The sequence below is a fragment of the Sorex fumeus genome, unplaced genomic scaffold (assembly GCF_029834395.1).
Source record: "Sorex fumeus unplaced genomic scaffold, SorFum_2.1 ptg000122l, whole genome shotgun sequence".
Lineage (NCBI taxonomy): Eukaryota > Metazoa > Chordata > Mammalia > Eulipotyphla > Soricidae > Sorex > Sorex fumeus.
This window is the reverse complement of record NW_026606179.1, coordinates 23,990,420-24,103,740: the sequence shown is the minus strand read 5'-3', so window position 1 is coordinate 24,103,740 and position 113,321 is coordinate 23,990,420. Positions and strand designations below refer to the sequence as shown.

Here is a 113,321-nt window from a genome sequence, read left to right as displayed (position 1 = left end):
TGAAAAACTCATTGTCTTTATCGTTTCTCTGTCACGTCTCCAAAGTGTCACCGAGGGTCTCATTAGGCTCAGGAGCTTTCATTAGCTTGCAGTCACCTGAAGGCTGCTGGAAGCTGACGGGGTCACTCACAAGGGGGACAAGGTGGCACTGGCTCTCGGTCAGAGGCCGCTGCTGTCCAGGAGGCCTTTTTTAGTCTACTGCTCACACGGAATGAGCAGTCCAAGGCAGTCCAAGGCAGATGAAGGCTCAAACTGGGACCTTTCATGACCTCTACATCCCCCAAAGACCTGTGTCCGCTGGTCTGTGAATCACACGGCTGAGCCATGATCCAAAGGAAAAAGGGGGATGCGGCTATGGTCAGCTGCCTGCAAGGATCAGCAAGACTACGGAAGACTGAAGAGTAGGAAGCAACATGAAGGAGACCATTTCGGTAAACTTGGAGAGAAGCGTGGAGTTAAGGAGTAGAGATGAGGCAGGAGAGGTGACGAAGCTTGGCTCACAGCAGTCCTACAAAACTTTGTTCAGGAATCTGACTCTTATAATAAAGTTAGGACGTGCCGTCCAAAGGTTTCCATGTTAGTAATACCAGTCTGGGTCTTACATGGAGGGTGAGTGAGTGAGCATGAACAGGAGACACGTAGCAACTTCATTGAGGGTAGTGTTTATAATAGAGGAAATAAAGTTGGGCACATTCTGAAATACTTAGAAATAAGCCCCAAGGAAGTCAGTGTTTGCTTATGTGGCTTGCATTATAGAGAGGAATCTAGTATATATGGTTCCTTGTTGTTTTTTTTAAAACACTTTGCCAAAAGCACAGAAGGTAGGGCATTCTACTTGCACACAGCTGACCTGGGTTTGATCCCCAGCATATATTACCAAATATCACACAACAATAAATTTTAACACCCATCAGCAAACATACTTTTCTTTTTTTTCTTTTTCTTTTTTTCTCACACTGCAGGGCCTTTCAACTTTTTTTCCTTATGATGAACTTTTACAGTGTACTCTCTTAATATCCTATTTTGTTTTCATTTTAAAGGCTAGTGCCTTTTTTTTTTTAGTGCTTTTTTGAATGTTTTTCTTACATAAAAGGAAGCTTTAAGGTGGCCGCAGTGATAGTATAGTGGGTAGAGCATTTGCCTTGTATGTGGCTGACCTGGGTTCGATCCCCAGAATCCCATATGGAGTTGTGAAGCCAAATCCCCCCAAATGCTACAATATTTTAAACCAATGATACATTTTTAAGTCAATTCATTTTAGGGGCTGGAGTGATAGCACAGCAGGTAGGGTGTTTGCCATGCATGCGGCCAACCCGGGTTCGATTCCCAGCATCCCATACAGTTCTCCAAGCACCACCAAGAGTAATTCCTGAGTGCAGAGCCAGGAGTAACCCCTAAGCATCGCTGGGTATGAACCAAAAAACAAAAACAAAAAAATACTTCATGTGCATATATATTTGTATTGGGAGGAGGCATCAGAGATGGAAACCAGGCCTCATATAAGCAAAAAATAGGCTCTACCATACAATTATATATCCTAAACCTGGCTCCTCTGTGCTTGACTTGAGCAATTAGGTAAATAGAAAATGTGGAAGGAAAAGCAAGTTTGAGGAGTAGAAATTCAGTTTTAACAAATTGAATTGAGATTGTACACGTGAAAATGTCCCCTAAGGCAATGTGGATAGGAAACCTGAAGGTCAAGGAGTATACTTGAACATAAAAAGTTATGAGTTATCACTATCAGTGAAAATTGAAGCCATGCGTTGGAATTATACTTTCAGATGAAGAAGGGCTTACAGGAGCCTGGAAATGAATGCCAAGAAGATGGATAGGAGGTACAAAAGAAGTCTGTCTATAGGGTGAGCAAGAGTGTCCATACTGCTAAGCCAAGTAATGCTTTAAATTGTACAGACTCTTTTAGGCATCAGGATTTATAATAGCTTTTTGGGGGGTGGGGGAGATTGGGGCCATACCAGAGATGCTCACGGCTTATTCCTGACTCTGCATTCAGGGACCACACCTGCCTGGGAGGGTTTGGAGGGAACACATGGGGCCAAAGGATCAAACCCAGGTCTGCCACATGCAAAGCAAAGCAACCTATCTTTCAGGCCTGTATAATACTCTTAATGATAGGGTTTCATGCATATAATGTTCCAACATCACAGCCCACCAGAATGCTCCCCCTCCTCAAGATTTCCTCCTCTTACTAGCCCCCTCCTCAGTTCTGTAGAGCAAGTCTCAAATTCTGTTGCCTTTGGCCATTTGTTACTATGTTTTTTAACATGAAATCTTATTTTTAAAACTATGTCTCTATGTTTCTTTGACCGTGTGTTACTATGTTTCTTTACTATTTCTTTATATTTCACATAAGCCAAGCAATTTAAAACTGGATGAATATTGGGGCTGGCAAGGTAGTACAGGAGTTGCATGACACTGACGCTGATCTGGGCAAGCCCAGGGACTACGAAGCATGACCTGGTACAGGTCCTGGAGGTCCCTGAGCACCACCGAGCACTCAAGTGTGGCTCTGGGGTATCCCTAAGCACTGCAGAGAGGTCCAGGGAGAAAAAAAAAGAAGTGCATGAACACCATCCATCAGGAATAACAGTGTAAGTACCTACCCTCGTTCCCAACATGAGACCCTTTTATGGGGGAAGATGTGATGTGTTCCTTACTTCTGGCGATGCCCGAAGTGTGATACACTTACAGTTAGCAAGGAGTTATATAGACACTGGCTCAGTAGCTCTTGGGGAAGTCCTGAGAGCCTGCATCTCTAAGGTTCCAGGTCATGTCAATTCTGCTAGAGACCACAGATTGAGTGGCAAAGCTCTGCTGAAGGTTTCCAGCTTAACTGAGCACTGAATCATAAGGAGAATGTCTTCAAACAATACTGGGCCCACACCCCTAAAATCTGATTTCAGATCTGGGGTTAACCTGATAACAAACATTTCGAGCGCGTTCTTGCATGATGTTGCAGGAATCCCTTTGAAAGGTTGGACTGTTCTAGAGCAGTGGTTTAACAGTGCAGGCCTACAGATGGGTGTCAGTCACAGCTGGAGATGCAGGTTGGAAAACCCCTGTTCCCAGTGCCAGATTATTATGGTCCCAGCAGAGGAAAAGCCAGAAAACCCATGTATGTTTCTAAGTGCAAATAAGATGTATTGCTGTACAGGGCCCCAGTCAGGATCTATGTGGAATGCTCTAGCTCTAGGAGGGCAAGTAATGGATCCATCACCCCCAGAGCTGCTTCATCAGGACTAAGAACTGTCCTTAACTGACTTACTCATTCCCAGGACACACAGTCTGCAGTGGATACCTGCTTCTTAGAAGCCTGGAAGCTTTGTTTTGCTTCCAGAAGCCATTTCATACTATTGAAAGGGTCCTACTGCCTTTAAGTCAAGAGACACATGCTTCGAGAGACACACGTTTTCCCCAAGAGAGACTTCAAGGAAAACTCAGTTCAAAGACGGCCCTTGGTTAACACACAAATGTATTTTACGGAAGGCATCTTTACATAGAAACAAAGTTACACAGTCTCTGCGCTCAAGCCTTAAAATGAAAGAAGACACCAGCAACCACATTGAAACAAGATAAGTGCCATCTGAAAAGACAGCTGACACTTTTTATTAAAGGCACCTGGCAGATACTTCAATCCATTCGCACAGAATGTGTGCTTATTATTAATAGCAACGGACACACAAGGGGGGGGGGGGGGAGATTCAATACGGGTGCTGACTAGAGGCATTCTGGTCGAAGCCATTCTGTGTTGGAATTAAATAGACTGGGGGGGGGGGGGGGGGGGAGGTGTTTCTTCTCACAGGCGAGAAAGGGACCCGGAAGCCCAGGCCTTAACAAAAATCAACAAGTGGTTTGAGCATCTGCTGAAAGAAGGCTCCTCATCGCGTTCCGCTCTGCGATCAAGAAAGCTGTCCAGCTGGGTTTGGAGAAATTAAAAACTTCCTTTCAAAGTAAAAGAAAAACGACGTTCCGGTACCCAACGAGGTACCTGTTCTCAAAAGAAGTGGGGGCAAAAAAAAAATCTAGCCTGGAGGCCGAGTATCTATACCTTTCCTCCCTCCCCAGATGCTTGTGGGGTGTTAGTGGGATGTTCGGAGATGTGTGAGGACACCCACGTGCTGTAAGCCTTGCAAGCACAGATGAGCACCGCACGTGCCATAAGATTTGCAAGCACAGATGAGCACCCCACGTGCCGTGAGATTTGCAAGCACAGATGAGCACCCCACGTGCAGTTTAGGCTTCCAAGCACACAGGAGAGACAACTCGGGCCCGGCTGCCGATCCAGAAGCAGGAAGGCGGCGCGCCAGCCCCGCCACGCTTCATCCTGCCGGTTCCTCCGAACCCAGGCGCCCACCTACCTGCACCGGAGGGGATGGGGGCGGGGCGGGTGCAGGGGCAGCCCTGGGCGAGCCCTACCCTGTCCTAGGAATCGCAATAGGGTGGCCCCTGGTTTTGAGCCCGGCCACTCCTTCTCGGGGCTGCACCTGTCCACCTGGCCTGCTAAGGAGCGCGAGAGCAACCTGGAGCCCCCGCGGCTCAGACCAGGTCCCCGGAGCCGCGGGAGGCGGAAGTGCGCCGCTTCCTTCCGGCCGGCGCCGCACGAGACGGGGCGGGGCGTCCCGGGAGCGGGGGGCGGGGTCTCGGGCTGACGGACGGCTCCGCGGGCCTATGAATGCAGCCGTAGCGGCCCAGCCTCCCTGGCGCGCCCCTTCCCCGGGGCCGCCGACGCCCCCCAGCCCCCCATTTCCAGGGTGTCGCACAAAGCCCCGCTGTCGCCTGACGCGCTGCAGCCCGTAAGTGCGGTCCGCGGTGCCCCCACCCCACTCCCCCGGCCTGGCCCGGCCTGCTCCCCTCTTCCCGGAGCCGCGTGCAGGACAGCCGAGGCCGCGCAGGTCAGTGACTGCTTGGCCGCTAGCGGGCGGCGGGCGGCGGGCGGCGGGCGCGGGACTCCGGGGGTGTCCAGCTGCGGGGAGGGCGGGCCGTGCCGGCTCCCGCCTGGCGCCTGGACCGCTGGGGAGCCTGTCCCGCCGCGATGCGCTGTCAGGGGGCGCGGCCCGCGGCGTGGGGAAGGGCTCCTGACCAGGCATCACCTCCAACATCCCCCCGCCCCCGCCAAATGCGGAGCCCCGAGCCCGGAGTGAAGAAGTTGGCCGCGGGCCGGTGGCGCATTTTCGGGCCACTTGTGCGCTCGGGCCGCGGGCGCGCGGGGGGCCCTGGCTGGCCGGAGTCCGGCCGCGGGCGCGCGGGCGCGCTGCAACTTGCGCGGGGCTCTCCCGCCGCTCGCAGGCTGCGTAGCCCCGGACCCCCGCACCCGTCTCGGGGTAGACGCCAGAGCTGGGCTTTTTCATTTCCCTGTTCTCCCTCTGCAGAGGGGATGCTGCCTCTGAATTCAGTGGCGAAACTTCCGTTCCGGGGTGCGTGCGATTTTTTTTTTTTCTTTTCAGTGCCGGACACTGAGTTGGCACTTAAGTATTTGTTGCCCTTCTGCTTTCCCGTGTGGGTGGGTCCAGCGTGGAGGGGGGGGGGGGGGTGTTTAGGACTGCCCGCCGCCCAGGATTCATGAGGCCGGGCCGGGGTGGGGGGGGGGATTCAGCCCCTCTCGCAAACGACTTGGCAGACACCCACACCCCTCTTCTCCCTCCCCGCTCCAGAATCTCCATTTTCAGTGCTCGCGCTGGAAAAAAAAAATGTTGCGCCTCGCGGTTTTCTGTTGCTGTTCGGTCTGTGGGGTTTGGTGTAAATACTTTGGTCGCGGTGGCTGGGGTTTGAACCTAGGACCTGCAAGGCAACCTCACACCAATGAGCTACGCATAAGTGGGTCATGTTGCCAGGTTAGTGGGTTTGGGTTCTTCCCTGGGGGGCAGTTCGTGTACCTTTAGGAATTAGAAAAAAAAAAATACCGTCCAGACCCGTGATGTCCGGCCGGTGGTCAGACTGAATCATTAGTTAGAAGCGCTTCGTTGTTGTTGGAGGAGGGAAACAAGATGTTCCCAGGGATGGGAGCCAGCTTACTCACTGCCACGGCTCCCCCGCCTCCCACTTGCTGCTTCCAAAGCAGGCTCTGCTGCTGCTCCCTGAGGCTCCTCCGCTGCTGATGCTCTGGGGAGAAGCAGCTGCCCTGCTTGCACACCTTGCTGGAAGGCTTCCAGCCTGGAGTGTATTTCCCGACGCAGGTAAGGGCCAGAGAGATACTTGCCTTACATGTGGTCCACGCAGGGCAGAGCCCCACCAGCAATAATGATCCTGATGGCACAGCCAGGAGTAGGCCCCTGAGCACCACCACCAGGTGTGATCCTCAAACAAACAGTCAGGAGCACAGGTGAAAAAGTCATGTACCTGAGACAGTCCTGTTTTGGTTCTTCAGAATCAGTGAATACATCAAATCTTGGGGCTGGAGCCATAGTACAGCGGGTAGGGCATTTGCCTGGCATGTGGCCAACCTGGTTTGGATTCCCAGCATCCCGTATGGTCTCCCGAGTACTACCAAGAGTGATTCCTGAGTGCAGAGCCAGGAGTAACCCCTGAGCATCCCTGGGTGTGACCAAAAAGAAAAAAAAAACACATCAAGTCTTGTGGTCAGTGCGATAGTGCTGCGTGTAATGACCCAGGTTTGATCCTGGGTACCACACACAGTCTCCCGATCCCCTCTAAGAGTGATTCCTGAGTGCAGAGGCAGGAGTAAGAAGCTTGGCTAGTATGTTCCCTTCTATTCCTTAAGGCATTGCTAATGCCTGTCTCAGAGACTCTTCATAAATAGTTGTTGGGTTAAATAAATATTTGTGCTGTGGCTTGTGGGCAGCTTTGAAGCCTGCTTAAGATTTGGATGGGAAGATGGAAGGGCCACGTAGAGGAACAGGAGGCAAATGAAGTGAGGTAAGCACTGGGTGTATCCAGGAAAGGGACTCATCTATAGGACCCCTTTTTTCTGTGTTTGTAGGAGTGCTTGGAAGAACAATGCATGTAAGTGTTTGACACCATGATATCCATCAGGCAAAGAAAAGGAATTAAAGCCACAGAAGTCTCTGAGGATTATTCAGCCCCGGAGGAAAGTGTGAAGTTGGAAAGCAAGTTGTCATCTGGTAGGTGATTTAAATTAAGAGAACATTCGTAGATTGCTGCTATTGCTGCATATTCAAATATTACTCTCCAGTAAGAGTTGCTGAGACCAAAGAGTAGAAGAAGTTTGTAGCCTTGCACATGGCTGACGTGGGTTCGATCCCCGGCATCCCATATGGTCCCCAAAACACCACCAGGAGTGATTTTTGGGGTTAGAGCCAAGAGCCTGAGCATTGCTGGGTGTGGCCCCAAAACAAAACACAAAAAAGACTCATTAAACAAATATACAATGGCATGAATTATCAACTTTCTCCCTCCAGAGTTACTTTCTTTTCCTCTTTTATGGGCAATACCTGGTGGTGCTTGGGGATCCATGCAGTGCTGGGCTTCCCACATGCAATGCATATTCTCAGCTCATCGAGCTGTCTCGCTAGCCTTAAATTGCTTTCTTAATTCAAGTGTGGTCAGAATTTTTTTGTGGGACTGAAGTGATAGTACAGCGGGTAGAGTGTTTGCCTTGCATGCGGCTGACCTGGGTTTGATTCCCAGCATCCCATTTGGCCCCCTGAGCACTGTCAGGAGTAATTCCTGAGTTCAAAGCCAGGAATAACCCCTGTGCATTTCCAAGGTTTTTTTTTTTTTTGCTTGTTTTGGGGCCACAACTGGCAGTAAAAGTTGTGGCTTCTTCCTGACTTTGCACTCAGGGATTACTTCTGGCAGTCCCAGAATGACCAGATGTTTCAAGGATAGAATCTAGGTTAAGGAACACAAGATTCTTAATTTTATTTTCTTAATAAACTTTCTGGTCCAAGAAATGTTAAGGGGATACAAGTTTCTTGCTCTTGGCAGTGTCTAGGGACCATGTGGTACTGGGAATCAGACATGTTGCAACATCTCCCTGGCCCAAGATGTTTTAAAGGATGAACACTTTCATATCCATAAGTCATTTTGAGTATTTTGAAAAATTTATATTAATCATAATCGTGTTAATTATTTTTTGTGTATTGGGGGGGTTGTTTTGGGGACCACACATGAGAGTGCTCTGGGGTCACTCCTGGTCGGGCTTAGGGGACTGACGAAATGTGGAGCCAGGGATTAAGCCTCGGTCAGCTGCGTGCCAAGCAAGTGCCCTACCCACTGTACTACCACTCCAGCCTCAGCCATGTTATTTCTTACCAGCCAGAGCTAGCAAATAAGGTTTAAAAACTGTTTTATAAGATGAAACTGAGCTGTAGTGAGAAGTCATGCCATCTGACTCAGCGAGTAATGAATTTTGGACTATAATGGAAATTCAAGGGATGTTTTTATTTGTTTTTTTTTTACTTAAAGCATAACATTAGGAAGGGAGCATTCATTTTACCAAAGCGTGCAATATTTTTTCATGTCAGCAAAAGCTAAACAAAAGTGAAAAATAAGAAGAAATACTCCTACAAACCCACCCATCTCGAGACTCTTAACAATGACATTTTTATTATCTTGCTGTCTCAGTGTTCTCTGCACGTGCATATCCTCAAGCATTCATATGTAATTTTACAAAATTAGGATCCTGAAAGCTGTTTTGTAACTTTCCTGCATAAAAACATACATCAGTGTGTTTTTAAAATATAATTTGGGGGTCCAGAGAGATCGTATAACGGGTAGGGTATTTGCCTTGCATGCAGCTGACCTGGGTTTGATTCCTGGCATCTCTTACGGTCCCTCAAGCATCACCAGGAATAACTCCTGAGCACTGCCAGGTGTGACCAAAAAACAAAAGAAGAATAAAATATAATTTTGTATTCATTAGTGCTTCCATGGGCTGGAACGATAGCACAGTGGGTAGGGCATTTGCCTTGCACGCAGCCAACATGGCCGACCCGAGTTCAATTCCTCTGCCCCTCAAGCTGCCGAGAGTATCTCACCCACATCGCAAAGCCTGGCAAGCTATGTTACTGGGCCCGCTTGAGCAAATTGATGACAACGGGAGGACAGTGACAGTGACAGTGCTTCCATTTATTTGAATATTTATCTGTGGAAAACATCCTTGTGGCCACATTTTATTTAATGTGTTATTTCTTTGGAGGTTTAGAACTCAGGTATTAGACTCATTTAGTGACTTTTTTTCTCCCTCTTGCCTTGTTGCATTCCAAAAAAGTAACAATTTCTTCTTCCAGAAGGTTTGAGAGTGTCTGTGTATTACCAAAATTCTGTGATTAACATTTCAAAACTATCAAACCAGCCAGTATTTTTAAAATTCAAGCTCATTGTTCTGATTTGCATTTCTTTACTTTTTTCTCTTATGTTTATTGGTCTCTCTCTCTGTCTCTGACTCTTGTCTCTCTGTCTCTCTCTGTCTCTGTCTCTCTGTCTTTATGTCTCTCTGTCTCTGTCTCTTCTTTTGAGCATTAAGGTTTGCAGTATAGATACTGAAAGGTTCTCATGTGCACCCATCTACCTACTTCCAAAACTCAGTTCTTGTCCAGAATTACCTTTTCCAACCAGTATTGTCATACCGATCCCTTCTCTGTCCTAACTGCCTACTGCTTCCCCACCTCACATTTGTGGCCATTTCCGACCAGTGGCCAGTCCTCCTGGCCTGTTTTCCCTGGCCTGGGATATCAGTCTCATACCTGGGTTCGATTCTTCCATCCCTGTCAGAGAGCTCGGCAAGCTACCAAGAGTATCCAGCCCGCACGGCAGAGCCTGGCAAGCTCCCCGTGGCGTATTTGATATGCCAAACACAGTAACAACAAGTCTCACAATGGAGACGTTACTGATGCCCGCTCAAGCAAATCAATAAACAACCGGAGGACAGTGCTGTTTTGTTTAATCTATTTCCAATTTGGGCTGGAGTGATAGCACAGCGGTAGGGGTTTGCCTTGTGCGCAGCCAGCCTGGCCAAGCCGGGTTCGATTCTTCCGCCCCTCTCGGAGAGCCCGGCAAGCTACCAAGAGTGTCTCTCCCGCACAGTAAAGCCTGGTAAGCTCCCCGTGACATATTCAATATGCCAAACACAGTAACAACAGGTCTCAAAATGGAGACATTACTGGGCCCGCTCGAGCAAACCGATGAACAGTGGGAGGACAGTGCCACAGTGCAATTTGACTATTCATTGGTTTTTGGGTTTGTGTTTGTTTTTTTTTTCTTTTTAAATCCTGAAATATCTATTATATGTTCAGTATATCTAAACTTTGGTTTGTTTAGATATAAGCAGTATCTAAACAAACAGTTGTTCTCAGGGTTTACTCCTAGCACTACCCTGGGATCACTCTTTGCTTTGTTGGGGGACTGTCTATGGTCCAGGGGATCAAACTGCATGCAAAGCACGTGCCCTACCTACCCACTGTAAAATCTCTCTGACCTCCCCTGCCACCACACATTCCAGAGGCTGTGCTCCAGCAGAGGCCAGGAGGTGCCTGGGATAAAACTTAGGGCCTCATAATACTAAGTATAATCTTTATCACCTGGCTCTTTAATCTTCCTTATATGCAGTAAACATTTTTCTTAGTTTTGTAGCTTTTTTAACTTGACTTGCATGGCTTATTTTTTAGAATTTTTTTAAAATTTTAATTAAGTTAGGTACCTGGTAGCTTTTATCGAATAAAGCTTAAAAAAAAAAGTATGCAAACAGGTGCTGGGGTGCTCGTGCAGGAGGTAAGTCACCTTTGGCGAATGCCCAGCACCACAAACAGTTCCCCAGGTCTCACCAAGACTCGTCCCCTAAGCTGAAGACCAGGAGAATTCCCAGAGCAGCACCAGGTGTGCCCTGGCCACTCCCACTCCCACCCCTTCCACCCCCCCTCCAAACCCTCCCCAGAATGGTTTTATGCAAGTCACAAAAAAGAATCCCTAGTTGGCCCCTAGAGGACAAGGGAAGCATCAGCAATGATGGACAACTGGATATTTGACATCCTTGGTAGTAGAACTTTGGGATTAGAATTAGTAGAACTAGTAGAACTATTGGATTCGAATGCTTGACTGACCTGTGTGTTTAATTTTTCTGAAAGGCTGTACCAATAGAAGATTATGGAAGATTCTGTCGTTTACAATTGGTGGAACTGTTGCCCTTTGCATTGGACTTCTCACATCTGTCTACCTGGCCACTTTACACGAAAATGATTTATGGTTTTCTAATATTAAGGTATGGGATTTCTCTGACCATTGCATGATTTACTCCTCAGTCTTCTTGGTAGTCACGTAGATAAACGACGAAGTCAGTGCGCTTTTGCCATAAAGATAGTTTACCATGAGGTTCCTTGAGTTTAAGAAAAATTGTGTTTATTTAAAATATAAAGTTTATTTAAAATTTTTAAATTTTCTTTAGGAAATCAAATGAGAGAAAACCCTTTCCCAAGTAGTAGAATTGTAAATTTTTTTGTAGTACTTTTAATTTTGTCTTTGTATATGTATTACTGGTCAAGTATAGCATTTTTTTCTGCTAGGTGCAAAATAATTAAAAAGAAAATCAAATGGGAATAGTCGTGGGGATGTGAAGGGTGGTGGGGGGCGGTTTGCAGAGAACCATAATTTTTTAAAGTTTCTTTGAGGAGGCCTCTTTAAGTCCCACTTACTATCTTTCTTATCTCTTTTACTTTTTTTTTAAACCACTTTCGTTTGTTTCTCTTCTCTGGGTATTTCTAGAACACTTCTTGGCACCATTTTAGGAGCAACTGTTATTTACATAAGGAAGTTTTACATTGTCATTGTTTTTCACTCAAATACACCTATTTTGGTTGTTATTACATGTGTGTATAGTGGGTGCCATGCCCAGTGTTTCTCCAGGTGACATTAAAGCTGATCCCAGAAATGATGGGCTGGGGCATGTGTTCTGTCATTGAAATCACATCCCTGGCCTCCAGGTACTTGTTTTTAATCCAGAACGCCATGATCTTTGCTGTTACTTTCATGCTTTGTAATACCTAGTTTCCTACCAAACGTAAGATTTACCTTCATAGACTGAAGGTTTATGATCTATAAGAATATTTAAAAGCGTTGGTGCAAGATTTAAATTCAGTTCCCAAGAGTTTACCCAAAATAAAGTAAGAAATAAAAGGAACCTTTAGTTCCTTTTATTGGAGTGTTTCTAAAGGAAACTACTTTGACGACTGTATATGAATAACTTATATATTTTATATATATATGTTTTAATGAATCACCATGAGATACAATTACAGACTTACAAATTTTTGTGATTACATTTCAATCATACCATGTTCGTCTACCCATCCCCCGACCAGTTCCCATTCTCCACCACGAATTTTCCCAGTGTCCTCCTGCCACCCCCACCCCTTCCCACCCCTTGCCTCTGTGGCAGACATTCCCTCTTACTCTTTCTCTCCTTTTGGGTGTTATGGTTTGCAATATAGGCAGTAAGCAGCCATCATGTTTGGCCCATAGCCTACTATCGGCACACATCTCCCATCCCGAGTGATCCCTCCAACCATCATTTACTTAGTGGTCTCTTCTCCATCCCACCTGCCTTTTCCCCCAGCACATGAGATCAGCTTCCAAGCCGTGGGGCCACCCTCCTGGCATTTATCTCTACTATCCTTAGGTGTTATTCTCCTATTATGCTACTTTATGTTCCACAAATGGGTGCAGTCATTCTGTGTCTGTCCCATTCTTTCTGACTCATTTCACTTAATATGATACTCTTCTGTCCTGTTACCTTTGGAAACTTAAAGAGCCATGTCCCCCTATCTCAGACACAACATGTGGCCACTCATTTATCTTTATGTAAATTATCAGTGCCAAAGAATAATAATTCTTTTTTTTAATAATGTAGGAGTCCTGCTATTTGTTCAGCCATTCATTAAACTATTTTTTTTTAATGTAGGAGTACTGCTATTTATTCAGCCACTGATTAGCTGATTGAATTTGGGCATGAATTCCACCTTACTTTTTTTTTTCATAATTTTATTTATTTTTTCTTATATTTATTTATTGAATCACTGTGGGAAAAGTTACGAAGCTTTCAGGTTTAAGTCTCAGTCATACAATGATCAAACACCTTTCCCTTCACCAGTACTCATTTTTCACCACCAAGAACCCCAATATACGCCCCTTCCACCCCTCCCAATGCCTGTGAGGCAGATGATTTCCACTTAACTCTTCTCTACATTGATTACATTCATTATTTTGACAAAAGATGCACCATTATTCTTTAGAATTTCTCCCCCAGCGATCAGAATTGCTGAAAAGGCCTTGTGAAATACTTTGTTTTCTATAGCTGGTTATGAGAATCATATAATGATTTTGGATTTCTGCAAAGAGCCAGATAATTACGAGATTGGTTTCTGTAAGTCTGGTGTTATGGCTGTGCCAGAGAGCCACTCGTGGGGGGCAACTTGTGACCTCGGTAGGGTGTGAAGGATGAGCCGGTACTGTCCCCCTTCCCATGAGACTGCAGTTGCCCCGTCACCACCGGCTCTTACCTGGCTTTCCTATAAGCTCTGAGGCTGGGACCACCTTGCTGCTTGGGTGGGGGGAGGCTGAAGGGAACAACATCCTTTCCCTCCTGGGGAGGCATGGCTCCATAGTTTAACGCATGAGCCATTCACTTTTCTGCCGCAAGATGCCGGGCTCTGGACTAACTCCTTTTGCCTCTGGAGCCATGGCCGTGCCGGAGAGCTGCTCGTGGCGGGCAACTCGTGACCTCAGTAGGGCTGAAGGATGAGCTGGTACCGCCCCCCTTCCCATAAGACTGCAGTTGCCCCCTCACCACCGGCTCATACCTGGCTTTCCAATAAGCTCTGAGGCGGCAGCCATCCTGTATGTGGTCCAGATGCATTTCTGCCAAAAGCCTTTGGGTTTCGAGATTTGTTTCTGAGTCTCTGGGATCATGTTCGTTAATCAGCATGATCAGGAGCCAGAGAGGCCGTTTGTAGGCTGCGACTGGAGTCTGGTTGGGATGGGTAGGAAAGGGTCGGTTCCACCCCCATCTGGTGAGGCCCCGCATGTGTCGTCACTGCAGGCTCAAACCTGAATGTCCAGTGGCCTCTGGAGGATGGCGGTCACTGGGCCGCCAAGGGGAACAGGCCCAGGCATGTAACCTATTCCCACCTGGAGTGGCCCAGTGCCAGTAACCTACTGCAGGAACAGGATGCATTTCTGCCAAAAGCCTTTGGGTTCCGAGATTTGTTTCTGAGTCTCTGGGATCATGGCCGTTAAGCAGTTCGATCAGGAACCAGAGAGGCCATGCTTCCAATTATATAGCTGAGCCCGAGGTGGTTTGTGGATGTGTCTCCCACATACCTAACTTTTGGCCGTTTACTTTCTTGGTAAAGGCACAGCAGCAATTTTGAGGTATCTGAAAGTCTGACGGTGCCATCAGGCTGCTGACACACTCACCTCACAGGTACAGGTTGACCTGCTGGCAGCACCATACCCCCTTGATTAAACTATTTAATTGGGCATGAACTCCACAGAATAATAATTCTTTGGAAACCATTGTCTTCCTTGTTAAGAAAAGTCTCTCTTTAAAACAGAGTACTTGTAAACAAATTTTCTAAAATTAACTCACTTTATGCTTATTTATTAACACAAGTATTTTTGAACAAACGCTGAAATGCTCTGGTGTGGAAATTTGGCTAAAATTTACTGCTAGCAACTATATAGCAAGGAGAATGTTCGGGTCACATAATTCTAAACTATAAATTTAGCTTTGTAGCTTAAAGCTTATGCGCAGCTTTGCCAGACACCTGAAATAAATGCATCTCATCATCTGGAAACCTGCACATCCTTGAATTTTCTCCTCTCATTAGGTTAAGGAAGTCATTGTGCTTATATCTAGTACCATTGAGCACCTGTTCTTGGGTAACCGTGATCTCAGCACTATGGAGGAACACAGAACGAAGAGCAAAGACTTCTGAACTTGCCAGCAGAGTTTCAGTTTAATAAACCCAGTTACCACGTGGCCAGCAGATATTCAGTATAATAAACCCATAAATATGTGGTCAGCATCTGCAGCAGGTTTGCCAACTGCTCGGTGCCACAAGCCAGGGCTCCTACTCTGGACAAGCTGCCACCCTCAAGGAGGCTTTGTGATGAGTGCAAGATCGGTGAGAGAGAGAGTAATGAGGTGCATCTGAGAGGGGTTACCTGACCCCATTTTAGTAGGTCAGGGAAGAGTTTTCTGGAGCAAGGCTTCTCCACCCTTTCACCTCAGGTACTTAAACACTGCCTGGAATACCTCACATTGACCACACAGTTAGTTGTGCATCAGAAATCTTTGACCATTGTCAATTTTTCCCGACCCCCACCTTCAGTTAGTTATGTGTCCCCATCTAAGTTCACAACCCATAGTTTTAAGGGGCTAAGTTCTGGAGGCAGCAGTGACTGGCATACCTGGCATGTGAGTAAGGGCCAACTGAGCAAGTAAAAAGAGGAAAGGTGACTGTCACAGGGAAGGCACAGAGAGGAAGCATTTGAGAGGCAAGAGCAGCTGAGGTCCTGGGGGTTGGCACTGCTTAGTATGGCTGCAGAGTTAGAGGGAGACAGAGTGGAATGGGACAGTAAACAAAGCTCAGATCAGGAAGGTGATCTGTCCTCTGTGTTTCAAAAGCAGCTTTCTCCCAGCAGTCATGAGCCCTATTTTTACTGAGGCAGTTACATTTGTCGTCATATTGATGTTTTAGGTAGCTGAGGCCAAAGTATGGAGAATAAATTTAAGGATAACAAAATTACAGCCAGTGAACTACTAAGTAATCTAATCCAGTATGTAGTAGTAGTATGTGAATATCCAATTAGGGTATTCAAGAAAGGAATATCTTCCGCGTGTCAGTCACTGAGCCCTGAGAATACATACGATAATACCAACGAGAAATCAGGAACTGAGTGGAAATAAATATGATGGTGAACATTGAATAGGATAGTAAGGTCTTTATTGAGAAACTACTTAAAATTGAAGGTAAAGACAAAAGGAAAGAGAGAGAGAGAGAGAGAGAGAGAGAGAGAGAGAGAGAGAGAGAGAGCGCAAAAGGGAATGCCCTACCACAGAGGCGGGGTGTGGTGGAGGGGACAGGGTAGGGATGGTGGGAGGAATGCTGGGACCATTGGTGGTGGAGAATGGGCACTGGTGGAGGGATGGGTACTCGATCATTGTGTAACTGAAATGCTAGCACAAAAGTTTGTAAGTCTGTAACTGTACCTCACGGTTATTCACTAGTAAAAAAATTTTTTTTTAAAAAATTGAAGGTAAAGAGACAGAGACCTAACTGATGAGAAGAAGGCAGTCAAGTCGAGGTCTCTGAGAATATTATAAGCAGAGGGGAAAGTGAGAAGACTCTTGTGGTCAGAATAAAATCGTTGTGTTTCAGAGAGAAGGCATGCATGACCAGAGTTTGTCAGGAAAGGAAAGGACCAGTTCATGCAGGACCTTAAAGCTGACAGGAATTGGCGTTAAGTGGGCAGATACCTCCCGGTGTGGAGGACGACTGATGGGGGGAGGAAGCATCACTGAGTCTCATGAGTGATGATCAGATGGATGAACATGCCAGGCACTGTGAGACTGAATCCTGGCAGGGAGCTGACTTGAGGGTCAGGTGACAGAACCAACTGTGTGGTGATGCCAGACTTCGATAGTCCCACAGAACTGCTATCACTTCAGATGCCAGTCACAAAGCCAGGGTAAGCCTGGGCTACTGTCACTTTTGGTTTTTAATTGGGATTTCCAAAAGCACCTGTCACCCCAAGTTTCAGTAATTCATTCCAATACAGAACTCTGGAAAGTGCTGTCTTTTTTTAAATTACAGTGTTATTATAGAAAAAGTATACAAATTAGAACAAGCCAGGTGGACTGATGTATGGCAAAGGGCAGACAGGGTACCAGAATTTTTGCACACTGATATGCAGCAGTGTGTAGAATATCACCAAACAGGTAAGCAAGCACACTTGAGATCTAGTTTCCAAAAATTTTAGTAAGGTTTATTTTTATGGACAACGTTGAATCATTGGCCACAGGATCAACCCAATCCCCAACTGCCCATCACTCCCCAGGCATTGGCTGACTCAGAGCTTCTAATCAATCACAGGGCTTGGTCTTTCTGACTGAGCCTGCCCCATCCTGAATATGTCCTTCGCACAAACTACCCAGGGCCCCACCTGAATCACCTGTTTAACATCAGCTGTGAAATGAAGTTCGAGGCACCCACCACGAATAACAAAATTTGAGGAAATTTGAGGATGTGTTGACTACATGCCACAAACTGGGTTCAAGGACCAGCCAAATAACTTATGCAGGGGAAGGCAAGTCAGGACATGGGAAGTTCAGGTTTGGGTACGCTGGGGAGTGCTATGGAACTTGCAGATTTATGGATCTAAAAGTGTATGCTGGAGCTGGACATTTTTCTATCCAACTTACAGATTTGTTGGCAAGACTGCGGCAGGTGGAGATGCTGGACCATTTTCTCTTGGTGACTCTGACCCTTTAGGAAGAAGCTCAAAAACAGGCACATCCCCCATCACACTCATCCCCTAAAACTTAGGGTTGAACTCATAATCATTTAATTTTTTCTCTTTACTAGCACAACGGTAGGGCGTTTGTCTTGCACGCGGCCGGCCAGGCCGACCCAGGTTCAATTCCTCTGCCCCTCTCGGAGAGCCTGGCAAGCTACCAAGAGTATCTCGCCCACACAACAAAGCCTGGCAAGCTACCTGTGGCATATTCAATATGCCAAACAGTAACAACAAGTCCCAAAATGGAGACGTTACTGGGCCCATTCAAGCAAAATCGATGAACAACGGGAGGACAGTGCTATAACAGTGCTATAACTCAGGCAGTACTTTATAAGCAGGCTTTTTTTTTTTCCACGAGAAGTCATCAGGGGCTGGAGCAATACAACAGTGGGTAGGGCGTTTGCCTTGTACACTGCCGACCTGGGTTCGATTCCCAGCATCCCACAGAGTCCCCTGAGCACCGCCAGGAGTAATTCCTGATTTCAGAGCCAGTTATAACCCCTGTGCATTGCTGGGTGTGACCCAAAAAGAAAAAAAAAAGAGAGCGAAGTCCTCACATGTTACAACTATTTCTCAAACCTGATGATACCTCTGCATAGGCTTTTGCTTTATTTTTGCTGTATTTTGGGCCACACCCAGCAGTGATCGGGGCATACTACTAACTGCATTCAGGAATCACCATATAAGGTGTTGGGGATTGAGCCCAGGTTGGTCTTAACTCTCTGACCCCTTTATTTTTTGTCTTAAGATTATCTAGACCCAGTGCTGTCCTTGAGAACTTTCTGTGGTGAAGGAAATGATCTATATCTACACTGTCCAATGCTATAACCAGTAGCCAAATATGTAGCTCTGAAATATTTGAAATGTGATAGGAACTAAACTTTTGACCTTATTTTTTACTGAACTTTCATTTTTAAATGGGTACATTTTTCAATAAATAATTGGGGAAGGCACACCCATCAGTGTTCAGAGGCTACTCCTGGTTCTGTGCTTAGGGAACATATTTGGTACTGGGGTTTGAATCAGGGTCAGCCACATGTAAGACAAACATCTTAACCCCTGTACTATCTCGGGTGCACAAGACCTTACTTAGCCAAAGGAAATTTCAGAATTTGTATGCCTTCATAAATATATTCCTATAACTTATACCATTTTTATATTGGGGCTTATGGGAATAATTGAGAAAAGTGCATCTATTTTTCTTTTCCATTTGTGAATTATAATTTATCAAAATAGCTAGGCTAGTTTTTTTTCTTATGAAAATGTTTTACCTCTTGAATACTTTGAATTAGTTGTACTCAGGGAGGAAAAATAATGTTCATAAAGTACACAAATCATACTGTGAGTTTTATATTTAGATGATTTTTTTAATCTAACTTTTTTTTTTTTGGTTTCCTGAGCCACTCCTGGCAGTGCTCAGGGCTTATTCTTGACTCTGTGTTCAGGGATCACTCCTAGTGGTCTCCAGCTTAGAGGACTATATAGGGTGCTGGGGATTGAACCCAGATAAGCCATGTGCAAGCTAAGTATCATTGTACTATCTCTCTAGCCCCAATCAAAATGATTTTTTAAATGTTAGAATTTGAAGTGTGGAGTATCTTGGAACAGAGCAATTTAAAAGTTGAAGATTAGCTTTGAATGGTATAGAAAATGTGTATGTAGTATCTTTCTCGACATTTTTTTAATTAAAATTTATTTTTCTACTCTTTTGTTTTTGGTCATATACAGCAGTCCTCAGAACTTACTTTGTGCTCAGGGATCACTCCTGGCAAAGGTCGAGGGACCATATTGGATGCCAGGGATTGAACCCATGCCAGCCATGTGCCAGGCAAGCACCCTATCTCTTTACTGTCACTCTGGTCCTATTTTTCTACTTTCTTAACCATTAGGAAATTGAGTATATGAAAGAGATTTTTTTTCTTTTTGGGGTAACCCCTGGTGATGCACAGGGGTTACTCCTGGCTCTGCACTCAGGAATTACCCCTGGCGGTGCTCAGGGGACCATATGGGATGCTGGGAATTGAACCCAGGTCGGCCGCGTGCAAGGCAAACACCCTTCCCGCTGTGGTATTGCTCCAGCCCCTATGAAAGATATTTTTAAAGCTCTATATCAATTTGATGTTTGTGGCACTGATGAGATATGTCCACATATCTTATTTAATTTGGTTGTCTCTAGAGCTCAAATGCTGTAACTCTGAATTGACCTTTAAAAAGAAATTGCAGCTTTGGGCTACCCTTCTTATAAACAAAACGAACTACAAAGTTCAAAGTCTCGTGCCCTTATGACCTAAGGCCATCTTCAGGGCTAAGTAAATAGTGTGTTTGAAGTAGAGTTAAATTGCAGAGGTGAGGGGAGTGGCTGACTAGTGGGTCAGAAGTAGAACCAAAGGGATATATCTAGCTGGAATAGAGAAGAGATCACTAGGTCAGTGATGATTGGAGGAATCATTTGGGATGGGAGATGTGTGCTGAAACTAGAAGTGTGCTGAAAGCCTCTCAGTATCTATATTGCAAACCATAATGCCCCAAAGTAGAGACTATGGGGAAAATTGTTGCCATAGAGGCAGGGGGAGAGTTGGAAGGAGGGATCTGGCGGGAGGGCTGGCATACTGGGCACATTGGTGGTGGATAATGTGTACTGGTGAAGGGATGGGTGTTCCATCATTGTATGACTGAAACTCAAACATGAAAGCATTGTAATTTAAAAAAAAAAGAACAACAAAGGGATGTATCTCTTGGAACTTGCTTCAGTGAGATGTAATTAACAATTTTTAATTATTAATAACCCTGGGAGCTGGAGCAATAGTACAGTGGGTAGGGTAGCTGCCTTGCACACCGGCGACCCAGGTTTAATCCCTGGCATTTCATATGGTCACCCGCTCACTGCCAGGAGTAATTTCTGAGTGCTGAGCCAGGAGTAACTCTGACCATTGCCAAAACAACTAAAATAGTAACAAAGTATTAATTGCCCTGAATAAAAAATTATCTCTTCTATTTATCCCTTCAATTTTTCATCCCACTCACATATGCATTTGACTTATGGCTCTAATATAGCTTCTGTTATCTGTTGATCTAGCTTCTGTTAACAAATAAACATTAATTTACCTGTTAATGTTCTAGCTTCTTAAACCATGGGCTGTAACATGGGGGGGGGTCACATAACTATAAAAAATGATTTAATAGAAATTTTGCTAGGATTCTGATTGAAAAGTGTTTGATTTTTTAACCCTACTTCATATACATGTTGTTTAAAAATTTGGACAAAAGGTGGACAGTTAAGAAGCTTTGTGCAATACCATATGCTTTCCGCATATATAGTTATGTATTTTACACAACATTTACTATTATAATGTTGATAATTACGGTTATATAATACTTTTGAAGTTTACGGTCATGGTCCTCCCATTGTTCATCGATTTGCTCGAGCAGGCCTAGTAACATCTCCATCGTGAAACTTGTTGTTACTGTGTTTGGCACATTGAATACATCACGGGTAGCTTGCTAGGCTTTGCCGTGAGGGCGAGATACTCTCGGTAGCTTGCTGGGCTCTCCGAGAGGGGCGGAAGAATTGAACCCGGCTCGGCCGGGCCAGCTGCATGCAAGGCAAATGTCCTACCCGCTGTGCTATTGCTCCAGCCCCCACTTTTGAAGTTTAAGATACAATAAATGGTATTTCATTATTAGTAATTGCTTTAGCTGTCCATGCTATTTTCATGTTCCTCCGTTTTGGATCATAGGTTGTTTCAAAATGTGTTGCTAAGCTCCTCAATCTGCTTACTTAACTTTTCCTTTTAAAATAGCAGTGTACATATGTCCATTTCTTTTTTTTCCTAAGGCTTACTTTAGAGCAATTAAGAAAGATGCTCAAAAATCACTTCAGATAAATTAATGATAATAGCATTTCCCGACCCAAAAAATAGCCTGCCAGTTGATACCAAATTAGAACATCCTGCCTTTTGGATAAATTGTGCTGCCTCCACAGACCCCCTTATCTTTTTTTGAATGGCAGAGTGGTCTCCCTTCGAGGACATCTCCCACAGCTCATCCCATAGACTGCCGATGGTCATTTGGGTTGGATCACTTAGGTTCAGCGCCTAAGGGGGAATCAGTAATCACATTCCACTGTGGAAAAGGCTGTCATCTGGAACCACACTGTACCATGAAGAATTGCTACTCACAGCGAAACTAAGAAGTATAGAAAGATGCTGAGAAACAGCTCGGAGTTACAGACTGATTGTTTGTTGGAGGATATAACTGGCAATGGTCAGGAACTACTTCCAGCTCAGTGCTCAGGGGTCACTCCCAGGGCTGCTTAGTGGTCAGTGGAACCACTGATCTCTATTGACCACAATGAGGAAAAGATTAAAGAGCTCCCCCTCACTGAATCGTGAGGAAAGTGCTTGCTGGCCAGGGGGATGGTGCTGGTAGTGACTGATCTGCCATGGTCAGAAGAGACAAATTTTTTAGAAACTTTAAAGTTACAGAAAAGAACTAGTATGGCCCCAAGGACTCCCCCCGACCCAAAAACCATGCCCCACATTCACAAAAAAAAAAAAAAAACTCAGGTACAATAAATAAATTGTATGGACAATGAAGAATTGCTCCTGTGGGAAATATGTATATCTACCTACACACCCCATACATCACACACTAAGATTATATACTTAATTCATTAAAACTCAACCTGCTTGATTCTGTTTTTCTTATTTTACAAAAGACAAAATTAAGTTGATGGGGCCAGAATGATAGTATAATGGGAAAAGGATTTGCCTTGCATGCAGCAGACCTAGATTCAATCCCTGGCATCCCACGTGCTCCCTGGAGCACCTCTAGGAGTAATTCCTGATCACAGAACCAGGAGTAACCCCTGAGCATAGTGTGGCCCCAAACCAAAAGTAAACAACCACTCAGGGCTGGAGTGATAGCACAGCGGTAGGGCGTTTGCCTTGCACGCAGCCAACATGGCCGACCCGAGTTCGATTCCTCCGCCCCTCTCGGAGAACCCGGCAAGCTACCGAGAGTGTCTCGCCCACACGGCAGAGCCTGGCAAGCTCCCCGTGATGTACTCAATATGCCAAACACAGTAACAACAAAGTCTCACCATGGAGACGTTACTGGGCCCGCTCGAGCAAATCGATGAACAACGGGAGGACGGTGAAACAGTGAAACAGTGAACCAAATTAACTTCAGAGTTCAGTGACTTGTCTGAGACTGCCCATTAATAGCGCTAGATGTGGTACCCAATGCCTATTCAGGGCTCCAGGACTGTCCCTGTGCTGTGCTGCCCTTCGTTTTCTTCATTGTGAAGGCTGAGCAGGTGGCAGACCGCAGCACCTGAGAGAAGGTGCATAAAGTTGACTTGAGTGCATCTTCGCACATGTATGGCTCCGCACAGATGCACATCCCTGCACAGATGGCTCCTGAAGACAGCAAGTACTGATTTTGTTACAAGTAAGGCAACTTTTATTTGCAAGTAAGAAATCAATAAATCATAGGGTTCAATTCCTATGTCAGTATTTAGAAAATGACTGTGGCACAGGAGTATTTTGCGATAATTCTTGGGCTCTTTCGCTTGATGTTTCACTCTCATCTCTGCCTACTCCTAGCCTCTCGAAATAAATTGAAAAATAAAAGCAGAGGGTTGTGAGACAGTTCAGCATGCAGGGTGCTTGCCTTTACCCATGACCGGTCCAGGTTTGATGCTGGGCCCCCAAATAGTCCCCCAAGCCCTGCCGGGAGTGACCCCTGAGCACAGAGCCAGAAATAAGATCTGAGCACAGCCAGATATGGCCCCCAAATAAATAAAAATAAAGAAAAGCAGCATAAACATCATATATCAGAGAAGTCAACATATTTCTCATACTTTATGTTCTTGGAATTTTGTTCCATATTTTTGTCTTCCTTTGTGATATCATTTCTTAACTTGCTCCCTGAAAAGTTGATTACAAAAATAAGTAAAGTACTAATATAATAACCATAAGTATTAACATATAATTAATAAAACTCCCCAACCAAAAAACAATAGGGTTCAATAAATATAATCAGATAATATTTTAAAATTTAGTATTAGGGCCAGAAAGATAGAAAAGCCAGTGAGGCAAGTGTCTTGCACATGGCTGACCTGGTTTGACCCAGCATCCTATATGGTTCTCTGAGACCCCCAGGAGTGATTCCTGGCATAGGGCTAGGAGTAAGTCAGGTGTGACCCAAACCACCACCCCCCAAAAAATTTAATAAAATAATTCCACCTAATGTATGATGAACTGAAATCCCTAACACATTCTGGTAAAGAGAATTCAAAAGTACATAAAATAACCCATACACTGTGAAAAACTACTTTTTATGCAATGAGTAATGCAAAGATTATTTGCATCAGGAAATCTATTGATGTACTTGTTTACCATATCAGTACGCTTCAAAAGATACCAAAAAGGTTTAATATAATTTTCCAATGACATATAATTCAAGAATAGACCAGGTGAGCTCCACTATACTGGTAGAATAAAAGACAAAAACTGTATGAATATCTTTTTTTTTTCCCTTTATTTTATTTTATCTTTTTTAAAGTTGTAGATTTACAATTTTTTGTGCTTTGGTTTCAATTATACAATGATCAGATACCCATCCCTCCACCAGTGCCCATTTTCCACCACCATGGATAATATCCCTCCCACCCCCATCCCCCCATCCCCCCTGTCTCTGTGGCAGGGCAATCCCCTGTGTTCTCTCTCTCCTTTTGGGTGTTGTGGTCTGCAAAAGAGGCATTGAGTGGCAAACATGTTCAGTCCATAGTCTACTTTCGACATGCATCTCCCCTCCTGGGAGGATCCTCCAAACATCCTTTATTTGGTGCTCCCTTCTCTATCTGAACAGCCCTTTCCTCTAGGATACCCGGCTGGCCTCTAAGTTATGGAGTAATCCTCCTGGTGCTGATCTCAGCTATTCTTGGGTATTAATCTCATACTTTGTTACTTTATATCCCCCAGATGAATGCAATCTTTCTATGTCTATCCCTCTCTTTCTGACTCATTTCGCTTAGCATGATACTTTCCATATTGTACCACTTGTATGTAAATTTCATGACTTCATCTTTTCTAAGAGCTACATAGTACTCCATTGTGTAGATGTACCAGAGTTTCTTTAACCAGTCATCTGTTCTTGGGCATTCAGGTTTCTTCCAGTTTCTGGCTATTGTAAAGAGTGCTGCAATGAACAAACAAGTGCAGATGTCACTTCGACTATACATTTTTGCCTCTCTGGGATATATTCCCAGGAGTGGTATTGCTGGGTCAAATGGGAGCTCAATTTCTAATTTTTTGAGAATCGTCCATACTGTTTTCCAGAAGGGCTGAACCAGTGGACATTCCCACCAACAGTGAAGGAGTGTCCCTTTCTCGCCACATCCACGCCAGCATCGTAAACTGTATGAATATCTTAAGAGGACAGGAAAAGCATTGGACAAAACTTGAATTATGAAAACACGCAATAGTAGAAATAGAATAACATCATAAAGAGTATCTGCCAAGAAAAGCCAAAGCTGATATTATGTATACTTAATAGTGAAAGATTAAAATTTGGGCTGGAGCGATAGGATGGTGGGTAGGGCGTTTGCCTTGCACGTGGCTGACCCGGGTTCAATTCCCAGCATCCCATAGGGTTCCCTGAGGACCACCAGGAGTAATTCCTAAATGCAGAGCCAGAAGTAACCTCTATACATCTCCGGGTGTGACCCCAAAAGCCAAAAAATATTAAATTCTTTCTCCCAAGATCAGGGAGAAAAAGGCCTGGCCACTCTTGTCGTTTGACTCAACTTTGTGCTGAAGATTCTGGTAAGGGAATTTGGCAATAACTTGAAATAGAGGCTGGAGAGATAGCACAGCAGGTGGGGCATTTGCCTTGCAGCTGATTGGGGTTCAATCCCTCACATCTCATATGGACCCCTAGCACTGCCAGGAGTGATCCCTGAGCACAGAGCCAGGAGTAATCCCCAAGCACTGCTGGGTATGTTTCCTGCACCCTGCCAAAAGGGAAAAAAAAATTAAAAAACACTTAAAATAGAAGGTATCCAAAATGGTGAAGTAAAACTAATTTGTAGATAGCATAATGTCTTTCATAGAATCCACTAAGCAAGTTCCCCGGTAGAATTTCTGGAGAACTGACAGCCCAATAATAAAATTTATCTGAAAACCTCCATAGACTCAGAATAGAATTTTGATTAAAAACCCTTCAGAGTTTTGAAACCACACTTCTTTATTTCAAAACTTAAAGTAATCAGGATTCCCCAAGTACCACACTGAAAATAGTCCCAGAGTGCCAATGTGAAAAGAACACAGAATGGGGAGATAAGTTTTAAAATAATTTATCTATTAAGGGGCTTGGGTAGGAAGAACTATAATAATAATTAAAGCAAGACAATTTAAAAAACTGGAGCCCACGCCTGGCAGTGCAGGAGTGGAGGGAGTGGAGAAGCATATGTAATGCTAGAGATCAGTCCCGTGACTGATGCATGCGTGTGCATACAGTTTGAGCACTTCTCCTGCCCAACCTTGTTTTTTGTAATAGGCAAAGGATTTAAACAGACTTTTTCCTAGAATGACCAAAAAAACACTCAAAAAGATGCTTACCACCATTTACTACCAGGAAAACGCGAATCAAAACCACCGTGAGAACACTTCACACTCACCAGCAGTGCTATAAGAAAAAGACATAATAAATGTGGACAGGGATGTGGAGCTATTAGAACCTTTCTACACTGCTGGTAGGAGTAGAAAATTATGTTGCCGCTAAATTGGTTTACTATAGAATTATCGAAGCAATTATGATTTAGTATTTCTGCTAAGTACATACCCAAGAAGAATGAAACAACGTCTACACAAAAATTTGCACACAGATGTGGATGACTGCAGTTTTCAAGTTAGCCAGAGGGGAGAGGTAACCCAAGTGCCCACCCAGAGGTGAATGAATAGACCAAAATGTGGTCTATCCACAAAATGGAAAATTAGTCTATTTTGAAATGAATTACAGATACACACTACTACATGGATGAACCTTGAGAGCATACTAAATTAAAGAAGCCAGGATCAAAGGGCCATCTCTGATGCCATTAATAGGAAATGTCCAATCAGAGGGGCCAGAAATGATTGATGAGTGATTGCTGAGGGCCAGGGAGTGTAAGGAATCTGTCTCACAACAGTTCAGAAGTGTGGACTTCTTGGGAGAAATAGAAATGTTCTAAAATTAGTGATACATAACTCTGAATGTAATGTAAGTTATTAAACTGTACCCTCTTAAGTGGGTGAATTGTGTGGTATGTGAAGTCTGTCTCAGTAAAAGTTGAAAGAATTAATGCATCCTTTAAAAAATAAAAAGGGTTCAGCTCACTAGAACAGCTCTATCCAATGTAATTTTCTGTGGTCTGCTAATACTCTAGACCACTGCCAAATGTATGTAAGAACTGAAGACCTGATTTTTTTTTTTTATCTGTTGGTTTGGGGACCACATTCAGCTGTGCTCAGGGCTTACTCCTGGCTCTGCACTCAAGAATCACTCCTGGAAGGCTAGGGACCATATGCAGTGCCAGGGATGGAGCCTGAGTCACTGCATGCGGGGCAAGTGACTTGCCCTCTGCACTCTGGACCCCTGAATTTCTATTTTTAATTCAATTAGAGTAGGCACTGATGACTAGAGGCAGTGAAGTGCTAGAAGCATAGCCTGTTTTGTTTTTGTGTTTGTTTGTTTTTTGGGTCATACCCGGCAATGCACAGGGGCTACTCCTGGCTCTGCATTCAGGAATTACCCCTGGCGGTGCTCAGGGGACCCTATGGGATGCTGGAAATCGAACCCAGGTTGGCCGCATGCAAGGCAAACGCCCTACTCTCTGTGCTATGGCTCCAGCCCATAGAAGCAATCCTGAAGGAAATCTAGCTCTCACTGCTGCCATTATTTCACATTGTGTTGAGAACTTTGCTTTCCCTGTAGAACTTTTGCAAACTAAAATATGAATTACACGTTCATGTTGCATTCTTTTTGCATGTCTTCAGGACCACAACACTGCTTCCTTCCCTCTGTCTGTGTGTCCGCTTTCCTTCTCATAGTTATTTTTTTGTCCTTTCCTCCCTTTGTATCAACTCTAGAACAAACTCTAGAATGAAAGGTAGAGATATTTGTCTTTCGTTGCTCCCTGAAAATTCCCCCAGCAAATGCATGCTGAGCACTGGATGGCGGTCAGCTTGAGTTAGGTGAAGGCAAAAAAGGAGGCCAGTTGGAAGCCAAGAATCCCAGGTAGGGGGAAGACTGTTCATTCCTCCTAATTGATACTCATCCTCCAATAAGTTATTTTCCTTCCCTTAGAAATGCAGTGTTTCTGCTTCCCATATGAACACTTTTTTATAAACATGTTCAGCAGTTCTTCGTAACAGACAGTACAGAATATATTCTTTCGGTTGTGTTTTGGGACAGGGATTGAGGCTTAGGATGGAAACATCCCGAATTTGGTGGTGGGAAGGTGTAAAATGGTGGTAGGATTGGTGTTTGAATATTAAATGTAATCAAATATTGTGAACTAACTTATAAAATAAAAAAATTTAAAAAAAATTAAAAAATCAAATCAGAAAAAGAAAGGGAGTGTTCATTCTTATTGAAACATTAACTCCTTGAGATCAGAGATTGAATTTGTAGATCATTTTGTTTCACTGACAAGTAGGAAGTTTAGTGATACAGAAAGATGTATGTGTTTTTTTTTTAATTTGCCTAAAAGCACTCATTTTCTTTATATGTTTTGCATGTGCCAACATGTTCCACTGTTACTGTCTGATTTGATATTATGGAATTTGTCTACCTCTTGGATACTCTTGCAAGAGCAAGGGGTTTTAAAATAAATCGGATTCATCTGAAAAGCAGTAACTATAGTAGTCATCAGACTAAGAAATATTTCAGTGTTGCCCAGTGGAAGTATTGTTGCTTCGGCGGTGTCTAACCGACTCACAAACACTGCTTAATAACTATGGCATGTCATGACTTTAATCAACTCGGGGGCAAGAATCATTCCATTCTAACAGATGGACATGAATTTCACCAGCCAATAAAGCATGTAGGTGCACTATAAATATGTTTGCTGAGGGCATGATTCCCAATGCAGAACTTTAAGAACAGCTGTCTTACCATGAGATGATTTGTTAACCTAATTTGAAAGCAGCTTACATTTATAAAGTTAGGCTTTCAATGACTTACCCACTACCAGCAGCTTAATTACTGACGGGGGTGGGCAATTTTTGTGAACAAAAGTTATTTATTTACATGAGTTTTTTTTTTAATGGCACACTTCTTTTACAGACTTGCATTATTTTTCTAAAAGGGCTTATTCTGTGTATTAACACAAGTTTTTTTAAATTGCCTTGATTTAATTATTATTATAGTTCTCTCTATACACAAGCCCCTTAATAGATAAATTATTTGTAAAAATGGTCTCCCCATTTTGTGTTCTTTTCTCGTTGACACTCAAGGACTATTTCCAGCGTGGTACTGGAGGAATCCTATGGTACCTGAGTACTTTAAGTTTTGAAATCAGAAAGTGTGATTTCTCCTGATATTTTCCCCTTGTAGTCCTTCAATTAAATTGTTGCGTATACTATTAAACAGTTTTAGCTGCACAGTTTCTGGAAGAATGCGATTCTTTTGTCTTCCCGTTTCTTTCATCCTCAGATATTTTCTCATTCTCTCAACATTGCTTTCCCTGCACAACTTTTGCAAATTAAAATATGAATTACATGTTCATTTTGCATTCTTTCGAGGTAACTTCTATTAGTGTACATTTTCATTGGCACAATCCACCAGGCAAAGTATAAATTGCTGTAAAACTGGAAAAGTGTTTGAATGAGTAAAGCAGATGTTCTCTTAGCATGAAGCAGATGTAAAACTTGCAAGTGTCTGTCTAATAAAGTATAGCATTTGGTTCTATACAGCTGGTGCCAAGATTACCAATTAATCATGTTTGAATGCATTTTTACTAATTAGGTCCCCCTCTGTTCTTTACACATTCTGGGTGTATTAAAGAGAGGGGTGGGGCTTTTGCTTTGGGTACTTAAAGCAGTGGTTTTTCTTTTTCCCCCCCATCGTTATGAAGTCAGCAGTCTTTTATTCTTTGAACCGTGTGAGATATGAAACTCCTATCAGCGAGGGCCTGAATTGGTGATCCAGTTTGATTTGAAGACATAGGTTTGATTTGAAGACATTGACTGGAGAGTGCTCTGTGAAGGCAGCCTGCTTTGAACACTTGAGGCAGTTGGAGAGAAGAAAGGAATGTAATTAAATCTAATGATTTTATTTTCTTATTTACATGACAAAAGCTAATGTTTGCTCTGTTAAAGTCAGTTCATGACCTCTGTAGTTACTTTATTTTTTAGTAGCGTCATCACTTTTTTAATTTTATTTTTATTCATCTTTTTTTAGAGCATTACAAAGCCGTTCATGATTGGATTTCAGTCTACAGTATTCCAACACCCACCCCTCCACCAGTGTCCATTTCCCAGCACCAGTGTCCCCAGGTTCCCTCCCATCATTCCCCACTCCACACCCCCTGCCTGCCTCTATGGTAGGCGCTATTCTTCTCTCTCTCTTGACTAGATAGAAGTTTGAGCATTCTAGAATCAGGCAGTACCAAGGGCAAAATGGCATTTTTTTCTCCCCTTCAAGAATTAAAAATGAATTAAGGAGAGAGAGAACAAAAGGGAATGCCTTGCCACAGAGGAAGGGTGGGATGGGGGGGTGGGAGGGATACTAGGATCAGTAGTGGTAGAGGATGGGCGCTGGTGGAGGGATGGGTACTCGATTATTGTATAACTGAAACCCAAGCACAAAAATTTGTAGGTCTATAACTGTACCTCATGGTGTTTCACTAATAAAAAATTTTTTTAAAAATGAATTAAGATGACTGCTAAGAAGAGGTGCCTTCACTGCTATGAAACCTAAATTAAAATCTAAAAAATACCTATAGTAGCAAAAGCTATCATAAAGTACATCTGTTTCATATTGTCCTTTATGTAGAGAAATGTGCTAATAAAATTTACATTTTGGATTGAATTCGCCTGGCTAGGGGATGATAGTTAAGGGATAGAGGATGTGCCTAGTTTGGTACTCAGTGCTGTTTGGTACCGTAAGGCCCTGAGTTTGGTACTCAGCGCTGCGTGTCCCCACTCCAGTATCGCCAGCTGGGTCCCCTGTAAAAGAAAAACCAAAACCAAATTAGGATCTTTTGTTCATTTGTCCTTTTGATTTCCCCAGAATGCACCTTTTCTTCCCTTCCCTCTCCACCTCTCCCCTCCCCTCTCCTTCCTCTCTTTTCCTGTACCCATCCCTTCTCCGCATCCCTTCCCTTTCCCGCCATTTCCCCTCCCTTCTCTCTCCTCTTATCTGCTGGTGCTCAGGGCTTACCTTCTGGCTCTGCTTTGCCTTCACTCCTGGCAGTATTCATGACCGTAAATGGTTCAGGGATCAGTGCTGGGGCTACAAGGGATGCACCTTGCCTCCTTGTTCTTGTTCTCTCTCTCTCTCTCTCTCTCTCTCTCTCTCTTTCTCTCTCTCTCTCTCTCTCTCCCCCCCTGTCTCCCTCTCCCTGTCCCCTTCTCTCTCTCCCTCTTCCTCTCCATCACTCTCTCCCTCTCCCTCCCTCTCCACCTTCCTCCCTCCCTCTCCCTTTCCTTCTCCCTCTTCCTCTCCCTCCCTCTCCCTCTCCTCTTCTCCCTCTTCCTTTCTCTCTGTCTCTCTCTTCTCTGTCTCTGTCTCTGTCTCTGTCTCTCTCTCTCTCTCTCTCTCTCTCTCTCTCTCTCCTTCCCTCCCCCTGAAGATTTTCTCTTTTTTGTTTCTTTTTTAATTTGCTGGGGCCACAGTGCTCACATGTAGTACTGGGGATCAAATTGAGTTTTTTTTTTTATTGCAAACATAGTTCCAGCCTGTTAAATGATCATTCTTATCCCACCGCCTTTGTCACTGTCACTGTCCTCCCTGTTCACTGTTCATTGGTTTGCTCGAGTGGGCCCAGTAACGTTTCCATTGTGAGACTTGTTACTGTGTTTGGCATATCGAATACATCACGGGGAGCTTGCCAGGCTTTGCCGTGCGGGCAAGATACTCTCGGTAGCTTGCCAGGGTCTCCGAGGCGGGGAGGGGGGGAGGAATTGAACGAGCTGAGCCAGCCACTGTCCACATGCAAGGCAAACACCCTACCGGCTGTGCTATCGCTCCAGCCCTTTAAAAAAAAAAAGAATCAACAATAATTAAGCATAATAGTGTTTAAGGTCAATAACTATGTTAATACTCTCTGATAATTATATATTTTGTTAACCTTTATTCATGAATTGATTTATATAATTTCTTAAAAGCATAGTAGACATTTAAAAGGTAGAAGAAATTGTTAGTAGAACTGAAGATGAATAGCAAGAATGGTTCTTTTGGGGGAAGGATGGAGGGAATCTGGCAGGGCTTAATCCTCACTCTGAGCTCAGGGATCACTTTTGGCGGTTCTGTGGGCATCCTAGGGGGTACCATGGATTGAACCCGGCTTTGCAGAATGCCAGGCAAGAGCCTTATTTGCTGTACTAATCTCTCCAGCCCCAAGAATGGTTTCCTTGGTGAAATGTTTATTACAATTTGAAAAGTAATTGGAAATAGGAAAAGAATATGCCAAAAGAAATTGTTGGCTTTTGGTGCCACATCCAGCAGTGCTCAGAGCTTACTCCTGGCTCTGTGCTCAGGAATCACTCCTGGCAGAGTTCGAGGTGAGGGCCAGAGGAGTCAACTGAGGTCAGCCACATGCCTGGCAGGTTCCTTACCTGCTGTACTGTCTCTCCGACCCCAATTAGAACTGTATTTTTTTTTAATGCAGAAAGTAAAATAATTTCATTGCTTTGGTTATTTTCCTAAGTTTTCCCCTGATAAATTTAGGAATATAGATCCACTGTAATCTGGATAAACGTGGATGGAAATGTGTTTAGATATGTGTTGTAGATTCTAGAACTAATTTTTTAGCCATGGGCCCACATAGGTTATAATTTTTTTGTGCTATTGTATAGTAGTCTTACTATCCTCTGTCTAGAGGATCTAAGAGTATTAATAGAATTATTTCAGAAAATCTTCCCCATCCTCATTAACATTTGCCTCCTTATTTTGTCAGTCATTTAAATTTCAGATTTTTTTAAAAGCTTCTTCAAACCAAATTAACTAATCGCTATTACTTTAAATTTACCCCAGAGATTGAATATTTATATAAAGTGGTTTATTTCTTGTATCCACTTTCCTTCTTGGGTGTTAACAATTTTAATTTGTATAAAATTGAGTTTTGAAAAATCAGCTTAAATGGAACTGGGTTACTGTTTTGTAAATTTGTTTTGGAGGGGTCATGTTCAGCAGTTCTCAGAAATTACTCACGGTTCTGTACTCAAGGAATCACTCCTAGCAGGCTCAGGAATATATGGAGTGCCAAGGATTGAAGCCTATCAGCCACGTATAATGCAGACATCCTATTCACTGTACTATCTTTCCTGTCCCATTGTTTCCATTTTTTTAAAATGCTTTGTTAATAGAAAAATTTTAATATCCTCAAAAGTGGAATAATAATAATACTAAATCTCTATAATACATAACCAGTTTCAATAATATTAATTGTTGCCTTTTCTTGTTCCTATTTGCCAAAATTTTCTAAAAACAATTTTCAAAGGGTTTTTTTTTCTTCTTCTTCTAAATTGTAGTTCTGTGTCCCATTTCTACAGTAGAAATAGGTATTTAAACAAAACTAGGTCATGTAAACCCAGTAGACCTAACTTCATTTCAGGAAGTGGAGCGAGAAATCTCATTCAGAACAGAATGTGGACTCTATTACTCCTACTACAAGCAAATGCTACAGGCGCCAACTCTCATGCAAGGTAATCACAACTGCAGATTTTACTGGGCTCTGTAGACTGTTTTCATTATTTCAGTTAAAACAAATGCTCTATAGAATGTGGGTAGGATATTTCTGTTGTGTTTTTTAACTTACTGTGCTTTTTTCTCTTCTTAACATCTAATGAATCCTTGAAAATGTTTTCTCTGGAAGAAGTTATATAATACTTTATGTAACTTGCCTTGCCTTGCCTCTCAGCTCTACTCTGTCCCAAAATAAATCTGTTTCAATCTTGGTATTGCTTCTTCCTCATGATCATTTTGAATGAGATCGTTGCAGGTTAACTGTTTTCTAAACACAGAAGGCATTTGGTAATAAAGATAAAAGTGACAGTCAACCCTTTCGTCCCTTCTTGCATAATACTCCCATTTATTTATTTTTCAAGTGCTTTTTTTCCCCACATTTTCACTTTCTCTAAGTGAATTAGATCCTATAGTCTATCCTTTAATAAATCGAAGGCTTCCCAACACCCTAAAAAAATATATATATATATCTCCGACTTTATATATGATTGGTCTATGAAACATGGGTATACCTGGCAGAGAATTGGCTTTTTATAGGCTTTGCTTGGATTCAGCATATTTGGGGGGCAGAACTTTTCATAGGTTATTTTCTTTAAAATGTATTTTATTATAATTAGGTAATATGGTTACAATAGTGTTACATTTATGGCATTGATGTACTAAGTTACTGCATCATAGGGGGATGTTTTATACTTCTAATTTTGTCACAATAGAATATGTGAAATTTTGGTAACCTTTTATGCTATGAAAATTAATCATTAGATTCCTTTGTAGATGATAAACAGACTTAACCATTAAAGGTCAGTTCCCTGCAACCTTTTACCTAGTGGATCTTAGCAATCACTGGTGATTACTTCCTATCTCCATTATTTAAGCCAAAACTCTTATCTAGAAAACCTTTTTCTTATCAACTATTTGATAGAACTTGAACCCCTCTCAGCTCAGAAAGAGAGGCAGCTACACACCAAAGAAATGTGTCCCTTGATGTGAAAGGATATAGAGACCACCAGGAAATATTCTTGTCAAGAAACAGAACCTAAATCTGAGTAAGCTTCTAGACAGAATTGCCAATTAATAGGAAGTTTGGCTACAGAGAAACCTTGTATGACACCATGGGTCTCCAACAAAATCCACAAAATGAAAAATTCTATTAGACAAATGTTTTAAATCAAAATTTATAAGAAAAAATTATGGAAAATACTTACAGATTAATGGTATCTGAAGGACAAATAACATGAAAATCAATGGATTTTATCTTTTCATGATTCTACCTTTTCATGTGTTTGATGTTTTCTAAAAAAAAAAAAGAAAGAGAGAAAGCTTAACAAATGACTTGAAAGTGTTGAAAGAGATCAATCTCAAATTCATAGTGATACTTAGAAAAATTTATTTTCTTATTTATCCATTATTAAGTTCTTACTAGCCATTCTCCTAATGTTTTAGCAATTTTGCTCGTTCCTTAATCTGTTCATGTCATAATAAGAAATTGTGAAATGATGCAACTTTATCCTTCCACCATTTTATCCCTAAAGAGAACACTTTTCTCATAAACAACTTATTAACACAGAATTTCAGTTCCTAAAGATGGGATAAATATTGATCTAATCCCCTTACTACTTTTGTTTTGTTTGGGGGCAACATCCAGCTGTACTTAGGGCTTAGCTTACTTCTGGCTCTGTGTTAAGGGTTCATTCCTAGTGGTCCCCAGGGGAAAATATGCAATGCCAGGGAATGAACCTGGGTTGGTTGTGTGCAAGGTAAGTATCTTACCCACCATACTATCTCACCAGCCTCTCCCCTTGCTATTTTTTCCCACGAATCCCACCACCAGTATTACCTTCCCTCCATCACGCTCTCCAATTTTCCCAAGCACCCTTCAAGCCTGCTCCCTTAGCAGAGTGATTTATTTTATATTACTTGTTATCTATAAATTGCTAACAGAATGATGAAAAAAATATTTCCTCAGAAGAAAATCAATGTAAATTGTTGCATCTCACCATGGAGACATTAAGTCGTTGTATGAGGGATTACTGAGATGTTACTGTTTGGGTAGTCAAGATGGGTTGCCTTCTATGTTACATCCCATCCAATCTGATGAGCTACTACTGGATTATCAGTGTTGTAGAGTTTGGAGATATTGTACAGCCACCTTTGTATCTAGACTCCAGGAAGTCCAGACTTTAACTGGGTTGTACCACCCAGTTGGAGTTAAATTTTTAACTGGGCTCAGCTTTGGGCTTCTGGAAGTACAGGGAGGTGAGGGCTGAAGTAGCCCGTCCTAACTCTGAGAAAGCCTAGAGATTGAAGTCACAAAGACCTGCATACCTGAATTTTCAAGCTGAAAATTCAGGTTAATTTCTGGGATGAGTGAGGCTCAGTGTCAAGACAACGAAGTCCAACCTGAGGCGTGTTTTCAGTATGGGAGCAAGCAGCTACTAGTACTGTTACTGCTGACCCTTGCCCTTACTATTTTTAAAATGAATGGCCTTCTTGGAGAGCTCTAAAGATGTTAATGAATTTCTGAACTCCAAGAGATTCATTACAGACACCAGGACAACAGGTCAAAGGCATGGTAGTGGGGAATTGTCTGTGAACTTAATGTAGTATCTGCACGGGTTGATTTTTTTTTTTTTACGGGTTGATTTTCGATGATGTATATCTGAATTTGTTATAATTATAAATAATACCCTAACTTGTTATAACACCTGAACAGTGTTATAATGCTTCATGGTGTTACTAGAAGGATTTTGCTTTTCCATTTTTGGGTTGTTTTTTTTTTGGGGGGGAGGGTGCACACTGGAGATTCTCAGAGGTTACTCCTGCCACTACACTCAGGAATCACTCCTGGCTGGCACAGGGAACCAACCATATGGGATGCCAGTGATTGACCTCAGGTCGGGTGCATGCAAGGGAAACACCCAACTGTTCTGGATTTTGCTTTTAGTATACCATGAACTCATACAATTTTAACTAAGTTGATATTTTGCATTGTTCTGCTGATACTCAAAATTTCTTGTCTTTGGTCAATGGGATGTTTGTCATTTTGATGTCTCTTTTTTTACATGACTCTTTGTGATCACTCTCTGGTGGTCACTTGACCTTTAGCTTTGACATGACATTTCAAGGCCATTGGTGTGTTTTCTACCTCTGACCTAGTATCAATCGCTTTCTTATGGTTGTTACTCCTAGTGGATATTTAGAGCCTACAGTCTGAGTGCAATGGATGTTTGTTGTTCTTAGTTTGGTCCTTGTTTTCAGAGCAAGCAAGTGAACAGCCAGCAAGAGCCTGAGAGAGAGTACAGGGGTAAGGCACGTTCCTTGGCCTGCTGCCCCTGCTGTGGCATCACCAGGAGTGATCCCTGCCCAGGACTGTGCCCTGGACATTGCTAGGTGTATGCACCCGCGGCCAAATATCCAGAACTGTTGAGTGATCAAAGCTAGAAAATGTGAATTTTTCCCTAAGAAAATGTATGAATATAGTTATTTTTTTAATTCACAATCTTATCTTTTTTTTTTTTTTGGCTTTTTGGGTCACACTTGGCGATGCACGGGGGTTACTCCTGTCTTTGCACTCAGGAATTCTCTTGATGCTGCTCACGGGACTATATGGGATGCTGGGAATCAAACCTGGGTTGGCTGTTTGTAATGCAAACACCCTATTTACTGTACTATCACTCCAGCCCTGGTCTTATCCTTCTTATTTTATATTTTTATCTCATCTTAGGTTGGAAATACTAGCTATCATGATATTAATATTATCATTTGTTTTATGCGGCTATTTAAATAAAACTGCTGTTAAATAAAGCTGCTGTTTAAATAATATTGCTACAACAATTGGGGACCTGACAACAGCCCAAGCTGTCTCTGTGTTTCTTTTTTGTGCTAAGGATATAACCCACTGGGGATGCTTAACCATATTCCCTGTTTTCAAGTTATTGGAAAGATTTCTGACCAAATCCCAATTTGATAGGTTTATTTCTTTTCATTTGCATTTGGTTAATGACTTTACAAGAACAATTTATATTTAAAAGAATGTTTGCATGATTCCCACGTCAAAACTATGGAACAGGGATATTCAGGGAAGTTGACCTTCATTCATGCTCCGTCCTGCTTTATTTTCTAGTGTTTTTTTCTTTTTTGGTTGTTTTGTTTTTCAGACAGACTTTTTTTTAATTAATTCACGATTTGTGCTTTGGGTTAATATTTTTCATTTTTTTTTGTGCCACACTTGGCTGTGCTCAGGCTTGCTTCTGGCTCTGTGCTCAGGGATCTGTCCTGGCTGGCTCGGGGGACCAGAGGGACCATATGGTATGCCGGGTTAATGTCTTCCATATGAGCATAGTATCTCTCAGAAACACAGTATCTCTGTGCTTATATCTCCCTGTTGATTGCTTGAAGCCCCCACCTACTATATTGACTGTTTTTGATTTTGCTTTTCTCAACAAAAATCTTGATCACCTTATAGTAGGGTTCAAAGTAGTCCTTTCTGCTGGTACATACTGGCCCTTTAACTAGACAGCTATTGTTTTTCAAATAACCTTCTCCCACTTTGCTTAGAAGGTAACAGAATATCCTAGATTTGGGCAGCTTTTTTTGAAAGGCACGTTTTCACAGAGACCAGAGTGCCAGCATGGCTGATTTCTGCTAAGGGCTGTGCTTAGGTTCCAGACAGGTGCCTTCTCTGGGTGTCTTCGTGTGGAATACAGAGACTAAAGCAGTTCAATGTCATCTTTTCTAAGGGTCATAATCATCCTGAAGAACCCTTGGTCACAGCCTCCTTCAATCCTTAGTTGACCTAACAAAGTCTCTTTTCAAATACCCACACATTGTGGTTGGCACTTCAACAAGTGCATTTTGGAAGAGATACACTGTCCTTAGCACATCTGTATTAGACCAGTGAGACCTGCACAGCAGAATGGTACCTTCATGGCTTAGCACACACTTGCTGTAGGAGCCAGAAGCTCACGATCAGATGTTGTCAGTACTATTGCTGCGAAGCCCTTCTTCCTGACTTGGGAAGAGCCACTCCCTTGCGGTGTCCTCTCGTGGCCTTTCTTGGGTGTATGTTTGTGAAAAAAGCAATGAAACTCTCTCCTGCGTGTTACTCTGCTGGTAAGGAAACCAGTGCCCATCAGCCAAAGGTCCTACCCTTCTAAGCTCCCTTAAGTCTTTGCCATCTCCTTATAGATGCTTTCTGACAGACGCATAGTTTTAGAGAGGGATTTAGTCCAGAAAACCTCCCGCTGATGGACATTTGGGTTATTTCTGATCTTGGCTGTTTCGGAGGTCACAGGATGTCCTTGTGTTATTTTCAGTTTTGCCTGTCTGCCTGGGAATCATTCCTAGGCATGTGCTGCCCAGATCAAAGAGGGGTTTTTCCCTACCTGCAGTGTCCCCACTTTTTTTAGGAGGCCTGGGGCCAAACTGGACAATGGCTGTTTCCAGCTCTTTGCTTAGTGGTCAGTGCTGGAATCTTGTAGAAGACCATCTCCTGTGTCAATTTTCATATTTTTCAAGTTGATTCAGTTGCCTTCCCCTTTTATTATCATCAAGACATCTAGGAATCACAGCTTTCAGGGGGCCACACCAGAGGTCACATACTTGTGATGCTGGGGGCAGCGGAGGGGTGTGACAGTCGCAATGTCACTTGTGCCAGGGTTCTATCTCAAGTTGCCGTGCCTCCCCAGCACCGCTCTGCCACTGACCCATGCCCCAGGTCTGAGAGCCCACCTGACTTGACAGCTTCAGCCACACCGCCAAACTTCCTGAACTTTCCCAAGCTGCTCTGTGAGAGAGTATATCTGTGTGATTTCAGCTTGCTCTTCTTGTAGGAAGAAGGGTGAGCTTGGCCCACCTGCGTTTCAGGACTCTGTGCTTATTTTCTTCTACACACTCCTTGTTTGACCTCATCAGAGCATTCTCATTGTGTAACATTTTCTTACCCTTGTTATCCAGCTACTGTTTGGAACTTGCTGTTAACATGGCCAAGAGAAAGTCTGCTGGTAGGAACATGTATGTTAGAGCCTCTGCCCAGGACAGGGTATGTTGTCATGGCCTCTTACATGCCACTGCTGACCACAGTTCACATGGCCAGACCCTCCCAAAACGATCATCTGGGTCTGCCTGTGTTCTCCCGGACGAGCCTCTGCTAGTAGGCCTGGGAAATGCTAGTGCTCAAGTTTCTGTAGAAATGCGCCATTATTTTTTTCATTGCATTCACAAAAGTACTAGGGTTCGTTCTTTGCAGGTCAGTCCTCTTTTCCATGTTACATCCCTCTTGCCTCGCTCAATCACTGGCACTTCGCTAAAGACGGGAGGAATAGATTTGAATGAATGAATAAATCATTGTAATTATTTTCCTGACTTTTGAAAATATCCACCTTAGGTTTTCATGGCTTGATATATGATAACAAAACCGAATCTATGAAGACAATTAACCTCCTTCAGCGAATGAATATTTATCAAGAGGTTTTCCTCAGTGTTTTATATAGAGTTCTACCCATTCAGGTATGTTGTATACCCTGTGACATTGACTTGTTAATTTAAGAAGAAAGAATTTATGCTATTGTAAGTTTCAGTTTGCATGTTTATTCTCATCTTCAAATGCTTGGTACAAAAATAGAAATATTCTAACTTTTCTGTATATGTTGTGATCTTTGCTTTTTATGTATGTAGGATATTATATATGTGTGTATTACAAATAATACACATTCCTGTGCTTCCTTGCTTATTTGTATGCAGTCCAGAGGCTAGTAAATATTTTATTTTGGAAAGAGATGATACCTCTGTTTTTGAAATTTTTTTTAAAAAGTGAAAAATTAGTAAATCACAGTAATTGCTTCTCATGTGAATAAGGTAAAACTGGACAAAGTCAGATAGGAACCTTGTCTGAGTAAAGACGCGCACCAGAGTTCTCAGAGAGTTCCTTTTCATGTCTTGGTAGAGAGCAGTCTATGTAGCACACTTTTACATGGAAAGGAGTAAATACTAAACTTCACATTCATTTTTTTCAGTGGCAATGAGAAAGATTATTAGTGCTTGTTTGTTCCCTTTCGCAGGAATATTTAGAGCCTGTTTATTTTTATATATATACTTTGTTTGGACTCCAAGCAATCTATGTCACAGCTCTGTATGTGACCAGTTGGCTCCTGAGTGGTACATGGCTGTCAGGATTATTAGCAGCTTTCTGGTATGTCACCAATAGGTGAGTTGGAGTCAGTAGCTTTTCTCCCATTCTAAAGTGTAAGTATAATGAAATTACTTCACTTTTACTTCCAAGAAAGGTGTTCTGTCTTTCTTTGTACCGTAGTTGTTTTTCTTTGGTTTACCTAGTAGTATCACTAAGTCCTTGTTATGCATATTTTCAGCAAACACACAGAACATTGGGTTAGAAGTCAGGAGAATTATTTTTAATCTCAATTCTGTTACCAGTTTGCTGTTTGATCCATATTTCTCTAGTCACATATTTATTATTACATATTAATGTCGTTGCTATGAATCTTAATAAAATTCCAGCTTGTAATTAGCAGACCATAAAACATTGAAAAAATGGAAGGAAGTTCTTACGTTATTAATATCGATTATTAATTTCTAAATAGCGGAGACTCACAGTATTTAGAAAATCCATTCTTAAGACAGATATTGCGTGGGCTACGGTAGCAGCATCCATTTTTTCAGTAGCTGTCTTAAAAACTTGAGTACCAGTTCTGATGGTGATTGTGTTATGGAATCCTAAGTAGGTTCCCTTTTTTGTTTTGCTCAGGGCCTCCTCTCCGTGTGTTGCTTCCTCCCCATGGGCTCAGGCAACTCTGAATTACAGGCTTTGCACTTGGCCCTTAGCCTGTCTCCTTCACCCTATAAATTACATTCTATTCTAATCCTGTTGAGTGTTTACTCTATAGCAAGCACTGTAAAAATTCTTTTTGTTTGTTTTGGGGCCACACCCTGTGATGCTTAGGGGTTATTCCTGACGAGGCAGACGCCCTCCCTGCTGTACTATTGCTTCAGCCCATTTAAAAATTTTTTACATGCATCCTTTTTGTTTGTTTGTTTGTTTGTTTGTTTTGGGGGGGCACATCTGGCAGTGCTCAGAGCTTACTCTTGGTTCTGAATGCAGGGATCACTTCTGGCTGGCTTGGGGGGGCCATATGGGGTGCCAGGGGTTGAACTCAGGTCAACTGGGTACAAGGCAAATGCTTTACCCTCTGCACTATGTGTATATCTATATGTACACACATATAGATATACACATATATATATTTAGCAACTCTTTAGTGTACATTCTATTAATATTACAATTTTTGAGATAAGAAAGTTGAAGCTGAAAGATTAATATATTTTCTAAAATTTTATGTATGTGTATATGTGTATATGTTTGTGTGTGTGTATACAGCTTATGTACACACACAAATCAAGTACAGAATGTGAGATTACTGTGTTCATAGTCACTCCTTTTTCTTTATTTTGCTTGCTTCTCTTGGGCTGCAACCCAGCTGTGCTCAGTGGTCACTTCAGGCATCAGGCATTGTACTTGGGGATTGCCCCCAGTAGTGCTCAGGAAACCATGTGATGCTGGGATTGATTACAGACTTTTTTTTTTCTTTTTGGCCTTTTGGGTCACACCAGGCAATGCTCAGGGTTACTCCTGGCTCTGCACACAGGAATCACTCCTGACAGTGTTCAGGGCACCCTGTGGGATGCCAGGATCGAACCCAGGTCAGCCAATGCAAGGAAATGTCCTACCCGCTGTGCTTTCACTCTGGCCCCGATTACATACTTTCTATGCAAAGTCTGATCTCTAGTCTGTTAACCTATTAACATTTTAATCTGATTTATTTCTCCTTCTAAGACTACATCAAGGTCAAATTTATTGTTCTTATTAAGACTAAACAGGGGCTAGAGCGATAGCACAGCAGGTAGGGCATTTGCCTTGCATGTGGCCAACCCGGGTTCAATTCCTAGCATCCCATATGGTCCCCTGAGCACTGCCAGGAGTAATTTCTGAGTGTATGAGCCAGGAGTAACCCCTGTGCATCACCGGGTATGGACCAAAAAGGGAAAAAAAGAGAGAGACTAAAGAGAATTCATATATTGAGTATTTGGTATGTGCAGGGGTGATTCTTAGTGGTGGCTATACCGTTTGTACATGGTGTTTATCACCATGATGAACACTATATTGGCCCTGAGTTCACATTCTAGTGAGCCAGTAAGCTCCTTTTTCATTTTCCTGTTGTGCTAGAGATCAAACCTAGGGTTTCAAATGTGAGTCAAGCGCTCTACTATTGAATCATATCGTAGCCCAATAATACTTTTTTCTTTTTTTTTAATTGAACCACCATGAGACACAGTTACAAAGCCTTCATGATTGAGTTTCAGTCAGACAATGATTGAACACCCATTCCTCCCCCAGTGTACATTTTCCACCACCAATGTCCCCAGTATCCCTCTCGCCACCCCCATCCCACCCCAACCCCTGACTCTATGGCAGACAGTTTACTTCTTTCTCTCTACTTTAGCCCAATGACTTAAAAAACTTATTTACTAGTGACAAAGTTAAGACACAAGTATAAAGCACTACAGAAATACAGCAACAGAGAATGCAAAAACATTACTAGTTGACTAATGAAGTTGGAGAGAATTAGCCAGTTTAACATGAATATCTGTGCTTTATAAATCATGCTATTAAGGGTTTGTATTCCAGCTCTACCATTTAGCTTACTGCATACCTGTGGATGAGGATCTCACTAATATAAACTTGTCCTTATTGTCACTTTTGTAACAAAATTCTCTCAGTGCCAAACTTACATTTATATCCTTAGATGACGATAAGGACACGTTATTATTATTGTGATCCAATAACCAGAATCTGAATACACTTAATGTTATATATCTTTTTATATTTAGGAAATCTTTGAGGAAATTACACTGAAATGACCACTTTGACCATTTGTGTTTCCTTTTGTGCAGAATAGATACGACCAGAGTTGAGTTTACTATCCCATTGAGGGAGAATTGGGCACTGCCATTTTTTGCAATTCAGATAGCAGCGATTACATATTTCCTGAGGCCAAAATTACAACCTTTCTCTGAAGTAAGTTTTTATTAGACTTTATGAATATTTTTAATCTCCAATTTTATCTAAAAATTTTAAGAAAATGTATATGGTGTTCCAGTGCATGTGACTAGTTCTCCTTCTATGGCCGATTTTTCAACTTGAGTTAAATTAAGTTTTCTCTTTCTGAGCTTTTTTCTACTTTGCAAAGAAAATGTTTTCATATTTGATGTTAAAAAATGTACTGTACATAATCTGCCCTTAAATAGTTGCAGCAAACCCACACACAATTTCTGCAAAACTGTCAGAATTTTTAAGCCATTGCTCTGGAGATGTGATTTGGTGCATTATCGCTTCCATAATAGTGTGGAATACACATACTGTATATGAATATTTATATGCAAAGTGTCACTTTGGTATATTTAGAGTTTAAATAACAAATGCAAGGGGTTTCAGAGCAACAGTTTATGGTTTTTCTGTTTGGTTTATAGAGATATTGGCTGCTCTTGAGAAAACTTGTCTGCAAGGCTTTTTATTACTAGAGACATGTAAATTATACAAAGGCTTTCTTTTTTACAGAGGCTGACACTTCTTGCCATTTTCATATCAACTTTTCTCTTTAGTCTGACATGGCAATTTAATCAATTTATGATGCTGATGCAGGCATTAGTGCTATTCATACTGGACTCTCTGGACATGCTCCCAGCGGTGAAGGTAAGCTTTGTTTTCTTTTCTCATGGGAGAGGGCTGCTGTTCAGTGTTTTGTGTCATAGAATGAGCTCAAAATATGCACATGCTTTTTGATAAAGTTGAATCTTCTTGAATCGAATGTAAATGTGTCGTGGTCAGTTGAGCTAGAAATTTATGCAGCCTTGTTTGACCATTCTCACATTCATTCTGCTTAGTTTAAGTTGTTTATTTTAAATCTTGAGAAGTGACTTTATGTGCAGCACAAATGTCCACATCAAGTTGTCCCTTCTAGTGATGATTTAACTGATAAAATAGAGTAGTTCTTTAAAAATGTATTGCCTCTTTTTTTTTCTTCAAGGAACTCAATGGGTATGCCACAACTCTTTGTGTAATTTGTGACATTTAGAATTAATGCTTAACCAGTATGTAATATGCCTGTTGACTGGCCAGAGACTTCATCTGAAATGTATTAATTACAAAGAAGCTCTTATTTATCTCCCAGATGTGTGCTGCTCTTATTTAACTGCCTGGATTCTTTTTATATGCAGAAATATGTTTTAATATTTTGCATAAGCTTTTAAATTTTCAGTTAGTATCTTAAATTTGGTTTTTTTAAAAGTACATTTAGTATTTTTCGGGAATAATAAACTATTATCTCAAGATTGTGCAGCAGTATAGTCTCATCCAAAGAGTTACACTCACTCCATGTAAAAGAGAGACAGTAATCTGTAACCACTGTCCAAATAGCAATACATAACGTGGCCCACCAAGCTGTTAAGAGTAGACACTGTAGTAAAGGCCATCATGCATATGAAAGACTTCTATTCAGAGGAACTTTGCCATCTAGCTTGGGGGTGTGGGGGGCAGTGGAGGGACCTGACAGCCAGTAGCTAGTGACAAGATGTTTGTAGTACAAATACAATTCTAATAAATGCAACTTCTGTTTAAACAAGATCTCACAGAAGAGGGAAGCTAGAGCTGGGCTGGAGGAGAGTATAATTTGGATGGAATGTGTGGGAGTAAAGAGAGAAAGGTAAAATAGCATAAAGAAAGCAAATACAGAGGGCTAGAGCCTTAGTACAGAAGGTCAGGTGCTTGCCCAGCGTGCAGCTGATGTGATTCATTCCATAGTGTTTCCCAAGCACTGCCAGGAGTGATTCTTTCTTTTCTTTTTCTTTTTTTTTTAAATGTAGGAGTACTGTTATTTATTCAGCCATTGATTAAGCTGATTGAATTGGGCCTGAACTCCACATTACTTTTTTTTTTTTAATTCAGAATGTTAGCACAGCAGGTAGGGCATTTGCCTTGCATGCAGCCAACATGGCCAACCTGAGTTTGATTCCTCCGACTCTCTCTGAGAGCCTGACAAGCTACCGAGAGTATCTCGCCCGCACAGCAAAGCCTGGCAAGCTACCTGTGATGTGTTCGATATGCCAAACACAGTAACAAGTGTCACAATGTTACTGGGCCCGCTCGAGCAAATCAATGAACAACAGGAGAATAGTGATAGTGATAATGAATTCAGAATGTTAGTACAGTGGTAGGGTGTAGCCTTTGCCTTGCATGCAGCTGGCCCACGAGCCAGGTTTAATTCCTCCGCCCCTCTCAGAGAGCCCAGCAAGCTACCGAGAGTATCTCCAACGCACAGCAAAGCCTGGCAAGCTACCCGTGACGTATTTGATATGCCAAACACAGTAACAGCAAGTCTCACAATGGAGATGTTACTGGGCCCACTCAAAAAAATTGATGAACAGTGGAACGACAGTGCTACAGTGAAGTGCAGTGCTATTTTATTATTATTATTTTTTTAATCACCATGAGATAAAGTTACAAAGCTTTCTTGTTTGAGTTTCAGTCATACAATGATTGAACACCCAACCCTCCACCAGTGCACATCTTCTACTACCAAGGTCCCCAGTATCCCCCCCCTCCCACCCCTCCCCCTGCCTCTGTGGCAGACAGTCTTCCCCATACTCTCTTTTGTATTGCTTGTTATAATATCATAAGATGTCATGTGGCCACAAGAGTGGCCGCGTGCTCCTGGAATTCCAAAATTTTAGAAAATTAGAATCTGGAGAAATCTCTGCAGTAAGGTGCTCTGTTCAGAGATTCTTTTGTGTGTCTCTGGATCAGGGCCGTTAAGGAGCTTAAGCAGCTGCCAGAGGCAGTTCGTGGGTGTGATCTCCAGGGTCCCAGGGGGGAGAGGGGGATGAGAAGGACCGGCCCATCCCCTATCTCTTGAGGCCTGGAGTTTGTCATCACTGAGTCTGCGTACCTGCACTTCTCATTGGGTTCTGGTAGTTGGCAGCCACCGGGACTTTTAGGGGGCAGGTGGAGGGGCAACACCTGCCCCCGTCCGAGGCATGAGTGCAGAGCCTGGAGTAAACCCTGAGGAGTGCTGTTTGTGCCTCCTCCACCCTCAAAAAAAGCAAATACATAAGACAAATAAAAGCAGATATTAAAGGGTATGGGGGGGTGGAGAGGAAGGGAGGGAGAGAAAGCCATATCTGGTGTTTCTGTGGTGCAGTGATCACTCACATACTGCTACTAGGAATATAAATGGTTATAATTTTTCTGAAGTGAAGTTTTGCAATAGATATCAAAAGCCTAAAAATGTGTTTAGCCTTTTCACCTTTACTTCCACCTCTGTATATCTCTGTATCGTTCCAATTTTAGTATATGTGCTGCCGAAGCGAGCACTGCGAGGGCTGGAGCGATAGCGCAGCGGGTAGGGCGTTTGCCTTGCACTCAGCCAACATGGCCGACCCGAGTTTGATTCCTCTGCCCCTCTCGGAGAGCCCGGCAAGCTACCAAGAGTATTCGATATGCCAGACACAGTAACAACAAAGTCTCCAATGGAGACGTTACTGGGCCCGCTCGAGCAAATCGATGATCAACGGGAGGGCCTTTACTTTTACTTTACTTTCCACCTCTGAAAATTTACCCTAAGAAAATAATAAAATGAATTTCATTACAGTGGTACTGTATTGTGCATAATCTGCCCTTAAAAATTGTACTGTATTAAGAATAGCTGAAACAACCACAGTTGTTAAAAATTACTGGGAGTCTTGTTAAATAATATGGCGCATCATATTATGCAGTATTATGTAATGATTACTGCCCCTCTTCTAAAAAGTAAAACATAAAGTGAGTGATAGCACAGCATTTGCCTCGCGTGCAGCTAGCCCTGCCGAGCCAGGTTCGATTCCTCCGCCCCTCTCGGAGAGCCCGGCAAGCCACCAAGAATATCTCGCCCGCACGGCAAAGCCTGGCAAGCTACCCATGACGTATTCAGTATGCCAAACACAGTAACAACAAGTCTCACAACGGAGACATTACTGGGCCCGCTCGAACAAATCGATGAACAGCAGGAGGACAGTGTTTGACAGTGTTTGAAAGTGAACAAAGTTTATGGAAAGTTAAAGTATCAGCAGTCTGCTACATGACAGATGTTCTATGTATTCTTTGGATCGTTTGAATTTTCTGTAATGAACATTTCTTTTGAAGTTAGAAAACAGGACTAGGGAGATAGAGCTAAAAGGATAGGAACACAGGCTTTGCATGCAGAGTTCAGTCCCTGGAACTGTGTAAACTTCCCACGTACCACCACTGCTGGCACTATACCAGAAATATCCCCCAAGTGCCATTAACTGTGGCCCTAAAATAAGAAAATAAACACAATTAGAGAATGAAAGGTACTCTTAGCATATAGAGAAAAACTGTATAGCTTATAGAGTTCACTTTCAATTCTAAACTTTTTCCAACTGTAATTTTCTTTCAAAATGTGTTATAATTAAGATGATATGTTTTCAGTGATGTTGACATTTACAATCTTGGTGTACACAGTAATCTAAGCTCACTACCACTGATGTGCCCAGTACACCCCCTGCCCCTCTCTCATGCCCCTTTGTTACTGACTGCCCACCCACTCCGCCTACTCTGGTGATTTTTTTTTAAAACTCTGTTGCGTTATAAGCAGTTGCCAGTATCAAAATCAAAGGAAAAACAGTGTTAGGATGAAATAGTTCTGAGTTAGAAAATCTACTCTAAAAATAATCAGCTCTTTAAATTTTGGCAGGTGGTTTTACTTCATGGAGCCTTAGTTTCCTTATCAATAGTTGCCTTATCAGGAATCTCTGACTCCTTAACCATGTCACATAGGACCAGAATTATTAGTACAGAAGAGGTAATACAGATTCAGAAATGGATGTGATGAGAAGCATCATCAGTGTCTCCGGTTACCCTTCAGAGTTTTGGCCGTGCTCAGGGCACCATTGGTGGTGCTGGGAGTTAGACCCGGATCCACTCTACTGAGTGGGACTGAAGGATGATGAATCTGGTCTTCTCTATCCTGCAAAAATTTCCTTCAGGAAAGAGAGGGAAAACCAAAACACTCAGAGATGTGGAAAATTGGACTTTTACGACCAACAGACCTTTGCATCTCGTTTTTCTCAGCTGCAGGTTACAGTCATTCAGACTTTATATCTCTTTGTGGCTATGTAATATATGATTTATTGAAAGTAAAAATTATAAAAGTATTTAAATGTTTTCATGTTCCGTTATACATAAAAATTTAAATTATAATTTTCAGATATTGTCATCTTTACATGTTAGAAATGTAAATAATAATTATAAATTATTTGTGCTCCTCAAAAGTACAATACCTTTTCAGAGAAGATACCAGGATAGAAGCCTTATTGGGGAATGGGGGTATAAGTTTTGCACCCGTCAGTGGTTTTTTGTTTTTTCAGTATTTTTGGCTGGACAGCCGAGAAGCAGACAAGTGTTTCTTTCTTCAGAATTGATTTATGTAGTGAAGCTTTCTGTTCAAATGTTGTTCATTATGACAAGATGTCAGGAGATCATAGACTGTTAGGTCTCTAAGACTTCCCACTGGCAGTATATCTAACTTTTAGACAGCTTTAAAGTGTGACATGGGTTTCTTTTCCTTATGCCCAGTACATACCGTGTATAAAATGTATGCATTCACCCTGCTGTGCCCAAGGGGCACACTTTGAGTACAGCACCAACCTCATCAGTGCCCGGAAGAAGTACTTCTGGGGCAAAGGGTAAATGTGACTAAAGGAAGTTCTTAACAGAGAAAGGAAATTATAAAAGAAGAAATGTTCAGACATCAGGAAGAGACAAAGGCTTAAAGAAAAAAATAAAAGTCTGACTTCTCATCTTCTTTTTCTAAGATTTTCCTTCTTATTGAGGTTTTCTAAAATTTGTTGACTGAAACAAAAATGGTAACAAAGACTTAGTTTTCATTTTATAACTATCTGAAACAACCACTAAAATTTCTGTAGAAAGATATTCTTAGTGTCCCTGTAACTCACAGAAAGGCAGAAAAGAAGAAATGGAAATGAAAAAGAGTAAACATATAGAAAGCAAATAGAAAGCAAAAATACGGCAGGATCCTGGAAGGTAGTTCAAAAGTGTGAAGCACGTATTTTGCAGGTGAGAGCCCCTACTGCAGGTGAGAGTCCCTAGACTGCATGGTCCCCAGCACTGCCTGTGGTTGCTCCGGTCACTCCAAGCATTTCAGGGGTATCCCTGTTGACCCCCAGCATGACTGGGCTTAATAGAGCATCGTCGGGAGGTCCAGTAGGTACCATCAAGCCCATCATACTGATGGGTACAGGACCACTAGGATTGGCCTCCAAGCCCTCAGGTTCCAACGGATGACCCTTATTGTAAGTTTAATACCTATCATTTATTATATTAAAATTAAATGAGCTAAATAAACCTATTTAAAGACAGATGAGTAGATTAGATTTAAAAGTCATGGCTAACTGGGGCTGGAGCAATAGCACAGTGGGTAGGGCGTTTGCCTTGCACACAGCTGACCCGGGTTGAATTCCCAGTATCCCATATGGTCCCCCGAGCACCGACAGGAGTAATTCCTGAGTGCATGAGCCAGGAGTAACCCCTGTGCATTGCCGGGTGTGACCCCAAAAGCAAGATAAATAAATAAAAAGTCATAGCCTGGGGCTGGAGTGATAGCACAGTGGGTAGGGTGTTTGCCTTGCACGCAGCCGACCTGGGTTCGATTCCCAGCATTCCATATGGTCCCCTGAGCACCGCCAGGAGTAACCCTTGTACCTTGCCAGGTGTGACCCAAAAGCAAAAAAAAAAAAAAAAAAGTCATAGTCTAACTAAGAAATTCATTTCCAATAGTATAGGTTAATTGAAAGTAAAAGAATAAAGATATACCATATGAACTTTAATTTTTTTTTTTTTTGCTTTTTGTGTCATACCCAGCGATGCACAGGGCTTACTCTTGATTCATGCACTCAGGAATTACTACTGGTGGTGCTCAGGGGACCATATGGCCTGCTGGGAATCGAACCCGGGTCAACCACATGCAAGGCAAACACCCTACCTGCTGTGCTATCACTCCATTCCCTGAACATTAATTTTTTTAAATAGGAGTGGCTATGTTAATATCAAATAAAGTAGGGGTCAGAGCAAAGAGTACAAGGACAGAAAATACATTATAAAATGCTTTTTGAAAAAGTTAGTTTAAATCGTAATTACTTAATTTATGATGAAGACACAGCAGTACGAAGTGTATATGTACAAGACAATAGAAAAGCAAAGTATGTGCAGCAGAAAGTGACATATCTAAAAGGAGAGATAACCTATTCCCCAAGTAGAGTGGAGCACTTCAACACCTCTTCTCAACAGCTGGTTTAATAAGACAGGAAATTATTAAGGGTAATAGTGCCCTCCACCACCACCTGCCTACAAAACTGATCATTATTTTTGGAACATTCTGCCCAACAACAGCAGATAATCGTTCTCTGTAACTCTACAGAATATTAACCAACATGCATTTCTTCCTGGACCTATAAAATAGATCCAGTTCATATAAAGGTATTAATATGGTGAACATGATTTTTGCTCTTTGCTTTCCAGAAAGCAATAATTTCTAACCACAATAGAGTCAAAATGGAATTCAATAGAGAAAGATTGAAAAAATTCTGATACTTTATAAAATACCCTTCTGTATAATCAGTGAGTCACAGCATAACTCAGAGAACATTAAACTCAGTTATGTTTTATTGTGTTTTAATGCTACCTATATGTTTTATTATAGGCGCAGTGAAAATGCAACCTGTCAAAACTTCATGATAGCAAAAGCATCAGTATGGAAAATGCTTAGCACTAAATGCTTAAAATTAGAGGGACAGTCTGAAATTAATCTATTAAGCCCACCTTAAACAGTGAAGAGCAGTTCACTGCTCAGTAAACAGAAGGAAGTAAACAGTAAACAGAAGGAAGATAATAGTAAGAATAAAAAATCAATACAATAGAGATATAGAAAAAATTGGTAAATTTTTAAAAATTTAATATCATTAAACATTTTAATGAGGCTCGAATTGCCTTGGCACATTAAAAACTCAATCTTTACAGACTCTGATATAAAGTTCTGAGTCTCCATGGCACTCTTTAGAGTTTAGCCTGTTTAACATGGTGCTTAAGAACACAGACTCCAGAGTCAGATTGAGTTAATATATCTGAGTCATTTACAGCACTGATGCTTTATTAATGTTAAACAAATGTTCAGTTTGTTTAATTATGAATGTTGAGGGACATGAGGAAGTATACATTATAGCTTATTTATAAATTGAGCTGACTAATGGAACCTGAAAAGGAACATTCAATGTACTTCTGATAGTCCAGTACTTTCCAGTACATAATTCTTCTCAGTTTTACATTTCTGGCTCTTCACCAGCAATGTTTCTCTTGAGCCTAGAATATCAGTAAATTTGCAAAACTTTAAGCTTGTTGTTATATAAGTTCCACTTCTTTCCTAGAGGCTCTTCTAGTTATATAAAAACAAAACTGATAGCATTAAAATAAACAAAATAACCTCTAATGTCTCCAAGCCAATGCCAACCTTCTAATGTGTATGTTTTCCTCAATATAACTTTTATGGATTCTTGTCTGATATCAAGGTCTTTAATCCACTTTTTAAATTGATTTTTGTGTATGGTATGAGATAGGGGCATGAGTTCAAAGTCAAAGTTTCATTTAAAAATATATGTATCTGTGAATGCATATTCTCTGTTAAAGTTAATTTTTTAACTTTAATTTTATTTTTCGTCTTTGAAAAAATGACTGTGATTTATAATGATAGAGTTTCTGCAAATAGCATTCAACCCACACCCTTCATCATTGCCTCAGGGACACCCCCAGTTCCCAGCTCCTGGCCCTAGAAACATACTTCTGTAGGCCAGTTCTCAGGTTCTTTAGCCTTTGGCCATTTGTTATTCCCTTATGATGTAGTTTTATATCCCACATATGAGAGAAGTTAACCTGTGTTTGACCCTCTCCTTCTAGCTCACTTTGTACAGCTTGGTACCTTCCAGTCCCATCCATGTAGCAGCAAATTACATGACTTCATCTTTTCTTACAGATGAGTAGTAACCCATGGTTTATATGTACCTTTGTTTCTTTATCCGGTTTTGTTCTTGGATACTTGGGTTTTCCAGATCTGGGCTACTGTGCTGCATTGAATATAGGAGTACAGATGTCTTTTCTGAACAGAGTTTTTGGGTCCTTGGGGTAGATGCCAAGAAATAGAATTGCAGGGTCATAAGAAAGCTCAATTCTTAGTTTTTTTTTAAGGAGTGTCCATTACTGTTTTCCAAAAAATAGATTGAACCAGTCAACCACCAGCAGTGGATGAGGATTCTTTTTCCCCACATCCTTGCCAGCACTGGTTTTTGCTCTTTGTGGTATGTTCCAGTCTCAGTGGTGTGAACTGATTATCTCATTGTTGTTTTGACTTGCATTTCCCTAATGATAAGTGATACAGAGCCATTTTTTTTCATATACTTATTAGCAATCTGTGTGTCTTCTTTGAGGAAGGTTTTCCTCATCTCTTCTCACATTTTTTAATGGGGTTGTGGTTTTTTTTTCAATCTTGTTAAATTTTAGGAGTGTTTTATATGTCTTGAATATTGACCCTTTACCAGATGAGCAGTGGGAAAATTTTCTCTCCTAGTCTGTGGAGGATATTTGTTCTGATCACTGTTTCTTGTGCAGTGCAGAAACTTCTTGATAGAGTCTCATTTGATTATTTTTGGCTTCCATTTGCTTGGCTAAAGGCATTGACTCATTGAAGGTGTCTGTAGATTCAGTGTCATGAAGAGTTTTGTCTATATTTTCCTCAGTACCATTAATTTATGGATTCTGGTCTGATATCAAGGTTTTAATCCATTTTGAATTGATTTTGTGCTGCCATCCAGTTCAAAAAGCTACCCTAGCCTTCCCGATAAAAATCCTGAATGCCCTGTACAAACCCAATGACCTGTTCGTACTTGAATTTCAGACAATAATGTATGGAAGGAGAGAGAAAAAGAAGAAAAGTGCTTGCCATAGAGCCAGACTCAGGAGGGTAGGGAGTGTTGGGAGATGGCAGGAGGGAAATAGGGACATTGGTGGTGGGAAATGTACACTGGTGGAGGGATGGGTGCTGGCTCATTGTATGACTGAACCCCAATCATGAACAGCTTTGTAATGGTCTAGCTCATGGATATGCAATAAAATTTTTTAAAAAGTAGGTCATTTGGGGCCAAGTAGATGGCTCTGAAGCTCATGCTTTGTATCCAAGCACCGCAACTCTTAGCATTCAGGACAACCAGCACTGCTGGTGAACTCTCCCATGCCCCCAAATAGGTCATAGTCTAACAGGTAAGAATTAAAGATATGAAATATTTTTTTCCTTAAATTTTTATTAGTGAAACACCATGAGGTACAGTTGTAGACTTACAAATTTTTGTGCTTGGGTTTCAGTTATACAATGATCAAGTACCCATCCCTCCACTAGTGCCCATTCTCCACCACCACTGATCCCAGTATCCCTCCCACCTCCCATCTCCCCCCATTCCACCCTACCTCTGTGGCAGGGCATTCCTTTTGTTATCAAGATATGAAATATTTTTAATTAAAATAGGAGTAAGTCTAAGTGATCTTGGAGTAAGCCAAACCTCAGCTGTAACACCAAAGCACAAATGACTAACAATAAAATAACAAAAACAAAAAAATAAAACAGGCATAGTTATATTTATTTCATCAGAATTGAAAAATTTTGGTACTTCAAAGCATACCAAGAAAGTGAAAACACGTTCACAAAAATGGGGTGGAATATTTGTGAAACACATATACCTGATCAGGAACATCTTAAATATAGAAAGAGCTCGCACAAGCCCTTCAATAAATATGGGTAGACTATTTTGCAGCTCCAAGCAGGGTATAATCATTCCTCTTGGGAAATGGATGAGCCAAGTCCCATGCGTCTCGAGACTACACAACCGGGGCTGGAAGCGATAGCACAGCGCCTTGCACACAGCCAACCTGGGTTCAGTTCCCAGCATCCCATATTGTCCCTTGAGCACCACCATGAGTATTACTGAGTGCAGAATCAGGACTAACCCCTGTGCATCAAAGGGTGTGACTCTCCCCCCACAAAAAAAAAAGACTACACAACTGCTTTTGCCAGAACCAGACCTTTGGTTGCTGGTACCAACTCTGGGGCTCAAGTTCTTGCCTCTGCACTGCACTGTGCCACTCGCCCTGTGAGATGGGGGGTTGGTGGTTGGTGTTTGGGGGGAGCGGGACGTAGAAGGCCTGCTTCTGAGGAGGTGTTGGTGGCAGGCAGGCAAATAGGCAGATGAAATGAAGCCATGTATGAGCAGCCTTACAGGAGAACTTTATCTAAACTCAGCCTTCAGGAAAATTTGAAAATAACAGTATAATAAATTACTGGTGGGTGGCAGTCGAAGACAATTCTGAAAGAGTTCATTTGATTTGGGGACCACACGTGGCCTGCTGGGAGGCGACTCCCCTCCCAGTGCCCAGGGATCAAACTCAGGCCTCCAGAGTGCAAAAAATATGTGCATTAACCCTTTGAGCTGTCTCCCCAACCCCTATAAGGGAGTTGAAGAAGAGTCCGTGCTATTCTCCTGGTCACAGAATATACTTTCACCATTGTTTGCTTCCTCTATTCATCTTATCCCCATTCGTTTACTCTTTCATGTTTTAAAATGCGCAGGTGAATTAGTATCTTTTGAGGTAGGAGGGAGAGGGATGGGTATTGGAGTCATACTCTGCAGTGCTCAAGGACTGTTCCTGTCTCTGTCTCAGTGGACCAGGGGTCAAATGGTGTCTGAGACTGAGCCCAGGTAGGCCAGCCAAACCAGCCACCGGTAAGTAGTGTACCTTCAATCTCTCAAACCCCTCTTTTTCAGATTGTATCACTCAAGATTAGGTGTGTATGCTGCAATCTTTGTTACTTGTGATATACCCAACTAGGGGCTACGATGTCAGCATTTCTTGATTTAATATGTTTAACTGTCTAATCTGTGGTTGTTGCAGGCAACGTGGCTCTATGGTATACAAATATCAGGCTTACTCCTCGTTTGCATTCTTCAGTTTTTTAATTCCATGATTCTTGGATCATTGCTCATCAGTTTTAACCTTTCAGTATTAATTGCTCGAAAACTTCAGGTATGCCTTTGTTTTATTCTTAGTCAAAATATTTAAATTGTACAGTTGGTTGGACTGTGTGTGTGTGTGTGTTTAAATATCTGATAATAGCATTTTTATTTTAAATCATTTAGTGTGCCTTTCTTTGGTTTTGACATTTTTCACTTGCTAGAGAATTAAAATCACAGTTCAGGATTTAGCCGAAGGTTCTCCTTTGCGTATCATTCATTTAAAGACGAAGTAAAAGAAAATTTTTAACTTTTGTTTTGGTGTAAGAGCTCAAGAAATAAGAACATGTTGGTAGTGGGAATGTGATTCTGTGACTGGAAAGCAAGTGGACCACCTTGTCCTTACTTGATATAGTAATTCACCCGCACCCTCTATGCCACATAGCTTATTTTTAAATTAATGCTGTGATGAAAATTTTGAGACTTCAAATAAGCACCTTTAGAAAAATGGGACATTCTTGAGATATGTTTAAAAACCTTTTGGGGTTATAATAGAAAGTTTCTTAAATGTACAGGAGAGTTAAGAGTCAGTTCTTCTTGCTTTATAATATCAAAAGCTTGTTTTCTTTGTTATATATTTATGAGAAATATTTGCCATAATTATTTCAATAAGAATCCATTTTGTTTCTTACTTTTAGAAGAATAAAACCTTTTTTCTTTTATTAGACTTTGAATGAAGGCTGCTGACATACAAAGATTTTTTTTTAAAGTTTTATTTGGGGGCTGAAGTAATAGCACAGCAGGTAGGGCGTTTGCCTTGCACGCAGCTGACCTGGGTTCGATTCCCAGCATCCCATATGGTCCGCTGAGCACCACCAGGGGTAATTCCTGAGTGCAGAACCAGCAGTAACCCCTGTGCATCATCGGGTGTGACCCAAAAACAAAACAAAAAAAGTTTTATTTGACTATAAATAGCTGGTGACTCTAGTTAATAATGCTGAATTGTGTGTTTGAAAGTTTCTAAAAGTTCTCAGCAGAAAAATAATTTTTCCTGTAAATTTTTTAAGTTGGCATCCACCAACTGCCCCCAACGCCATGTAATCCCATCAACAGCCAAGATCCAGAGACTATAAAACCAAGCTCCCAGAAGCACGCAGCCACATTTGCGGCCGTGCAACCTCTTATCATCTATTTCTCACTCTCGGAGAACCCGGCAGGCTTCCGAGAGTATCCTGCTGGCACAGCAGAGTCTGGCAAGCTCCCCGTGGCATATTCGATATGCCAAAAACCCAGTAACAATGATGGGTCTCATTCCCCTGATTCTGAAAGAGCCTCCAATATGGCACTTGCTAAAATCTCAGGGCTAGGATGAATGGAGACGTTACTGGTGCCTGCTCACGGAAATTAATGAACATGGGATGAGAGTGATACAGTGATATTCTGTGTAAATTTTACCAGTTTTTTGTTTGTTTTTTTTTAATCACTGTGAGCAGCACTTACAAAGATTTCATGTTTGAGTTTCAGTCATACAATGATCAAACACGGATCCTTCCACCAGTGTACTTTTTCCAGCACCAATGTTCCCAGTATCCCTCCCCACTCCATGTCCTACCCTTCCCCTGCCTCTATGGCAGACAGTTTCCCTCTCTCAGCTTATAACAGCTTTTAAAATTTATAGTCATCCAGAAAATGAACATCATACTTAGTCTATTCATATTTAATCTCTCACAATATGATTATGTCTGATGAATCAAGTTATCCAATGGTTATAAGAAAATTAATATATCAATGAGCTCGTTACTTTTTAACGTTGGTAGGTCATTTAGTTATGTCTCTGATTATATGAGTAATGGACAAATAATCAGAAGATTTACTACATCAAAATATGAGTGTTGTTTATGTAGAAGATCCCATACTCAGGCTGCAAAAGTTTTTAAGAGGAAAAAAGGGCTAAGTTACATTTTCTCATCTGAGGGAGTTCATAATTTAGGGATTTATTTACTATTAGGGATTACAAGTACTGACAGTAGAGCATCATGAAAATTAATAAATTATATTCTGCTTATATGTTTTTGATCTTTAAGTAATCGTGTCATAAATGTTTATGAGGTGACATTAAATTTTTAAACTCAAAACTTTTAATTTCTAGAAAAATCTGAAAACTGGAAGCTTCCTTCATAGACTTGGAAAACTTTTGTTACATTTGTTTGTGGTTTTCTGTTTGACACTCTTTCTCAACAACATTATTAAGGTAGGTTAAGAAAAATGGCATAATTTAAAATGACTAGAGAATTACAAGTTTTACTGTAAACAGGCCAGTTTTTACTTCATCTCAGAACAGGATTGTTTTAGTTATTGTCATCATTGGTTTCTGTTCAACCGTTAACACCTTATACCGTGAACTCACCTTTTGAGTCATTATACTTTTTTAAAGCTCCTCTTTAGAAAGCATTAAACAAATTATTTCTCTATATTTAAAATATTCTACTTTTTAAAGTATTGTTTTGTACACTATAGAACCAGAGAATAGGTGACAGCATGGGTTTTTTTGTGTTTAATTATTAATAAATAATCAATTGCTCTTAGTACCACAGTGATTGATTGAGATGGGTTGTCCATTCTAACTGGGCTGGTCTCAGGATAGGAACTGGATATCCACATGTACTCGACAGATCAGAGGGTGAGGGTTTCTGTTCTAGCCTATCAACTGTCAAATTTTTAAATAAGACTCTTCAGGGCCAAAGCAATAGCACAGCAGGTAGAGCATTTGTCTTGTACGCAGCTGACCCAGCTTCAATCCCCAACACCCCACGTGGTCCCCAAGCCTTCCAGAAGTGATTCCTGCATGCAGAGCCAGGTGTAAGGTCTGAGTACTACTGGGCATGGCTCCAAAACCAAAAATAAAAAAATAAAAATAAAAAGACTTTTCATGAGCTAGTCACATTAACTTCTAGATCTTGTCATTGTTTTCTTAAAGGTATCATTTTCTTAAATGGTATCATTCACTCTAAGGCAGAACTTACTTGAGAAGAATAACCCAGCATTTTTGAGAGATAGGCTGAAAGAACCCTGGGTCCTTCCTGACAGTTCGTGCCCTGTGCATGGATTAAGCCAGTGCAGAGTTGCATGGCTGGATCATGAGTTGACATCTGCTGAATTGGCCTTGACATTTTTGGCTAGCATCAAACTAGGAGAGAATTTAGAAAAAGGAATCCTTGAGACCCCATGCTGTTCTTCACTAGGCCAAGGAACACATTTTTCCCTCGAATCTGTTCTGGGATTATTAGGACCTCCTCAGAACAACTGACATGTTTTAATCTTATGATTCTGTAAGGGACATGGATCCTTTTTATCTCCTGTTGCGTTTGTGACTGGAATGTATAAACTCAGATTTGCAGCTCATCGCTAGTAAACATATTTTGTCTACTAACCTCAGTTATGAATGCCTTATCTTTTTTTTTCAGTATCCTTTAGATGCAGTTTCTTCACCCATTGATAGTATGTATATTTTTGCAAGTTAGAAGTTTAAAATGCAGTTATGTGAATTAAAATTATAATCAGGGATAAAGAGATAGCACCGGGGTCAAGATAGGTGTCCTGCACACACTCAACCCCTTTTCCATCCCCAGCACCATTTCCTCCCGAGCATCAACAGATATAGCCTGAGAGGCCTCTTCCCATTGCTGGGTACAACCCTGGAGGTCCCTCAGTGCCTCCAGGGTGACCCAGGCAGTCCCTCACACCCCAGAACATGAGCAGTACCACACATCCAGGTGACCCAGGACCACCAAGGAGTGGCTCCAGCTCCCCTGAGCACTGTTAAGGAAACCAGAAATTTATGATGAATGATGATAAGCACTAGGGTATGTCTCTTCAATCCTTGAGATGAGATACTGTAATTTTAATTGTCTTTGTGTGGCTATATCTTACATTAGTTTTGTCCGCAAACAAAAGACCCCCAGGCCAACAGACCTTCTAAGCAATATGCCTGTTTGAGGTTTCAGGTCATCTTACTGTTGGTGTTTCATTCAAGAAACCTGTGTACCACTAGACTTTCACTGTCTCCCTCTCCCTGAAACCAAAGAGCTGTCCTTTTATCTATTTTACTTTAAGTTCTATATAGCACTTTTTGTTCCGTTTTGTTTGGGGTCCACACCTGGCTGTGATCAGGGCTTACTTGTGGTTCTGTGTTCAGAGCTCACTCCTGGCGGGGTTTGGGGGAACATATTAGACGTAGGGAATTGAACCTGGGTTGGTGGCTTTCAAGGCAAGTGCTTTAGTCACTGTAGTATCTCTCCAGCCTAGCTTTTTTTTAAAAAATGATTATACTAGCAGAAGCAAATAAAAGAGGGAACATCTAGATCCTTCTTTAGAATTCCTCAATATTCTAAAATGATTGAATTCCTCAATATTCTAAAATTATTGTGAATAGTTACTAATGAGTATTTATGCGAACATATGTATCTATGAAAGTAGACATTGAATATTTGTATTTAGTGGGAGATTATCAGGAAGCCATGCCTAAGATACTAAGAACGCTTTGTTTTCCTTCTTCCCCAATAGAAATTTCTTAACCTGAAGTCAGATGAACACATATTTAAATTTCTGAAGGCAAAATTTGGGTTTGGAGCAACAAGGTATGAATGAATTGTAAATACCGCTTTTTTCTATGAACTCAGTATAGCATGTAAAATATAACCTGTTTTATCGTTGGCCAAGGATGTACCTCAGTAGTAGAGCACTTCAACCTTGTTGGAGGTTCTGGGATCTGTCTCCAGGTAAAGGTAAGGTCTCCAGCACAGAAAAAAAAAATCTTAACTGGATACTGTGCTGTACTTTCAGCTATTAATGTAGACTCATTTTGAGGGGGAAAAATATATTTATATATAGTTTCCTTTGCCTTGCACGCAGCCAGCATGGCCGACCCAAGTTCGATTCCTCCGCCCCTCTCGGAGAGCCCGGCAAGCTACCGAGAGTATCTCGCCCGCACGGCAGAGCCTGGCAAGACATCCGTGATGTATTCGATATGCCAAACACAGTAACAACAAAGCCTCCAATGGAGATGTTACTGGGCCCGCTCGAGCAAATCGATGAACAACGGGAGGGCCTTTACCTTTACCTTTTTGTATTAAATGTAATGCTGCGGGGGCTATAGTACAGCGTGTAGGGCATTTGCCTTGTACGCGGCCGACCCAGGTTCAATCCCCAGCATCCCATATGGTCCCTTGAGCACTGCGAGGAGTAATTCCTGCGTGTAGAGCCAGGAGTGACCCCTGAGCACCGCCGGGTGTGACTCAAAAAGCAAAAAATAAAAATTAAAAAAAAAATAAATGTAACACTGCTTTTCTTCTGTTCCCTAGAGATTTTGATGCAAATCTCTATCTATGTGAAGAAGCGTTTGGACTCCTGCCTTTCAATACATTTGAAAGACTTTCAGACACCCTGCTTTTTTATGCTTACATATTTGTTCTGTTCATCACAGTGATTGCAGCATTGACCGTTGCCTTCCATAATCTCAGGTATGGCGAATTCAAGAATCTCATGCTTTAATGGACTTGTTCTGTGGTGCAGGAAAAAAAATCACTCAGTTGAAAATGAATATATCAAACGCAGACTGATCTTAAGGGGGAACTTCTCCAGCATAGAGTGGACTCGACTCTCAGGAATAGTGAAGCAATTAAGGGACCCTGAGCAGGAATGGGTGCCTTGCATTCTGATTTAGGTCCTGACTCTCACTCTCGGGGACAGAGTGAAAAGGGACATATTGCAGGATGTCCCCTTTCAGTATTTCTACTTCCTTGTGTGTAGAACTAAGAGTACTTATTCTTCAGAGTCTTGTCAGAAACAAGTTAACAAAGCATAAGGGACCCGTAATGGTGTCTCTTTCCTAGAGAAACTTGTAGATTGTAGCTCATTACTAGTGTTATTTTACTGACTCATAATCTCTGTTTCTATTATTATTTCCCTGTGCTTTTCTACCTCCGACCTTGTTAATTTTTCATAAACTATCACGCGTTAATTATTGTTTACTTGTGGCCCCATGTTTGGGACTTCTCAAATTGTAGTGAACCATAACTATTAGCATCTATAACATCCTTACTAACAATTTTCTAAAAGTAGTTATTCTACTAATCTAGAAGAAAAAGTCAAAAAGAGTGTGCAGAATTATTTTTAAAGTTGTAGAGTATCTCCCAATCAAGTTGATGGAAGATTTCACATTTACTATCCATATTAAGTAGAAGGAAAATTAAGTGTAAGAAGTTGAAGCTACTGTCATTTATGAAAACTTAATGAAGCTCGGAAAGAAACCCTTTTTCTATGTAGTTACCTTGCCAATTAAGGTGCTATTGAACTGTGATTCACAGCCACCAGAGAGCTATGCGAGGAGAAAAAGTCATTAAAATGAGCCCAGATCAGTTGAGGTGTTTTATGATTATTAAGAATGAAGCAACATTGAACCGTGAAAATATTTCATTGACTATAAACTATTTTAGTATCTTTCTGAAGTGTTCTTTTTTATACCTCACCCAAAGGTAAAATGTAGCCCTGTGAAAATAGATGAGAATTATTCTAGACAGTGTGATTTAATGTTACTCCAGACACCCCAGGTGCCCACAGGACTCCATACTACACCCGCAGCAGGAAGGTCACTTGGCCTGTGGTGTTGGGTACAAATGCCCACCTGGCGCTCAGTGTGAATCTAGGAGCTATGTCTGGACGCTGATGCAGCATATGATTGTAGACAAAGGTTTTAGAGCACCCTCATCTACCAGGGAGGGATATAGGATTTTATTAGAGAGAAAGTACTGCTTTCATTAATTTGAGAATTAGAATGTGAGAATTGCAGTGTCTTCATAGAAATGTTTAAATGTACTTTGAAGGCTGTTTCATCAATGCCAAATATTTAAAGTGTGTCTGTCTGTAGGATAACACTGTTTTGTCCTTCCTACATAGCCTCAGGTAGTTTAGGTTTATTGGGTTGCTCCCATCACAGTGCTCCCATTTCTCTGTGTTTATTTGTAACTTTCTTTGTGCTTTGTTGACTTGTAATATCTGTTTTTCTCTTCTCCCTAAGTCCTTTGCATAGTTTATTCAGAGCAATGTCCTTTTTGTATGGACACAAGAAGACATGCTTTTGTAATGTGACTCTCAGTAATATTTCCCTCCTGGGCATCTGTTCACTCACTTAAGCCTCAGCTGCCTTTACTTCCTAGTGCCCTCCAAACAGGGTCCCGACAAGGATCTGGATAGAACCAGGGCAAGCGTTAAGCTTTGTGCTACCCTGGCATTGAGATGGGCCTGACCAAAGCGCCATAATGCTTAACTATTAGTTAAGAGCTTGGTCATGGACAAATGTGGTCATGATCCAAAAGTAATAACTAGATTTGGACCCTGCTAGGGTTAGGAATGATGAATCTGGCCTGAGTGCTGTAGTCTGAGTGTGTGGCAAGATGTTCCCAGGAGAGCTGCCCTACAAGCCTCAATATTTCTCTTACTGTGTCCATTCAAAAGTAACTCGTGTTAAGATGTTGATAAAGTTATTGGACTGAGGAAAGGAGAAAAACACCTTAAGAGATATTTTGCCCTTGGGCAGTCAGGAAGGACTTTGGAATACCCATGGTGGTGTTTCCGCCCTTGAGCCTGGCAGTCAGGAAGGGTTTGTTTGATTACGTTGATTTGGCTACCTGACTGGTGCCAGTGTCAGCCTGGAGAGATAAGGGAATTGGAGGCAAGAGAGCTGGAGAGAGGAGAGAGCAGGGCAGCATGATGGACCATGGAGAGGCTAGCAAGGAGGACAGAGAGAGAATGTAGAAGAATACAGAAGTAGGTACATGGAGAGAGAGAGAGAGAGAGAGAGAGAGAGAGAGAGAGAGAGAGAGAGAGAGAGAGAACACAAGCTTCGAGATGGAGCGCAGAGTGATGAGCAGGAGAGACAGGAGGAGATGGAAAGGAGGCAGTAGAGACCAGAATGGGAGGCTCAGAGAGACTGAGGCAGGCTCGTGGGAAGAATGGAATAAAGGGCAACTGATCAATCAACCGGCTTGGCCCTTGTCTTCTCCTCCATCATCTGCCCCAGGGCCCGGGCTGCCCCAACTGGGGGAGCGACCTGGGCCCCCCAGAACCTGGGCGGCCAGAGGAAGGGCCATCAGGGCCACCCCCTGGCCGCCTTCAGAGATTTTTTACTCTGTCTTTTTAGTACTAGAAGGATCACGCCATTCCATTTATACAACTCACCTGCTTTGTGAAAAGGCTATAGCCTGGTTCATGGGATATTCATGGAGTGTAAGGGCTTTCCAGCTTGGCCAGAGGGGAGGTGCTGCAGGATTCTTCCAGGTGTCAGGGAAAGGAGAGAGCATCTGTTCTTACATGGCATAATCATTCAGTGTTAATACAGAAGCCAGAGTGTGGGATACAATAGATAATGTTTAAGTCATGCCTTGAGCTTCCCTGGTGAGAGGCAAGTTTTCCATATATAGATAACCCCTTTAAGCATGAGACCCAAAGTGCAATAATTAAAATTAAAATGTCTGTCGAGGATCAGGTTGGGTGTGTGGAGGAAAACTGGGCGTCACTTGGTAGTGGAATTGGAGAAGGATCATCGTCAGCCTGAGACAATATTGGCAATAAATGTGTAAATTATGGTGCATTAAAAAAAAAAGAAAGATCTGCCAGTGGTAAAAATTACCTGAGTATCTTTCTCATTTTCTTAAGAATATGGGATGATGAAAAGAGAGTTTCTAGGAAATACTAGTTCTCTAGTTACACAGAACTATTCTTGAACATCATACATATCTGATGCCTGTTGAACTTGTGTGGGCAAGTATAGCCTTTATAGAAGTGTGATCTTCATCTTAAACAGTGCCCCGTATTGCTGTTTCCTATCACTTAGCAACAGAGCACAGCATCCAAGCCCATTCTTCCACCCTCACATCACTGAAGCGGACACAGCCAGACTGGACCTGCTTCCCCTGGCTGCAGCCTTTGTGTTTAAGCATAGCCCATATCCCCATGAGGGATGCTTGCCACAGAAAATGAACATCATGCATCTGTCCCTGTCTTGGCTCACTTCACTCAGCATGAAACCGGGTCCATCCACATAGCAGCTAACAATAAGATTTCACCTTTTCTTATGCCCGATTAGCATTTTGTTGTGCATATATTTCATCGGTTCCTTATTCATCACCAGTTCTTGATCTGGGTTGTTTCCAGATCTGGATTGTTCCCAGATCTTAGCTACGGTGAGCAATGCAGCAGTGAACGTGTTGAGTGCAAATACCGTTTTGAATTTGGAGCTCTTGGGGTAGATGCCAAGAAGTAAAGTAGCACTATTTTTTTTAAATTGATTCACCATGAGATACAATTTCAAACTACAATGTCTAAAATGAGAGAGAGAGAGAGAGAGAGAGGTGGAGAGTCCCACCCAAGAGCAGCCTGCCTCTTAGGCAGCCATGTTTCTTCTTTGTCTCTGTCTCTGTCTCTGTCTCTGTCTCTCTCTCTCTCTCTCCTCTACTTTTGGGCATTATGGTTTGCAATACAGATATTGAGAGGCCATCATGTTTGGTCATTTACCCACTTTCAGCACACATCTCCCATCCAGAGCAATCCCTTCCAACCATCATTGTCATAATGGTCCCTTCTCCATCCCAATTGCCCTCTCCCCCAGCCCTTGAGGCAGGCTTCCTACTGTGGATTAATCCTCCTGGCCCTTGTTTCTACTGTCCTTGGGTGTTAATCTCATACTATATATTTTTAAATATTCCACCTATAGGTATATTCATTTTATGTCTGTCCCTGTCCTTCTGACTCATTTTATTTAGCATGAAACTCTCCATGTCCATCCAGGTATAAGTGAATTTCATTACCTTGTTTTTTTGTATGTGTTTGTGTGGTTTTTTTAATACTAGTAACTGTATAATATTCCATTGTGTAGATGTACCATAGTTTCTTTAACCAGTCATCTGTTCTTGGGCAATCAGGTTGTTTCCGGATTCTGGCTATTGTGAACAGTGCTGCAGTAAACATACAAGTGTAGATGTCATTTCTGCTGTGTGTTTTTGCAACCTGGAAGTATTTTCCCAGAAGTGATACTGCTGACTCAGTATGGAAGCTCAATTTCTAGTTTTCAGAGGAATGCCCATATTGTTTTCCAAAAAGGCTGGACCAGTCAGTATTCCCTCCAACAATGAAAGAGAGTCCTTTTCTCCCCACATCCATGCCAGCACTGATTGTTCCTGTACTTTTTTTGCGTTTGCCAATCTCTGTGGTATAAGGTGATATCTCATTGTTGTTTTGATTTGGATCTCTGTGATGATTAGTGATGTAGAGATTTTTTTCATGTGCCTTTTGGCTATTTGTATTTCTTTTTTTTTTTTTCTATCGCTCCACTCCTTTTTTTTTTTTTAATATTTTTTTTTCTTTTTTATTAGTGAAACGACATGAGGTACAGTTGTAGATTTACAAATTTTTGTGCTTGGATCTCGGTCATACCCCGATCAAATACCCATCCCTCCACCAGTGCCCATTTTCCACCATATAAAATAATAAAATATGAGATTAATACCCAAGAATAGCTGAGAGCAACACCAGGAGAATTACTCCATAACTTAGAGGCCAGCTGGGTATTCTAGGGGAAAGGACAATTCAGATAGAAAGGGGAACACCAAGTGGAGGGTGTTTGGAGGATCCTCCCAGGAGGGGAGATGCAGGTTGAAAGTAGACTGGACTGAACATGTTCGCCACTCAATGCCTCTTTGGCTGATCACAGCGCCCAGGAGGAGAGAGAGAACAGGGAGGAATGCCCTGCCACAGTGGCAGGGGGGGATGGGGGGATGGGAGGATGGGGGGAGGGATATTATCCTATTTGTATTTCTTTTTTAAGGAAGTTTCTATTTCTTCTCTCCATTTTTTCATGGGGTTGGAGAATTTTTTTTGTAAAGTTTTACCTGTGCCTTATGTATCATGGATATTAACCTCTTATCTGATGGGTATTGGTTAAATTACTTTTCCCATTCTGTGGGATGTCTCTGTATCTTGGTCATTTCTTTGGAGGTGCAGAAGCTTCTTAGCTAACTGCAATCCCATTTGTTTATCTTTACTTCCACTTACTTGGTCAGTGGTGTTTCATCCCTAAAGATGCCTTTAGCTTCAATGTCACGGAGGGTTCTGCCCACATTTTCCTCCGTGAGCCTTATGAATTCAGGTCTGATACTGAGGTCTTTAATGCATTTTAATCTGACTTCTGTGCCTCGTGTTAGACAGAGGTCTGATTCTCTCTCTCTCTCTCTCTCTCTCTCTCTCTCTCTCTCTCTCTCTTGCATGTAGCTGTCCTGTTTTCCCAGCACCATTTGAAGAGGTTTTCCTTGCTCCATTTCACATTTCTTATTTCTTTATCAAAGATTAAGTGATCATATATTTCAGGGTCTGTGTCAGTATATTCAGCACTATTCCATTGATCTGCAGGTCTGTCTGTATTCCAACACCATGCTGTTTTAATTACTATTGCTTTATAGTACAATTCGAAGTTGAGTAAGGTGATGCCTCCCATCTTCTTCTTCCTAAGGAGCCCTATTCTTAATTGAGCCATTACCATACTGTCTTCCTAGGCCAAGCCTGATAATATTCCCACCCATAGGGCAGTCTTTTCCCATAAGGAGAATACATTTATTGATTGAAAGTTAGAAATATTGAAGAAATGCAGCATGCAACCTTTGATTTAAATAAGCCACATATAGAAAAGCAGTTTTAGTAAACAAAAAAAATGCAGCAAGAGCTTGTTGTAATGTTAAGGAGTTGTTTGTTTCAAAGATGTAATAATTTCAGTGTAGCCATGTTTGCTAAGAGTTAGGCACACATAATGAAGCGTTGGTATAAACAAATGCCATCACTGGTGCACAAAGGGACTAAATGCCAAGTTTATGGATGCATTTTTAACTTTTCTTATTGTTAAAATTTGAAAAGTGCCAGTAAGTCATAAAACCCCATTACAGATCTTTTGCAGTTTCAGTGATTCTCAAAAGAAAAAAAATGTTTTTGGTTTGTCTCATAATTGAATACTTGAAGCACTGTAAATTTTTACTTAAAATGTAACCTGTTGTGGGGCTGGAGAGATAGCACAGCGGGTAGGGCGTTTGCCTTACACGCGGCCGACCCGGGTTCGATTCCCAGCATCCCATATGGTCCCCTAAGCACCGCCAGGAGTAACTCCTGAGTGCAGAGCCAGGAGTAACCCATATGCATCACCAGGTGTGACCCAAAAAGCAAAAAAAAAAAAAAGTAACCTGTTGAATTTTAATTCTAGTTATTAATGCATTTGTATTGATAGCTCCATTTGTAGTATAGCTCCATAAACAAGTTCAGAATTGATCATTGCTAATTTATGTTGTCTTAGGAAAAATCATTTCTAAATAGCTGAAGGTAAAAGTTTCTTATGTCTTCTAAAAGTTTCTGTTAAATTAAAAATTATGTATCCAGTGTTCATTTTGCCCATTTGCTGTTTTATGCAGTGATTCTACGAATCAGCAATCTATGGGTAAAATGGGAAAATGCACAATTGACCTAAAACCTGAAACTGCCTACAACCTAATACACACTATTCTGTTTGGATTCTTGGCCTTGAGCACAATGAGGTAATTTGTTTTATTTGTTTGGTATGTTTTTTTTTATTTGACCACTGTTTGCCTCATATAATTTAGCAATATCATGCAGACACTGACAATCATTTTATTAACTAATTTCCATAATAGAGTCCTTTGTTGCTCTTCTGACCTACTACAAAAATATTTTATATAATGTTTTGTGTTTTCGGGGGGTGGTGAGGAGTTGTACGTCACAGCCAGCGGTGCTCAGGGCTCTGTGCTCAGGGATCACTCCTGGTTGGGCTTGGAGGATCCTATGGGATGCTGGAAATTGAACGTGGGTCGGCTGTGTACGAGGCAAACGCCCTCCCTGCTGTACTGTTTATCAGCCACTTACAATGTTGTTTATTTTCCTTCATCACCAATACTGTCCTCTGTTTACTTACACAATAATTATCAAAACACAGTCCTTGGGCCGCTGGTTTCTACATCGCTTTTAGTAAGACAATCCTAAATTGCAGAGGCAGCAGTTTCCTGCAGGACTGCCCTAGGTGCTGCTTTCGGCATCATTCGTGCTTGTTAACCTTTGCCCGTTTCTGTCCTCTCAGGATGAAATACCTGTGGACATCGCACATGTGTGTGTTTGCGTCATTTGGCTTATGCAGCCCTGACATATGGGAGCTACTTCTGAAGTTGATCCATCTATATAACCCAAAGAGGGTTAGTGTTGGTCCCTTTGTTTTTTCCCTTCAGTTTTTTTTGCTTTTAATATTTCTTGGGCTGGAGCGGTGGCACAGTGGTGGGGCATTTGCCTTGCGCGAGGCCAGCGCAGCCGAGCCGGGTTTGATTCCCCCACCCTTCTCAGAGAGCCCAGCAAGCTACCGAGAGTATTCTGCCTGCACGGCAAAGTCTGGCAAGCTACTTGTGACGTATTCGATATGCCAAACACAGTAACAACAAGTCTCACAATGGAGACGTTACTGGTGCCCGCTCGAGCAAATCAATGAACAATGGGAGGACGGTGACAGTGACAATATTTCTTGCTGAGTTTTAATCTTGTTGATCTATCTAGAGGTGATAGGGCAGTGTTAGTCTCTAACTACTATTGTGCTGCTAGCAATGCCCTCGTTAAAATCTGTTAGCAGTTGTTTTAAGTATTTAGCTGGCCCCTCATTAGGTGCATATACATTAAGGAGTGTGATTTCTTCCTGCTGAACATATCCCTTGATTAGTAAAAAAAAAAATGGCCTTTGCTGTCCCTTCTAATCTTTTTTCAATCTGAAATCTATGTTGTCAGATAGATTTCTTTCAAACCACTTTTTTCTTCAGTAATTGCCCATACAACAGTCTGATCAAATGATACCAAAATATGAGGCTTAAAATCCTGTTTAAGATCTTTATTGCATTGTAATTTAAAAGAAATTAGATTTATTTAAATGTCATTTAGATTTTATTTTTCAAATCACTTTTCTCAGATTCTAAGTTAGCTTTCTGTAGAATGTAGAAATCACAAAATTTAGTGAAAAGCACAGAAAGAAAAAGGAAGTAGCAGTAATGCAATTATCCAGAATTATAATAATGATACATTCTCTATTATTATTAAGTCTATGTAATAAAAAGAGCATAGCCTATAAATGCAGTTCTGAGGTGTCCCACCTATAACTTCACTAGGTGGCAGGCAATAGGGTTGAAGATACAAGGACCCAATGAGTGATCAGAAACCTCACATTGGTTGGTTGATTCTGTGTTGGAGACATTCTCCATCAGATTTTTATTTCTGGTGTTTCATTTTTAGACATGTTTGAGAAATAAAAGTGTTCAAAATATTCGTAACCTCTCTGTCTTTCTTGTATAGATATGTGTAATGCGATATTCAGTGCCAATCTTAATACTGGTGTATCTGTGCTATAAGGTAAGAATAATTTTCCTGATTCTGGTCATCAACATTGTCTCTGATTTAGCAGAATAACTACTTTGAGTCAGTCTGCTTTGGATATTACTCAACAAATAGTTCTTTTGTATCACTAAGCATCTGTTTGGTTTTATGCCTCCTTAGCTTCTTGTGACAAATGGGATGAAACCTTTCCACGTAGCTTTTTAACAAATAAAAATATTATGACTAAAAGCTACTAGAATTTAGTCATCTTAATTACTTTTGGTTTTGCCTTACTTAGATGATGGAGATTTCTGCAAATATAGATGTTTCTAGTCTGATTTTGAGGTGAATAGAAGAAAACTTATTTTACTTCTCTCTGCTTTAAATACAGTTAAGATTTTTAAAATGCATCATTCTGTATTCAATAAAATTTTTATAGTAGATGTTTAAAAGTATCTCTGTGAGAAGACTGGGTTCACACATATAAATAAAGTCAAATCAGTTACTCTTCCTTCGATTTCAAAGGAAATAATAAAACCGTCCTTGCTCTTCGTTGAATAATTTCCGAAGCAGCTGAGGCTATGCTTGTGACAGGTCCGTTTCTTAAGTGTGAATTGTCATGGAGGCAGGTAGCATAGTTTGTTTTCACCCTCCTTTTGTTTAAAAAAAAATGACGTATGTTTTTTAAATTTAGAATTTTTTCTTAGATTTTTTTTTTTTTAATTAGAACAGTGGATTTCGAGGCTAGAGGAGAGATGTTCCTGGAATCGGGGCACAAAGAAGACATCCACATAGAAAAATCTCAGCTTTTATTCACTTAGATTTTCACGTCAGATTTTAATGATTTTAGGCTAAGAGAAACTTTGATAGGCATGGTCGAATAATTCTAGTGTTAAATAACTCAATGAGATTTCTTGGTTTGGTTTTGTTAGTTTGGGTGCCATCACCAGCAATGCTCAGGGCTTACTCCTGGCTCTGCACTCATCCCTGGCGGTGCTCAGGGGACCCTATGGGATGCCAGGTTCAAATTCAGGTTGGCTGCGGGTGCCTTCCTCGCTGGACTATTGCTCCAGCCCCTCAAAAAAATTCATTTCTATCATGCTCCTCTGTGTCAGAAAACCACTGTGCGCCGAGCTCTGTGCTAACTTAGTTTCTGGAGAACACAGAAGTTATTGCCACATTCTACTTCTGGGAATTTTATTGCTCTAATGTAAATAATTGAAACTTCCTAAACATCTGGAAAGCAACAGCTCAGGCATAAGCCGAATTTTTGTTTAATCATGGATGAAGAAACTTTATCTTTGATGCTAACGTTTTGATAAACGCCCTCCTAGAGAAGAAAGAACTCCTATCACTCTTGCCTTACCACAAACAGGGTCTGCACACTGTAATCATCTTTTTTCGCCATCCACATGTGTAGACTGAATTCTTTCATGTCTCAGCTCTTTGAGTTTTTATTCATTTTTTTTTAAAGCTGTTTGAGGATCTGGGTCTCTTCTTGATAAAACTGAGGGAGAACACCATTGAAGAAATAAACCCCAGAGCATTCATGCTCAGTGTCATCCCTAGATACGGAACAACGATATTTGCCCAGAGCTTGTCAGAAGCACAGAAGTTCCCACTCCAGAGCAGGAAATGGAAAATTGGGAGGAAATGGAAAATTGGGTCCAGAAATGTGTGCTTCACCCCACTCTCCGAGCGGTGCTCAGGCACCAAGTGTGAGAACACTACTCATACCAGGGTTTCTCCATGGCTGTCCCATTGGGTTTTTAGCCAGATCATTCTTTGTTGTAGGGGGCTGGCCCATGCATTGTGCTATGCTTTGTAAGAACTGTTCTTCTACCCACCTGATGCCAGTACCACCTCCCTCCAGTTGTAACCATCAAACCTGTCTCCAGAGACAGGAGGTAGTTTGCAGGGCTGGAGAACATCCCTGGCATGCATAGGCCTTGGGTTCCAACCCTGGCTCTACCAGGTATAATCCTGGTGAACCCCAGCATGACTAGAGAGACCCCCTCCCATACACAAACACACACACACACACACACACACACATACACACATACACACATACTTTCTAAAATGTCCAACATTGGGGACGGGACAAAAAATTGCCCTCCACTCTTCCTTGGAGCTAATGATGCTGTTGAAAAGCCATCATTTCCACAATACCTTGGTAAATATTCCGAGCAGAGAAGATAGTACAAGAATCTTTCTAAAGGGCATTGGCCTACTATTCAGTATTGGACTTTGGGAGAAAATTTAATGAACTCCACTTTTACTATAAAATATTTAACTTACGTTTAGGGGTCAGAAGGGAGGGCATTTGCCTTGCATGCAGCTGACCGGGTTCCATTTCCAGCATCCCATATGGTCCCCCAAGCACCGTCAGGAGTGATTCCTGAGTGCAGAGCCAGGAGTAACCCCTGAGCATCGCGGGGTGTGACCCAAAAAGAAAAAAAAATAACATTTTAGTATCTTGGAACTTATAAACAAAAAAAATCACAAAGGAAATGAAGATGTTATTAGGGGACACTATTAAATCTGTTTTCCAGATATTGAACAGATGTAGTTGTAAGTAATATGAGTTTGTATATCATATATCTCGATTTGAGTTTTGTATAGCAAATGTAAGGAGATCTTTCTTAAAATACCATTTTTGACATATATTTCTTTAGGGTAACCTATTTTAAAATTTATGGTTTTCTGCTTAGGAACCAATACTTTAATAAGATCAACTTCATTTGGATTAGCATATATGAGTTGGTCAAATCCTCTATAATCTGCCACTGGTCATTTAGAAAGAGAATTTCATTCATGTAACGCTTACTTTGGCTTGCTGAAGGAGACTCTCAGCATCCCTATATTATGAAATTTTAACATTTTTTCAGGTTAGCTACAAAACTTTCAAACTAGAGAAATCCTAATAACCATTGAATGCAGATTTCAATGTATGTCTATACCTAAAGAATGAGAAACCTATTTTAAAAGTTGGTGTAAGGCTTGGGAAACAGCTGAGGAGCCAAAGGCATATCCTTGCATGTGCAGTGCCTGGAGTCCTATCTCTCCTGGGACCCCCACTCCAATACTAATGATTGTAGCCCTGGAGACCCCAGAGGCTGGAGTGGCCTTTAGGCCCCTAAACACTGAGAGACCCCCACACACATACCACCAAAATTAATTAAAATTGAAAGATGGCATTCTGTTTCTTTTCAAAATTAGTAAGAATAATGAATAATTAAGGTATTACAAGGTGTCATTTAATTGGTAGCTTTTATTTCATCTTCTCTAAAGTTAGAACCAGAAGTGCTCATACCTGATTGTCCAGTACCATAATTTTTCTGATTAACCAACCCAGAAGACAAAACTTGAATAACAGTAAAAGTAACCAAAGACGTGATAGGATGGTAATCCTTCTCCAGGACACCCCTCATAATCTAGCTATGTCTCTGCCTTCTTTTCTTTACCTTTTTCCTCCCCCTAATAAAATCTTTACTGAATTTGGGGGTGTGATAAGGTCGGCTGGAGGATAGTACAGCAGGTAGGATATATGCCTTGCACATGCCAACAGGGTTCAGTTCATAGACGATTTCTCAAGCACCACCAGGATTGATCCCTGAGCACAGAGCCAAAAAAAAGAAGAAAAAACGAAAAAGAATGTGAAATAGCTAAACACAGCTATAAACTAGCTACTATGTTTCTATATAATGATTTTTAGGTACTGTATTTTCAAATTCACTGAAGCAGAGATACATTGTCATTAGTCTTCTATTCCAATAGATGAAATTAATTCTGCAGTTCACCCAAGGAACTTTGTCTTTGTAACCAATTGTGACTTGATAAAACAATGAGCATTGAATTAAGCTGTTGAATTAAACAGACAAATTATATTAGCTAGGCAGTAAGCTCAGTGTAATTTTTTTTATTACAGCTGCATAACCTTAAGTAACTCGAGTACTTGGAAGTTCCACTGATATAAATATAAGAATCAAATCTGCCACATTTTCTCAGAGTCCTACCTTGAGATGTTATTCTCTCCTACTGTACCTGTAATTTTAATCAAAGTATCTCAAACCATTTCTCTAGATTTCTGATACAAAATATATAACCAATGAAAGGAGGCTGGCTATGGGATTAGGTTTGTGATCATAGCCCTGCCTCCTGGAGCCTGGTGAAGTCAAGTTTACTCACTGAATCTGGTTCTCCATATTAGTATGAAAACTACAGTGCTCATGACAGAGCTCTCTGCACCATCCGGTTCCTTGGGTAATTGTGAGGCAGCAAAGAGACTCGCTATTCCAGAGCATTTTTTGCAGCTCTAAACTGGTGCTTCCAGACACATCGCCAGTGAAAGGGGAGATGTTGTGCTTCCTCCTTGGTGTTCTTCCTGGTGTATCCAGACTAACACAGATGTAGCCAGTCTTACTAGATACTAAGACCATGACAATAATGTTTTCTTAGATAAAAATAAGAGTTCTTTTTTGAAAAAAAATTATACCTCTAGTCCCAATATTGTTAGGCTTTTTTTTCTTTAGGGCTTCTGAAAAGTATTTATTATGAAGACAAATTTTTAATATGTAGCAAATTGCACTGCAGAAATATCAGCAGAATTATCATAGTCTTTTATAGTAAGTCTCAGCTGTTTAATAGTTTATTTTCAAGTCAATAATTGTAAACATCAACTCAAAATATACGTCATTGATGTATTTCTGAGCCTAGGACACAATTTCCTGACTTAAATTAATTTTTTTCTATATGTAGTCATAGAAAATAATCTATTCTGAAGCAATCTGAAAGTACCAATACTGTTAGTTTTGACTCAAAGTAAGTTAAAAACCTTTTTTTGACTTGAGCTCATACTTGGAAGAGTGCAGTTCTGATAGTTCACTTAACCATATTTATTGAGCCCACAGAGTATGTATAGATTCTTTTTCACATTAATCTTAGTAATCGCTATGGGTGTGGGGTGGGTTTTGTTTTTTGTTTTGTTTTGTTTTTAATTTCAGTTCTGGCCAGGAATGATGGATGAACTCTCCGAGTTGAGAGAATTCTATGACCCAGACACAGTGGAACTGATGAACTGGATTAAGTAAGAGGATTTTTCTAACCTTTAACATTTAAAGTGCCATGTAAGAATCACTGTGGATCTCATTTGGGGTTTTCTTGGGGTTTTTTGGATTTGATTGCAAAAGGACATACACTCTTACTAAGTTATTCTTCAAAAGTTTATTTCTGTAAATATTTTTCATTCAAGAAATACTCTTTCCAACCACAATTCCTTGGAAGAAATAAAAGGAAATCCCACATAGAGAAAGAAGTAGAGTTGGTGGATGCATTTCAGACTTTGACAGAACTTGAAAGAAGGCTGTAGACCCTCTGCCAGGTTTATCTTTATCAGTTCCTATCCCTTTCATACCATCCGGATTTTCTTTTCATGTTGACACATAAAGATAGTCTGTCCCTGTTAATCATTTAAACATTATGGTGAAAACTATACTTAATTAGATTCATCGCAGATTTCCTTTGAACCACTTCCATTGTCAAAGACAAGGCTTCGAGGAAATTTAAAATATAGTAAAGGTAAAGGTAAAGGTAAAGGTAAAGGCCCTCCCGTTGATCGTCGATTTGCTTGAGCGGGCCCAGTAACGTCTCCATTGGAGACTTTGTTGTTACTGTGTCTGGCATATCGAATACTCTCGGTAGCTTGCCGGGCTCTCCGAGAGGGGCGGAGGAATCGAACTCGGGTTGGCCACGTTGGCCGCTTGTAAGGCGAACGCCCTACCACTGTGCTAGAGTTTTTCCTCTCTGAATACTGTACTCCTTCAGCGTTATAGTGGTTCTGACTTTGACCTGCATTTTGTGTCCCGCGTCAGAATGAAACGCGTGTGCTTGAAAGCTTTGTTAAGGAACTCTGCCTCCTGACCACAAAAAGAAACATTTCTTACCAGAGCCATATTCCAGTTGCCAGCAGTACTGTATTTTTCTGCTTCATAACCAAAAAGGAGCCCTGTAATTATTCACACATAAATAGATATCGCAAATCTTGTAGGACAGATTCAGAAAGCGTTGGCTGTATTATTCCCATCACTTAGAGTTTTAGTGGCCATATTGGCACCTGCTCTTGACTAATGTTTACTAACCAGTACAGTTTAGCACCACTTGTGTATACAGAGATGGCAAATATGGCTGATAGCTTGGGTCTCGTGAGGGCAATACATGGATTTTATAGAGATTTAATGTCTAAAAATATATATGTGCATTTGGTCTCAATGTCAGACTGAGTTTGACTAGATGCACTGAATATAATTTTTCATATATTTGCAATACTGAGAGGCCTAAGCCATGCTCTGTCTTTATTTGTTTAACTTTAAATCATGGCAGACAATTACAGAGTAAATAATTTCTTCTCTTTATAGGAAGAGGGTTAGTTTTTTTTTAAAAAAAAGAAAAGCTAATTACTTTTGCATTAACTTGTGAACTAGAAATTTCTGGCATGTTTATCTGAAGGTGAGGTGAATATTTTCAGCTTTTAAGATTGCACTGTTGTTGTGATGGGTGCCATGTACCCACTGATCCTGGACCTCAGCCTTCCGGGCCACCTGGATGCGCCTCATAATCATCTCGCCTCATTCCTCAACCTGTCCGATGCATCCTTCTGCAGTGCTCACATCATCCTTGTGTCAGACTGGTAGGCTGTAAGGCCTTGGTTTTTATGCTTTTCCTCACAGAAAGTCACTTAAAAGTATCATTTCTGGTTCTGAAAACTAGATGGGAGATCATTCAGATTATTCAGTCTGTTAGTCTATTGTTTCTCTCGCTGGGGAAATGATTCCTTAGATGATTCTCCTTTTACTATCAGTTCTCTCACTCGCTCTCTCTCATTTCTCTCTCTCTCTCTTTCTCTCTCTCTTTCTCTCTCTCTCTTTCTCTCTCTCTCTCTCTCTGTGTGTGTGTGTCTTTAGACACACATACTCAGACTTTTTAAAAATTCTTAGTAACTGAGGGATTTATATTGTGTTCAGGGGGAAAATAATGTTCCCATTGTGCTCTAATCTTGCCTGTTTCCCTGTAAAATTCTTCAAATCTAAATTATTGTTTTTGCAAAAATAGCTGCTGGGCATGTTTGTGGAATGAGCATAAGTGATGATGAATGTATGCCAAAAAAGGGTCTATTTAGACACTAAATCAATTTGTTTAAATCAACATTTACATCAGCTCTGGTTTGTAAGGCTTCACTTCCAAACACAGTGAGTAGATTTACTATTCTTCTAACTGCCCCGATGTCCTCTGGTTTTGAAACATAAAACAGGACCTTCAGCTTTCACTGACAGCGGTGGCACTGAGCTGTGCAGGAGGGAGGGCCATGGTCCAGAGTCGCCCCAAATGGGCCTCCGAGTCTGAAGGCAGTGCCAGAGCTCTGGGAGGACCCAGAACTGTTGAAGAGAGACCTTTCTCTTCTCCGACCTGTGGTCAGTGAAGGCAGTTACTGGGGTGGGAACTGACGCAGCTTCCACTGCAGGATGTCTGCCCTCCAGGCGGAATCAGGATGAGGACCACTGAGTTGCAAAACCCTAGGGACACCTGAAGTGACCCTCCATTCTGGGACAGGCAACTCTTTATGAAGTGCCACTTCAGGAAGCTTGTCCACCATTACCCAGTCTCTGCTTTGGGTCCTCAATGCAGGAGAAAACCAGGAGTCTGGAGGCTGGAGCGGTAGTATAGCGGGTAGTGCATTTGCCTTGCACACAGCCTACCTGGGTTCGATTCCCAGCATCCCATATGGTCCCCTGAGCACCACCAGGAGTAATTCCTGAGTGCAGAGCCAGGAGTAACTCCTGTGTATCTCTGGGTGTGACCCGAAAAGCCAAAAAAAAACAGTCTGGCCCCCACACCACTGTTAGATAACTAAGGATGTTCCTTTAGAAGTTCCCAAGATACTCAGCCTACCACCCCTCTTGCAGGGGAAAAATAAGTGTCCCAGAAATCTGCCTTCATTAATCAAACAGAACATGTGCGCCCCATTTATTAGAGGCTGTTGCTTCCCTGCCCCACCCATTCCAGCACCTGCAGGAGGTCGTATAACACTATTAAGATGATTGGCATCAGAACAGAGATTTCATTTCTGTGGAGATATTTAAAGCCTTGACGCCTGAAGTTATTGCCTCTCTGAAGTTGTATATTAATAGAGCTCAAAAGTTATTTCTCGTACCAATTATGCATATAGAGGACACTGCATTCTACCTGTCGGCACTCGGGCAAGCCACGATCACTACTTCTTCATTAGAGTGAATTTAGTTAAGTCTCCTCGCAGCACTTGGCCTTCTTTCTTTCCTCCTGCATTCTTCCCGTTGACCTTATTTCAACAGTTGTTAGAGGCTTAACAGATTTCAGTGGGAAAATGTTTTTAGAATTCTGATTTTAGAGGTGGTTTTTCACTTTCCTGTCTTTTAGCAATAGAGGTGGGTGGGCTTTTTTTTTCCCCCTTTCTTATCCTTACAAGAGTAAAAATTTTAATTTCAGTATAAAACCAAGAATTACTTAGAAGTTGGATTTCTCATTTATCTATGTGTTTCATTCTTCCCTGTGAGAACCAGGAAATGGGCAGAAGCCTTCTATCCTCAATCCTGGCCAACACATTCCTCTTCCTGTCTCATGCGTCATGCTAGGGTCCTGCCTGTTTCCTTGGCCGGCAGGTTGAAATGACTGTGTTCATGCTTGCCCTTTTTTGCTAGTAGTGTTTTCTGGAGACAAAGATTGAAAACTTGCCTTCTTTTTGTTCCTTTCTCTTACTGCTTTCATCAAAGCCCAGCTGGTGGTTTCCTTGGTTTTTTGTATATAATTAGAAAGCATGTTCACTTCAACAGGTCCTGGGCCCGTACATACACTTGGTGTCTCATTCTCATCCTCCTCATCCTCCATGTCCTTCACACCTTCATTTGTTTGGGCATTGTTTATTTGTTTATGAAACTGTTCCCTGACATTTTTTTTTCACATGGCATAGATCTGTAGATTCGACTATTTTGAGGTGTGACATTTTAACTGCTTGACTTCAGGATTTTTTTTTTACTAGAACTAGTCTCTACCCATAATGAAGACTGAATGCACATTATTTTCTTTAACGGGATGAGAAAATAAACCTCTCTTCGCATTGAATCAAAGTCAAAATAATTCAATATTTTAAACATGATCTAGGTAAAGTTCAGACCTTAAATGCCTGTAAGCCTCTTTTGTATTTTATGGATCACTTTGTAGTGTTTGCACATCTATAAATTTTTGAAGTGGAAAGAATATATTCATATGTTACGTTATAGTGCTCAGTTTACCCATTAGTTCAATTTGTTGAAAGTTGGGAGCTTCAAAGAGAAATGAGATTATTTGTTCCCAATGTCATCGGGCCTTCCTGAAATGACATTTAAATTATATAATGTAAATCCATTTGACCTGTGAGTCCTTGTCATTATTTAGTGACAGTTCGTGCAGGAGAAATTGTTTGCATGTTGGGCAGCTTTGCTTTGAAGCTTGGCAGAAAACTATGAAAACAAATTACCCTTCATTTTATACATCATTTGTTCAATGTTGGCAAAAATTGCTTTGTTTTTCTATAATATAGAGACATGTCATTCAGTGGTTAAAAGCACATTAAGCTCTTTTAGACACAGCCTGGATCAGGAAGGTATTAGTGAAGGGAGAATACCCAGTATTACTCACATCTGTCATAGCACACATTTTTACTTAAGGACAAAGAATCCCTTTTCCCTTTGTCGGCCTAGTTTATCATAGTAAAAACATAAAGACAGTGAACCTAAGTTGTTTTTCTCCATAGGGGCCACCATACCAGGTGGTGTTTGGGATTATACAGTGCCAAGGGATTAAACTCAGGCTTTGAACAGGTTACTAGTCTCTCTCTCTCTTTCTCTCTCTCTCTCTCTCCCTTTCTTTCTCTCCCTCTCTCTATCCCTCTCTCCCCTCTCTCTCCTTACCTTCTCTCTCCTCTCTCCCCTCCCTCTCTCTGTCTCTGTCTCTGTCTCTCTCTCTCTCTCTCTCTCTCTCTCTCTCTCTCTCTCCTCTTGCTCTCCCCCACCCCCTGCCTTAAAACCTGCATTTTTATCTTTGTCTTAATCGTCATCTTCTTCTCCTTCTCCTCCTTCTCTCCTTCTCCTTTTCCTTCTACTCATTCTTCTCTTCCTCCTCCTCCTCTTCCATGGAATCCAGGTCAGCTCCATGCAAGGCAAATGCCCTGTGCATTTGTTTGTTTATGGTCTTCTTCTTTAAAACCAGGAGTCTTGGTGAAAGGCTTAAAACAGTCCAGAAGATTGAAGCTTAGCAGTTTGAGCACGTTTCATTTTTCCCCCCATTATCCGACTCTTATTCAACATTAGAACTCCTCCTAGGATCTCTGGTGCTCTTAGGCACACTGAGGAGAGTGGCGTTATTCACTGCAATCGTTCCACCACTTTCCCTTCCTTCCCAGAGTATCTGGTGGCCTGCAGGAGGTATCAGTAAGCAGTGATAACCATTGACCTCAGATTGGACTTTCAAAAGCCAGACTTGAAGTTTCTTGAAGACCAGTTTGAATAATGAATAACTTACAGTTTTCACTTTCATAACTAAGGGAGCAGTGGAAGACTTTTGACAGTTTAGGATTTTGCTGCATCTTATGATTGAATGAATATGAGCCCCTAGTTGCTGGAGTTGTGTCGGGGAGTGTGGAGCAGTCAGCTTGGCATTCTGTAGGTCAAAAGGCTGTGCCCGGTGGGCAGGCTCCCCCTCTCCAGAGCTCGTGCCTCTGTCTTCTACTCTGCCAGACATGGCACCCAAAAGGCCCAAAGACAGCCACCTTTCGGCATGGATAGGTAATGTGTTTGTATCCATGTTTGCAGTAGCATGGTATATGCCAATTGAGAATCTCCAAAAGGAAGAAGGCTGGCTGCAAAAGATGAAGGCCTTTTCTTTAATATTTGTCAGTCTTCTCTTCCACTCTTCTGGTCTATGATAAATGAGGGCAGCACAGTATAATTGGCACTGGCTAAGTATTTAGTGAGTAGTCATTGAATAAATTGCATTTTGGAGACACATTCCCTGCGCACGTGCCTTGTTTTCATGTAAACCTTCGTATGTTTGTGGCCAAATGAAACAGCATCACAAATTCCTTGCAAAGTGTGGTGGGGGGTGGGGGTTGAGCAAACATCTGGTTGTCAGCATAGTGACAACCTATTCAGACAGAGCCAGGCTCACATAAAACATTTTTCTCTTGTAATCTATATTCTGGGCTCTCCTATGAGTAGGGATAATGCAAGCTGTGTCATTCCCTGTGTGCTCATTATAATTCTGTCCACTTTCTTTCATCACTTAAGAAAGATCATTGGAATTCGTGAAAGAGAATGTCATTAGTAGAAAGAAAATCTTGAATGTTTAAAAAAGTAAGTAATTTATAAGTATTACTATTGACCTATAAGGTATCTTGCTTCAATGACATCTAAAGCTTTTAATGGACTTTCTGTGGTCTTAGCATAAAACTGCAGGGGAAACAGCATCCTGTAAAGTAGCTTAATGTGGTGGGTTTTTCTTAGAAACTTTAGCACTAGAGCCAAGTTCTTGCTCTGCTCTTCCAAAACTCTCCAGAAGAATGACCTACTCTAACTATCTGCAGAATATGTTGAGTTTTTAATTAGATTTCACTTACCCTCGCAAGCATAGACTTCCCCCTTTCTTCCTTTCTTTCTTTCCTTCTCTCTTTCTCTCTACTTCATTTCTTCTTTTGTTCTTTCTTTCGTTCTTTCTCCAATACCCCTAGCAGTGCTCCAGGGTTGCTCCTTGCTCTGTGCTCAGGGATCACTCCTGGAGTGCCCAGGGGACCATATGTAATGCTGGGGATCTATCTAGGGTCAGCCACATGCAAGGCAAGCTCCTTTCTTGCTCTGCTATTTCTCTGCCCAAGACCCTCTTTCTTCACTCATGATTACATTTTGCAGTATTTTTACAGGGCCTCGCTTGGAAATTCTACAGAAATTGTACATAGAGGGGAATTCACTGAAGAACCTGAGCAGGAGAAATAGTACAGAGTTTAAGGGGTTAAAGCCTTCCGTGCACCAGCTCCACCAGTGATCCCTGAACACGGAGCCAGGAGTGATCCCTGAGCACCGCTGGGTGTGGCCTAGACCCTCTCTCCTCACTCCTCACCCATCCCCCACACCAAGAAAAGAACTACCACATTCTTCATACCACAGAGGCTGAGGAGATAGTGCAGCTGGTGGGACTTAACATGCAACTGGCTCAGGCAGGTTCCATCCCCAGCATCCCATACGGGTCCCCTGAGCACCACCAAGAGAGATCCCTGAGTTGCCTCCCCACAAGGAAAAGAAAAACAGTGGAGAGAAAGAAAAGAATACCTCATTGATTAGCAAGTGACTGTCACACTCAGATTCCTTTCTCTAGGAAAAGAGAAAAGCTTAGAAAGTCACCACACCTTGATGATAACTGGAAAATGAGTTCCTTGAAGCAGTGTGTGAGTGTCCTGCATTCATCTAAGATGCATCTAGCTAAGGAATATATAAAATACGCCTTTTTCCCCAAGTGAAATTTGGTACATTTCCATGTTGAGTAATTAGATATTTGCTATTTTGTAACCTCTTTCCATATTCTTTTGTTTTCACTAATTCTGTTTTTCTGAAAAGTAATTTATAGTAACATCTCTGATCTTTCTTTGCTGGCTTTAAATAGAAACCCTTGATAATGACTCATGATCAACTGCAGTTTCTAGCCTTATAATTTTTTATTTTCCTCAAGGCAGCCTTTTACATTTAATACAGAAAGCATTACCCATCTCTGGAGTTCTTTTCTTTTAAAATTCATTCTCCTCAGAGCAAGGTGGAAGAGAATTGGGGGTTTTAGCTTAGAAGATAAACTCAGAATACATCTGCATCCTATGGCAATTCTTCCTTCGAGCAAAACCATCAAAAGAGTATATTAGCAGCAGTCTTCCAGCACTGTCAGAACTGAGAAGCAAACACTGGTGAAATAGCTTGAGTGTAAGTCAGAGACCTTGCGATAGCCTCTGGTGTCTCTCCCTGACATTCAGTGCTTCCTGGTGAGCTGAGGAGCCCTGGGACTGTCACTAACTCTCTCTCTGTTGCTGACTTTGAGAACATCTTGAGCCGTGGTGTTAATTCAGACCCTGACCTCTTGTAGCTCTCACACACCGAGAAAAGCTGTGTTCGCTGGAAGCATGCAGCTGCTGGCCGGAGTCAAACTGTGCACAGGACGGACCTTGACCAACCACCCGCACTATGAGGACAATAGTCTGCGAGAGCGAACCAAAGCAGTAAGCTGTGTGTGTGTGTGTGTGTGTGTGTGTGTGTGTGTGTGTGTGTGTCGCCTACAGCCCAGGCTTCGTGCTGCCGGTGGCTTTGCAGAGGGGAGTGAGAACTGAAGTCAGGAGATGTCCTGGTTCTCATTTCCCAGGATGCCCAAATCCAGTGGAGGCCTAATGTTGATGCCACGTGGTCCTGGTGGGCAAAAAAGGGACTCAGCACCTTGCAGCATGGACTAGAAAAGGAAGGAAAAGGAGTACATGATGGACGTGCGTGTGGACGTGCGTGTGCATGTGTGTGTGTGTGTGTGTGTGTGTGTGTGTTTAATAGATTATGCAGCTACACAACTCAAAATTCAGGGAAGAACATCCCTCCTCCCTTGTCTTCCAGCTCTCAGGAGGTAGGTTGTATCACCAGGGTCTCATGTGCACTTCCACAAATATTTTAGACACATGGAAAAACCATGCATATAGCATTGTAAATATGCAAATGTTTATAATACAGCCTCTATACGATGATATAAATATGTACATAGGCAGGTATTTGTATTGTTTTCCTCTTTTTACCAAAGAAATATTATACTACATCTTGTTTATTTTGACACTTAATGTATGTTAGAGATCATCCCATATCGGATATTATTTAGTGTATTGACATTTTGCTTGATCGTTATAAAACTGCCTAATACTTTTTTTATTTGCCTGTAGCATATTTTATTTAACCATTTTGATTGTACCCCTGGCTTTTGCAATTATGTAAATAATACTCCAAATAATAAGCTTGTATATGCATCACTCCACATTGGTGCAGATGCAGATCTATCTGTGCAACAGATTCTGAGAGGTGGAAATTGTTGGCCTCGGGTTGAAATATTTGTCATTAAAGTAGTTTGGGTTTTTTTTTTCTGGGAGTGGGAGTGGGATAAGATGATTTTGGGGCCAAACCCAGTGGGGCTTGTTCAGGGCTTACTTCTGTGTGGTACCAGGGATTGAACCAGTGTTTGGCTGCATGCAAAACAAGCGCTCTGCTATGTCTCTGGCCTAGGTAGATTTTTGTTTTGTTTTGTTTGGGGACCACACCTAGCAGTTCTCAGGGCTTTCTCCTGGCTGTGCTCAGTGATCACTCTAGCAAGTTTGGGGGAATCATATGGGGTGCCAGGGATCAAACCTGGGTCAGCTGCCTGCAAAGCAAATGCCCAACCTGCTGTACTTGTTGCTCTGGGCCCAGATATTAGTAAGTAATCCTCTATCCAGACTGTACTAACTTAGATTCCAGTCCGTCGTGCCAAAGACTTCCTGCTTCTCTGTCCTATCCAGCAGTGTTTCAAACTTTTCCTATTTTTTATTGTCACTTTTTTCTTAATATATATTTATTATTAATTAAGAAACCCTGATTTATGAAGCTGTTCATAATTAGAATTGTTGCAGGCATACAATGTTGCAACAGAATCCCACCACCAGCATCCCCAGGGTCCCTGACACTCCCCAGCCTGCCCTTTTGGCAGGCGTATAACAGATTTATTACATATTGCTTAGGTAATAAGAAAGTCCAACAAAACTTAATGAAATGGCAAATGGAATTATCAGAAGATAAATCAAGTCAATTTGTAGTGATTAATTACTGTATGGTTTTAACCTATGTAAATACGGAAATTCAAATCATTTAATATAATAGAGTATACTGTCTATTCTCATTTACATAACTAAGTTTTCGACTGGCGTCTAAAATATATTGCATTAAATTTTATTTTGTACTTGAACCTTATTGCAGTAATCATCATATTTTCCCTGTCATAAATGAGGCTTCTTTTTTTTTTTGGCCCCTTGGCAGACATATAACAAATTCATTTCATATTTCTTGGTCCAAAAACCTGAAAAGAATGGCAGATAGCATTATTAGAAAATAAATCAGTGAAAGTCCACTTGTCATGTGTGTTTTTAACCTTTCTTAATCCAATAGACTGGTCGCTTTTTAAAATATATATATCAGTCACTTCTTAAAGCTGGTTGTTAAAAAGGCTTGTTTTGGGGTAAGATGTGACTGGCTTAAGCAAATGATTTTTACTAAATCCCCAGTTAATTATGAAAATCACCTGAACTTAGCCTCCTCCTAAAATGGAAACTTTTCGATTGTCCTGTTTTTCTAGGAAGAGCCCCCAGGTTAACTCAGGGGAAGAGCAAAGGGCTCGCCAGACCCGTATCCCAGCAGGAAGGAGTCTCAAGAGCTGAGACGCAGGTGGAGGAACAACCTGTCAGATGCCCAGGGAGTCCTTCTGTACCCAGGGATGCCCTTCAAATCTGTGGGCTGCCTGTAGCCCAACTCTGATGCTGCTATCTGTAGGGTCACTCACCTAGCAGCCGTTGCAGTGGCCCACATCCCACCGTCCCACCCATCTGCACAGGATTGGGCTTGCAGAACCCAGTCTCCATGCTCAGAAACGTCACTCAAAATTACTGGGCATCCGTGAAGTAGCACTTGTCCCATTATTCCCCCAGCATCTCACAGCCTGTCCCGATGCTAAGTCCCAGAATGCAGAACACTGGACATTCGTGTCTTGGTGATAAAAGTGGGTGATATTGGTGATGAATGTGGGAAGGTGTCACCCTCCACTGAACTGCTATTGTGTGCTGTAAGCTGCCCTTTCTCAAGGAAGGAAGAGAGAGGTGGAGAAGAAAGACATGTAGGATCTCTTTCTGGTTCCATCAGGGACGATACTGCTGCCCAGCCGCTATCAGAAATTGGGTCCTCTTTCAAGTATATGTACCGTCACACCTGATGGGCACTTCTACTTGAAAGGCCCCTTTATTGGAGCTTGGAATAAGACACTTGTGTGTGGCTGGCCCTGGTGTGGTCCCAGCCCCACATATGATGTCCTGAGCACTGCCAGATGTGGCACCCAGACAGACAGCAACCCAAAGAGAAGCTTTGTTAAAAATAGAGACTGTATTTTCTTTACTCAGCTATAATTTACCTTGCCCAAGCATTATAAATAACTGGCACCTACTATGAATAGATTCCTAACTTGACATAGCACCTTCTAATTCCAAAACTAGTTGGCATGTAAATCAGATGGATTCAGTATGGGTCCTGCATCTTCTTCCCAGATTGGGCAGTGACATGGTCCCTTTGGAAATTCACATGCACATTTCCAGTCTGTGGGAGCACAGCGAAGGCCAAATCAGGAGGAAGGGGAGTTTGGCATCTCAGTCTTAGAGTCAGCCCTGCAGTTGAGTTATTGTTTTGCCCGATTTCCTTCTTATTTCATTTTGAAGGTTTATCAGATCTATGCCAAGAGGTCTCCTGAGGAAGTGCATGCCCTCCTGCGGTCCTTTGGTGCTGACTACGTCATCCTGGAAGACAGCATCTGCTATGAGCGGAGGCACCACCGGGGTTGCCGGCTTCGGGACCTGCTGGACATAGCCAATGGACACGTAAGCACATGCCCAGGCGTGCCACGGGACACTTGACCCAAAGCAGGGTCAAGATTTGAGGCGGGGGAGGGGGGAGCCATAGAGATAGCATAGTGGATAGGGTGTTTGCCTTGCACATGACCAACCCAGATTCAATCCCTGGCATCACATACGGTCCCCCAAGCCCACCAGTAGTGACCCCTGTGTGGACAGCCAGGAGTAAGCCCTGAGCACTCAGGTATTTCCCAAAAACAAAACCAAAAGCATTGATGGCTGGAGAGATAATACAGTGGGTAAGATGCTTGCTTTGGATATGGCCAACCCTGGTTTGATCCCCGGTCTCCCATATGGTACCCCAAGCACCACCAGAAATGATTCCTGAGTGTCAAGCCAGGAGTAGTTCCCTGCGTATCACTGGGTATAACTCAGGAAGAAAAAAAGAGAGAAATGATTTGGGGGGAATGAGAGTGATAGGGAAGGCACTTCCTTTCAGGCAGCTGACCCAGGTTGGCACCCTGTATGGTCGCTGACCCCATCAGGAGTGATTCCTGAGCATAGAGCCAGAAGTAAACTCTGAGCATATCTGAATGTGGTCCTGAAGTCAAAAAAAAGAATTTTTTTTAATAGTTGTTGGGCCTGAGAGATAATACAGAGGTTAAGGCACTTGCCTTGCATGCTCCAACTTGGGTTCAATTCCCAGCACCCCATATGCCCCCCCAAGCTCTGCCAAGGAGTGATCCCTGAGTGCAGAGCCAGGAGTAAGCCCTGAGCATCACTGGGTGTGCCTAACCCCCGCCCCTCCCAATGAAAAATAATTTTATCCTTGATATCTATGGAATTATATTAGGAATCAAGTATCATTTTCTCTAATTTTGAAGACTGTCCTAGCTTGGCACTTTAATGGTTACCACAGTGACAGGAGTAAGAACAGGGGCCCTGATCCCCAGGTTCACATCAAACCAAGAGCATTGTCTTTACATGGTTTCCATCATGAGGATTTGCGTAAATATTTTATTTTTGAATTATTATTTTTATTTCATCTTCGGGCCACACCCGGCTGTGCTCAGGGTTTACTCCTGGCTCTGTGCTCAGAGATCACTCCTGGTGGGTGTCGGGAGACCATATGTGGTGCGGGGGATCTAACATGAGTTAGCTGCGTTAGAGGCAAGTGCCGTACCAGCTGTACTATCTCTCCAGCCCTGCATAAAAGCACTTTAAAAGGTTTTATACTCTCAGCATACTCCAAATGTAATGCTATTATAAGCATCACCTGGATGTACATTAGGTCCCTAAACTTACTGGTCTTTTAACACAGTTTCTCTTTCTGTTGTCCTTTTGACCTTAAGGATGTGCTAATGAGCTTGGTTGTGGTCATCATTTTTACCACAGATCTGTATTTCAATTCAGCACCTTACATATAGACTATTTTACTTGTCAATTATGCCTCAATAAAACTGGGGTGAGAAGAGTATAAGGATCCGAATTTTTTTTTTCTTTTTGGGTCACACCTGGCAATGCACGGGGGTTACTCCTGGTTCTGCACTCAGGAATTACTCCTGGCGGTGCTCAGGGGACCATATGGGATGCTGGGAATCGAACCCGGGTCAGCCGCATGCACGGCACTACCCACTCCCCCTCCAGCCCCAGATCAGAATCTTTAGGCAGGGGAACTTAAGTAACTAAAAATGTTGAAATTGGGGGAGGTCAAGACCAAAGACATTCACATTGATTTCGTTTTGTGAATGACTTTTCTGTGTTACCTAATGAATTGGAGAATTTCCTTTGATTGCTGTAATTCTCTGCATTTTATTCTTGTGAGAGAAATAGCATCATGAGTCCCTAAAATTCAAGCCGAGTGTAGCTTTCGTTAAGGTGTTCACTCTTTTGGAGGGGACATTGTGGAGCAGATGGCCCAAGGTCATTAATGAATCATTCTCTTCTTTTGGTTTTGGGGCCACACCCAGCAGTGCTCAGGGCTGAGTCCTGGCTCTGCACTCAGGGATACTCCTAGTGGTTTTCAGGGGACTGTATGGGATGCTGGGATTGAACCCTCATTGTGCTAGGCAAACAGCACCCCAGCTGCTGTACTATCACTCTAGCCCCCTAACATGTCATTCTTAAGGAAACACAATGAGGGCTGGAACGATGACAGATGATAGCACAGTGAGTAGGGCGTTTGCCTTGCATGCGGCCGACCGGGGTTCTATTCCCAGCATCCCTTATGGTCCCCTGAGCACCGCCAGGAGTAATTCCTGAGTGAAGAGCCAGGAGTAACCCCTGTGCATCGCCGGGTGTGACCCAAAAAGCAAAAAAAAAAAAAAAAGCCTATTCCTCCCTCCCTCCCCCCCACCTCCTTGGGGTTTTTTTTTTTCTCTCTCTCTCTCTCTTTTTTAATTCTTTTTTTTTTGTTGTTTTGTTTTGGCTTTAGATGATGGATGGCCCAGGAGAGAATGATCCTGATTTGAAAATTGCAGGTCACCCTCGGTTCTGTGAAGAGGTCAAAAGAAACCTGCCTCCTTACCTAGCATACTTCACTAGAGTGTTTCAGAACAAAACATTCCATGTTTACAAGCTAGCCAGAAACAAGTAACAAAGCTTTCTGTTCAGTCTCTATTTTTGATACATGAAAAACCCATCATAATGAAAATTCAAGAGATATTTCCTGTGTAATTGGGTAGCCAGTACCTTAAAGCTGTGATAGGAATAAGTTCTACAGATGTTTACACAGTCACCATCTTTGAAAGTATCTTCTCCGAGCTTGTTGTTTGTGTCTTGTCTCAGTAATGTCTTTGGCCTAAATGTTCTTCACTTGATAAAAGTGATCTAGAATTTTGTTGTTGAGAAGAGCAATAAACATTTCACATGTAGCTCAAACAGCCACTATGTTGGGAATTTAGAGCCTGTTGAGGACTTGAAATAATGTTCAGTTGAATCAAGACAGGTATAGTTGACCTGGATTGCATTAGGGGGTCTCTGATTAGATTATTTAATATTGTTTCATTTGGTCTTAATGAAGACCAGTTGGTGGCTTTTTAAAAAGCTCTTTATTGTCCTTTATCACTGAAAACTTTCATAATTTTTCCAATTTTCATGCCTTTAATATTTTATAAAGCTTCTGTTAGATCTTTGTGTGTACTTAAAACTTTTTGTTGTGCTTTGTCTCGGATGGAATATGTATCACTTCAATAGTATTGTCACACGTTAAGAGTATGTGTATACATGCATGTGTGTGCATGTTTTAATCCTGAACACAGAAAACTGTCACAAGTTCCAAGTCTTAAAAGGACAGAATTGTAAAGTAACAAGTGGAATTTGTTACTGTTTGTTAGAATTATTATTTTAAAACTCATTGATACTATTTAACCTATCCTGCAAGTAAGATACTTCACCTTATTTCTTATTTAGATTTACTGGGTTTGCAAAATTTTATAGACTTTTGTTTTTAGCCTTTGTATTTTTTACAGCCTAGAATCTTGCAAAGTCTGAATATTTTTAAAATGTTGTATCTTAACTAATTCACTAATACAGTATTTTTGGCAGAGAGCATTTTCATACCAAGTTTGATTTATGGTCTCCTGTCTTACTGTGAGGGCCCTGGTAACATTATTATTATTTTCTTACGAAAAGGTAACCAAGTGCCTCTAAGTCATGCTTATTTGTAAACAATAAGATTATGTATATCTGCTTAAAAATGTTTTGATAATTGCTTTTGTAATTAATTTCTAATGAAGAGGACATGTAAAAGTTGCTGATAAAAGCATATTAAAATTTAAATCAAGATGGCTAGTGGAATTAACTTTCTCCCCTGTTCTTGCCAGTTGGAAATGATTTAAATGTTTCTCCTTGCCATTGCATTGAAGTAAATTACCATAGACATCAAGATGGATATGTCACATGTTCAAATAATTTTATATTCAGTTACTCCTTATTAAGCAGCATTCAGAGAAAAAAAATTTACACTGTCATATTGGGCTCAAGGATATTCCGCTTTTATCAAAATTTATTTAAATAAAAAATTGATAGTAGCTAGGTTATTAAATTATGCAACTGAAACTCCTGAATTTTATCTTTCCTATATCCCTTAATGAGGTTGGAGACCAATGCAGTTTAGGATAATACAATAATAAAACATTGTAATCAGCACTAAACTGTAATGAAGCCAGTAATGATGCCTGGCTGCCGTAGCTGACAGCAAGGGTCAGTGCCTCCTTCAAAGAGTGCCTTACTCGGATGACACCAAGCACATGTAAGGTACAACATGTCAGATGAGGTCACTTATTTTTTAAAATCCTACATATGACCTTCTTGGATATATTTCAGTTATTTTAAATAGCCCTGTATGCACTAATTTAAGCATTTGAGTATTTAGAGTATTTAAGCATTTGAGTATTCTCAATATACAAGGAACATCTCTATGCTCATCTTTCTTAAGTGACAGCATACATTAAAAACATCAATCTTTTTTTTTTACAGTTTAGGTGCCATTGTTGCAAAAAACAATTAGTGTTCAGTCTTTGACTAAGAAAAATATAAAGTGCCAAAAAATATTGCAAGACTGAAACCATAAGCTCTTTCCAGGACACTGTGATCACGTATAGTAGACATTTTGATTTCCTAATGACCAAATCTTGCAATGAACCACATTCAGTATTTTTAGTGCTTGTGAGTAGTCTGTTTTTAGGACCTTCTCACTGAAGTACAGAGGAGGAAATCGTGGAAAGATAACCGACTCTGGCTCTCTACCAGTCCAAAGCAGGTTGCTGCTCTCCTGAGCTCCCTGCCAACACAGACTTCAGTGATTGCATTGGTATTTAGCAGTACCCACAAATTGTGACTGGGTTTTATTTTGGGTTTGGGAGGGGAGGGAGTTGGACCAAATAACTTGATTTTTAATTCCAGAGTTAGCATTCAGAAGAACCTCTTAAATAAAATAAGTGCTCTTAATGAACTTCCGCTCACCTGAGTCACAAGACCCCTTGACCATCTCCATCCCTCTTGTAAGTTGACTATTTCCCCCAGCACCCACCGACCCCCTCAGGCTTCCTCCTTATTATTTTCTCACATGCCCTGTTCACTCTCTTAAGTTCTAAACACCAAAGTTCTCTGAGTCTTACTGCTTACTCTAAGTACACAAGTCAACACAAACCAAGGAAATATGGAAATAAAGAAGTTATTCCTATGAAAATTAACTACTTTAGAAAGATTTGATAAAGGTTGAGTTCTAACTACAACCACCCAAAAAAAAGCTTTTTAAATTAGGCATGTGGGAAAATATATTGGGAAAACAAAAATCTAAGAAAACTACCAGGCTTAGATTTTTTTTCTTATACATGTATTTAAAGATTTGTTCCATTTTTAAATGACAAACTGATCAGAGGATACTAAACATACCCCTCTCATGTGATTGGTATGGTTTATTAAGGAATAGAACTGGAACTGTTGATTGAGCCCTTATGCCAAGGGAAGGTCTTGGCTTTACATTAGAAGATTAGCAAATGAGTCTACATTGAAACATTTAAATTTACGTTCCCCACTTTCTTCATTAAATGACAAACTACTGATACTGATCACAGTGGTCAATAGAGATTCCAGAATTATTTTCTTGACCGTGATTATTAACTCTAAGTGTGTGTGTGTATGTGTGTGTGTATGTGTGTGTGTGTGTGTGTGTGTGTGTGTATGTGTGTATGTGAATGTGTGTGTGTGTGTTCGGGTGCCAAGAAAAATGTTTCTTCTGATTCCACATGAACTTTGTACATGATATAACACATTTAGAAGATCTTTGGCCCAAATCGACCTGAATGGATATTGAAGTATTTTATATTTTGTTTTATTTTAAACCTTGGCATTAATGGAATATTTAAATCTTCTCAGATCGTGTAACTTGGTTACTATGCTCCCAACTTCTTTATATATGACAATCTTTTGGCCTAGAAGAGAGTGCTTATCTGTTTATGGGGGAAAGACTTTTAAAATAAGAGTGGCTTACTTTCTTGTGGCAATTGATTTTCTGTATTCAACATCCTAAGGGTAAAATCTTACAAAGAGCTTTTATAATTTGTTGTACTGATTGTATGGAGATTGTATACTAAATAAAGCTCTTTTGAATTGCACAAAATGAATTTGATACATTTCTTTGAAGGTTAAAAACTAAGGAACACATATTAAATATATGCTAGAATACAGTCACTAAAGATAGGTGTGACCCAGTCTTAATAATACTTGCTAAAGTTAAATAAGTTTTGTGTGTCCCCCTGCCCCACCTCCCCACCATGGAATTTGGTTTAATATAACTTTGAGCATCAAGGTTATGGTTTAGAGGAAAATGCTGCTCTCACAGAGATAAATGCTGTTTGTTTTGACCTTTGGGAATTGTTTTGACTTTTTGTTTTTGAGTGTCCCCCCCCCCACCCCAGTGCTCCCGGTTTCTCCTGGCTCTGCACTTAAGAATCACTCTTGGCAGTGCTCAGGGACCCTATGGGGTGCCAGGGGTCGAACCTGGGTTGGCCACATGCAAGGCAAACACCCTACCGTTGTACTCTCACTCCAGCCCGCTTCTGCTTCTTGATCAAATTCTCAATCTTTAGTCATTCAGGAAGATGGGTGGTGGTCCATTTTTTTTTTGTAAAAGGTGACAAATTATTCAGAGTAGGTACCGGAATACAACATGGTGGTTAGGGTGTATCATGCACCTGGTCTGGGTTCAAGCTCTAGCACCATGTGGTCATCAGGGTACCACCAGGTGTAGCCCTAGAGAGTCTACTCCCACCTCTCAACATCATCAGGTTTGACCCTGAAGGCTTCCAAGCACCACTGAGGTGGCCTCAGTGGCCCTGGGTACCACATGGTCCAAGAAGCACCTTGGACCCTTATATTAAAATGCCAACCCAGTCAGTATCACCAAGAGTAGCCCCCAGGCCCTCCAAATATTACCCCCATACCCCAGAACATATCCTGAAATTCTGAGCAGAAATGATCTGAGAGACTGAAATATTTCTAACCAGAAAAAAACTGACAATGGGGTTTCAAACATTTCCTACTCAACTTTCTTTTAACTTTATACACTATTAAACTTACTTTTACTTGAGCGATAACACAGCGGTAGGGCATTTGTCTTGCAAGCCGCCGGCCTGGCTGAGCCGGGTTCGATTCCTCCGCCCCTCTTGGAGAGCCCAGCAAGCTACCGAGAGTATCTCGCCCGCATGGCAAAGCCTGGCAAGCTACCCATGATGTATTCAATATGTCAAACACAGTAACAACAAGTTTCAAAATGGAGACGTTACTGGGCCCACTTGAGCAAATCGATGAACAATGGGAGGATGGTGTTTGTCAGTGTTTATACTTAATTATTGAATATACTTTTGACTGAACACGTAATGATTTTACTTGTGGCTTAAGGTACAGTGCTGGTCAAGTGTTATCTGTCAGCCACTGCTTTCAGATAAGGTATCTGATCCCTTTTTTAGTTAAGTATTTTTGTTTGGCTTGGTTTGGGTTTGGGGGCCACATCCAGAGATGCTCAGAAATTATTCTTGCCCGTGCCTGAGAAAGCATTTTGGAACCCAAGATTGAACTGGGTCGGCTGCATGCAAGGAAAATGCCCTACCTGCTATACTATTATTCCAGTCCCTAACTCGGTATATAGGAGTTTGCTTTATAGGTTTTGTTTAAAGCTGCCAATAGTAGAACAATACAGATAGTAGTGTCCTGGAAAATCAGTGTATTGGATTATAATCAACATTAACAGCAAGAGAATTGGGGGGGAAGAAGTTAGGGCAGGGGATGCGATTGGGGAAAAGGAAGACCAATCCATATGGTAAATGCAATTATTTGTGAAATATTTGTTTCAGTTATGCGTGTAGGTATTATTTTGCTGGGGTGCAGTATATTTCTTACTCTGAGGGGTTTTTTTTATTTTTATTAGTGAAACACCGTGAGATATAGTTGTAGACTTACACATTTTTGTGCTTGGGTTTCAGTTATACAATGATCAAGTACCCATCCCTCCACCAGTGCCCATTTTCCACCACCATGGGTTCCAGTATCCCTCCCACCCTCCACTTACTCTGAGTTTTAACTTGAAAACATTGTCCTTAGAGCAGGGAAAATTCCAGGAGGCTAGCAACTCTATTCTAGTTCTCCATTTCTATTCATTGAACATTAAAGACTTAGTGTTTTTAGTTGTGATTGTAGCATTGCTGATATAAAAATCTATACATTTTTGTTTTAGGAACAATGATTTACAGTACAATTGATGATGGAGGGGGGGGTTATGCATATACTCCATACCCTACACCAGAGTGTCTCCCCCTCAACTCCTGCTCCAACCACACCCCATCCTCCCACCATGGTTAGTTCAGTTCTGTAGACCAGTTCTCAGGTAAATCCTTTATCTTTTAGAATATATACTTAGTTGCACATAGAATACAGGGCTTACATTAGAGTAATTTTCTGAGTCAATATCAGTGAAACATATGATATCTATCAGTTAATAAGATTTGAAATATCTTTATATTGGAAAAAAGGCAAATGAGAACCAATGAAATAAACGACAAAACTAGGTAGGTTAAGAATTACAAAGATAAGAATTGAACCAACTAGGGGAATAGATAGAACAAATTCAAACCCCAAAGCTGGTTCTTTTTAAAGGCCATCTAAACAGATAAGTACCTGGTAAACCTGGCTGAGGAAAAGATAAGAAGATTTAGAAATGTAAAAGAGGACATAATCCCAGGATCACAAACAGTAAAAAGAATTATATGAGACAATATAAGCAATTCTGTGACAAGAATGCATTGAAACCCTGTTGATTCCCTAACAAAAGAGAAATTGCCAAAATGGCCCCCAAAATAAGTTGAAAACTTGAATCCACAAGAACCATAGAATATCTGAAAAGCAGTTCAGAGGTTATAAAGGATACTTGAGCAAGAAGAAAGAAGGGTACATAGCTCAATTCTAAATGAAAAGTCTGTTTAGAGGCTGGAAAGATAGCACAGCGGGTAGGGCGTTTGCTTAGCACGCAGCAGACCCGGGTTCGATTCTCAGCATCCCATATGGTCCTCTGAGCACCACCAGGGGTAATTCCTGAGTGCAGAGCCAGGAGTAACTCCTGTGCATCGACGGGTGTGACCGAAAAACAAAAAAAACAAAAAAACAAAAACAAAAAAGTCTGTTTAATTTCAGTTTAATCTTATAATAATATAAAACTAACACCCAAGGACAGTAGAGACAAGGGCCAGGAAGATTACTCCACGGTTGGAAGCCTGGCTCAAGTGCTAGGGGAGAAGGCAACTGGGATAGAGAAGGAATCTCCAAGTCAATGATGTTTGGAAGGATTGCTCGGGATGGGAGATCTGTGCTGAAAGTACACAAGGGACCAAACATGATGGCCTCTCAGTTTCTGTATTGCAAACCATAATGCCCCAAAGTAGAGAGTAAGAAGGAAGGTGCCTGCCACAGAGGCAGGTGGTGGGATGGGGTGGGGGTGGCAGGAAGGATACTGGGAACATTGGTGGTGGGAAATGTGCACTGGTAAGTAAAAAGTAAAGTAAAGGCCCTCCCGTTGATCATAGATTTGCTCGAGCGGGCCCAGTAACATCTCCATTGGAGACTTTGTTGTTACTGTGTCTGGCATATCGAATACTCTCGGTAGCTTGCCAGGCTCTCCGAGAGGGGCGGAGGAATCAAACTCGGGTCGGCCATGTTGGCTGCGTGCAAGGCAAACGCCCTACCTGCTGTGCTATTGCTCCAATCATTGACTGAAATGCAATCATGAAAGTTTTGTAACTGTATCTCCTGGTGATTCAATTTAAAAAAAAAAAAAAACCTCCAGTTTAACCTAAACCAATAGAAAAAAAAGCAAAGTGCTCATATTTGTCTTAGGAAACAAGTTTGATTTTAAAACCTAAACTTAATGGGCTAGTGGATCTGTTTCCTATTGCTATGTATCACATGATCACAAACATTACGGCTTAAAGCAACATGCATTTATTGTCACGACTTAGAAGGTTCAGGAGTCAAAACAACCTTAACTGGGTGGTTCTAAGCATGGTAGGGTATCAGGAAGCCTCATGCTGGTCTGGGTCTGTGTAGTTAGTTCTCTTCCAGGCTTCTGCAAGTAGAAGTCAGTTGATTGTGATTGTAGGAGTAAGGTTGTTAGTTCCTGGGGAAAATCCTTTCCATAAGCAGTTTGGAACATTGCTCTTTTTTTTTCTTTTCTCTTTTTTTTTTTAAGCAAATGAAACGAGTTTTTATTGAAAGAAATATAGGAAAATGTGAGGGAAGGAAAGGACACAGATACATGTTCAAGGAAGAATATGGGCTTTTCCCAAGTGGGAAAAGATCATATACAATTTCTCCAAATTCTCTCAGTCTAGAGTTCTCAGCACACCTAAAAGTTGATTGCATGTTATCACAAGGAAAGTCTTGGACTCTTAACAGTTCTTTCAGATTCTTATCATGACCTTTAGGTTCTTTGAGGTCAAAAAGAAATTTCTCTCTTTGGCAAAAAATCTAGTTCCTCTTTTAAAGGACTACCCATTTTTATTATCACTTGATCACTTGACATCCCATTACTCATTGATTTGCTCAAGTGGGCACCAGTAATATCTCTATTCGTTCCTGACGCGTGCTAGTGTAGCCCAATGATGTCTGCTCGTTCTAGGAACACAAAGAGCCTCAAACTGATCGTTCAGGGTCTGACCATCTCATAGATGGGCGGCCACGCGGTCTTTTGACGTCCTGTGGAATCCAGTCGGTAAGTCCAGAGGTCATCTCCAAATCTCATTACGTGTCCAGCCCATCTGATTTTTGACGCCTTGGCAAACGAGCCAGCGTCCCTGATTCTTGACCGTTGACAGAGGTTGGAACTCCGGATTCTTTCTCTCATTTGAGTGAAAGGTAATACTCCAAGCATAGCTCTTTTGATTCCTCTTTGGGAGACCCAAATGGCATTCTCATCCTGTTTTCGTAGGGCCCAGGTCTCTGAGGCATAAGTCAATGCAGGAAGAACAGTGGGATCGAAGAGATGTGCCTGGAGCCAGAGGTTCTTCGTCCTCCACTACCTCCACTACCCAGCCACCGCCACGCTCCAGGACACTTTTCGGACACATCATAAGACACTTAATACCAATCTTCCAGGATTGCTGCACCATATTTTATAGGGTTCAAATATGGTTTGAATCATGGGAACACATACAAGGGCAATTAGAGGCTGCCCCAAAAGTCTCTATCCCTCTCGGAGAGCCTGGCAAACTATCGAGAGTATCCCGCCCGCATGGAGAGCTTGGCAAGCTATCTGTGGCGTATTTGATATGCCAAAACCGGTAAATACAATGGGTCTCATTTCCCTGACCCTGAAGGAGCCACCAATACGGCAGCGTTGAGAAGGATTTTTATTATATATTACATATATTTTTATATAATCTCAAATTGTTTTAAAACCATTTGATTTGGGACCTGAATTCAGTCAAATTTTTTTTAGCCTTGCCATCTTACAGTCTCAGAATCATGGGAGTGATATCCCTCACATTCCTACTTATAAGAGACGGAGTTACATAGGGCTTGTCCACTTGTGGAACCTTAGAATTTTGCTTTGAACAGATCAGTTAGAAAACAGGAAGGGTCAGAGAGAATATTGCAGGCAGGACCTTGCCTTGGACATGGCTTATCTGGATTTAATCCTCAGCACCTCATATGGCCCCCCAGATACTACCAGGAGTGATCCCTGAACATAGAACCAGGAGTAATCCTCAAACACTGATGGGTGTGCCTCCTCCCCCACCCCCACCGCACCCTCCAAAAAAAAGGGAAAAAGGGTCTGACTAAAACTTCTGGCAGCAGCCAATACTGGGCTACAGAGTGAGAGAAAGGAAGGTTTTTCTTCCTTAGAGTCTTTCCAAATGATGGCACAGAGAAATGGAGTTCAAGCAAAGAGTGGCAGTTTCGTAGAAGAAAATGGACTGGCCTTAGTGGTTGCTGGAGTGTCTGGGATTTGGCTGCTAATGAAAAGATAGGGCACCACAGAGGAGAAACTGCATAAAGGAAACCCCTAAGAAGTTGGCTTTGGGCCTGCGGCCAGTTCCTAACCCACCCAACTATGGAGTAGCAGAGAACATCAGGTAAGTGACACGAACTGAACAGATTTCAAAATTAGCACAGTACTGAGAAGACTGCCTTAGAGTTGCAGCCTAACTGGAAGAGGAGTACAGCCAGAAAGGAGAGATCATGGCGAATACCTCCCCCAGACACTCAGTTGCCACCCCCAGGAAAGCTATAACTTAGTCCCGTCAGAAGTAAATGTAAATCTGCTAAGAAGGATATTAACTTTATCTATGATCTCAATAGTCCAAAGTAGACAGTGTATATCATTGTCTATACATTGGTAGCTCTCAATCAAAAGTAGCCAAGGCCAATAAAAGCAGGACTCACAGAACTGAAATAGAAACAGTCACAGTCTAAACAGATAATTGGTTTTAAGCATATATTTTAACTTCTTATTCCTTGCCAATATGAGTCATTTAGGAAATTGAATAATGGAAGTAATAGAAAGATGTAACAAATTAAGTTCTCAGTAAATAGCAAATTAGATACAGCTAAAGAGAGTACCGCTTAACTGGATGATGGAGTAGAAGAAAATACTCAAAGAGTACATGATGTTTTAATTTATCCTTTATGTGTAATTGAAATATCACAATAAGAGGAAAGAGAAAGTGACAAGCTTCTTATGCTCTTATCTTCCTTTTGTTTTGGTAAAAGGACATATAACCACAATTAACTGTTTGGTCACCACGTGGGTTTATAGATAACATTTCAAGTACCAACTCAACACTTAGCATGTAACAATAGGTAGAAGCTGCAGGATATAATCATTATAATTAGAATATTAAGACAAAGGCATATGAATGTTGAGACAAACAAAGTCATATGAGATACTAAAAACACTCAGTCACTTTTTGTGAATTTTTGTGACTATAGAAAATATGATTAAGGAAAATGCGAATTTGGAGACTTGGAGATTAGCATAAATTATTTGTCAGAAAATAAACTTCCCATTAATCTCTAAAGTGTTTGTTAGTAGCATCTGGAAGAATATGCCTGTGTGTATATTAAAGAAAGAGCCACAAAAACAGACGGAATGTTTTTGAAAGAATATCATTGTTGAAGATAAATGTCAAGACCCTGCCAAGATGCACATATTCTTAAAAAAAAAAACACGAGTGTGATTGTGTATGAATCTGCTTAAGAGCAGTAAAGGAGTGGAGTAACATGATTTCAGCACTAGCACAGTAATTAGAACAGCAGTATGCTAATTAAGACTCATAAATTTAATGAAACTATTAGCATTTTCTCTTGCAAGAAAAGGTGGATGTTTTTTCCCTAGGAAATGACACCTGTGAACAATTATCTCTCTTATCATTGCTATTAAGATTATTTATATAAGTTGTACTCATTTAGCATACTCTGCTGTTAATGATTTTTTTTAACAACACCTGATCACACCCTAGATTCACTCTCCTTGACTAGGGAAAAAAATTGGGATTATTGACAATAGTATAGTAAAAATTAGGCAAGAACATTGTTTGGGGTCCTGCCCTGTGTAGCTCAGCTCTCTTCTTTGTAGGCAGCATTTCTCCTTGTTTTATAGAAAGGGGTCTTTGAGGAAGAGAGATGTGGAGACTGGTGATGAGTGTGGTGTTGCAGTTATGGCCATAAAGGTAAAGGTAAAGGCCCTCCCGTTGTTCATCGATTTGCTTGAGCGGGCCCAGTAATGTCTCCATTGGAGATTTTGTTGTTACTGTGTTTGGCATATCGAATACATCACAGGCGGCTTGCCAGGCTCTGCCGTGTGGGCGAGATACTCTTGGTAGCTTGCCGGGCTCTCCGAGAGGGGCGGAGGAATCGAACTCAGGTCGGCCATGTTGGCTGGTGCAAGGCAAACGCCCTACCGCTGTGCTATCGCTCCAGCCCAGTTCAGTCCAGCTAGGTCCTGGCAACCTATTAATAGTATTGTTAACAAAAAAAGAAAAGTGTTGACTAGTGCTAAAAGGAGGTAAAGTGTAACAGTATTGCAAACCACAGTGCTGAAAAGGAAAAAGTGCCTGCCATTGGCTCAGGCTGAGGCAGGGGAGGGGAAACTAAAGACATTGGTGGAGAGTAGTGGACACTGGTGAGAAGGTTGATGTTGGAACATTGTGTACCTGAAACCCAATCATGAATAATTCTTTTAATATTTTTTATTAATGAATCACCATGAGGTACAGTTACAGACTTACAAACTTTCGTGCTTGCATTTCAGTCACACAATGATCAAATACCCATCCCTCCACCAGTGCCCCTTCTCCACCACTGATGATCCCAGTATCCCTCCCACCACCCCCACCCCATTCCCCACCCCCCACTGCACCTTGCCTCTGTCGCAGAGCATTCCCTTTCTCTCTCTCTCTCTCTCCCCCCCCCCCCCTTTGGGGTGTTGTGGTTTGCAAAAGAGGCATTGAGTGGCAATCATGTTCGGTCTATAGTCTACTTTCAACACGCATCTCCCACCCCAAGAGGGCCCTCCTAGCACCCTTTACTTGATGGTCCCTTCTCTATCTGAGCTACTTTTTTCCAAGCATGTGAGGCCGGCTAATCATGAATAATTTTTAACTTTGTAATTCGCAGTGATTAAATTTTAAAAATTTGAAGAAAGCATTTCAGGATGACTGTGAGTATCGTAAGAGCTTAATTGATTATGGATACAATGGCAAGCTACCCGTGATGTATTCGATATGCCAAACACAGTAACAACAAGTCTCACATGGAGACGTTACTGGGCCCGCTCGAGCAAATCGATGAACAACGGGAGGACCGTGACCGTGACAATGTTCCCTGTAATATGTGTCCATCATCCAGCAAAATGGTTCCTTCTGTGAGAAGTAACTGAGCCCCTGCTCTGACAGGGTGGGACCCGAGGATAAGAAAGATCCTGTGAGTGAGCACAGAAAAGAAAGAGCCTAGAAATGGTTGTGACATGTTCAAGGAAAAACTGTAAAAACTCCATGGGAAAAAAGTCAACCGGCTGGGAAGTTTCATGTTGGTGGTTACAGAAAACCCAACCATGAAAGGAATTTACTAGCATTTTTTTAGGCCTTTAGGTAAACCTTAATCTAATGTGGAGATAAAATTCATTCACATGGTCATTATTGAAACCTATAGGGACCTGGAGCACATTAGTTTCAAAATAGAAAACTTTCATATTCTTATTGAGTTTACATGGTAGTGAGGAATACAGAGATAGGTAAGAAAAATAGAAGAAAATGCCGAATGTTTAAAGAGTGTTAAGATACTAAGATAGAGTGTAATCGATTGGTGGCATGGTTTTAAGTGCCCACGGTTTTAAGTGTTCAGAAGGCTGCTCTGAGATGCCGCTACAGTGTGATGTGAAGAAAGAGGGAGGATGCTCAAGCTGGAGGGATGAAGGGTTCTGCTGTGCACTAGTTGCTGGTTGCCACCAAGTTCAGATAAAGAACCTGGGGAAGGAGAGAGAGGTAGAAGTTGGACTACAATAAAAATGGAATTCAGTGTTTTTTCTGAATATAAATAGTATTGGGAGGGCCGGAGCAACAGTACAGCAGATAGGGCGTTTGCCTTGTATGGGCAAACCAGGTTTCAATCTCCTAGCATCCTATATGGTCCCCCTAGCACCACCAGGAGTTAATTCCTGAGTGCAGAACCAAGAGTAACTACTAAGCATTGCCAGGTGTGACCTAAAAGGCAAGAAAAAAGAAAAGAAAGAAAGAAAGAAAGAAAGAAAGAAAGAAAGAAAGAAAGAAAGAAAGAAAGGAAGAAAGGAAGGAAGGAAGGAAGGAAGGAAGGAAGGAGGGAGGGAGGGAGGGAAGGAGGGAAGGAAGGAAGGAAGGAAGGAAGGAAGGAAGGAAGGAAGGAAGGAAGGGAGGGAGGGAGAGAAAGATATTGGAGGATGGTGTTAACTTCTGTTTATTTTTTTTGCAAGGTACTATGGATGCTATATTTGTTTTCACTGCTGTCATTATCAAGTTGCAACAACAACAACAAAATGCATGTGCTTACTTCACAGGCATGGCATCTCTCTCATTTTTCTAGTCAGATGTCAGCATGACTGCCCTGAGCTCTAAGTCCCATGAGTTAATGCCCAGCTCATCTGGACAATGCGCAGAGGTCAGTTCTAAACATTTGTAGAGCTGAGGTTCTCATTTCTTTGTTGTTGTTCTTCTAATTGAATTACCATGAATTACAAAGTTGTTCATGATTGAGTTTCAGGTATACAATGTTCCAATACCAATATTCACTTTACAGTGTCCTCTAGCCTCCACCAGTGTCCCCAGCTCCATTCTTCCCCCAGCCTGCCTTTGTGACAGGCACTTTTTTTCTTTTCTTCTTCCCCCCACACCTCCACCTTGAGGCACTGTGTTTTACAATATTGTGACTGATCGGGTCTCATGCATATCAGTTTACCTCCTTTCAGCATCCTGTCCTCGTCCAGAGTGACCACTTCCCTCTGTCATTGTCACAGTGGTCCTTTCCCTGATCTCCCCCCACTACTTCCTTCAGAGGCAAGCTTCCTACTAAGGACCGGTATTCCTGCTCTTCAATTCTGTTGGAAGAGTCTCATTTCATGGGTTAGAGTAGAAATCAAGGAGGAAATCAAAAGATTTCTGGAAACAAACAAAAATAAGGACACGAGCTACCAAAACTCATGGGAAACAGTAAAAGCAGTGTTAAAAGAAAAGTCTGTAACTCTGCAAGTGTTCATTAGAAAGGAAGAAAGGGCCCACATAAACAACTTGACTTCACAGCTTAAGATCTTTGAAAATGACCAACAAAAGGAGCCCAAACGAGGCAGAAGGAAGGAAATAATAAAAGTTAGAGCAGAAATTAAGAGGCTGGAATTCCCAAAAACAATCCAAAAGATCAATGAAACCAAGAGCTGGTTCTTTGGGGGGGAAAAGAAAACGTGATTGATAAACCACTAGCAAGACTCAAAGAGAAGAGAGAATGAGAGAGAGAGAGAGAGAGAGAGAGAGAGAGAGAGAGAGAGAGAGAGAGAAAACCCTAATAAACTTAATCAGAAAGGGGAAACATCACAACAGAAACCACAGAAATTCAAATCAGAGATTACTTTTTGAGAATATACCACAAAAAAACACCTAAAATAAATGCATTAATTCCTGGACTCCTGTAACCTCCCAATGTTGAACTCCTATAATCCTATAGTCCTACCAAAAAGTTCTGAAATACCTGAACAGACCTGTCACGATCAAGGAAATTGAATTGGTACCAAAACAAAAGCCCTGGCCCAGATGGATTCACTAGTGAATTCTATCAAACTGTTCAAGAGAACCTACTGTCAATCCTTTTCAAGTATTTCCAGGAAATTGAAGAAACAGAAACACTCCCAAACAGTTTTTATGAGGAAACCATCATCACCCTGATACTAAAAACAGAGACACCACAAAAAAAGAGAATTAAGGGCCTATATCCCTGATTAACACAGAAGCAAAAATACTCAACAAAATATTGTCACTGTCACTGTCCTCCCGTTATTCATCGATTTGCTCAAGTGGACACCAGTAACATCTCACAACAAATTGTGAGACTTATTGTTATTGTTTTTGGCATATCAAATACATCACAGGTAGCTTGCCAGGCTTTGCTGTGCAGGCAAGATATTCTCAGTAGCTTGTCGGGCTCTCCAAGAGGGGCGGAGGAATCGAACCCGGGTCAGCCTCATGCAAGGTAAACGCCCTACCCGCTGTGCTATTGCTCCAGCCCCAACAAAATACTAGCAAGTAGAATCCAACAACTCACCAAAAAGATGATATACTATGACCAAGTAGGATTCATCTCAGGGATGCATGGATGGTTTAACATTTGCAAGTCAATCAACACAATGTGTTATATCAATAAAAGAAAAAATAAAAACCGTATGATCATATCAATAGATGCAGAGGAAGCATTTGACAAGGTCCAGCACCCATTCGTGATAAAACTCTCAACAATATGGAAGTCAGAGAAATTTTCCTCAGTATAGTCAAAGCCATCTACCACAAGCCCATAGCAAACATACCCTCTAAGATCAGACACAAGACAAGGCTGTCCACTCTCACCACTTCTATTAAATATAGTACTGGAATTACTTGCCATAACAATTCTAGGAAAGGAAAAGACATCAAAAGCAACTGTTATGAAAAAATGAAACCATGAAATTTTCTTATAAATGGATGGACATGGAGAGTATCATGCTGAGTGAAATGAGTCAGAAGGAGACAGATACAAAATGATAGCACTCATTAGTGGGGTATAAAAAGCAGAGTATGCAAGGACTGTAGGAATAAGGAACAGGAGGACTGGTCCATGGTTGGAAGCTAGCCACAACTGGCAGTGGGGGGGGGAGGGCAGTTAGGATAGAGAAGGGACCACTGTGACAATGATAGTTGGAAATGATCACTCTGGAAAAGAACTGAGTGCTGAAAGGAGGTAAAGGGTTATACATGATAACTCTTCAGTATATGTATTATAATGCCCAAAGAGGGGAGGGAGGGAGAGAGAGAGAGAGAGAGAGAGAGAGAGAGAGAGAGAGAGAGAGAGAGAGAGAAGTACTTGCCTTAAAGGCAAACTCGGGTGAAAGGAGGGAAGCTGGAGACAATGGTGGTGGGAAATGTACACTGGTGAAAGGATGGGTACTGGAACATTGTATGATCGAAACCCAATCATAAACAACTTTGTAACTATGTACCTCAGGGTGGTTTCATAAAATAATAAACAATTTTTAAAAAAAATAAAAGACTCTGATTTTCTTTCTGAAGACCAACCTTAGCCATTTGAGGCCTCTCGGTGGGACAAGCTACACTGCAGACTGAACTGGCAAGTGTAGGTAAGAGGCTGCCTTGTTCCTCCCAGAAGGCAGCCCCAAGGGTGGCCCTCTGAAAGTATAGAGCCCAGTTCCTAGGGCAGGGGGCTGGTGCCTGGAGAAGAAGGCTAAGGAGACCAGAAGGCACTACTCCCACCCCAAATTCTTCTCCCAAAGCAGGGATCACTCTCTGCCTCTATATTCACAGATCTAGCAACCAGGTTCCTCCACATTTATCCAAATGTATCAAGAACTCATATCCATACTAAAACCTGCTCAAGTCTGTTTGCAGTGACTTTATTCATAATTGACAAAATATGAAACAAATGACATCTTTTTTGTTTGTTTGGGGGCCACACCCAGCGATGCTCAGGGGTTATTCTATGCTCTGCATTCAGGAATCACTCCTGGCGCCGCTTAGAGATGCTGGGGATCGAACGCAGGTTGGCCACATGCAAAGAAAAATTCCTTATCTGCTGTACTATCTTCCAGTCCCCAATGAGATCTTCTTTTGTAATAGAACGAATAAACCATGGTACATTTGGCCATGAGTAGTAGTCAGTGCTTCAGAGAAGCTATCTTGCCATGAGAACATGTGGATAGACTTTAACGCATGTTAGTGAAAGAAGTCAGGCTTTGCTGTGCTGGCGAGATATTCTGGGTAGCTTGAGTGATAGCACAGTGGTAGGGCGTTTGCCTTGCACGCAGCCAGCCTGGCCGAGCCGGGTTCGATTCCTCTGCCCCTCTCGGAGAGCCTGGCAAGCTACTGAGAGTATTCAATATGCCAAAACAGTAACAAGAAGTCTCATAATGGAGACGTTACTGGGCCTGCTTGAGCAATCGATGAACAAGGGGAGGACAGTGAAAGAAGCCAACTGACAAAAGGTACTGTTGCAGCTATAGGACACTCTGGAAAAGACAAAACAATAGAGAATAAAATGGTCCATGTTCCTGAGGAGGTGGGGTTTAAGAGTATGAAAGAATGAGTAGACAGGAGTTTGTGAGGAGCAAGAATATTCAGCTGATGGGTACAGTTATCAATACCCAGAGTACTTAGAGTACCCAGAGAACCCCAGAACAAATCATGGGCTTCAGATTCCAGAGGGATAGGACAGTGGGGAGAGCAAGTACCTTGTAGAGCCAACGTAAGTCCAATGCCAGGCACCCCATATGATCCTCCATGCCCACCAGGAGTGATCTGTGAGGATAGAACCAGAAGTAACTTGAGCACTGCTGGCTGAGACCCCCCCTACCCTGGAAAAAAAATGCTACGGACTTTGGATGATAATGATGTGGTGTGGGTGGGTCCATCAGTTGTAACATTGACCATGCTGGTGAAGGTTGTTCCTCGCTTAAGAGAGAGAGCAGGATCTGTGGGAAATGAAGTGAAAAGTCTGTTTTCAATTAAATAAAAATTTGTCACTCGCAGATAATGCAAAAGTAACAAAGGGACATAGCTCACGTGGTAGAATCCAAACCTAACACGTAAAAGATCCTGAGTTTGATCCCTGACACTGTATGTCCCCCACACAGCATGCCAGGCAGCCCTGCTGACCCCCAGGCACCTCCAGGTCATGCCACTGCACCACTGGCCCTAGCATTACCTGGAGTGATCCCCTGAACCCATTGTGTGTGACCTCTAAAGAAAAAACAAACAAAAAATGTAAGAGTTTAGAGCCTGGTTTGTAATCAGAATGTATTAGTCATAAAGAATTTCTACTATTGGCTGATCAGGGCTTTTCCAGAGTGACAGTGTTTTAAAGGATCAGAATTCATATTAAATCATTAGGAATTGGCATTTCTGTAATATTTTAGTTTAATATGCAAACTCAGTGTGCGATATCTTCAGAATTATAATACAAAATATTGGTGTTATCTGTCTAATCTCAGCTGCTTTCCGACTGCCAAAAACATGTCATTGTCACAAGTTTGAAATCGACACAAGCCACTAGATTAAACTTAAGTTATACATTAGGACTAGTATTTGCTAAGTGGTCTCCTAAGAGTTTCAGGGAAGCAGCAGGTGGAAAAGAGCCTGTCGCAACCGCATCAATTTTCAGCCTGTGACCTTGGACTAAGGAACACGTGGACACAGAGAGGAACATTAGTGCTCAGTTTCCTGAGCTGTAAATAGATTAAATCAATAGTCACCTCCTAGGGCGTTGTTATAAAGATCCAATTAATAATATAAAGCTCTTATAGCCAGGCATAGAATGAGGCCCTAATAAATAGGTTCTGCTATTACTAACACTCCTTTAAAAGGGTCTGGTCTATGTCATTATTCTTTTTAATTTACTGTGTAAAACTTTGCCCCTCCCATAGGCAAGACTCTAACACATATGAATGAACATTTGGCCTATTTTCACCCCTTGGCCGCTGAAACCCTGGGCATCCACGGAAAGCTGTAGTTGGCATGCTGAGGACCGCCAGGACAGCACTGACAGTGAAGGGAGGGTTAAGGGAGGGGGCGTAACCACGTGGTTCTGGGGTTGGCCCCAAGCAGGCCATGCTCCTTGACCCTTTGACTATAGTTCTGACTCTTATGGAGTTCATTTAAAGAAAGAGGCATTACACACTGGGTCAGGATGGAGACCACCACCGAGGAGACCATCATCCAAACCAGATGTGGTTCAGAGATGTGGCCCTCTTCGCAAGCTCTTCAAGTCAGAAGCCTCATGTCTATCGATGCCCTGCTTGTGCCCTGGAGCCAATGCAATCCTGGCTCTCATTAGCTGCTTGATATCATAAGTGTGTTGTCTGTCCTTACCATTACCAATGTTGGGGAGCAGTTATCCCCAACATGCCTGGACACATGCACCGGGTTTGGGCAGGAGCCTGGCTGTGGGACAAAGGAAAATGACCACATGGAGAAAACTCTCTGGGAGCAATTGATCACAGCTCACTTTATTGCCAAATACACACATTGTTATAGAGGGTCCTGGCTTACAGGAGGCCCAATCACATAGGGCTTAATTTAACACTATTGGCCTATCACTTTTTCTTTTCTGCTTTGCCCCCGATCCAACCCCCTCAAGGCTCTATGTTGCAGTTAGAATGACTTGCTAAAGGTATACGTGATGGTTTCTGCATTTCAGACATACGTGCCTAGGGGGTCGAGTGAGGCTCATGGCTGGACACATGACTCAGATACCCTGTTTTGCTAATTTTGCCGAGTTACTCTGATCTTACGATGTTTCACTTCGGGGCCACTTTGCAAAGTTGGGTTTTTCCTGCTCCAGTGCCCGTCACCCTGCTCCACAACCTCATCCAGCCTCTCCTCTCCACTCAGCTAGAGTCCCAGGGGGTCTCCCTCACCTCTTCCCGAGCTCTGCATTCTCTTCTCCAGATTGTGGAGCAGGAGAAAGGCATGCAGGCATATGCTAGTCTGCTGCTGCTTCTGCCTGTCCACTTCACCCATCTTTTGTGCCCTTCTGGGAAAACTGACGCAACAACCAAGAGAGGGTCAGGGAGATGGTTCAGAGAGGGTGTGAGGGCATTTGGTTCTGAGCACTGCAGGGAGTAGCCCTTCAGGAATTGCTAGATGGGAACCCAGACCAAACAATATGGAATAAGAGGATACACTTCCGACTCTGAAGCCCTTCCAACACTGGTGAAGAAACATGTAGGGAGCCTTTCTGAGCAGTCTCCCCCAAATCAATGACTTTGAACTTGACCTGCATCGCAGCCAAGGATTTAATAGAATTTGATTTGACTTGCCTCTCTCCCCCAATCTCGAAGACAGCCGTCACTGGACATGCGTGTGCCAGCAAGCATCTGCCTCCCTTCAACACACCTCACATGGCCACCCTGGGGCTGGTTGGAAGCCGTCCATCTGAAACTAGTCAGATCTGCTTCCCTGTGCTCCTCTTCTCCTACGGCTCTTCTGCTCCGACACCTGAAGAGGAGCTGGCCAGATGGTTCCAGTGGGAAGCGCCTCTACATTACTGATGGATTTATTCCTACTGCTCCCAAGCAGTCCACTCCCATGGATGTTCTAATAATAACGAAGTGGAGGCCTTACCATCCAACCGAAGCACATATCCCGTCCAGACAAGTGATGTTCACGCATCCATCATGATCCGCCTCATAGGGATTCAGCCCCGTGCGGGTTGCACTTCCAAACAGTGAGGCAGAGAGCAAGGAGATTTATTCAGGGGGAACGTTCCCCCTACAGTCTGTTTCTCCAGAAAAAGCTTGATTCATTGGCAGAAACAAACAGCCTCCTCGAATCCCCAAGGCTTCAAGGCACAAAGAGCCATCTCCCACTGCTGCTGAAATCCAGAAGGTAACGGGGCCTTCTCTCGCCCTCCTCCCTCAGGCTGGTGAAGCAGCCTGGTCACCATGGCAGATGGACAGACGCCTTTGAGGTCTGACACCAGCAATGAAATACTCTGGCCCAAAGCAATGCTTGTCTCTTTTCAGTTTGTGGGAACAGATAACTTACATTTCCTGTCACCCCCCCCACACGCACACACACACACAGCATCCCCCTCCACCCTTTAAAGTGCACGCTCCAGTGAGTCTGGAACAAGGGAGATAGCAAAATACTGGCCAACAGCACTCAGGAGTACTAGAGTAATCCTCCTTGCCACTAAATATTCAGTCACCCCTTGTCAACAAGCAATTTCTTCTTCACCACCACCCAGCTCCCAGGGTAATCAACCAAAAAGTCTAGTCTGTGAACTGTGGGAAGAGCACATGAGTATCTAAACTGGGTCAGTATCTAAACTAGGGTGTTTTCCCTGCATGCAGGCTACCTGTGTTCGATTCCCAGCATCCCATATGGTCCTCCAAGCACCTCCAGGAGTGATTCCTGAAAGCAGAGCCAGGAGTAACCCCTGTGCATTGCCGGGTATGACTCAAAAAGAAATAAAAAGTCAAAATGTATTTGCTTTAAAAATAAATATTTCAAACATGCCTGAACCACAGCTTCTAAACTGCCACTAACTGCTCCACTATCCAGGTGAGTCTAGTCTCTGGCTGACATCACCAGACCAACTCTGGGAGGGGAGGTAGTAGAATTCCTTCCTTCCCATTAAGTCCCAGAAGCCTCCTGCCTCACCTGCACCATATTAACAGGTCCACACCATGGCTCCTGAAGTGACAGATATTTTTTTTTTAAATTACATACTGGTCACAGTTATACTTCCAGGGATTTAACTACAAAGACTCACCCCTAACATAGCAGGAGCATTAGAAAACCAATGGAGAACACATATAGAAACCCACCAAGTTCAACGAATGAAAACAATATCACTGAAGACACCAACCAGCTTAATAAATCCTCAAAGCCTTTAGTGACACTGTGATGAGGATGTTCAATGAGCTCAAAGAAATGATGGCACAGGTAGAGCCAGTTGTAGTGGTTCCATTACAAATTACAATTGATGATTGCTAAGTGGACAGGCTTGAACACCTATGGAGAAGCTCCCAGCTGAAGGTCAGCAGTTGAGGACCAGTGGACTAGACATTATTCTTATTAAAAACAAGGAAGAAGATAAGCTCCTTTCCTTCCAGTTCCTTCCATTACGGCGGCTGGCACCCACAGGATGTTTGTGGTCTCTTTAATGTCTCGAAAAATCTGCATAATGTAAAAATAATAACATTTTAATAAATTAAGTCTGGATTTAGGGCTACAATTTCCAGTCATTTCAACCTTATAATTTTTTAATTTAGATTCAAGGGTCACCACAAACTTCATTCCTCACATTCGTAACTAGTTTATTGGGGTTTATTTTGGTTTATTCCTCTTTTAATATATATTCCATCAACAAAAGTCTATCAATTAAGAAGCATTTGTGAGTTCCTAACTTGAAAGCTTCCCTCCACCATAGTCTGATAATAATTGTTGCATTATCCTGGGCATCTTGAATTTGGGCAAGAAGTTCGAAGCCAGACTGAAATTTCTTATGTAAATCTGACCTTGTTGTACTTTGCTTCTTCTAGAATTTGTGTCAATTCTGAAAGCTTTAGGAAGACTTATCTTGTTATGGTGAAACCTTTTCAAACAAATAGCATCTTTTCTTTTTTTTTTTTTTTTGAAAAAAAATTTTTATTAGTGAAACACCATGAGGTACAGTTGTAGATTTACAATTTTTTGTGCTTGGGTTTCGATTATACAATGATCAGATACCCATCCCTCCACCAGTGCCCATTTTCCACCACCATGGATAATATCCCCCCCACCCCCACCCCCCCAACCCCCCTGCCTCTGTGGCAGGGCAATCTCCTGTGTTCTCTCTCTCCTTTTGGGTGTTGTGGTCTGCAAAAGAGGCTTTGAGTGGCAAACATGTTCAGTCCATAGTCTACTTTCGACATGCATCTCCCCTCCTGGGAGGATCCTCCAAACACCCTTTATTTGGTGCTCCCTTCTCTATCTGAGCTGCCCTTTCCTCTAGAATGTCCGGCTGGCCACTAAGCTATGGAGTAATCCTCCTGGTGCTGATCTCAGCTATTCTTGGATATTAATCTCATGAAATAGCATCTTTTCTTTGTATCTAAATCTGGTGTTGTTGCCTTTGGTCTGTTCTCTTTGAAAACCCTTCCTGTGAGTTCCATCCTTTTGGTCCCCTCATCCACCAATCATCTATATTCCACCTCTGTCCTTGCCTGTCCATAATTTCCACTCAGCCAATCACCTTCTTCCAAGGCCACAGTACAGGTTTAATTCCAAGGTGGTTTTGAGGTGGTTTCCATTTTGCAGAGCTCTCCCCTGCAACTCTACCTCTCCTCTTACTCCTGGCTCTGCACTCAGGAATTACTCCTGGCGGTGCTTGGGAGACCATATGGGATGCTGAGGATCGAACCCGGGTAGGCCATGTGCGAAGCAAATGCCCTACCCCCTGTACTATTGCTCCAGCCCATGTTGAAGGACTTTTATAGTATAGATAATCTATACTATCCCAATGGCCAGGATTGCTCCTTTAAATAGAAAATTGGTTAGTCTCCCATACTTCATGGCTTGGAGGCCAGCCACACATGCTGGGGAAAAGGGAGCTCAGATAAAGAAGGGAGCACCAAATAAAGGGTGTTGGGAGGATTCCCCCCCCACCCCAGGATGGGAGAAGCATGCTGAAAGTAGACTATAGACCAAACATGATTGTCACCCATTGCCTCTTTTGCAAACCACAACACCCAATAAGAGAGAGAGAACAATAGGGAATGCCCTGCCACAGAGGCAGGGTGAGATGGGGGGAGATGGGGGGTGGAAGGGATACTGGGATCCGTGGTGGTGGGAAATGGGCACTAGTGGAGGGGTGGGTATTTGATCATTGTATAATTAAACCCAAGCACAAAAATTTGTAAGTCTACAACTGTACCTCATGGTATCTCACTAATAAAAATTAAAAAAAAAATTGGTTAGTCTCCCAGAGTCCATAAACCATGACATCTGGGATAATTTTTCCACTGTCAGAAATTATTTTCATGTATCATTAAAAAAATAAACCCTCAGTTCAATCCAGCCCCTACAGTGCGGTGCCACCAACTAGGCCACAGAGAGCTTTGAATAGAAGCTTTCACCCATAGGCACGGTTTAAATAACATCAATGATACTTAACTCCCCCCTTCCTGAGCCTCCACATCCTAACCAGAGGAGTCTCCCAGTCTGGTGGGAAGGAGGTGAGAAGCCAG

General features: G+C 41.8%; 1 protein-coding gene across 2 annotated transcripts; it reads left to right on the top strand.

The window, feature by feature from the left end:
• The first annotated feature begins 4,564 nt into the window (after positions 1–4,564).
• On the top strand, positions 4,565–92,933 carry DPY19L3 (dpy-19 like C-mannosyltransferase 3). 2 transcript variants are annotated; one of them, XM_056136313.1, is made up of 19 exons: positions 4,565–4,910; positions 6,956–7,097; positions 11,061–11,194; positions 33,332–33,422; positions 39,848–39,969; positions 40,521–40,666; positions 43,429–43,552; positions 44,093–44,227; positions 55,592–55,723; positions 57,800–57,901; positions 60,214–60,287; positions 61,011–61,169; positions 68,154–68,276; positions 68,834–68,945; positions 70,081–70,137; positions 75,108–75,190; positions 83,290–83,422; positions 86,684–86,842; positions 89,250–92,933. In XM_056136313.1, exons 2-19 carry the CDS (start codon positions 6,995–6,997, stop codon positions 89,409–89,411), a joined length of 2,151 nt encoding a protein of 716 aa, XP_055992288.1. In that variant the 5' UTR covers positions 4,565–4,910; positions 6,956–6,994; the 3' UTR covers positions 89,412–92,933. The 2 variants fall into 2 exon arrangements, with proteins under 2 accessions (XP_055992288.1, XP_055992289.1); XM_056136314.1 differs by lacking the exons at positions 4,565–4,910; positions 6,956–7,097; positions 33,332–33,422 and having other exon boundaries at positions 11,082–11,194.
• The last annotated feature ends 20,388 nt before the right edge of the window (positions 92,934–113,321 follow it).

Coding starts and splice junctions, on each gene's coding strand:
- DPY19L3 (XM_056136313.1), top strand. CDS start 6,995: ATGATATCCATCAGGCAAAGAAAAGGAATTAAAGCCACAGAAGTCTCT. Junction 7,098..11,060: donor GGAAAGCAAGTTGTCATCTG/GTAGGTGATTTA, acceptor TTTTTCTGAAAG/GCTGTACCAATAGAAGATTA. Junction 61,170..68,153: donor GTTGCCTTCCATAATCTCAG/GTATGGCGAATT, acceptor TGTTTTATGCAG/TGATTCTACGAATCAGCAAT.